Source organism: Euleptes europaea, chromosome 14 (genome assembly GCF_029931775.1).
Source record: "Euleptes europaea isolate rEulEur1 chromosome 14, rEulEur1.hap1, whole genome shotgun sequence".
In the NCBI taxonomy this organism is placed as follows: Eukaryota; Metazoa; Chordata; class Lepidosauria; order Squamata; family Sphaerodactylidae; genus Euleptes; species Euleptes europaea.
This window is the reverse complement of record NC_079325.1, coordinates 53,740,609-53,846,024: the sequence shown is the minus strand read 5'-3', so window position 1 is coordinate 53,846,024 and position 105,416 is coordinate 53,740,609. Positions and strand designations below refer to the sequence as shown.

Sequence of the window (105,416 nt, the reverse complement as noted above, 5' to 3'; positions counted from 1 at the left end):
AGAAGCCTTTCCTGGTTTGTCGGAAGCAAGTGGCAGTAGGGTTGCCAGGTCCCTCTTTGCCGCTAGGAGGTTTTTGGGGCAGAGCCATAGAAGGGCAGGGTTTGGGGAGGGGAGGGACTTCAATGTCATAGAGTCCAGTTGCCAAAGCTGCTATTTTCTCCAGGGAAACTGATCTCTATCAGCTGGAGATCAATTGTATTAGCAGGTGGCTTCATGTGTAGGAGTGGGGAAATAAATCCAGTTCACCAGATTAGCCTCTGCCACTCATGTGGAGGGGTGGGGAATCAAACCCGGTTCTCCAGATCAGAGTCCACCGCTCCAAACTACCCTCTTAATCACTACACCATGCTGGCACTAAAACACAAACCATTTAAACACACACAAGCTATTAGGCATCAGCATTAAAAAACTGATTATGACAAACCTCTAATTAAAAGCCTGGGAAAGAAGATGTGTTTTAGCCTGGTGCCTAAAAGAAAGCAAAGCAGGTGCCAGGTGAGCCTCAAGGGGGAGGGACGTTCCAAAGGTGAGGAGGGGCCACCACAGCAAATTATTGTTGTTGTTGTTAATTTTTTTTATCCCGCCCTTCCCAACTAAAGCAGGCTCAAGGCAACTAACAACATAGAATTACAATTAAAATAATAAATATCATATAAATAATGAAAACATTACCGGTAGATTATTAATAGACAATAATGGTGCCCTGATCATAGCTCTCAGATGATGTTGCCATTTCCAGGTTTGGAGAAACCATGCGTACCCAGCGTGGGGAGTAGGGTTGCCAGGCTCCTCTTCGCCACCGGCAGGAGGTTTTGGGGGCGGAGCCTGAGGAGGGCGGGGTTTGGGGAGGGAAAGGACTTCAATGCCATAGAGTCCAATTGCCAAAGCAGCCATTTACTCCAGGTGAACAAATCTCTATCGCCTGGAGATCAGTTGTAATTGCAGGAGCTCTCCAGCTAGTACCTGGAGGTTGGCAACCCTAGTGGGGAGCCAGCCACAAGGTGTTAATTAATGGGCATAAGATAGGGTTAGGAAAAAACAAGTAGGGAAAAGAAGGGAGGGAGGGGGAGGGGGAGGGGGAGGGGGAGGGGGAGGCTAGCTAAGAGGACCATTGCTGTCTTCAGCCATACACCTGGTGAACATCTCGGTCTTACAGGCCCTGGGGAACTGTGCTAGGTCATGCAGGGCCTGGGTCTCATTTGATCGAGAGTGCCACCAGGCTGGGGCCAAGGCCAAAAAAGCTCCATCCCTGGTCGAAAACAGCTGGATAAGATTTGGGCAAGGGGCCACCAGGAGGTTCTTATTTGCAGAGCACAATGTTCTTGGGGCGGGGGGAGCATAGCGGAAGAGGTGGTCCCGGACCTGTTTCAAATCGCCACTTGCCTCCACTCTGAAGGGGGTACAGAGAAAGGCAGAGCTTAGCGGGCAGGCTAGATATAGTATGGGAGGATATGGTCCTTCAGGTACCGTGGCCTTAAAAGGTCAGAGCCAGCACTTTTAATTGTGCCCAGAAACAGATGGGTAGCAGATCTTTTCAGCACAAGAGTAATATGATCCCTGTAACCAACCCCTGACAGTAGCCTGGCTGCCACATTTTGGACCAGCTGAAGTTCCTATGTGCCTAATAGTAATGCCCTTTGGCATTAGACAATAAATGATATGCAAATTTCTGAACCAAACAGGTAGCAACATGTAGAGCACACTACAGTTCTCCAACCTGGATGTGATCAGAACATGGATCACTGTGGCCAGATCATGCTTTTTAAGGAACAGCTGGAGCTGACAAAAGGTGCTATTTGTAGGGTTGCCAGGCAGGTGGTTTTGGAAGGCAATTGCCAGCCAATCCACCGGGCTGCTGGGGAGTGGTGATCGCATACATGTGCGGGTGAGCGCGATGCGGTCACATTGCTTCCAGGTTTACCCCCGGAAGCACTGCATTGCTGCGGCTGCTTTAGCACTCAAATTCCCAAAATGCCAGCACTTTGAGGGTTTGAGCGCTAAAGCAGCCACGGCGATGCAGCACCTCCGGGGGTAAACCTGGAAGTGACATGATTACATCACACGTGCATGTGATCGCCCCAGTCCCGCCCCCACAATCCTCCTCCCGATGGAAAGGTGGAACCTGGCAACCCTAGCTATTTGCCACAGAGAAGACCTGAACCTCCAACCATAGGCCAGGATCCAGCAGCACCCCCACACCATGAACTTGCTCCTTCAAGAGAGTGCAAACTCCTCCAGGACAGGTTGGCTCCAAAAACCCTGAGCAGCTTTTCTATTGACCAACAGCACCTTTGTCTTTTCTGGATTCAGCTTTGATTTACTGGCACTTATTAGATCCCATTACCTTCTCCAGGTGTCTGGAGTTACAGTTCTGTTCAACAGTAATTGTGAGCGTGTGTAACTTTTGGAGGGGGGATCTTACATTCAGAGTCATCTTCCTTTTGAGTAAATAGTGGGTCTGAGAGAAACATCTAACAGTAGCCAGAGTATTTGCTATCCCTTAAGAAGGAAATCGGAAGCGGTAGGCTAAGTTTATGCTTCCTCACCATGTGGCCCAATCCAAATCAGGGGTATGTATGCCTGGAATTTTTCTCTAAGGAAAAAAAACCCCTGTAGACATTCTCCCAGCACCGTGTTGATTTTGACTCAAAGATCTTGATAGAACCTCTCTGGCCACAACAGCTTCAACTAAGAGAAAATTTTCCAATTAATTAAGATGCTTTTGTGAAAACTTACATTCAGAGGGCCATAAAGGTCTTAAGGCAGGGGTCTTTCATTAACCCACAGTGCTTGCTCTATGGTGCATCACAGACAGATGGGGTGAACGAGGGGGGGACAGAGTTATCTCCCCATCGGTTCCTTGTTTCTTTTATTGCTGGATATGGCACATAACCATTTTCCATTCTTTATGTCTGCTTAATGGTTATTTCTATAGCCATGTTCTCTCTACCGAGCCTTATCTCCTCTGTCACATTACTTTTGATGGCAATTACAAGAGGAGGCAAAATGTCTTTATTTTTACAGGAACTCAGCCTAGAAAGTCAGATACTGTATTCCAGGCTTAGTCTTCTGTAACCAGAAAGCCTTACTGCCCTGAATGCAGCACTTTTTCTAAACTGTCAGGCAGACAAACCATCCCTGTTGCAACCTCTGCTTCAATGCAGCTCTGCTCAGCAAAGACAAAGGCTGATACACTTGCCAAGAAAATTTGCAGGAAGAGCACCTGAAGCTACCTTATGCTGAATCAGACCATTGGTCTCTCAGGGTCAGTACTGTCTATCAAGAGAGCCAGCATGGGATAGTGGTTAAGAGTGGCAGACTCTAATCTGGAGTGCCGGGTTCGATTCCCCATTCCTCCACATGAAGCCTGCTGGATGACCTTGGGCCAATCACAGTTCTCTCAGAACATGCGGAGGCATGCACCTTCGAATACCTCTTGCTTTGAAAACCCTATGGGTTTCAAGAAGAAACTTTCCACCATCATCTATCCAGATCGGCAGTGGCTCTCCAGGCTTTTAAGATCCTACCTGATCCTTTTAACTGGAGATGCCGTGGATTGAACCTGGGACCTTCTCCATGCCAGGCAGATGCTCTGCCACTGAGCCACACAGCCTCTTTCCTAAGGTTTTTTGTTTCTCATAGGAGTAGAACCCAAACACTTGCTAACAAAAGGTCCTTGGCTTCCCTCTTCCCTCTCCTTTTTGCGTCACATCTCTCTGTACAGAATTGAAAGCAATTAATATTTTTATAAAGCATTATTAATATTTATTTACTGACTGCCATGTCTGCAAGATCATCATGGTATCGTACTATTTACTTACTAAACATATTTAGATACTGCCTCTATGCAAATATATATGATAGGGTTTGGGGAGGGGGATTGCCATCAATTCACACCTGACTTACAGAGACCCCTGCTCAAAGCAAGAGATTTGTTTGTTTGGCATAGGGGTTACTCCTAGGGTTGCCAGGTCCCTCTTCACTACTGTTGCAGTAGCAACGATCTCATCCCCAATACAAGGAGACACCTGTAGCTATGTCATCCTTTGCTTGCAGTTTTAGGCCTGGGAAAGTATTTAGCTGATGTAATCTGGGAAAGTTTGGGGGGGGATTTGAAAAAGTTATTTTGATGAGACAGCTCACGGCCTGCTACCTAGTTATTTCAGAAATGTACTCACCATGTGTTAAAGCAAACAGATGTGTTTATGCTGATTTTGCTTATTACACTAGCCAACCAGGTACTTAAAAATAGTCACATGATTGTGATAAGTGACTTCAGAGATTAATCAGATAGATACGTTTTCTCTATAACTATGCATGAGTCTGAGGAATAAATTAGATTTCCTTGGACTGAAGCTCAGCTGTTAGAAATTGAAGGACCCTTGCTTGGTAAGATATAAGGATCCTTTTGGCTTATTTGATATTCCTTAAGAGCAATGAATAAGAGACTGAATTCTGATTTGTTTTAACAGACAACTAGTTTTAATATGCATTAAAATAAAGTTAGGAGATTTGATGGTACTTGCCTGCTTAATTACATTCTGTATAAGTTCAATAATGTTCGTTCTCTATTTTATACTGTCTTGTTTAATAAAACGAACCTTTCCCTTTTTCAATAAAGGTTAGAAAGATTCATACAGGTGTCAGTTCATTTAGTGTTGGTTACCTGAACAGAGAAACAAAGGACCTACAGTTTGGAAAATACATTGTATTATCAAAAAGTTGGAAGAGGTGACAGCCTTTTCTAATTTGATAAAACGGGGAGAATTGTGATACTGTGGATACCAGCCAAGAGCAAAGCCTTGACTTATTTTCAGTTCACATTTCTCTGAATGTTACAGGTCAGAAACACTGTCCGTTACACTACCAGCTGGGAGTTTTTTTGGGGGGAGCCTCAGGAGGGCGGAGTTTGAGGGGGGGGACTTCAATACCATAGAGTCCAATGGCCAAAGCAGCCATTTTTCTCCAGGCGAACTGATCTCTATCGGCTGGAGATCAGTTGTAATAGCAGGAGATCTCCAGCTAGTACCTGGAAGTTGGCAACCTTAGTTACTCCCCCAAGACGTCTTCAGAGGTAGATTGTGACTCCATCCAGAACATTTTAAGTCCCCAAGGAGGTGAGGGTAATGTGAGGACTACATGAAGGCGAACTATGTACAACAACTCTGTGAGGTAGGTTAGGCTGAGGGGCAGTGCCTGAGCCAAGGTCACCCAGTGAACTTCCTTGTCATTCCAGGGATCTGAGCCAGGTCTCCCAGAACTTAGTTTGACAAGCTAATTGGTTCTTACACTGCCTCTGAACCTGGAGGTTTCATTGAGCTATTAAAGCCAGTCAGCATCATTAGACTAATTCTCCATGAATTTTGCTAATCCCCTTTGCAAACTGTAAACCATGGCCACATCTTGCAGTAGCAAGGCAACAGCCTCCCCTGCTATCTGACCCCCAGCAACTAGGATTCAGAGATAAACTGCCTCTGAACATGGAGGTTCCATTTATTTATTGCAGCTAACAGCTGTTAATAGATCAAATGACTGGGCATCTGCCTAATACCTTTCAAAGGTCATCTAAACCATCAGCACGTGGCATGGAAGCAAGGCCACAACTTTCTTGTTTTCTGTGCCCAACGGCCATCAACATTCAAAGGTAGACCACCTCTGATGCTGGAGGTTTTAATTACCTATCATAGGTAGTAATCGTGGATAGATTTAACTGGACGGGTGGGAAAACATTAAAAGACAGCTTTATCATGCACGTATGGAGATACTTGACAGCTCTTTTGCCTGAGGATGAGATACATAACCCAGATCAGACAAGATCAGAGAGAGATTGTGCAGCTCTTTTTCCTCCACAGCCCCCTCCCCATGGGGTGATAATGGCCTAGCAAAGGGCAACTGGACCACAAATTGCAACACCGTACACTTTGCAGCAGAGGAATTACCCAAAACACCTGCCCAAAGATCAATCCCCTTTTATCTATACAAACTTAAAGGGCATCACCCCCCCCCACACACACACACACTCACTAATGGAACAGGCCGGCGCACACCTTCCTTAACCAGCCCGGATCATACCACCTTCGCCGTAAGGGGAGGGACGCTGCTCTTACCGCGTCTCCGCGCTCCATGGCTTCAGAAGGGCAGCGTCTCCTTTCCGGCTCTATCGCAGCCGAACCGAACTGCTGCCATCAGGGGGCGGGGCGTCGTTGCGAGACTACCCATCGTCAGCCAATGAAGACAGCCGCTTGAGAAACCCTGGGACCAACCGGCGCTCTTTCCGGGCCCTTTGACTTGCCGCAACAACATCCGGTTTGGTTGAGCGGCAACGGGGCGTTCTCATTTCCCTTCCAGTAGTAAAGGGGCGGGCGCTTCAGAAGGGAATGGCTCAGGCGGGCGGAGCCACGACGAAGGGGGCGTGGCTTCTCTTAAAAGGGCAACGTCCCCTCGTGCTTGGCAAGATGGAAAGCGCGTCGGACTTTGGGGAGGAATGAGATGCTGGTGCAGCAAGAGAGACGTGGCCGCCAGGCGACCCTCCATTAGAGCGCCATACGAGGATCAGGGGGGACCCGGGTTCGAACCCTCACTCTGCCTCTCTGGAAGCTTGCTGAGTGACCTTGGCCCAGTCGCACCCTCTCAGCCTGTCCTACCTCACAGGGGTGTTGCTGTGAGATTAAAATGGAGGAGAGGAGAACCACGTAAGCCGCCTTGGGTCCTCATTGGAAAGAAATGTGGAGTATAAATGAAGTAAAGCAATAAAATTATGTTCAGACCTTCCTTTAGCAGAGGAAACCCTTTCCTCCCCAGCATTCTTTTAACTGTTATTTTCATTTTTAATGTATTTTAATACGTTTATATACCATATCACAGCATTAGGCTCCCTATAATTTAACATATATATGATGGATGTTGTGTATTAAATATAGAAACTCTATACAACTCCTGAAGAGACTCATAGGAATTAAAATATATATTACATATGTGTGCCTATGCCCTGACCTGGATGGCCCAGGCTAGCCTGATCTCGTCTGATCTCAGAAGCTAAGCAGGGTCAGCCCTGGTTAGTCTTTGGATGGGAGACCACCAAGGAAGTCCAGGGTTGCTGTGCAGAGGAAGGCCCTGCCAAACCACCTCTGCTAGTCTCTTGCCCTGAAAACCCCAAAAGGGGTCGCCATAGGTCGGCTGCGACTTGATGGCACTTTACACACACACACACAGGAACCCTTTTAGTTAAGCTAAGCAGGGTCAGCCCTGGTTAGTGTTTGCATGGGAGACCACCAAGGAAGTCCAGGGTTGCTGTGCAGAGGAAAGCACTGGCAAACCACCTCTGTGAGTCTCTTGCCATGAAAACCCCAAAAAGGGGTCGCCATAAGTCGGCTGCGACTTGAAGGCACTTTACACACACGTGTGTGCCTATAATTACTGTGAGCCTCTTTGGGAGCTAATTTCTAGGTGAAAATGGGATACGGTTAATAATAAACAAACATCATTAACCTGTTTAATTTTTGCTCGGGGTGACACCGAGGCCCCACCCCATACCCCGCCCTCCCCAGGCTCCATCACCGAATCTACAGGTATTTCCCAACCCTGCGTTTGACATCCCTAGGCTAGAACCCATGTTTTGCATGCTAAAACCCAGGAACAATTTCCTAGTATCTCCAATTTTAAAAACAAAGGATTACAGATAGCACTGCCAGGCTTGTGAAGCAGTATGTGTCAACCATTTTTCTTTTTATTCATTTGAAAATCATTTTAAAACGTCTGTTTTGCTTTCCATCATTCAATAATATTTAATATATAGTTCAATCACATAATAGGTCTGGGTTGTACTACTTATGGACTAGCTGTATTGCAAACATTCAGCAACATGACAATTACTCTTGAGCAAGTAAAGCAATGCTGTTTCAATATGCCTTGCTAACATTTATTGCTACTTGCTGGTTTTTAATTGCTCTACTCTTTTGCTGGTGTGTTAGCAGCATTACCAATTCAGTGTCTATTTTTAATTGTTTATGGTTTTATGTTTCCTTAGCAGCCTTGAATGTTTTTTAGCAGAAAAGTAGGCTAGAGATTTTTAACCATCAGCATAAGCCTTTGATACCATCTGGCAGGTATTTGATACCTTCATTTTCTTTGTCAGTTTGAGACCAGACCAGTTGTGCAGGCACACAAGCACAAACATGTACATATGGCCCAACAGTGCAGCCTTCTCCAGTTTAAACTTATTGATTCCAATAGCCTTAGACTGGAGTAACGCTGCAGAAGATTGCACACCAAACCCTAGAAGGGCATTAAATGAGGCTATAACCATTATAGCTTGTAGTAAAGCAGCGAAACCAAGCTACATAGAGAGAAGGTGGGGATTTCTACATACTTGGGCAAGCCCAGGTATACAGAAAAATATGACTTTGCAAATTAAATAACCCCCCTCAATCAGCCTGATGAGGACTGAGCATGCTCCAGGAGGCACAGAAAGGTGATAGTAGCAGAGGGTCAGTTAAAGAAAAAAAGGAGGGGATGGAAAATTGCCTTGCCGGAAGCCCCTGGCAGTTTATAGAATCTAGAGAGAAAGGTTTTGAACTCAGAAGGTGCAATTTCCATATTGTTCTTCCTTTCTTCCTTGCAGGCTATCAGCTTGTATTTAATTTGCCTCCAGCCTAGTTGCTTACAGAAATGTCCCAGTTATGAAAAATTTGTCTTTCATGTGTTATCTCAAATGTGTTATGTGTTTCATGTGTTATCTCAAATTGCCTCCTGTGTCTGTTTCTGCTACTTTGCCTTTGTGTGCTACGCAAATAGGTTTAATAAATCATGGCAAAAAAAAAAAACCCCAACAGATTATGATGCCATCCGTTTCCATGGCACTTTACAGAGCTTCACAGGGAAAAGCAGACCAAGTCTTCTGCCCCAAGGAGCTTACTGTCTAAAACATCGGGAATGCTACAGAAGGAAGGATGAACCTGGTCAAATACTATCTGGATAGACCCATTATGAAGGTGAAGCAGGGCTGCCAATTCTGGGTTGGAAAATTCCTTGAGATTTGGGGACAGAGCCTGGGAAGTATTGAATTTGGGGAGGAGGGGGGCTCAGCAAGGATCTGATGTAGGGTGGCAAATCTCCAGGTACTAGCTGGAGATCTCCAGCTATTACAACTGAACTCCAGCCAACAGAAATCAGTTCCCCTGGATAAAATGGCCGCTTTGGCCACTGGACTCTATGGGATTGAAGTTCCTCCCCTCCCCAAACCTCACCCTCCTCAGGCTCTACCCCAAAAACCTCCCACCGGTGGCGAAGAGGGCTAATATTGATACAAATGATTTTGTGAATGTTATATGGTAAATTTAATACACACACAAAAATAAATATAAACAACTTGTATGTGTGTGCATGTGTGTTAAGTGCCGTCAAGTCGCTTCCAACTCATGGCGACCCTATGAATCAAAGTCCTCCTTGTATGTAGCCCTGTTCAAGCCTCTATGTATCTATGATAAACATGCCAAATAAACATAAAACCACAAAAATTTATGTTTCTTTGGCATGTTTCATAGATACATAGAGGCTTGAATAGGGCTACATACAAGCTGATTACATTTATTTTTGTGTTTGTATTCAATTTACCATATAATATTCACAAAATCATTTGTATCAGTACTAGCCCATGGTTTCATGTTGATTCCTTACCTTTTGGGTGCCTTATTCTAGTTTCATAGGGTTAAGGTTGTTCTCCTTGTTTTGTTGCTACCCCTTATGCGATGCCATAGATAGAGCCTCACCCTCCAAAGCTGCCATTTTCTCTAGGGGCCCTGATCTCTGTAGTCTGGAGATCCGTTGTAATTCTAGGAGAACTGTAGCTCACCCCCCACAAAGGTTGGCAACTCAAATGAAGTGTACGAATGTTCACACGCTGAACATTGTTTTTAAAATAAGAGCAGAAAATAAGACGCTGCCCCCTGCTAGCCATCTACAGTATATGGACATGATTTCTATAGCGCCCCATCCCATGTAGGTTTCCTCCGACATCCCACTTAGCTCAATGAGTCTCATTTCCAAGTAAGTGTGCAAAGGACTGCGGTTTTACAAATGCACCTTTTTAAGACTGGCTTTCGGGAGCCAGCTCCATTGAGTTCAGTGAGGCTGCTCAGGCAAACCTGCCTTGGGGCTCCAAATTGAGCCCCTGCCTGCCTGGAGCCCCCTTCAGGGCAGTCTCATAAGAACATAAGAGAAGCCCTGCTGGATCGGACCCAGGCCCTGTCAGGTTCCCCAGCCAGCCTGGGCAATTCCCCAAAAGCCACTCGCTCAGACAGTCAAGTCAGAAGCAGGTAAACTTTATTGTAGAAGCATCAGGTACAGCTAAGGTAACTTGCAGGTTCCAAAGCTGCTAATGGCGGACCAGATTACAGGATAATACTTAAAGCATGGTGACACGATTACATCACAGGTGCGAACACTAACAGGCTTGGGAAAGGGATTGATAACAGGAAAGGGCTTGATAACAATGACTGGTGGAGAGGAGAGCGAAGCAACCCAAAACAGCCTACAGCTTGCTAGCAGCCCAAGGCCTAGCAGCCTGGGGGCGGGGGGAACTGGGAGTGAGAACAGTAGAGCAACAATGTAAACACCCCGCAGGGCCCTGACATGTCAAGAGCCTGACTGCTTGTACGGGCTGGCTCCAGCATGGCCAGTATGGACAACACAGGCATCAGAAACCAAAGGAACCAGATCCATCAAGAACTACAGACAATAACAAAAACGAAGATAACACTAGACCCTAAATACTATTTGCTTAGTATGGTCCCATCAAATTTGCCTTTGAGATTTCATGATGTTTTTAAATATGCCACGACGGCAGCCAGAACGGTTCTGGCAAGAACTTGGAAGCAAATGCAAATACCTGAAATAGAAGATTGGGGGAAAAATTGCTAGACTATGCCAAAATGACTTTTATGCTGAACCCTAATTATAATGAACTTACAGAACAATTTGATGAAAAGTGGGAATCATTTTACACTTATATGACCTCTAGTTAATCAAATGAATGACATATATTGAACAGTACTAAAATGAGTAACAGGGAATGTTTTATTTAATATGCTCCAGCTATTTGTTAAGTAATTTCTGGGCTTTCAAACACTATATTTCTAATGTGTAACAGTTAGATAGTTTGAATGATTTTTATATTTTTATATTCCCTTTTTTAGACATACTATATCGCACTGAATCAGTATTTAGGCTTGTTATATGTTACTGTACTCGACAAAAGTTTCTTTCTCAACTGAAACTGGCATATTGCTTTTGTATCCCAAACCTTTCCCTTTTTTCCTTTTGGTATCCCTTTAATTATAAAAAATAAACCTTTAAGAAAAGAAAGGAACCAAAGACCACCTCTGACAGGCCCATCCAGTCCAGCAGTCTGTTCACACCACTGGTTCCCAACCAGGGGTCCGTGGACCCCCAGGGGTCTGCGAGAACTAAATTAAGGTCCGCGAAACAAAGTTATAAACCCATAATAAATTAATATTTTCAATTAAAAGTTCTCTATTATAAAATATATATATTCAAATATTATTCTAAGTTTAATGTTTAACTAACAGTTATGATTAAAGTTTATTTTCAAATCCTCGGAATTTTTATTTTGAACCTTGGGGTCCCTGCACCGAAAAAAAAGTCCTAGTGGTCCCTGGTCAAAAAAAGGTTGTGAACCACTGGTTCACACCTCTATAGGAAGCCCACCAGCAGACTGATTGCAGCATCCTCCTCCTGCCTGTGTTCCACCGCCCCGCACGTGCAATGGGCGTGCTGCTCTGACGCTGCAGAGCGCCTCCTCCGCTCGGGCCTGCGCAGTTGCGCTTTCAGAGGCCGCGCGGAGGATGCCCGCCAGAGGGCGCTGATGGGCGCCTGCTGTCTCCCCCCCCCCTTGGCGCCGCCCGCTTCCCGCCGGGCTCCTGGGAGAGCGAGCAGGTGGGCGGAGTGGGGGCGAGCGGAGCGGGGCGATGCCTGCTCCTCCTGCGGCTGCTGCTGCTGGCCTGGGTCTCCGCTAGCTCAGTCTGCCGCTCACCTCTCGCCCTTCCCTTCCCCTCCCTGCTGCTGTTGCATCGACATGGATTTCAACATGAAGAAGCTGGCCTCGGATGCGGGCGTCTTCTTCACGCGGGCCGTGCAGGTGAGAGGCAGCCCGGCGGGGCGGGGCGCCGGTTCCCTCTCCGAGCTGCATTGAAGAGGAGTTCCCTTTGTGGTTCTCCTCCCCCCCATCCTGCAGTGGGTCGAGGGTGCCGTTGCAAGAGAGCCTGCGGGGCTGCAAGAAACGCGGGACGGAAGGGTCAACAATAGTTGCAATGCACTGCAAACCTTGCAGTGCATTGCAACTATTGTTGACCCTTCTCCCTCTTGCAGTGCATTGCAACTATTGTTGACCCTTCTCCCTCTTGCAGTGCATTGCAACTATTGTTGACCCTTCTCCCTCTTGCAGTGCATTGCAACTATTGTTGACCCTTCTCCCTCTTGCAGTGCATTGCAACTATTGTTGACCCTTCTCCCTCTTGCAGTGCATTGCAACTATTGTTGACCCTTCTCCCTCTTGCAGTGCATTGCAACTATTGTTGACCCTTCCGTCCCGCGTTCCTTGCAGCCCCGCAGGCTCTCTTGCAACGGGCTTTTGCACCGAATTCTGCATTTTCCCGGCTTCCGTTGGCTCCCTTGCACCGAATCGCGTCGGGAATGGTTGCTTTTCCAAGCCGGGTTGCTTTTCTCAAATCAACCCTCTTCTCGACGACCCCCCCCCCCAAATCATTCCTGTATTTAACGGAGTCTTGTGTTCCCCCCCCCCTTGCGTTCTGCCAAGCCGGGTGTACCGGGACCTGCACGTTTGTTCTGTGCTCCCCCTGATCTCCCCCCCCCTTACTTGCGGTGCTTGGTGTTGACTCTCCGCACAGCTGTCTGGCTCTCTCCTGGTCGGCACCGTTCCGCGACTGGGGTTGGGGTCTTCTTTTTGTCCTGCGCTGGGGTCTTAAGCCTTGCCCGGCGGCGTCTGGGCTGATCCTCCCCTTTACCCTTGGTTTAGCAGCAGGCCTTTGATGATGGATAAGAGGAGCACCTCTGCAAAGAGCAAGGGCCGAACTGATTTTGTGCTTCGTTTTTGCATACAAGTTTTGCGGAGGGGAGCTTGGACGGGACTTAATTTTGGAGGTGAATTTGTATGAGAGCGTAAGGGGGACCCCTTGGGGTGTGAAGTGTTAGGAGTACCCCTTGGTATGGAAACAGGAGACTAATATTTCCAGAGGACCCTTGATGCCAGAGAAACCCAGGAAAATGCAGTTTTGGTGAAGCCCAAGTGTGTGGTTGCCCTTGTTTGTATCCCTTTGTAAGCTCCCTGGGGCAGAGATGTGTGTCTCTCACTTAGCTCTGCCAAGTGCTGTGTGCATTTGTGCAATAAGAATAATTGTCTGCAGAGGACAGTTCCCTATCGGTACATTTGGGGCTCTGGTAGAATTTGGCAGGTTTTCCTGCTAGCATCCCATCCAAGGACATGGATCAAGCCCAAGGAAGGGACCATGCCTTCTAGTCTGGGTGGAGCTGCATCCTCCTGTTTTGTAACCCACAAATCCTGCTTCCAGCACCCTATCCTCCCCCCCCCCACAAATCCCGGATTTTAAATTATTCTGACCTGCTTATCGAAGTAAACAGGCTGGCAGAAGCATCTTAGTTTGCATGCAAGCTGGTTGCAGAATCTACTTTTTCTGCTGGCAGAATTCAAATGGGACTGTCTCTAGAGAGTGTTATGCAAAGAAGCACTTGAGTGAGTTAGCATGCCAGAGATGTTGCTAAAAACAGTGTAGAGGCACTGTTGTTTGGATTGGCTGATAAAACCTAGTGGATTTATGGGCTAGTAAATATTGTGCGTTCTGTTCTAAGGCATAGCTTAAGGTAAGTAGACTACTACTCCTGGTAGCTAGAAAAGCACCTGTAACTTTCAGGCTGTAGTCAGACATTATATTAAACTGTTGAACACATGAAGCTGCCTTGTAATGAATCAGACCCCTTTGGTCAATCAAAGTCAGTATTGTCTGCTCAGACTGGCAGCGGCTCTCCGTGGTCTCAGGTAGAAGTCTTTTACATCACCTACTTGCCTGGTCTCTTTAACTGGAGATGCCAGGGTTTGAACCTGGGACCTTCTGCATGCCAAGCAGAAGCTCTACCACTGAGCTACGTCCCTTCCCTCTTGTTTATAAGCATTTGATCAAACCAGTCTTAGCCTAACTGTGTTCATATGTCACAACTAACAAACAGAAATGTGTTGGTTGGTACCAGACTGGGATTTCAAACTGTTTTTTAATTTGTGTTGTCTGAATCCATAAACCACTGCTTGTTTAGCATCTTTCTTGAACACACATGAAGCTGCCTTACACTGAACCAGACCCTTAGTCCATCAAAGTCAGTACTGTCTACTCAGACCTGCAGCGGCTCTCCAGGGTCTTGGGCAGGGGTCTTTCACATCACCTACTTGCCTAGTCTCTTGAACTGGAGAGGCCGGGGTTTGAACCTGGGACCTTCTGCATGCCAAGCAGATGCTCTACCACTGAGCCACGGCCTCTCATTAGGCTGTTCTTCTCCGTAAAGTAGCGCTACAGCGAATAACATGTGAAGAGGCCCTTTCTTGTATCTGCCTAGCCACATACAGAAGTATAGGGAAGACTGGGGGAGGGGGGCAAGAATCAGGCAAACCAGGGGTTACACACAAATTGGGATTTATTACTTGTGTCTGGTAGTTTGTTACGCAAACCACAGTTTGTTTTGATATCCAAATGCAGCCTCGTTCTACCATAGAGAAAAGCAATCCCATTTGTTAGTGAACTCCAGTTTTGCAACCTTGTGCTCTGCTCTGAGAAAGAGAGATGGTGAAGGAGAGCTTTGCACCGAATTCCTGCCTTCGGGAGTCTCAAATAATTAAAAGGTGGAGGTGGAAAAAATGTGACGAAGTGAAGATTGTTAACTTTACACTGTTTGACTTGGCAAGTAGATGGAGTCAAGGTTGAAAGGAGCGAATGAATGTCGTTTTTGAAATGTCAGCCCACAGCGTGCCCGAAAGCAGATTCCCTTGCCATATTGGCTTGTTTGTTGCAGGTGAAACTGCAGCCTGATACTTCAGGTGGACTTACACTACAGGCTTAAACTGGTTTAACAGTACTTCACTTTCTGCAGGAATCCTGGGTATTATGTCCTGAAAAGAGGGCCTAAGGGATCCCTGTCCAGGCTAGCCTGATCTCATCCGATCTTGAAAGCTAAGCAGGGTCTGCCCTGGTAAGTATTTGGATGGGGGACCACAGAAGAAGTCTAGGGTCACTACCCTGAGGCAGGCAATGGCAAACCACCACGGAACATCCCTTGCCTTGAAAACCCCCTGGGGTTTGCCAGAAGTCGGTTACTATTTGATGGCAAAAAAAAGAGGGATCCCTAGCAACGAATCCTTGCTATACTGGCTGAACTACCTTCCCGGACTCTTTGAGAGCAACTGCAGCAGTCAAACTGCTGTAAAACTGATGTGGGTTGTAGAATAGTAGTTCTTTGCTTCCATATGAAGTTATCCACTTTTGGGGTTTCCCCTTGCTTTGCTGTGATCTTTCCCAAACCTGGTTTGGTACCATCTTTTTTGGCACCTTTGGACACCACGTGGTTGGGAAGGTACACAATGTGGTCACACCCACATTGGTGCCATGTTCCTTGCCTCACCCCCCCTCCCCCATCGTGTCTGCTATTTCTGCCCCCCAAACCACTGGAAGGCTTGGGGACTGGGGACGGGTTTTCTTTTTAAAAAAAAGAAAAAATTAGATTAGTATAGTGTGTCAGTGTTACAACAATCTATGAGTACCTCTAAGTCCTCAGCTTTCATTAACAAAATAAGTCTCTAGCCCTTTTTGATACAAACTTAGAAGGGGAAAGGCATACCCCTTATATCTGAAATGGAAAAGGCTAGAGGTTTTTTTTCTATAATTCAAAGGGGCTAGTAGATTGCGGTCATAGATTGTTATAATGCAGTGATTTGCAGATTTTTTTAAAAGCATGGAAAAGCTCTCTGGTGATATGGGGGGAAATGACAAATTTAGCAGGCTGAAAGTGTGTGCTGGGGGAAAAGCCTGAGCGAGGGAGGCATCTGCGGCAGCAAGAGCTACACAGAGAATCCATCTTCGCTGTGTAGAAGCAACTTTGCAGACCCTGAGACGAAAATCAAGTTCTCTCAGAGGAGGTCAAGCAGTGTTTGGGTTTCAGAGGACAGGTGAGGATGCTGCATGGTTGTTTTTGCCTTCATACTAAAAAGCATGGAAATTTAGCATTGTGGGGGGATGGTTGTAACCCCCAGCACGATTGGGGCAGCTGGAAAGTTCTGCTGATATCACAGCTATCTATGGCTGTGTGCTGCATTGTGCTTCCCTGCCTAGGCACGTGTGTGACTAGCTTCAGACAAAAGGAAGGTACAGAGTCAACAAGCTTTAAGCATTCAAAATCGTGCCTCTGATCCCCCCTGAAGCAGTTGGTCTTTTTCTTTTTCTTCCCTCAGGTTGCAGCTGACTAATGGCAACTCCGTAGGGTTTTCAAGGCAAGAGGCGTTCAAAGGTGGTTTGCCATTGCCTGCCTCTGGGTAGCAACCCTGGACTTCCTTGGTGGTCTCCCATCCAAATACTAACCAGGGCCAACCTGGCTTAGCTTCTGAGATCTAACAAGATAGGGCTAGCCTGGGCCATCTAGGTCAGGGCTGGTTGTATTTAGAGTCTCTTTCAAATAGCCTTCCAAACAAATCCACAAGCTTCAAACCCATAAAAAAAACGTAGTAGCTGATCAAAGTCAGGCCTTTTAATAAATAACCCCCCTGCCATGCCTACAACCAAACAAGCAGTCCTGTCCCCCAGGCAGGTGGCTGTTTTGTAAACCTGCTTTAAACGATTCCTGAGAGAGGGGGAAACAGGAAAGTCTGGCGTTGGATGGTTGGATGGAAGCTTCAAATCTACAGTGCAGTCAGCGAGCCGGGGTTAGGGGCATGGTTTTAAAAGGGATGCTTGGTGGGTTTTTGAAATGTAGCTGCAGTTAACTATACTGTAGCATTGTTGGAGTCCACTGCCTAGTTGCAGGCTGTACATGCATGCTAATGAGAGATGTGTAGGAACTGAGGGCTTTTAATTCATATATAATCAATATATATAAGTCTTGTCTGTGGGCCTCCTAGAGGCACCTGGTTGGCCACTGTGTGAACAGACTGCTGGACTTGATGGGCCTTGGTCTGATCCAGCAGGGCCTTTCTTATGTTCTTATGACTTGACGGCAAATAAACCAACAACTTGGTAAAATGGAAGCCCACCTTTCCCCATGAAGCCTTTGGCACAAGCACCCCCCCCCCCCGACCTTGTTTGTGTCCGTGGCAGAAATGCATCTTCTCTCTGCTGCCGGTTCCCTGCCTGTGCTTTCTCCCATGTGTGTTGCTGGAACTGTGTTGATTAAAAAAGGTGGGAGCCGTTGCCCCCTCGAGCACCAGGAGGTTTGCTGAAGGTTGCTGTACCAAAGGCTTTCTACCAAGCGTAGGCTGGAGGCAGCCCAGACATCAGCAGGGGGAGAGGCATTTTTATAAATAGCCATTTTTGTTACGACGCCCACATCACATTAGCTTGCAGAGGAATACGCCACGCTGCTTAACGAGAAGTGTAATTGTTTAGCTTCCCCTTTTAAAAAGTCACTGAGGGCCAGCAGCTCCCTCGAGCGATTTGCTTAAGGCTCTTGCAAGAGGGGAGGGGAGGTCCCAACAATTAGAAGGTAACCCTCTTAGCTTGCATGTGGCACTTAAAGGCTTTCCTTGCAGTCAAAGCAAGACGATAACATTTTGCACGTATGTTTTCCCAGCCTGACTCTGTTCCTCTCGCGCACCAGATGGCCGCTGCTGGGAACCAAGTTCCCAAGTGTGCTGTGGCCCAAATTGGATCAAGCCCGCAATGCAGGAAGGGGCAAAGATTCAGCCTTTTCGCCTTGTATGTAGGCACTTATTGGCTAGTGCCAGAGTCATCTTCATGGGGAATAATTGCAATCTGCGATCCCCATCACAAAAGGAGTTCAACGGGTTACTCGCACCTTTTTAAAAGCTAGCTACATAGCCGCTGTCACATGCTCTTTGAAAAATAAATGAAGTTGCTTATTCCCGACAGCTATGGCCCAATACTCCTAGAACATTTTTTTAATTAAAGTCCTTGTTTTGCAACATATGAGCTCCTCGAGGGCTGCCTTATTGCTAGACAGCTGGGAGAGAGATGCTTTTTTTCTGTTCTAGGAAGTCTGTAGCAACTCCCATCCTCTACTCGAAAGTACATTTCAATCAAATGTGATTGAATTGGTGAGTCCAGAACGCTGGCTGTGTATGGCACTGCAAAACATCTCCTGCAGCTCAAATATACTTACCGAAGTTAATGTGAGTTACTGGAATTGCATCTCATGAGCGGGGCAGTGGGGAAAGGAAAATTGAAGCCGCTAGAGCAGGCACTTAGCTGTAGCTCTGACCAGGCTTGGCTATTGCATGCAATTGTCTGGAGAGTCTGGCTAGCAGCGCTTGTACGTGTCTGTATGCATCTCCCATTTCCTTAGACGATGGAAACACAAAATGTTCATCCAGCTTGACATGGTAGCAAAGGGTGGATTCCACCTAGAATCCTCTTGGAAGGAGCTGTCCTAATCATAGCTATTCTCTTCCCCACCCCGTAGTTGCATTCCCCTATAGTTCAGAAAGTCTGTACCCTTAGCATAGCTTCTAAAGCGTTTGTCTGGGAGTAAGGGGTACTGTCCTGCCAAATAAGGCAAGAGGTCAGCTTTTAAGAAAGCCAACAGAATATGGTACTCGATGACGAAATTCAGCTCAAGAGTCTCCGGCAGTCATTTTCACAAGGCTGTAGTTCAGGGATCTCCAACATGGTGCTCGTGGATGCCATGGTGTCCTCCGACACCTTTTCTGGCACCCGCCAAATGTTTTTAGGAACTGGATTGGGCCGGGTAGGGCTTTTGCCCAGCAAGGCTTCTTATTAACTATTGGAGTTTTGATTGGCTGTGCAGCTTTTTTTTAAAAAATGCTGCTTTTGCAGCAGCTGCCACCACAACACAAGGATCTACACTGTGTTGCTGAAGTTAAGCTGTGGCGGTCATTCTCTGTGGCTGGCTCCGCCTCCTGCGGCAGCCATTTTGTTGCCGCGCCCACCATGCTGTGTCACAATTCCAAATGTACCTGTAGGCTCAAAAAGGTTGGGAGAGCCTGCTCTACATCCCTGTGGATGCACAGTCAAAAGCTTGGGGGTTGGCTGTCTGTCAGTGAGACTCACTAGTTTTATTGGCTTGACTCTCTGTGTAGGTCAGGGGGAAATGCGGGGTGGCTGGTTGGGTTGCTTCATCGGGGCTCGGGAGGATGCTGGATTTTTTTTCTCAGGCGTTAGGGAGAGGGTTTTCCCAGGCCCTGGCGTGCTTTAACTGGAGATGCTAAGGGTTGAAGCTGGGACCTTCTGCTTGCAAAGGATGATACGGTCTACTTACCCCTGTATTGCCTCCTCTGTCAGCACTTCTCCATTTCCCCCAGTACTTGCTGCTGGTGATGCTGGGCCTGGAGGCCGGGACTCTCTGCTTGCAAAGCAGATGCTCTGCCACTGAGACACAGCCTGCAGATGGGGCCTTTCCCTTTTGTTTGCTCCTCTGTGCACCTAGGAAAAAGTAAGCACATCAAGGAGAAAGGCAAAGTCTGCTGTGCTGCTTTTCTGTATGCAGGGAGGTTTTTAAAAAAAAACATATGTCCCACCTGTACACTTCTACTGCCCTGGAATCCTTGCTTCTCTGTGCAGTGTGAGCAGTTTTCTTCCAAGGTTGTCTTGAGAGACAGTGTGGTGTAGTGGTTAGAGCAGCGGGGTCCCCAACCCTTTTGATCCTGCAGGCACCTTTGAAATTCTAGCACAGTACAGAGGGCGCGGCCATAAAATGGCTGAGCTAAACACTATTTAATATAATAACCAATAAATCTATTTGTATTATATATTGTGCACAATTATTTTCTTCATGTTTGTTGATGTTATACGCATCCTGAAATGCTAGACACCATATACAAGGTGTGAGCTGTGAGCCATGTTGTAAGGCACATGGATGAACTATTTTAACATAAATCCACACAGAATAAAAGGCATTTATATATATATATATTACCTTGTATAGCATTTGTGTATATGTCAGGATGTGTATTGTAAAATTGCATATGTATGACCACTGAGGAAGGCCTGTAAAAGACCGAAGCGCATCTGAAGAAGAAGAAGAAGAGTTGGTTTTTATATGCCGACTTTCTCTACCACTTAAGGCAGAATCAAACCAGCTTACAATCACTTTCCCCTCCAACAACAAACACCCTGAGGGATAGGTGGAGCTGAGAGAGAGTGACTAGTCCAAGGTCACCCAGCTGGCTTCATGTGGAAGAATCGAACCCGGTTCTCCAGATCAGAGTCCACCGCTCCAAACCATTGCTTTTAACCCCGCTGGCTCTCCTTCTGGTCAGATTTTGGTCATTTTATGTACTAACATCAACTGTTATGTGTTGGTAATCTTTGTAACTATGTTTGTGCTTTACAGGAAGCCTGTATTTTTGGCCCTGTGTTCTTAAATACAGTTGTGCACAATATATAATAAAATAATAAATTTATTGGTTGTTACATTAGATAGTGTTTAGCTCAACCCCTTTTGTTTCCCTTGACTTTTTGGCTGAGTTTCTTTGTTCCCCTTTTTCTTCAGTTGCCATAAAACGGCTGCCACCGGCGGGAGAACCAACTGCACAGTTGTCGCCCCGGCTTGACCGTCTGTCACACTGTGGAGATCCTTGCGCTGTGCCGGCAGCTGCTGCCAAAGCGACCTATTTAAAAATCTTTTCAGCCAATCAGAAGCCTTGCGGGGTTAAAATCCCTCCCACTTTCTAAAAACCCCTTGGCTGGTGCCAGAGAAGGTGTTGGCGGGTGCCATGTTGCCCACGGGCACCACGCAGGGGACTCCTGGGTTAGAGAGTTGGAGGAGGATCTGGGAGACACAGGTTTGAATTCCCTCTTATGCCGTGGAAGCTTGCTGGGTGACCTTGGGCCAGTCTCACACTCTCAGTCTAGCCTACCTCACAGGGTTGTTGCGAGGAGAGAAGAGAATTATGGAAGCCCCTTTGGGTACCCCCTGGGGAGAAAGGTGAGTATGAATGAAGTGAATAAATAACTTTCGCAACTATTTAGAACCAAGGTGGTTCATATGTTGGGTATTTGCATCAAAGTCACAAATTCCTTTTTGTATAAAGACTGTTGCTGAAGTCGGTATAATCACATGAATAATTTTCTGGCTTCTGGCTTGAGCCTGTGGTTTCCCAGAACTGGCTACTGGAATATCTCCTCCCTCCCTCTTCTGATGTAGCACCACTTACCCCTTCTTACCTAAATGAGGTGGGCCAGGGTCATCCCAGTGGGAAACGTGGGATGCACCCGACCCTACAAGCTTTGCCGCTTCTGTGGCGCTGTTTCCACCTGGGGTTTGTGAGGCTAAAAACGGCGCTCATGGGCCCGTGCTCTTCTCCAGCAATGCTCCAGCGGGGTTGCATGGTTGCAGCGTAGCTCACTGGGGAAAGACTTTATTTGTCTTGGTTCTGCTCGCTTCCTTGACAGAATAATAGAGGACCCTCTTATATGGGAAGGAGATCTCCTGGGGTTGATCTGTGAGCCATCTCTGTTGCCATGGCAATTCAGATCTCTTTCTTTAAAGAGAGATCTCTCTCCGAGCAGGCAAGTGGCAGCTGCCCTAGCATCCCAGGAGGGTAACTGATTTTGTTTGTTCATGCAATGGGCAGATCGTTGATCTGGACTGTTTCTCTTGCTAGACTGGGGATAGTTTAGCATGCTTTTATGTTCTGCGCTGTTTTGAATGATGCATTTTGCAAAGTAAAACGTAATTGAAACAAATCACAAAAGTTATTACTTCTGTGATTTGTTTTAATTACATTTTACTTCGTAAGCCCCTTTGGGCAGGTGCTCCACAAAGGGAGTATAGAAATGTTCTAAATAAGTAGCCAGGCAGGTTCCTGCCTCTGGTTCTCCAGTGCACTAGCGGTCTCCTTGTCAGGCAGAATGTTCCTCTGCATGTGGGCAGAGGAACAAAAACGGGTCTAGTCAGTAACCTGAAACCAGATGTTGGCCAAAGCTTTGATCCTTCCACTATCATTTCTAATTGCCAGGCTAACTGTGTGGATCAAAACATCTGCACCAAGAGCTAGGACATGTTTCTACAAACCTGGCGAAGGCTGTTGCTGGTTATATCCAAACCTAAAGCTAGTTTTCACCCTTCCCTGCAAATCACAATTCGAACCTCTAGTTGGGGGTGGGGAGTGCAAACCATAGATTGTCACCATGCTAGGTACAGAATATTGTATTATAAAAGCTGAAATAGTGCATGGACTAGCAATGGATTGGGAGAAGCAGGCAAACTGAGACTCTCTCCTCCTGGGGTTGGCTAGTGTAGCAGCAATCAAGGCCAAAGGTTATACAATATAAAGGTTATGTCAATACAAAATATGTACGGTATATGTTTATTACAGGATAAAATCAGTAACATTTATAAGGCCCTGCAATAGCCTACCAAGCCAACATGCTCATGTACACATACAACACAAATAAACATAAAATCACAAAATTAGACTTTGACCAAACACGCTTCAGCCCAATGGCCTTCTTCAGTGGTCAAAACAATCACAGTTCCAGGCTACCAATATACAACTTTCTAAAAAAAATTATGACTGTAAGGTGTGTTGTGTTTGCAGAATAACAATTCGTATAACTGCAAGACTTCCTCATCTGTTTTAGGCTTCCATACAAGTGGGAAACTAATCCCTGTGTGTTTTTTCACCTCTTAAATGAGATATACTTCAGCCATAAATAAAATTGTCAAAATCTCATAGTCATAAAGATGTTTCAAAGTCTGGAGTACTTTATAACTGCTTGCTCAGGGGGACTACCTTTATTATTAAGCTAATTCAAATCCCCCCCCCCCCTACTGTGGATTTCACTGAGTGATCTTGGGCCAGCCGTGTGTGCTTTCTCCAATCTGGGCATGTAATGGATACCTCTGGACTGTGCAAGTTTATGCCTCAGATGTTACCAAGGCAAAAGCCGTCAAGGCCCAAATGCCAGTGGTGCAGTGGGCAAACGGAAGTGGATTGCATGGAAACTAAAAAAGCCCTGGTGCATTTTGCATGTAGCTTTGCTCAGAGTTCAGCAGCTGCGGGGGAGAAAACTGGAGATACGTATTTAAAGATTGCGTGATGAGGCTGCCTGCGAAATACGGAGGGGCTTTTTAAAGTTATCATTGAATATATTTTCATTTTCTCTCACTACGCTGCTGGCATTTGGCCTTTCTTTCATCTTGGTGACTGGTGTAGCCCTCTTGTTTTCCTGTTCTTCTCAGGATGTTACACCAAAACTTAATTATATTTGGTGCAACATAATCGTCGCATGTTTCTAATTCCCCTCTCTTAAGGGTGCTCAGGGAAACACACATGGTTTCCCTTTCTTCTGCTCTGTCTTTAGAACAACCCTGCAATCTCTACCTTCAGGGAGTCTCAAACCAGCTTATAATCACCTTTCCCTCCTCACAACAAACACTTCCTTGTGAGGTAGGTGAGGCTGAGAGAGTTCGGAGAGAACTGTGACTAGCCCAAGGTCACCCAGCAGACTTCATGTGGAGGACTGGGGAAACCAACCCGGTTCAACAGATTAGAGTTTGCCACTCTTAACCGCTACACCACACTGGCCAATATGTGCCTAATGCGCCTGTCAGATGGGAGATTTTCTTCTTCCCCCTTCCCCCATAAGGAAATCCAACCCCTGCATTAAATATTGATTCCTTGGACTGCAGCTCCCTTCCCTCCCCTTTTTGCTGATGTGGGTGAGAAGCTTTTCGCGAAAGGCCGCTCTGCATTATTCATCACCATCACCACCAGACAGGCTCTTCTGTATTGGAAACAGAGCCAGATGTTTAACTCTGGGTCCGAAAGGGATGGGAATTGCTGGGTTTGGGCGCTGGTTCTTCTGCTAGGTGCCAGCTGGCAATTTCAGGTGTGGAGGGTCCCAGGAAAAGGTTGGCAACATGCGTTCCAGGGCTGGAAGTAAAAACAGCCCCGTGGTGCAGAGTGGTCAGCTGCAGTACTGCAGTACTGCAAGCTCTGCTCACAACCTGAGTTCGATCCTTACAGAAGTCGGTTTCAGGTGGCCGGCTCAAGGTTGACCCAGCCTTCCATCCTTCCGAGGTCGGTAAAATGAGTACCCAGCTTGCTGGGGGTAAAGTGTAGAGGACTGGGGAAGGCAATGGCAAACCACCCCATAAACATAGTCTGCCTAGTAAACGTTGGGATGTGATGTCATCCCAAGGGTCAGTAATGACCTGGGGCTTGCACAGGGGAAGAAGAAGAGTTGGTTTTTATATGCCGACTTTCTCTACTAAAGGAAGAATCAAACCGGCTTACGATCACCTTCCCTTCTCTTCCCCACAACAGACACCCTGTGAGGCAGGTGGGATTGAGAGAACTGTGGTTAGCCCAAGGTCACCCAGCTGGCTTCATGTGGAGGAGTGGGGAAACCAACCTGGTTCACCAGATTAGTCTCCGCCACTCATGTGGAGGAGTGGGGAATCAAACCTGGTTCTCCAGATCAGAGTTCACCGCTCCAAACCACTGCTCTTAACCACTACACCATGCTGGCTCTTTACCTTTTTTTAACGAGATTTAAGGGAAGGCAGCTGCATGTTTAAGGCTGTGGATCTTCTTGGCCATATACTGGATCACCTTGATTATTGTAATTCATGGGGAGCTCATGGGGATGGTTTGCAATGAAAGGTCTGTTGGGGACCCAGAAAGCATCCTGGCAAAGGGAGGCTTTGTGGGTTGGGGTTTCCAAATGGTCCTCCCTCCCCCCATGATTACTTGTGATCTCCCAATTTTGCCTTGCAAAGACAAACCAGCCTTGGCTAATTTGATTAACATGTATTACACCCGTGGAGATGAATTGTATTGAAATACGTAGACTTCCAGAAAAACAGTAATTATGTCAATTTAGTCTTGAAACAAAAACATAAGCAAACCCCCAACCCTTTGCTATAAGTACAGGCTTGCATACCTTATCTCATTTTTAATTTAGCTAATGTGTTTACCTAAATATCTGATGTGGCTTACACAAAATCAGTAAACAACAAAATAAGATTTTTTCTTAAAACGTTTAAGACAGTAATGGATAGTAAAAATAAAGCAGCAGCATAAAAATACAGATGCGAATTCAGCAGATCATTAAAAATGCCATAACAGCTTCATCTAGGGCTATCCAAAATCACATTAACAAAAGGCCCAGGCAAATAAAAGTTTTCATTTGGAATCCAGCCATCCGTCCAAATCTCTGTGGAGGAGGGCATTCCCCAGTAGAGGAGCTGCCACTGAAATGTAGTCATTGCCTGTATGAATTTGGGCTTTGGTACATGGAAATGGGCTCTCCCTAGCCATTGGCTGAGGTCTGACTGAATGTTTATGAACAATCCAGTTGCTCTGAATTATAGAAGATACTGGCACAAAAAGGACAGATAGGGGCTATTGGTACAAAAGGATTTGGCCAAGAAGCAAGTAGGCAACATGATCAAAGTCGTCTGTTAGAATGTGTGTGAGTAATGTGAATGAGGGCTGTGTCAGAATGGAACAGAGATGGGCCAGATAATTGCACACACACATGAGCAGAGATATACAATTTCTGGAAATTTTGAAACCATGGCAAATGGAAATTGGGGGGGGGGATGGAAATATATACAGTACTTACTTTCCTATCAAACCTCAACTACTTACACTGATTTTAACAACATAAAATGCATCGTTTATAACTGTTAGCATATGAAATTGCACCGTTCAGCATATTTATGGAAATTAAAAGTGTAAATATCTTTGTTTTCAGTAAGAAAAATGGCAAGAATACCCAATGCTTGAGAAATAGTTGCGAACTGTTGCTACACTGGAGCATGTACCTTTAATTTTTGCCATATGAAAGCTAGGAAAAAATAAAAGATAAGTGTGGGAAACAAATCTGTAACAAGCAAAAAGTGTTTTATTTGATCAGAGACTTATAGTCAGAATAGGTAGGATGACAAGCATGTTTGGATATGATGCTACAGTTTATAACATTGAGAATACTGAACTCTGTATTACTGTTAAATACATAACATATTAATAGTTGCCAAAATTATTCACACTTCAGCAAAACATTCTTGAAAATATTGTCTTTAGTATACATTTTTTCTTTCAATTTTCCAATTCCTTCCATTAGAATGCTTGAAAAATCTGAGGGATTTTTCATGCTAGACAATTTGAGTGTGGAAACGCTTGCCTTAAGAAGCATTTTATCGTCCTAAAAGATAATTATTTCATAGGAAGTTTTTTGTGGGTCCCCCAAATTTTCCAGTTTTTCCCATTGGAAAGACTGAAAGAACATCCTTGGGGGGAAATGGCTTTCCAAATTTTTCCAGGCCTTGACGTCTCGACACCTGACGAAGTCAAGGAAACAAGTGGTGCAGAGGGGAATGAATTCTTTAATAATTTTTGCAGCCCTTAGGCGGTTTGCTTCAATGTATGCATGAGAAAATTACTAAAAAGAATCTGAAAGATTCCCCAACGAAGCGGCACACAAAATGCATAGGGTTTGCAAAAATTATTAATTAAAGAATTATTAAAGAAGCTGGTTCCCTCTGCACCATTTGCCTTCGTTTTGCCTTGGTGTGGCCCCCTTCTTTTAGTCTCTTCGTATGAACATACCGTGCCACCTTAATTATTGGTTTAATTAACTGTTTACTCTTATTAAACTGCCTCCAGAACCACACAAATGATATGAATCTTTCCAATAAAGACAACATAGTGAGTGCCCCCAAGCCCCACCTCCAGCCCATTGTCCAAGTGAATCATTAGGCCCCGGGACAATGCAGGGGAGGTATTTGCCGAACTTGCTGTGTCATCTAAAAGCGAGAGCCACGTAAGCTTTCCCAAGAACAATCAAAGTGCTGCCTAGCAGACCCAAACAAGCGCACCATGACAGAGGGGTCAGGCTCTTTGGAGAAGAAGTTGCTGTTGGTCCTGCATGAAAGACGAACGCGGAACATATCGCACATCTCATGCAGAGTCAGGTCATTAGTCTGACTGACTCACTGCCCCTAACAGGCCTCAAGGGGGGGGGTCACTCCCAGACCAGCTGGCAGCAATCCCTTCAACTGCAGATGCGGAAGACTCCAACGTGGGACTTTTTGAATGCAAAACAACCGCTCCACCACTCAGCTAGGTTCCTTCTAGCCCAGGGGTCGGCAAACTCATTAGTCAAAAGAGCCAAATATCAACAGTACAACGATTGAGATTTCTTTTGAGAGCCAAATTTCTTAAACTTAAACTATATAGGTAGGCACACTGTTTATTACCTTAATAAACTTTAATTAAAGTTTTAAGTCTTAATTAAACTATAGGTACACTGAATAAAACTTGATATCATACTTAATAGTGATCTTATTTATTGATAAAAATTAAATTGTAAGTCCCTGCCATTTCCCCCTCCCCGTCCGGAGTCCTCGTCTGGAGGCCTGGCCTACCGCCATAAAAGCCTATTGGTAGACCTGGCCTCCGGCTGAGTCCCATTGGGAGGCCAGGTCTACCCATTGGCTTTCTTGGCAGTAGACCTGGCCTCCGGAGGCTCATAGAAGCCAATTGATAGACCTAGTCTCTGAAGGGGGACTTTTCCCCCTCCTCGGACTCCAGGTCTACTGCCAAGAAAGCCAGTGGGTAGACATGGCCTCCCAATGGGACTCAGCCGGAGGCCAGGTCTACCAAAGGAAGCCTGCCCCGCCCAACAGCTGATAGGCGGGGGGGGCCAGGAACCAACGAGCCGCCCACCCAGCAATCGCGCGGCTAGAGGGGAGGGGAGGCTTTAGCCTCCCAACCATTGAGGGCAAGGGAAAGGGGGACCCGGCCATTCTCCACGGTGGGGAGGGGGAAGACAGCACGCCTGCTCTCCCGCTCTCTCTCTCTCTCAGGCGCGCTGGCTCCGCAGCCCGGCTGCCGGCGCAAGCGGGCGCAAGAGCAGGGGCTCCGAACCAAGTTCAGAGAGCCGCACTCAACGGGCCAAAGAGCCGCATGTGGCTCTGGAGCCGCAGTTTTGAGACCCCTGTTCTAGCCTACTGTTAGGGGAGGGGCTGTGGCTCAGTGGTAGAGCATCTGCTTAATATGCAGAAGGTCCCAGGTTCAATCCTTGGCATCTCCAGTTAAAGGGACAAGGCAAGTAGGTGATGTGAAAGACCTCTGCCTGAGACCCTGGAGAGCTGCTGGAGGGCATTTTGGCCACCATCTGGGCACTGGGTGTTTGTGGGGGAGGTAGGTGTGAGTTTCCTGCATTGTGCAGGGGGTTGGACTAGATGACCCTGGTGGTGGTCCCTTCCAACTCTATGATTCTATGAATATAAGAAGCTATCTTAAGTCCGCGTATTGGCCCATTCAGCTTAGCACAGTCTTCTCCATCTGGCAGTAGCTCTCCAAGGCCTTGTGAAGAAGACCTTCCTAGCCCTCTTGTCCAGGACTCTAAATGGGGATGCAAACAACTGAGCATGGAGCTTCTGCACACAAAACACGTGGCCTGTGCAGATACTGCTTTGTGTCATGTCTTATGTTCTTATCTCTTTGCTTCTATCAAGACCAAGGGAAGCTGCCAGGGCTCAGTGGTAGAGTATCTGCTCTGCAGGCAGATCTGAGGTTCAATCCAGAGCACCATCTCTACTTAAAAGGAAAAGATAGCAGGCAATACAAATAACCTCTGCCAGAGGCCCTGGAGAGCTGCTAACAGTCAGCGGAGGTAACACTGAGCTTGACAGATAAACGGTCTGACTCCATTTCATGTGACCATTACTATCTATTCTGATTGGCAGCTTTGCTCCGAGACGGCAAGGGATCTCTGTCCCACTTCCTGAGGCCATTTTAAATTCAGTGGGATTTATTTCCACATTAAACAAGCTCGGAGCATCTGCATGGTAGAGTGGCTGGGATCTGGGAAACCCAGATTCAAATCTCTACCATGGACGCTCGCTTTCAGCCTAGCCTGCCTCACAGTACTGTGAAGATAAAACGGAGATGAATGAGTAATTAAAAGTTGCTAGTTTGCTACAGGGCTTGCTCCAGGATTTTAGAATTCTCTTCCAGGCCAAAAGCTGGTAAGACCTCTCCTGCTTTACCCAGCAATTTACACATGAATAGAGTACTCCAGGTGACTCACGCTGGAGAGCCAGCATGGTGTAGTGGTTAAGAGCAGTGGTTTGGAGTGGTGGAGTCTGATCTGGAGAACCGGGTTTGATTCCCCACTCCTCTACATGAGCGGCGGAGGCTAATCTAGTGAACTGGATTTGTTTCCCCCGCTCTAACACATGAAGCCAGCTGGATGACCTTGGGTAAGTCACACACTCTCAGCCTCACTCATCTCACAGGGTGTCTGTTGTGGGGAGGGGAAGGGAAGTTTTGAGCCGGTTTGAGTCTCCCTTAAGTGGTAGAAAAAGTCGGCGTATAAAAACCAAATCTTCTCATGTAAGCAAGCCAGTGCTTGAAGAATATAATGTTCTTAATTTTAAAATCTTCCCTTTAGAACTTGCTGAGTCTTGTCCAGCTTCCTCCTAATCTCAGGGCCCTAACAGCCATCTTCCCTTGCTACAGCCAAGGAACCAGCCAGGTATTGTTATGGAATCTACAGCTCTTCCCCACAACAGACCCACTGTGAAGTAGGTGAGGCTGAGAGAGCTCTAAAAGAGCTGTGACTAGCCCAAGGTCGCCCGGCAGGCTTCATGTGGAGGAGTGGGGAAACCAACCCGATTCACCAGATTAGTGTCAGCGTCAAACCCGGTTCTCCAGTCAAAGTCCACCGATCCAAATCACTGCTCTTAACCACTAGACCATGCTGGCTGTCAGACCTTCTGAAACCTTCACCAAACTCATGCTGTGTTAATAGAAGAATCTACAAAGGGACAAAAGTAAAACAAGTATACCTCAGTCCCTTCTATTCACAACAGTTCCAAGCAGGACAATACTTCCTACTTCAGAGACACTAAAAACCATCATGGCCCACATGTATTCCCACCGATGCATTAAGAGTTTGAAAATGTTATAAAAAATACTGTTCGCACTTTATTTGGCCCCTTTAGCTGTGAAGACGTCTTCCAACCATTTATTAACCGTGGTATCCAAAAACCCTTTTAAAGCGAATTTTTTTATAACATTTTCAAACTCTTAGTACATCGCTGGGAATGCAAAGTGCGGTAACCCCTTTGTTAGGTTTTTCCCCAGCAGTGGATTTTGTGTCATCAGGCTTCATAGGGCCTCTCTAACGCTTTCATGCAGAGGGCGATTTACAAGCCATCTCCACCTTAACCACCCTATTTTATAGGTAGGTCATAGAGACAAACTTGTTCAACAGAAATCTAGCAAGTGACACAGCTCACCAGGGCTTTGTATTTCTGTGAGCTACACTATAATCCAGTACTGTGCTAACTGCCCCTTGATCTACAGCTGATGTTTTCCTATAAGAACATAAGCCATGCTGGATCAGACCAAGGCCCATCAAGTCCAGCAGTCTGTTCACACAGTGGCCAACCAGGTGCCTCTAGGAAGCCCTCAAACAAGACGACTGTAGCAGCATTATCGTGCCTGTGTTCCACAGGACCTAATATAATAAACATGCTCCTCTGATACTAGAGAGAATAGGTATGCATCATTTTGACTAGTAGCCATAGATAGCCCTACACTCCATGAATATGTCCACTTCCCTCTTAAAGCCTTTGATGTTGGCAGCCATCGCCTCATCCTGGGTCAGGGAGTTGCACAGTTTCCTCTTTGTTTGGACACTTAAAATCTGTGACATGCTGAGGATAAGTTATGAGAACTTAATAGAGACCCATCAGTCCAGGGCTGTGGTCTAGTGGTAGAGCATGTGATGGGCATGCGGATTCTACAAAGTCCAAATCACCAGACTATCTGCTTAAAGCATTCCCAGTGCCAGGTGCTGGGAAATACCTTTTCTCTCCTGGAGAGCTGCTGCCAGTCAGAGTAGACAATATGGAGCTGGTTGGGCCAAAAGACCCAAGTCTGTAGAAGCAGCAATGAAATGGCCTGCTCCAAGATAGATGATAAAATTATCATTTCCTTGAGGTTGATGCCTGCAGCCAAAACAGAACGAACCATATAGAACAAACTCCACAGTCCCCACTCCCATCCACACAGCCCAACTAAGAAAAAGGCTGAGTCAAGGAAAGTCTTTGCTAGGTGCCAGAGGACAAGTTGAAGGAAAAGAGTTCTGAAGTCGAGGAGCCACAGCAGAAAGGGCCCTGTCTTTAATGTTTCTCTCCCCCCACCCCCAAACTCTGAGCCTGGCTTTGGCCGGGAAGAACGGGGTAACAAATGGGAATAATAAATAAAGAAGGGGGCAGACAGAGCAGGGACTGTACAGAAGATAAGATTCATACAGGGTCTTAAGAAGGGCTCTAACACTTAGGGAGCAATCCTATTCAGGTCTACTTGGATGTAAGTCTAATGCTGTTCAGTGGTGCGAATTCTCAGGAAAGCCCCTCGAGGATTGTGGTCTTACTTGATTAAATCAAAGTGTTTTAATCTAATCAACTAAAATTACCCTTAACTGTAGTTTCTTATAAAAAAATAATTACTAAAGACACCCCCTGTTTCTTTCTCAGGAAGGAATTGTCTCTTCCAAGATTAAACCTACCAAAAGCAATTATCTAAAAATTCCAAATGTGCTTTATTCCAGGAGTGTTGTTTATAGTGCAGTTTTAATAAATTGATCAATTAAAGCAATTACATTTAATTCAGCTCCAATTTCTTGGGCTGGATAACACTCCTGGGTACAACTGGAAAGAGATCATACAGAGACCATCTCCTTTTGAAGCACACTGACCTTGCAGGAAATGAAGATCTGCACCCAATCTGTTAAACTTGGTGTCATCTGAATAAACTGGTCCAGAGTAAAGCATCCCTCTTTTGTTTTTGTGTTTGGGGGGATGCTTGTGTGTGCTGTAGCAGGCATCCAATTGGAAGAGGTATTCCCTGGGGAGAAAGGAGAATGCCTCTCAGGTGGTGCCATCTACAGTTTTTTGTGCCTTGTCTGACTTTAATTGGGGAACTTTTTTGTTGGCTGAGCCTTTAATCAGATGAGCGTTTCAGCCTAATGGTGAACTGAACAGGACATGGTCTCCTGCCCTGTCCCTTTGTTTAAGTCTCCCTTTGTTGTTACCCCTATGCTGTGCAAGATCATGTCATGCCAACCTCTTCTCCTCTAGTCCTGTACAGTCATTAGCTGGCAGGTCTGCCAAGCACAGGTTTTCTGTCAAAGTGGGCATCCAGCCGTGGCCTTCACACAGTCCGTATTCCATGCCAAAAAATGAAGTTGTTAAAGCAAAAACGTTCTTTATACAGATAAGATAAGATAATTTATTTACGGCCCTTAGCCAGATAAAACAAGATAAAACAGAAAACATGGGCTAATAAATTCTTACAAACAAAGAATTACAGTCCGAGTCTTATAGCACTTAAAAGAAAATTACAGCTGGGACACATCTGTCAATTGCGCTAAGAGGCTGTTCTATGGCGTCAAATTTTCATTGCTCCCATGCAAAATTTCGCAACCTGAAGAGTGATTGAAGGATTATCCCCTTGTAGGAGCATCTCAATCCTTTCTCCTGCCCTGTCAGATCCCATTCTCGATAAGAGGGGCTCAATAAACTTTGAACGGGGTAATGTATCAAAATTGCAGTTCAGGAGGGCATGCTCAGCAGTTTCTAAGTACCCTGATTTGCAAGGGCAGAATCTCTCCTCCCAGGGCGTCTTCTTAAATTTCCCCTCTAGCATAGCAGAAGATAAGGCTGCACATCTGGCCAGGGTAAAGGCCCTTCGTTCTTTATACAGATGTGTTCAGTTTGGAGCGGGAGCTATGCAACCAGAGCAGACCATAAAAACATGGGGGTATCAGGGTAAACACAATCTGTTTGCTACCTGTTGATTACAGCTGTAGTACGTGGGATTGACTAGTTGTCCATGAGGTGGTGGTAGGCGTTTGTGAGAGAGATCATTAAGTGGCAGTGTTTTGCTGATAATTGCACAAATACCTGAATGAGGTAATGTTTTTACTCCCTGGCCTTCCCCATGGGTGCAAATCCAGGTATGCAAAAGTCCAGGGCCCTTCACTGGGCTCCTGAATTTGGCTCTGGCACCTGGATTGTCAAAGGTGGCCAAATTCTCTTCCTGAGCATGCTGGATCCTGTTTTCCCCACTGTGCACTTCCTTTTGCATGGCACAGCCTTATGGTGCATGGCCCCATTGGTTCATCTTGCTGAGTATTTCTGAGAGAGCCAGTGTGATGTAGTGGTTAGGAACGGTGGACTCTCATCTGGAGAACCGGGTTTGATTCCCCAATCCTACACATGAGCGGCAGACTAATCTGGTGGATCGGATTGGTTTCTCCACTTCTGCACAGGAAGCCAGCTGGGTGACCTTGGGCTAGTCACAGGTCTCTCTTTGAGCTCTCTCAGAAGGAGCTTGTAAGCTGGTTTGATTTTCCTTACAAGGTAGAGAAAACCAGCATATAAAAACCAACTCTTCTTCTACTACTACTACTATTACCTACTGCAGCTGTGGCTCTCCAGGGTTTTCTGACAGAAGAATCTTGCTGGACACCTGCTTCTTGAGATGTTCTTTAAACGGGAGATTCTGAGGTTTGAACTTGGGAGCTGCATGCAAAGTGGATCCTGTACCCCTGAGCTTAAAGCCTGTTACTATTCCAGCCTTCCCTCCCTCCCTCTTAAATCCCCAGAGTAACTTTACAGTGGCTTTTTAAAAGAAATGGTTTTAATAAGGGGGAAAGGTGTTACTTTTAAAAAGATGGCACATTTTATTTTAGGTTTTAACTGAAAATGTTTTCAATTATTATTGTAAGCCACTTTGAACCACAAGGAAAGGCGGGATATAAATAAATGGTCCTCATAAAGTATTAATGTAAATAGAGGTACTGACAGCCAAACTTGGGTTTGACCTGTTGGTGTAGAAGGTGATTTGAAGACCAGATGGCATTGCTTTGGAAGTACTGACTGACTGCTGTATCTTCCTGACCAGTGTCATGGCATAGCTTTAATACCCAGTGGCTAGAATTCATACCAAGACTCTTTTTTAGTGGGAAATCATAACCCCAGGATGTCTTTAAGAACACTGAGGGCTAGAAACATCACTTCTTGGAAAGAAACCTCAGGTTACTATACCTGCCATTTGACATAATGCATTCCTGGGAAGAGCGTTAATGTACATCCCCTTAAACAACTCCTGATGCAACTGATGAAGAAGCACGAAACAGTCTTTACTGGAACACCGTTTTGCATTTATTTTAGTTGCAAACCTCCTATTATTTGGGCGCTCGCTTTTTGAAGCCTCAGGCTAATTGCTGCAGCGTATTTCAGTGAAGCTGCCACCTTATCAGATGACACAACGGCATCATTTCTGCTGCCACTCCTACACTCTAATGTCTGGGCAAACCACAGACCTTCCATCTTTATCAAGGGCTCTAGCTGTGTTTGGGAAAAGCTGCAGCTGTATTTATTACTTTAGACTGCTGTGTTGTATTGTTGTTCACTGTCTTGTGTCTCTAGCGGGTGCTCTTCGTTAGAATTATAACATACAGTTTATTTACAGCATTTACATAATATCAGCTTATTTTATTATTTTGGCTATACGTGCTGTGATTGCTGTTGTTGGTCAGCCTACAGCATTGTCCCTTTGTTGTTTAGAATTCATACCAAGCCTCCTTTTTAGTGGGCAGTCAAAATCCCAGGATGTCTTTAAGAACAGTGAGGGCTAGAAACATCACTTCTTGGAAAGGAATGTCAAGGGAGTGCATCCTCTGCCTGTCATGTAACTTGGCAATGTCCAGAATAGACACAGGCCTGCTCCTAGAATACACGCTGAGTCCTTCCGAACGCCTGGAGAGCGCATCCTTCCTGCCCCCCAATGCAACATGGTTTTATGGCCCCTTTAAGGGGCTGGCAAGCTGAATCTCAGTTTGTCTTTTTCTATTCTGGTTGTTTGTTCCTTTTATGCTTAATAGTGTTGCTTTGTGTTTGGATCAAGGATTGGATAATTCACCCAAACAATAGGAATACTAAACTAGAAGTGATTCATTGCCAAGCTGGACCACACCAACTTCTTTGGGGGAAGAACCCAAGAAAACAGTTGGAAGAAATGAGAGACCACCCGATTGTGGACAATATGATTACAACGTGGAGGAAATTAAAACCAAGACTAAGTCCCAATCCTTCATTAAGGATTGCCCCATTCAGCGTCTACGGTAACACAACGGACAGGAAAATTTTTGGATCTGTGCGGTATCGAGATATAATCAAAGAAGATGGAACATTCAGAACATTGGCAGACATTCAAGAAATTCATCCGTTGATGTCTTGGATGACATATCACCAGTTTATGTCGAGATTTAAGGAAGATTGTACAATAAGGGGCAAACTTAGAAAGGAGACAGAATTTGAACAACTAATGGGCAAAGTAACACAACATCTTCTAGGAAAGATTTATAAACTTAATATCATTTGACACAGAGGAAGAACAAGTTAAAGCCTGTCAAATTAAATGGATGGAGAATCTTAATGAAACTATAACGATTGAAGAATGGGAACAGCTCTTTCGGAAGAATCATAAGTTTTCTCTTTGCCAAAGTATCCAGGAAAACTGCCTCAAGATGCTACAGAGATGGTACATAACTCCAAGTGACATTCAAAATATGAATAGTAGATCTTTGGGACTCTGTTGGAAATGTCACAAAATCAGAGGCACCTTTTACCATTGCTGGTGGACATGCGAAGTTGTCCAGAAATTCTGGAAAAAAATTCATATGAATCTCGAAGGCATCTTGGGACAGAGCATAAAATATGATCCCAAACTCTTCCTTTTGAATAAATCACCAGACACCATGAATAAGGACCAACAGATCATATCAAAATATCTTGTAACGGCGGCGAGAGTTGTCCTGGCATCACTTTGGAAAACAGATAAGACTCCAGCACTACAAACCCTTAGAGTATATTACGATGGCACAATTAACAGAATATATGAAAGATAACACACAAGAACAGAATCAAGAAAGATGGAAACCTTTTTATAAATACATTACAATCACCAGACAAAAGGATTAATTAATTTTAAGTTACTTATATAAGAAAGTACGGAATGTGGTATTATACCCGGTAGAGGGGGTGGCGCGAAAGCCTTTTATCCCCCCCTGTATTTCGTTGTGCATGGTTCTCTGCCCGTTTCACTTACCAAAAGCAACACAGAGTGATCTGGATAGGACCTTGCATACAACAGAGAAGCATTCTTACACAGTCACTCTTAAACAGCATTCCAGCCATATGAAGAGTAAATCAAACAGTTTTATTGAACTTACAAAAAGAATATGAAGCAAAGGAGAAAGCAATATTTAACTGAATATATATGACATAAAGTAACAGACTCACAGACAAACAATAACAAACGCCTTTGGGTCACTTCCAAAGAGAGAGACAGAGATGGCATCCATTCAATGGGTCTGTGGTCTCTCGATGGAAGGACAAGGACTGGGCATCTGGATTAGCCTTAAAGGGCTGGACCGTGAGGAGAGGGTCTCAAATGACCCCTCCCTGTCACATTCTTTAGAAAATGAGTTTCCACAAATCATGACTAGATTGTTTAGAAATATCTTGTTCCATAATAATTCTTTCAGTGTCCAAGTCTGATATCTGATTTTCCTGTCCATCACTCAATGTACCAAAAACAATCTCCCCCTACGTGAGCAGATAATTTGTTGTCTGTTTTAATGACCTTGGTGTTATAAACATAAATTTGGGGCATCCGATGTGCTATGGGTGATTAACTGCTAGCAATGCAAATCTCCTGTTACTTTCTAAGGTCAGGAACCTAAAGGAAAAGTTGGGGTCAGCTAAAGGGCTGCTTTCTGAAAGCCTTAGTCAGGTTTTGTGTGACTACAGGTTATAATATTAAGGTATGCATGTGGTTATTTTTAACCCAAACTCATTTAATATAAACTAATATATTTAATGTGAACTAATGTTCAATACAAAAAATTCTCGCGACAGAGGGGTAGACATATTTATATGTTATTAAAATGGTATTTAATTATTATTATTTCTTTTTACCTGTTTTTCCCTTCTGTATACCCAATCAATAATGAAAAATAAAAAATATATTTAAAAAAATAGTGTTGCTTCGATCGCCCTGCTGTTTTTTGGACATTGATGCTTTTAACTTGATTCCCATAGGTTTTACTGGATGGTGACTTGAGGGCCTGTCTGGGTCGAAACCACAGCGTATAAAATTAGGGTGGGGGGAGCTGAAAGGTCAGCTGGCTGATGCTGCGGACTGAGGGGTCTTTCTGTGTTTGTCTCTGCAGTTCACAGAGGAGAAGCTCGGCCAGGCCGAGAAGACAGAATTGGATGCGCACTTTGAAAACCTCCTGGCCCGGGCAGACGGCACCAAGAACTGGACCGAAAAGATCTTGCGCCAGACAGAAGTCTTGTTGCAGCCAAACCCTAGTAAGCATTTACTTGATCTTGGGACACTTAATTAATTAGACAGCGTTGGCTAAGAGAGTGAGAAAAGGATGAGAAAAGCACTTCTGGTGCAGTCATTCCTGGCATTTTTTCCTCTGTAGTAGCGAGGACTCTTCCTGTTCATTTTGTTAGTTCATGTGGACTAGCAGCAAATTAGATCAGCAGAGGCACAGCCCTGTGTTTGTTTAAGGGGGACGGGCCTAGTGTTTTTTAACATGCAGTCTATGCAAGGTCTTCCAAGTGGTAGTGCTTATGGGACCAAATTTTGAGATATCTATGATTGGAGCTCCCATTGGCCATTTCTGCATGGCTGTTTCCTTGCAGTCACCCCACCGACTACATTGGGGCTTTGCTTTGATTATGCTTGCATTTTCTGACCATCATAGGTTGCCTCGCTCTCCCCATGTGTTTCCGTGCGTTTTGAACACATGAAGCTGCCTTATACTGAACCAGACCCTCAGTCCATCAAAGTCAGTATTGTCTACTCAGACCGGCAGCGTCTCTCCAGGATCTCAGGCTGAGGTCTTTCACAACACCTGCTTGCCTAGTCCCTTTAACTGGAGATGCTGGGGATTGAACCTGGGACTTTCTGCTTGCCAAGCAGATGCTCCACCACTGAGCCACGGCCCCTACTTTTGTCCATATTTTTTGGATGCTGGCTAAATGCAAATCCAGAAAACGTGGGCAAAATGCATGGAAGCATGCAGAGGCGACCTCTGACAGTTGGAAAATGCAAGCATAATCAAAGCAAAGCCCTGAAGTAGCCGGTGGGGTGACCGCGAGGAAACAGCCACACAGAAATGGCCTCTGTGAAAGGTAGTTGGGGGAAAGAGAGATTTTAACCTTTCTCCCCAGACCTTTCCCTGTTAGAAAGCCCCTGTTCCCTGGGGGCGGGGGGGAGACAGGCATCCACATACGTGCCTCTTTTATGCCAGCATCTGAAGAACAAACAGACGCTTTCCTATGCGGAGGGTGTTCCCCGCACCTACTTTATAACATCTCATGAGAATGAAATTTTCCACCAGGAGAAGGAGTGGGCTCATCTCCTCCAGTTCTTTAGCCCAGTCCAAATCCCTCTTCTCTCCCTATGACTGCTTTCTGCAATTCAAAAATATGTCAGGAGATCGACTGTGGTCCTCCACATAAAGTGTGACTGTTGTGTGCAAAGGAAACGTGCCAAGCAATTTGCATGCTATGCTGGCAGTTGGCCCCTCATTACATCTGGGCTGGCGATATGTGGCCTCACAAAGTGATCCGTTGTTGGTCAGTTGAATGGAAATAGAGCCGGCTCAGTCATTGAGGGAAACGAGTCAGTCCCTTGGGGGTACCGGATTTTCAGCGTTTGCTGCCTTGGGTGTGGCGATGTATGCAGAGAGGGGAGGAGAGCGCCACTGAATTCTTCCACTCTTGAATTAAAATGGAGGAGGTTTCTAAAACTTAGTGATGGTTCCCAAGAAGAAGAAGAGTTGGTTTTTATATGCCAATTTTCTCGACCTTTTTTAAGGAGAATCAAACCGGTTTACAATCTCCTTCCCTTCCTTTCCCCACAACAGACGCCTTGTGAGGTAGGTGAGGCTGAGAGAGCTCTAAGAGACTGTGACTAGCCCAAGGTCACCCAGCTGGCTTCATGTGGGGGAGCGGGGAATCGAACCCGGTTCACCAGATCAGAGTCCGCTGCTCATATGTAGGATTGGGGAATCAAACCCGGTCCTCCAGATTAGAATCCACGGCTCCTAACAAATACACCACGCTGGCTGGAATACCTTTTGGTAGGTAGGTGAGGAAGCTCTGTTCCAGATGAATGTGAATCACATCAGCAATAATGAAATTACTGCAATGAAGGATGCAAATTAGGAAGCAGAACTCCACTGGACCCTTCGTCCTTAGGTGTGCTGTTGTGTACCCTGTTCAGCATAGGTTGGGACTCAAAGGGGTAGGAGCAAAGTTTTGGTTAGTTTGGAGCAGCCAAACAGTTTGTGGCTGGCTATGAAATGGCGGAGCATCTGTTTAAGCGTCATTTGTGGCTGCTTCTGGATGAGGCTTTCCCCCCACGTGGAGAGCAGCGTACCACCTGCATTTTTAGAAGCTTCCACATGAAGCTATAGCTAGGGTTTCCAACCTCCAGGTGGGTCCTGGAGTTCTCCTGAAATTAAAAATGATCTCCTGTCTTCAGAGGTCAGTTCCCCTGGAGGGAAGGCCAGCCTCTGAGGGTGGACTCCCGTGACAAATACAGGCTTGCTAGGCCCCAAAAGATTTCCATAGTAAAAATATTGTCGAAGGCTTTCACGGTCAGAGTTCATTGGTTCTTGTGGGTTATCCGGGCTGTGTAACCGTGGTCTTGGTATTTTCTTTCCTGACGTTTCGCCAGCAGCTGTGGCCGGCATCTTCAGAGGAGTAACACTGAAGGACAGTGTCTCCTCTGAAGATGCCTACCACAGCTGCTGGTGAAACGTCAGGAAAGAAAATACCAAGACCACGGTCACACAGTCCGGATAACCCACAAAAACCAATTCCATAGTGAACTTCAACAGACTCCCTTCGGCCTGGTGAACTTTGCCTGCATTTTTGAAGAACAGATATCTGCGTAGTGCGTAGGATGAGGAAGTCCTCTTGTGAAAGCTGGCCTTGTGGCTCAGAATTGTTTTTGCCAATGGAGTTACAACATCCTCGCCTGTTGCTCTGCGAAACTTCATGGAAAGTTTCATGAACGTGTAGCTTAAAACAGGAGGTGGAAACCATTAGAGAGCCAGAAACGATGTCGAAGAGTCAGCTGTATTTTCTACCCATATTTGTTCCTTAAAACCTGCTACCTATTTGATTGATTGGATTTTTAGGTTGCCCATTCCTGACCAGGTCAGGCTCAGAGTGGCTCGCAACCATTTAAAACCAATCCGCAATTTACAATTAAACTATATACATTGTAAAATCCAGGCCCCTTCAGACTATTATTACCGTTATATTATTATTACATGGTAGTAATAACAGTAGCAGTAATGACAATAGCGGGAACCATCACAGAGGGAAAATAGGGAATAAACAAATCCCAATAAATGATAAGTAAACAAATATTCAGTAATAAAGGAGTGGGGGGAGAAGGGGGGAAGGGAAAAGGAGGGGAGGCCAGCCAGAAAAGGATCTTGGGGTCTTAGTAGACCAAACACTGAACACGAGTCAGCAGTGTGATGTAGTAGCTAAAAAGGTAAATGCGATCTTGGACTGTAGTGTCCAGATCATGCAAAGTGATGGTATCGTTTTACTCTGCTCTGGTTAGACCTCACCTAGAGTGTTGTGTTCAGTTTTGGGCACCGCAGTTTAAAAAAGATGTAGACAAGCTGGAATGTGTCCAGAGGAGGGTGCCGAGTTGTTTTCTGTTGCCCCAGAAGGTCGGACCAGAACCAACAGGTTGAAATTAAATCAAAAGAGTTTCTGTCTAGACATTAGGAAGAATTTTCTAACAGTTAGAGCAGTTCCTCAGTGGAACAGGCTTCCTCAGGAGGTGGTAAGTGCTCCTTCCCTGGAGGTTTTTAAGCAGAGGCTAAATAGCCATCTGTCAGCAATGCTGATTCTATGACCTTAAGCAGATGATGAGAGGGAGGGCATCTTGGCCATCTTCTGGGCATGGGGTAGGGGTCACTGGGGTAGGGGTCACTGTAGTTGTGAATTTCCTGCATTATGCAGGGGGTTGGACTAGATGACCCTGGTGGTCCCTTCCAACTCTGTGATTCTATGGATTCCGTCACTGTTTTCAACCATACGCCTGGCAGAACAAGTCAGTTTTACAAGCCCTGTGGAAGCTGCTTCTCCCCCTTTTCTGGTGAGCTAAAGGTTGGCAAAGGAGGTAACTGAATAGTTTGGTGGCTTCCTAGGCCCTGGCTCTCAGGCTTCCCCATGTAAATTGGGACCCAAGGAAAACCACCTTTGATCCAATTTAAACAGGGAATTGGGGGTGGTTTCCTTGTGGAAGGTCTGTTTGCCACCAACTCAGGGAGAAGGTGGAACTGAGCTCTGCGTTGCAGCCCTTTAATGAGCTTCCCCCCCACGAACTCCCCCCCTTTTCATGGCTGTGCTGCCATGTTCTGAAGACCACAGCTCAGCTGCGAAGGGGGAGAGGTGGGGTGGCCAGGCCCACAGGGGGTCCCAGTAGGAGACGGCTGCTGCATTTGCATTTCAGTGCAATGCAATGAATGGCGTGGGAGGTAGGGTCAGTGGTGAAGAGGGCAGAGGGGTGTGTGTGTGGCACTGCCCCTGTTCCCACTTGCTGCTGCTCCCACGGGGGGGTGGAGCTGTGCTTTTTGTGCCTGTGTGGAAGCAGCCCATGTAAGGGTTTTCACTGAGAGTTAGCAGTTCCTTTCCTTTCATGTGATTAATATAATCTTTGAGCTTTTCAGCCCAAACAATAAAAAAAAATAGCAACAGCAAGAGTAAATTTATGAGATCTATCAGATAAAAGGGATGAGGCTATCTCATAGTGAGGTTAAAAAGAAAAGAAATGCTGTCCAAACAGTATGTTAAAAATCGATTCCTGAGCATAACATAAGGGATATTCCAATAAAAAAACAACCACATTCCATTCCTCCCTAAAGAACAGTCACACAAATGCTCTGAAAAAGGGGTCATCATTATTCTACCACCTACACATTTAATCTAGTCAATTAAAAAGCTCTAAAATAATTTGGGACAGATAAGTGGAAGGCATAAGAAGGCGATAGTGATCTTCGCAGAGGGATTCTAAAAAATAAGAGCAAATCTTGTGGGTTTAGGGTTAGCAGTTAGTCTCGTGCATTGGTAGCCTGTGGCTTCGGAGCTAGATGTGGTTATGGAATCAAGGGTGGCTTTTCCAATATAAAAAATGAAATTGTTAAAAGTACACTAGGAAGGGGAGGGGAGATGTAAGAATATCCGGTATATGAACAAAATGACAAAGATTTTTATGGCACGAAAGGGCTTCTTAGACATTCTGTACAGAAAGAAAATTATAAAGATGAGCTAGTTGCCAGTAATCCCAAATGCAAACCATGCTAAAACAATCACGCAGATACTCCTATATATAATTATGACTTATTGTGAGACCTCGTGGGTGCCACTTCCTGATAAAAGGCTCCCAACAACCAGTGTTTGGGCTGTGGAAAAGTTATGGTCTATTAATCAACATTTCAAGGAGCAGAAATGTTATGCTGTACATTTTCAGTTAGGCAAGTGGGCTTTCTTAACACTTGTTTGTTGGTTTCTTGCTTTGAATGTTGAAGTAGTTTATCTTTTAATTATCAAAGGTTACCTTCCCCAATCTGAAGCCACCATCTTGTGGGAATTCATATGTAAACCTGTCACTTCCAGGCCTGGTTTCAACAAAGACTGGAAGCGGCCAGTTCTCCAGTCCTGTGGCACCTTGAAAGCTAACAAGTGCTTTGTGGTGTCAGCTTTCGTGGGTCAGAGCTGTGCAAACTTATGCTTGTGTTCTTGTTAGTTGTGCCAGAACACTTTGATGGTCTTGCTGCGGCATTGGAATCTCATTGCCAAAACTAACTGCCTGTGTTGCAGGTTTATCTGTGCTACTAGCCTTGCTTTGTCAGTTCATCCCCATTGGTAGTTGTCCACTCAAATTGGATTGTTTTTATTCTTTTGACTGGCTCTTCTTTTCATTCGTGCTCTGCAATTTAATGTAACGCACCTATATCTTGGAATGGAGCGATTTCAGGCTTCACTTTGTAATCTCCCCCCCCCCCACCTTAGGTGTGAGCGCAATTGCTAGCTGAGAGTAACACTTCATGCATTGGAGAAAGTGGATCCTTGTTCTTGAAAGCATGTTACACTCAATAAGAACTTAAGAACATAGAAAGGCCATGCTGGATCAGACCAAGGCCCATCAAGTCCAGCAGTCTGTTCACACAGTGGCCAACCAGGCGCCTCCAGGAAGCCCACAAACAAGACAATTGCAGCAGCATTATCCTGCCTGTGTTCCACAGCACCTAATATTATAGGCCTGCTCCTCTGATCCTGGAGAGAATAATGACTAGTATCCATTTTTACTAGCAGCCATGAATACCCCTCTCCTCCATTAACATGTCCACTCCCCTCTTAAAGCCTTCCAAGTTGGCAGCTGTTGCCACATCCTGGGAGTTCCACAATTTAACTATGTGTTGTGTGAAGAAATACTTCCTTTTATCTGTTTTGAATCATCTTCCAGCTTCAGCAGATGACCCTGTGTTCTAGTATTATGAGTGAGAAAAGCTATTCCCTGTCCAATCTCTCCATACCATGCATAATTTTATAGACCTCTCTCATGTCTCCCCTTAATCGCCTTCTTTCCAAGCTAAACAGCCCTAAGCGTTTTAACTGCTCCTCATGGGGCCGTTGCTCTAGTCCCCTGATCCTTTTGGTTGCTCTTCCCTGCACCTTCTCAAGCGCCACAATATCCATTTTTTAGGTGTGGTGACCAGATCTGTACACAGTATTCCAAGTGTGGTGTCACCATAGATTTGTACAAGGGCAGTATGACACACGTGTTAGTCTTAAGGTCTCTCTGGTCTTCCAGGTGCCAGAGTGGAAGAGTTCCTGTATGAAAAGCTAGACCGGAAAGTGCCCTCGCGAGTGACCAACGGAGAGCTCCTGGCGCAGTACATGATTGAGGCAGCCAACGACTTTGGCCCCGGAACTCCCTATGGTGAGTCACAGGCAGGCAGACGCATGATCCACCTTGCATGATGCTTTGGAGAAAGCAAGGAAAGGTAATCTCTCCTCGGGTTACCTGTGGGGGAAGACGGACCTCTCTTCTCCCCAGTGTTGCTTGGTACATTTAGAGGGCATGGGGCGGAGGGATGTAGGAATAGCAGACAGAACCAGAATCGTTCTTGTAAGTAAATAGCTGGAATGTCCAGGGCAAAACACATTGTTGCTGAAGGCTCTGGTCTTTTGTCTTGTGCCTGCTTGTCTTTTGAGCCAGCCTCCTCCTTGAGATGAAATACAGCAGCTGTTCCTAAAAACAGCAGATTTCTTGCTGGATCTCGCAGTACTGCGGAAGGGCCGTACAGCTGCTTGGAGCTGCTGGGGCTGGCCTGAGGGGCTCTGAGGTAGAACGCACTGCTGAATAAAGCTGTAAATTGCAAGAGGTAGTGATCACAAACAGCAGCTGAACTTGCGCCTTTAACTTGGAGGTTTTACTGGTGGCCTTCTATTTGGTAATGATTTGTTCTTTTTAAAATTTCTGTCAAATTTGACTCTCTGTGGTATGCCATATTTTCAGTAATTGTAAGCTGTCCTGAAGATCCAATTGGTCAAAAAACATTTGGTATAGAGTTGTTATTTTTTTTAATGAGGTAAACTACTGTGGAGATAGTTGTTAGTGTCAAACCTGGGAGATCCAGGTTAGAATCCCCAATTTGCCATGGAACCTCAGCGTGTGGCCTTGAGGACAGAGGAAGCTAGTGTAACCCTTTGAGGACTGGTGCTATTCACCGACTCATTATAATCAACTTGTTGGCCTTGGAAGAAACCACTTCTGACACCAGTAGAGTTGTTCCCATGCTGTAGAGGTCAGAAGGGGCTGAGGCAGAGAGAGCAGCCTTTCCTTACTGGTTGCCTTTTAGCACAGTCTCTCTTGCCCCAAGGGAGTGGCTGCCCTTCCTTAATTGATAACTCTTCATTACTTCAACTGCATCACGAGTTCCCTCCAAAGAAACCAAGGCGTTGTAATTTGCAGAAGGTGTCGGTTTTCTGAAGTATGTAGAAGATTCCCTGGGGAATGTAATGACTGGTCCCATTTGAAATCTGCAGTATTCTATATGCAATAATTCCATACAAAAGCAGAGAAAATGCAGAAAGAAGAAGTTGGTTGGTTTTTATACCCCCCTTTTCTCTACCATAAGGAGTCTCAAAGCGGCTTACAATCACCTTCCCTTCCCCCCCACAACAGGTACCTTGTGAGGCAGGTGGGGCTGAGAGAGTTCAGAGAGACATGTGACTAGTCCAAGGTCACCTAGCAGGCTGCATGTGGAGGAGTGGGAAATCAAGCCTGATTCTCCAGATTAGAGTCTGCCGCTCATGTGGAGGAGCAGGGAATCAAACCCGGCTCTCCCATTAGAGTCCATCACTCTTAACCACTACACCATGCTGGCTCTCACACCACGCTGGCTCTGAGCACAGAAAGCAAACTTGTAGCTCTCATGGTTGGGAGAAGGTGTCCTGGAGAGGTTGTAGGCAGTGTTCCCTGAGATCCCAGAAGTAGCGGTCGCTGAATAAGATTTCCAGTGGCGAGGCCTGGCTTCACTGCCTTCCCTGGTCGCCTTCCCCTTTTGGGACTGGCATACAGAAGCAGCATAAAAGGTGGTTTGTGTGTTGAAGGGTTCCAGGTTCAGTGCCCAACATCTCCAGTTCAAAGATGTTGGGTAGCAGCAGGTGTTAGGAAGACCTTTCTCTGCCTAGAACCCTCAGCAGTCTTCTGGTCAGAGTACGTGATGCTGAGCTGAATGGACCCAGCAATCTCACTTGATGTGTACTTTTTGTGTTCATTTTATTTTGTCTGCATGATTTATGCAGTTAGATTTGAGGCCAGGAACTCCTTAGAGACCGACAAGGTTTTCAGGGTTTAAGCCTTTGAGAGTCAAAAGCTCCCTTCGTCAAAGGAGCTTGACTCTTGAAAGCTTATATCCTGAAAATCTTGTTGGTTCTCAAATCTTGCTATCCTCTGAAAATAATTGACACAGGTTGCTTTAATTATCACCTAATTTAGGTGGCAGTGATGCAGAAATGACAGACCACCCAGTGCTGAGTTTGGGTAGCTCACTTCTTTGCACCCCCTTTACTTGTGCAACTGATTTCTAAAACCTTTCAGGTTTAGCAACCCACCATTCATCATGTATGATTCCAGCTGTGTTCCCTTGTAGTTCCAAGCTACTGCTGAGGTCAGAACTGCAGGTTCAGCAGATCCGGATATAGAGGCCTGTGCTGGGGCTCCAGACACTTGCCCTGCTGTGAGGGAAAGTGGCCAGCCGAGGGGAGGTTGACCGGGGGCTGAATAAGAGCATGCCATGCTCCAGCCCTCTTGCCGTTTCTCTGACTCAGATCTTCCCACCGCTTTGCAGTATTGTGCTGTCCAGGTTCTGCTGAAAGTAGCACTGTGACTTTTCAGTTCAACAGCAATTGAAAATAAAACTTCACTATTCAGGGAAGGATGTGGCTGAGTAGAGCCTCCACTTTGGAGTCTGAGCTGGAGAACCGGGTTTGATTCCCCACTCCTCCACGAGTGGCGGACGCTAATCTGGTGAACTGGATTTTGTTTCCCCATGAAGCTAGCTGGGTGACCTTGGGCTAGTCACGCTCTCTCAGCCCCACCTACCTCACAGGGTGTCTGTTGTGGGGCAGGGAAGGTGATTGTAAGCCGGTTTGATTCTTCCTTAAGTGGTAGAGAAAGTCGGCATATAAAAACCAGCTCTTCTTCTTTGCATGCAGAAGGTCCCAGGTTCAATCCCTGGCATCGCCAGTTAAAAGGGCTAGGCAATAGGTGATGTGAAAGACCTCCGCCTGAGACCCTGGAGGGCCGCTGTCAGTCTAAGTAGACAATATTGACTTGGATGGACCGAGGGTCTGATTCAGCATAAGGCAGATTCATGTGTTCTTGTGCTGTTCAGCTGCTTCTATGGATAGTGGCCTACTTTGATTAGCACGTGCCTGCTCCCTTCCTTTTCTTGCATACGATAGAGGAGCAAGATCTTGCCTTCCTTTTCCCCCTACTTAGCAGACCTGCCTGTGTATGTCCACTGCCTTTTATTAGTGTACATGTGTGTAAAATCTAATGCACTCTAACTGAAATTGTGCTATCAATTCCTAGCTTCCCCCTCCCCCGGATATGAGATGTGTCGTTCAAACACATCAGTTTCTATTCTCTATCCAAGCATTGCGCCCACATACGGACATCTGGTGGCTTCGTATGTGGGTGTTCTGGTGGGCAGGGAAAACACACTCCGCGTGTGGCAGGAGATCGACACTGTTGTCCAAACTGAGGTCTTTTTAAGTAGAGACCAGCCTCTTTGGTTTGTAAAATGGAGCTTAAAAGTAAAAACAACTCTTTATACCAGTCTTGTAGTAACACATCTTATGATGCTGCTGGGTCTAATTGGGCTGGCTCTTCAGGCTCCCCGGGTGGCTTCGTGATCATGCAACGCAATCCTCCCCAGCTGAAGTGTGACCCCGTGCCCTTTCGGAAACTTGAGACAAGCGTGCCTGTTTTGTAATGCGCTCTGCAGCAGGCTTGTAGTGCTGCAGCACCCATTAACTTAATGTATAGGAAACGTAACCCCACGGCAGAAGAAGAGGGCCTCTCTGAACGGAGAGAGATTGGTTGCGTGGCCGCCCTCGGAGCTTTGCAGAACAACTCCTGCACTCAAGGCTGTATTGTGTTGGAATCCCACCCCTAAAGCTGAATGCAGCTTGCAAATGTGATTGCCTTTTTTAAAATAACGTGGTTTTAGTCCTCGTGGTTATGAAGGTATTCTTGGTGTATCTCCCAAAGGGTCGTTTGAAGAAGATGCCCAGTAGTTTGGGGAAGAGGAGGGGGCTTCATCTCTCTTCACTGTTCTCATTTTACTAGCAGAAGGAGAATGAGTTTCGCAAAATGAAATTTTGCAAATATTCTTTAAATGTGTGGCAGAATTTAGGTATATTTTTGGCATCTGCTCGGTTTGCAGCTACAGTGGAGAATGTGTATTTTGGATCTATAACGCTTTCTCGTCTGCCGAATTCTGGGGGTCATGCCCACTATCTCAAAATCAATTTCAGGCCCAGACACAAGCCATGAGTTCCATAATAGTTGCTTGCAAGCTGACCGGCGTTGTGCCTGTTTGACACCCAGTCCGCTTGTTTTCTCTGCCCTGATGCTCTTAAATTTGTTTATGCTGGTTCTTGCAAATCCATTGCAGCTCCAGGCTCAGCTAATGATCTCTCTGTCTGTCCTGTAATTGTTTGGTGATCAAAGGTTGCCCTGGGCAGTGATTTTGTTCTCTCGCCTGGTAGAAACCACTGCAGTGGAAATCTGTGCAGGCAGGAGGAGAACTGTGAGCTTTAAAAATTTTATGTAGGCCCCAAAATCATAAGTCACTGGAAACTAGGCTAAGCTAAATGCAAACAAGTTGTCGCCCTTCAAGAGATTACTGTCTAAGGAAGAGAAGAAGGAGGGTTGGTTTTTATATGCCAATTTTCTCTACCTTTTAAGGAGAATCAAACCGGCTTACAATCTCCTTCCCTTCCTCTTCCCACATCAGACACCCTGTGAGGTAGGTGGAGCTGAGAGAGTGTGACTAGCCCAAGGTCACCCAGCTGGCTTCATGTGTAGGAGGGGGCAAACCAACCTGGTTTACGAGATCAGAGTCCACCACTCCAAACCACCGCTCTTAACCATTATACCACGCTGGCTGGAAGAGAACTGACAGACAACACTGCGCTGGCAGCCTGCCTAGCTCTGTCCCTTCCTTAGTTGGTGGTGGAGCAGGGTTCCTGTTCATCTACCTGACGCTGTGATGTGTGTTTTGGTATCTTATAGGAAAGACCCTCATCAAAGTGGGAGAAACTGAGAGGCGCCTGGGAGGAGCTGAGCGGGATTTCATCCACTCCGCTTCCATCAACTTCCTGAGTCCTTTGCGCAACTTCCTGGAGGGAGACTGGAGAACCATTTCCGTAAGTAGGGTTACTGAAGCAGGAGCTGCTATAGGGTGGCTGGGCAGAAGGTCAGTTGCTAGACAGTTTTTCATCTGGACACTTGCTAGAGTTTCTGTCAAGAATGGCCGAATTAGGTGGGACTTTGCGCTGACCTAGCAAGGCATGACTGATTTTCTAAGCAAGCGTTCAGAATCGATCAGCTGAGAATTCAGAGCCAAGAAAATGAACTATGATCTGAGAGGTCCCTGGTTCTAATTAATAAATTCTAAATTAATAAAAAACCCAAACAGATACAAGATGTCCATTCGTACTATATGTGTATTTATTGTGTTGGAAGCCATCCTGAGCCTGGCTGTGCTGGGGAGGGCAGGGTATAAGTCTAAATAATAATAATAATAATTCTGCCACTAATGTAGAAGGTGGCCTTGGGTGAGCTTCCACCTCTGCCTCAGTTCCCATCTTCAATATTGGAGTAATAATCCTGGCCAAATACACAGGGTGGTTTTAAGGATTGTAACAAAATAACAGTACTTAGAATATCAATAGTACTATATAAACATGAAGCATTAATCAGGGTTATTTAACAGTGATCAGCTCAGACGCTCTAGTTGTGACCTCTTGCTTCATCATTTAATAACACTGGTGGACCCATGAGGCTTGCAGTTTAAAAAAAAAGCCTTTGCTTGCTATAACTACCCTCCACCCCTGTGGTTGTATTGAGATGTCAAAATAAACCTTGGCTTATCAACCAGGGCTTGATCAAATCCTAGTTAATAACCATGCCATACTGCAGGTGGTCCAACCAACTGGGGTTTGTTAGGTGGCACCAAACCAGGATCTCAAACAAGTTTGTAGTTAGTCAGTTTGAACTAAGTGGGTGTGTTATGTGGGAATTCACAAACTGCAGTTTTTGAGTAGCATGCCCCCTTCCTGCTGAGAGATGGAGGCAAGAAGCAAACAAACCAGGTTTTGTTGCTTGCGCCTGTCAAATTAACCAAAGTTTGGTGCACAAATCACAGTGTAAACAAGCCAGAGTTCCCTGATGCAACATGTGTTGAAGCGGGTCATGCTGTTCAGATGACAGGCTCTTAGAATGTATCACTTACTGAGAAGCGAAGTTATCTTATTCAGCCAATCATCGAGTAAGCAGGACTCAACAACTTTACTTACTTTTAAAAAGCAAGTCTTTTTATTGACATACTTCTAGTAAAATATGTATAAATGCAGATTATCAAGTCTTTAACACTTCTATAAAAACTCTTGTCAAAGTACAATGTATGTATTTACAATGCATGAAGTAAAAGCAAGCAAGTCTTACATACTATTCAGTTTCAAAATCCAACTTCTAAAATATAACAGTCAAATTATTCTCATTCAGTTCAAAGTATCTAATTCATAAAGTCTAGAGTAATGTATTTAAGCCATACATATCAGTCAGCCTTTTCTTGAGAGCCTTTGGAAGGTTCTGATTCTCTGGGCTTACTGTAGCTGTATTTATACTGTTTCAGACTCATTAAGAGTGAATGGATATCTTTATCCCCACTTTCAGACAACATCTTTATCCATCAGGAGGGATAGCTTTATCCCCACTTTCAGATTACATGAGCAGTGCAATAATGTCTTAGTTGCAGCTGTTCAGTTATTAGCTTCTCCCTATGACCAAATATGGGCTTCCTTTCCTTTCAGTCTATTTTGCTTAAAGTATAAACAATCATTTCTGAGGCCCATGATCACGTCACATACTCAATTTTCATACCATTCTCATCGTTAGTTCAATACGCATTGAATGATACCATTTAGAAATCTACAATACAATATATAACCATATAAATCATAAAACACAATTATTGCTTACATTGCAACATTTAACCATCTGGTCAGTAGCCTTCAGCAAGGGTATAGAATATAGCCTTCAGAAAGAGTATACAATATAGCCTTCAGAAAGCAAGAAGCTTACTGCACTTATGGCCTTGAAGCCTATAATAGAACTGCTCAAAAGCAGGACTTTTCTGCTCTTTAAGATATGGACAGCTGGCAGCTGACTCAGTAAGGGTAATTTTGGATACACCTTTCTGTCAGATAGTAAAGGGTGATTCTGTTCTTGTCCCTTCAAGGACAAGACCAGAGTAATATAGTTAGCTCCTGAAAGAATTCAGACCTTGAAAGAATTCAGTCAGGCTGTTCTAAGGACTTTTACATTTTGCAAGCTGTTGTCAGGCTTTTCATTACACAAACCTCTACAGTTTGTGGCTCAGTTTTATACGTTGTGTTCAAGCTCTTCATGGAATTAATTCTCCACATGTACACAAAATACCATAATTATGTCAGAGACCGTGACAGTGTGTTGTCTTAATAGATGGATCACGGAGAGCTAAATGTTCAACTCCCGGCAGCCAAGGAAGCCACAAGACTATTTTATGCTCTGCTTACAAACATAAACACACATACTATATAGCTATGATATAACCTTTTTATTTACAAGTGTACCTCTGAGCATGCAGAACCCACTACTGTTGAACCTTAGCCAGCCAGAGGAGAAGGGCTAAATTAAACTTAGTTTACTCTTTAGCCTATAGCAGTGGTGAAACTATCTCAATTTCTAAAGAAGCTACCCGCTTTCCAGCAACATTAGTTGCTATTAGTCCTGCAGTGTGTGTTTGTGTGTGTGTGTGTGGGGGGGATATAGGCTTCTGTAAAAGACAACACCTGTCTCCCTAGCACTGCTGCTCCAATTGAAATGGGAGCCCACCCCCTCCACACAGTCTGTGGCTGCTTCTTTTGAAAACATTAACATCTATCAGTCCTACATCTTCCACATCACATCTGGTTTTGCCCTAAGTAATTGGGCTGCGTCAGCTTCCTCCCTGACTTTAACGGAAGAGTGTTCAATAAAGTATCCTTAATGAGTGATCTGTTTACAATATTGGATCTAGTTCTACTTATTATTGAATTATCGCAGCTCAAACACATTCAGCCCTGTTTACTTTACTGTCTGTGTGATGGGGAGCGGGAATGGGAAGGCCTATGCTCTGACACTCTTCTGTCTGCCTCCATGCATTGAGATGCATGTGCAGCCTAGACACATGAACAGCAAGATGCATCCAAAGTTTTAACTCTTTAACTTCCAGATAAGGTGAGGGAAGGAATTGCCTTTTTATGTGTGTGCATACTAGAAATGTTAAAGTCATTGCTTTTGTCCGGAATGCTGGCAGATACAAGGGTCAGAGAATCACAGGAACACGAAGTGGTTGCAAACAAGTTGCTTCCACAACAGCCAAGCCTAACTGCTGGCTTAAATAGGGCCGATCTCTGCTGCTGTAGCAGAGCCAGCTGTTGCCAATTAGGCTGCTCTGACATTCTCAGCCAGGTGGTTTGCTTCAGTCCTGCTCTGTCTCATCGCTATCAGGAAGGGCTCTATGCTGAGCTTGCAATCTCGCACTCCGGCATCACTGTTGTATTTCTAGTCGAACCCGTCTCCTCTGATCCAATAGCTTTGGCGAGCCCTCTGGGGGCCCTACTTGTTGCAAGGTGTCAGGCCCAACTGGAGTGCATGGGCTGGAAGGCTACAGACATGGTGAGCCTTTTCCTGGCTGTGGCTGTTCTCGAGCTGGAAGGCTACAGATATGGTGAGCCATCTTCTGGCTGTGGCTGTTCCTCTACTCTCAAAATGCCTCCTTCTATTTCCTCTTCATCTGAGGAGACCTCAGGCTGACTCATGACAGCTTTCCTCCTTCCCCACCGAGGTCAAAAGGGGGTTCAGGGCCCACACAGTGGGGCATCTGCTTAGACCCATGTTCTGTCTGATGACCCACAGCTTGCCACAGACTCTTGGCCCAGCCATTCATGCCAGGAATGGGAGAAGGGGACAGCTGGAGCATGTTCCCTTTCATCCGTTTCCTCTGCCAGAAAAGTAGCTTCACTGTTGCTTGCCGAAGCTTAGCTGCTCTCACAGGCTGTTCATGTGCATCTGTGTTTTCCCTCAGAAAGAGAGACGGATCCTGGAGAACCGCCGCCTGGATCTGGATGCTTGCAAAGCCAGGCTGAAGAAAGCAAAGGCTGCCGAAGCCAAAGCAGCGGTAAATTTTATTTTTTGTTATTTTGCTCCCAAAATCCCCTCCTTCCTGCCACCTACCTGGCCTTGACTCATGTGCATGTGACCTCCTTTGATCATGTGTGTGCTCTTACTTTCGCTCTCTCTCGTGGGCCTTAGTCTGTCTGTACTGCATGCAGGGCATCTGGTGAGGGGGAAGGACGACCGTCAGTTCGTCTTCCTCTCCCCAAACCCCCAGCAGGGGGAAAGTATAGTCCTTGGCAAGAATGGGGAAACGGGCCATAGAGCTGAGACAGAGCTAGATGCCTGCTCTTTCAGTACATTGCTGTTGCTCTTGAGTTATTAGAACAGACATTCCTCTTTTTTGGGGGGGGGCATTAAATAAGTCATTGGTGCCCCAGATCAAGCTGATGGGAGTTGCATCATTATGGCATAACCTCTTGATGGAATGCTGAAGATGTTTTGGCGGCTATGGTTGGGAGTACAAAGAGCAGCTCTTGTTTTCTGCATTTAAAGGGTAGCAAATACTTCATCGTTATTATCATATTTTTACTCCCATGGGAGATGCTGCGTGGACTAGGATTGTTATCCTCTTTCCTGCAAAGAGCTTCTCCCTCTGCCAGTTGTATCCTAACCACACACACACACACACCCATAAGGTAAATTGGAGAAAGTGACCAGTCCATGGTCACGTAGGGAGTTTCATGGCAGAGTGGGGATTGGAAATTGTTCTTCCAAAATCGCCCTGCCTTGGCAAGTGCAGTTGTGAATCAAGCTTCTTGCACAGCCAACATTCAAACCTGGGGTCTGCTTTTTGTGTCCGTCACATGTCCAGACACATGGGGGAGGGTGGCTGAAAAGGGCTTTAAGCGGCACGTGTGGATTTGGAACAAATTCTTGGGCCTCTCCTGGCTTGAGCAGCATCCCAGAGTGGCTCACTTGCCTCCTGGTTGGGGCTGCCTCTACTTGAGAGGCATTTACACAGAGGAGTCCATGCTATCCCCAACAGCAGGGGCTGATCCAGGCTGGGTCTCCCTCCACTCTGCTGAGACGTAATTCAGATGCTACCAGCTCAGTGATAGAAGGGATAGGCTTTGTCTTCTCGCTCTAGGTAAGAAGGGCGTCTTCATTCTGGGTTATTTTCCTTTATTTGCTAGGGAAGGCAGGATTCAACAAAAATGTAGGCCTTCCGGTTCCCCGGGGGAAATGACCCCCTCCCATCGGAATGCCTCAGTTTTGTTTCCTGCCTTTGTCAGGGAAGCAGGTTTGTGGCGGTGCTCCGCCATTTTTTCTTGAATCTTTTAAAATACAAAGTCTTTCCCCTTCGTGTTTCCCCCCCCCTTCTTCTATTCTTACCTTTGTGCATTCTGTCTTTGTCTGTTATCTGTCTCCTTGTTGCGTCTTGTGTGGGGCCCGGAGGGTTGGAGTCGTCCTTTCCCGCCAAAACAAAATGGCGGCTTCTAGCCAGGACGAATTTATTTCTCCCACTGACTTGGACCCGGGTCTCCTTGTCGCGGCAGCCTCGAGCTGCCGGGATTCCTCTAGTCCCCCTAAAGGGAAGAATCCCAAGCGAAAGGGGAAGACAGACCCAAAAGAGGAGACAAAGAAGAAGAAGAAGAGGGACTCGGGCGCGGCTGCTAGCCGGCCGCCTTCCGCTCCAGCCGCTATGTCCGTGGCGGAGCGCGTGAAGCTAGGCGCGGCTGCTAGCCGGACGCCAGGCGCGGCTGCTAGCCGGACGCCAATTACCTCGGAGGATGCCGTCCGCTCCGCGGACCCGTTGGAGCCGGCCGGGCCCTCCATGTCCGCCGCGGCTGCTAGCCAGGTCCTTTCCAGCGGCAGTGAGGCTTCCCATGGATCGATGGCTGCACAGCAGGGGGCTGCTTCTGGTAATGTACCAGCGTTCGCGGGGGCTTCCAGCGAAGGGGGGCTAGCTGCCTTAAGAGCGGAGCTCACGGAGCTCATTAGAAGTGTCTTTGTAGATGGGCTCCAGGCGGCTCAGGCTACCCCCACCCCCTCTGTTAGAGGTGCGGAGGACTACCAGGACCCTCTAGAGGGACCCAGTTCCCTTCACAGACATAAGGGGCATGGGAATGAGAAAGCTACTGCCCAAGCCTATGGCCAGACCAGAGGGAGGGTAGTCGTTCAGCCCCAGTCTCCCCCAGATTCCTCAGAGGAGGACAATGGGGAGGAGGAGGAGGAGGAGGATTCCTCCCCAGAGGGGGACCCTCCAAAACCAGAAGAAAAACAGCTGAGGCTCTTTCCTCAGGAGGATTTCCCCTCCCTATTGGTAAAAACTCTAGAAGCTTTGGACCTGTCTGAGACACAGGAACCCCAAGCCTCTGATTCACTGAAAGGATCAAAAGAATTCTTTCACAGACATAACAACCCTTCTCGTGTGATCCCGGTTCCAGACTACTTCACATCCCTAATCACTGCAGAATGGGAAAAACCATTAGCAAATAGACAGGCACCGGCTATAGCTAAGAAGTTCTATGATCTAGCACCCACCTCGGCTCAATTGCTTAAGCCCCCGGTGGTGGAAGCTCCTATCTGTGCCTTGCATTCCAATGACGTAGTGGCCAGGGATGGCATGGGCTCTATCAGAGATCCTCTTGATAGGAAGGCAGAGATCTCCCTCAAGAGGGCACACGAAGCCTCTGCCTTAGCCATCAGCGCCTCTATCACATCGGCCTTAGTATCCAGAGCAGCTATAGTCTGGACACGCAAACTACGTCAACTCATTCCAGAAAGGAATAAGAAAGCCCAGGAGGGAGTGTCCAGGATCCTACGGGCAGTCACCTTTCTGGCAGACTCTTCCCTAGATACCCTTTCCTTCTCAGCCAGAGCCATCGCTACTCAACTGGCTTCCAGGAGGGCCCTTTGGCTTAGGCCTTGGCAAGTGGACCATCATTCCAAATCCGATCTAATGGGCTTTCCTTACCAAGGTAAGAAGCTCTTTGGTGACCAGCTTGACCCTATCTTAGTCGAGACTAGGGATAAAAAGAAAGCTCTTCCTAAGAGCTATAGGAGAGATCAAAAATCCTACTCTCGTCCCTTTCGTTCCTCCCACACACTACAGAGATTTCGTGGTGAACAGCGGAGAGGTTCTTGGAACTCTTACAAGGGTTCCTTTCGTAGGGGAGGCCGTTATTCCAGATCCCCTCGTTCCGCCCAGCCCACTGACAGAGCTGGGTATGGAACTCAACAATCCAAGCAATGACGTCCCCATCGGTCCGGTGGGGGGCCGTCTCACCCGCTTTATGGCGGCCTGGCAGTCATCCCAGACGGATCACTGGGTATCCTCCATCATATCTCAGGGATACCTGATAGAGTTCCGCACGACCCCACCTCCAAGATTCATATCCAAGACAAAACCACTAGGCCAAGACAAACTTCTTCGAACACAAGAAGCTATTCGCCACCTCTTAGACATTCAGGCAATAGAGCCCGTCGAGTACTCACAGCGCTACTCGGGAGTGTATTCCGTGTTTTTCACGGTGCCAAAGAAAAACGGGGACTGGAGAGCCATCCTGAACCTGAAGTGGGTGAACAAGTTCGTCATCTACAAAAGGTTCAGGATGGAGACCCTAAAGTCCATCTCAGAGTCGCTGACTCCCCGAGCCTTCCTGACCTCGGTGGACCTCACCGAGGCATATCTCCATGTCCCCATTCACCGGGAACACAGGAAGTTTCTACGCTTCTCCTGCCAGGACGACCACTACCAGTTTCGGGCCCTACCATTCGGCTTAACATCTGCCCCGAGGGTGTTCACAAAGATCCTAGTGACCCTCATGGTGGAGGCCCGCAAACTGGGAGTCCAGGTACATCCGTATCTGGACGACATCCTCATCTGTTCTCCTACGCAGGAGCTGAGTCGGACTCACACCAACATCGTGATCAAGATTTTGCAGAAACACGGATTCCTGATCAATTGGAGCAAAAGTCAACTGATACCGTCACAGAGGCTGACTCATCTAGGTGTAGTCATCGACACCACGTCCAACTCCTTCATCCTCACTACAGAGAAGGTGGAATCCATCTCTTCACTGGCAAAACAAGCAAAATCTGCCCCAACATTTCGGCTTATGGCAATGGCCAAGCTTCAAGGGCACATGATCTCATGCATCCCTTCGGTACCATGGGCTCGATTTCGGGCGAGACCGTTACAATGGTTCCTCCGCCCTTTCCAGAAGGACATTGCCAGGAAAAGACACAAGCTCCTCAGCCTCTCGGACTCGGTCAGAGAGAGCCTGTCCTGGTGGACGGTTCCCGACAATCTATCTCGGGGACTGCAATACATTCACGAAGCTCCCGTCCAGCTGTTCACGGATGCCAGTCTGGCGGGATGGGGAGCGACTCTACACGGTCAGCCAGCTCAAGGTCTCTGGGAACCCAGTCATCTCAAGAAAAGCATCAACTTTCTAGAGATCACAGCAATTTGGAAAGCCATCTTACACTTTGGTCCTCAACTAGTGGGAACACACCTTCTCATCAGGACGGACAACATAGCCGCGAAGGCCCATATAAACAAGCAGGGGGGCTCCAAGTCATCATCCCTACACAAGCAGGCCTCCAAGATCTTAGAGTGGGCGGAGTCCCACTTGGCTTCGATATCTGCCGAGCACATACAGGGAGTCCAGAACGTTCAAGCCGACTGGCTCAGCAGGCAACACCTCGACGAGGCCGAATGGTCCCTGCACTCAGAAATCTTCCATCAGATCACCATCAGATTCGGGATCCCACAGGTGGATTTGTTTGCAACCCCAGCCAACTCCCAACTCAAGAGGTTTTACTCCAGGTATCACCAGGTCGGAGCGGAGAAAACAGATGCACTCCTGTCCCCGTGGCCGACAGGACTGCTGTATGCGTTTCCACCTCTGCCTCTCATTCCCAGGGTGATCAGACGCATTCGGACTCTTCAAGCCACGGTACTACTAGTAGTTCCGGACTGGCCAAGACGGCCTTGGTATCCGGCGTTACAACAGATGTCCGTCCAACCACCTTGGCGACTCCCATTCAGACAAGATCTCTTAACCCAAGGACCGATTTGCCACCCGGACCCCGGGTGGTATCGACTAACCGTATGGCACTTGAGAGGAGAGAACTTTTAGGTCAAGGCTACAATTCAGGCATTGTAGATACCATCTTGGCTTCTAGGAAACCAGCCACTCAACGAATATACGGGGCTACCTGGAAGGTTTTCGCTACGTGGTGCCACCGTAATACCAAAGATCCCCTGAAACCAAGGGCGGCAGACATTTTGGCTTTTCTTCAAGACGGAAGAAAGCTTGGCCTTAAAGTTTCCACCATGAGACGCCAGCTGGCCGCAATAGCCACCCTAGTCCCTCGAGTGGCCGGTTATCCTTTGTCAAAACACCCTCATATCTGTGCCTTTCTTAGAGGAGTTAAACTGTCTTCTCCGGCGGTGGTTCACAGGTTCCCCTCCTGGAGTTTGCGCACAGTATTACAAGCCCTGACTAAGTCACCTTTTGAGCCTCTCAGAGTTGTCGACCTCAAGTGGGTCCGCATGAAGACTCTTTTCCTTACCGCCGTCACATCGGCGAGAAGGGTATCAGAGCTCGGGGCTCTCTCTGTAAGGCCAGAGTTGTGTGTGTTCCATAAGAACAGGGTGGTTCTTCGGACAGATCCCTCCTTTATACCAAAGGTTCACACACGTTTTCATCTCGAGCAGGAGGTAGTTCTCCCCACCTTTTTCCCAAACCCTTCCAACCAAAGGGAAAAAGAGTGGCACTCTTTGGATGTTAAAAGAGCCTTACGTATCTACATAAGAAGAACTCAACAGATTAGAAAATCAGAGCGCCTCTTTATTTCCTTGACAGCGCCTAATAAAGGCGGGGCTATGTCCCGGGCAGCAATTAGCAGTACCATAAAGGCCTGCATTTTCCAAGCCTATAAAAACTCTGGCATGCTAACTCCATCCACCATTACGGCACACTCTGTGAGGAGTGCAGCCACCACCACGGCCTTTAGGCATAGGGTGTCGCTGGAACAAATATGCAATGCCGCTACTTGGTCTTCCTTGTCCACCTTTTCTAGACACTACAAGGTAGACACCTTCTCTAGAGATTCCTCCGCATTTGGCCTGGGAGTGCTTCAGGCAGTACAGGAGGTCTAACTTCCCACCCTAATTCTGTTACAGCTCTGGTAGGTCCCAGAATGAAGACGCCCTTCTTACCTAGAGCGAGAAAGAGCCTTGGTTCACTTACCGTGAAGGCTTCTTCTGCTCGTAGGTAAGAAGGGCGTCTTCCCCTCCCTAATTCCTGCCAGAAGCACATCAAAAAAAAAAAAAAAAAAGAGAAATTTTGGGAGGGTGTCTTGAGTGAAGTCGTTCATGTTAACCTTAAGGTGTTCTGTCGTCACCTATCGTTATCTCCCTTGTTACCTAATTTATCGATGGGGAAAAGACGTTTTTTCCACTATTGAATTGTACTAGTTTTTCCAATGTATAATGTTTAAGCTTTTCAACTACTGAGGCATTCCGATGGGAGGGGGTCATTTCCCCCGGGGAACCGGAAGGCCTACATTTTTGTTGAATCCTGCCTTCCCTAGCAAATAAAGGAAAATAACCCAGAATGAAGACGCCCTTCTTACCTACGAGCAGAAGAAGCCTTCTCGGTAAGTGAACCAAGGCTCTTTCTCGAATGCAAGACCATATTTACTTGAAATGAAGACTACCCTGAATGTAAGACCACCCCTAAAAATATTGTACACAAAAGTTTTTTAAATTACTGGACAACTGTAATTTGTATGCGAATTTATGACTACTCCCCTTTTCATGGTACCTGGGGGGGAAACCTAGTCTTGCATTTGAGTAACTATTATGTATGACTGCAGACTTCTCCCCCTTCTGTGTACATTGCGGTGGAGTATAGGGGCATCCCATAACAATTCCAGGATCTCTGTAGCCAGAGATGGAGAAAAGATAACTGAAGTGCTGAGCCAGCGTGGCGTAGTGGTCAAGAATGGTGGACTCTAATCTGGAGCACCAGGTCCGATTCCCCACTCCTCCACATGAAGCCTGCAGGGAGACCTTGGGCTAGTCACAGTTCTGTCTGAACTCTCTCAGCCCCAGCTACCTCACAAGGTGTCTGTTGTGGGGAAGGGAAAGTGATTGTTAGCTGATTTGATTCTCCTTAAAAAGGTAGAGAAAGTTGGCATATAAAAACCAACTCTTCTTCTGAACAGCCATTGCTTCAGTTCCCCAAAACAGCTGTTTTGTGGGCGAGAGAACATTGAAGCTCCTAGGGAGAGATGGTCTCTGTATCCCTTCAGGGTCTACTGTATTTGCTTGGCACTGACTGCCACCTAAGTTTTCAGATTCTGTTATAAATGAGAAGGGCCAACTCAGCTGCTTAAAGATTAGGGCCTGTTGTGTAGTTAACTGCATCCCCCCGGGGGGGGGGAGTTGCCAGCTCTTTTTCATCAATTATTGCACCAGAAAAAAGCTTTTGGGGGTTAAAAGCTTATATGCAATGATCTATACCTAGGTTATCTTCATACAGACTTTCTCGTCTTCTTCCACCATCTCCCCCAACCCAAGGCAAGGTGGCTTTAACTGCCTGCCTTCTAGATCCGTGCAGACAGCCCTACTGGAAACAGCACATACCCTGACTATTCAAATGTTCCCAAAAATAGAGTCTGTTCAAGGAGAGCACAAACCCGGTTTAGTTGGGGACTCACGTGTTCTTTGGCCTCCTCCCCCACACTGCCAATACAGGCTCCCAAGTGGAAGGACGTTTTTGATCCAGCTCCAGTTTGTTCTGATGTTCAGATATGGGCCTCTTAATAAATTGGACTCACTTTCTCGGTAACCAGGGTTTTACCATGGTTACAGGTCCTGCTTTGTGGGGAAGAAACCAACTCCAGTTGAAGGGCCTGCGTTTGGGTGTTGAAATAAATTGGTGTTGGATTGGATCAGGAAACCTTTTTCTGCACGGAGTTGTGCTTGGTTCCTGCCGACGTCTCCCCCGCCCAGGAGCCACTGAGCAATCTCCCATTTCTAAACAGGAAAAGCACTTGGAAGGACTGAGCATAATTCATTCTCTGCTTCTTTCACTACCAACCAGGCCCTTCTCCCATCAGAAAAGGGGGTCTCCCCAGGCCCCCAGCAAGTCTCCAGCTAGGCAGACTCTGGATGCATGTGATGCTTGGAATGTAAGAATTTCACCCCTTTTAGAATTGCTTCAGTGATCCTCAAAGAATAGGGTTGCAGGTTCCTAAGTTAGCCCTGACCTGGATGACCTGTCACATCTCAGAAGCTAAGCAAGGTTGGCCCTGGTTAGCACTTGGATGGGAGATCACCAAGGAAGTCCAGGGTTGCCACACAGAGTCAGGCAATGGCAAACCACTTCTGAACATCTCATTTGACCCAGATGGCCCAGGCTAACCTGATCTGTTCAGATGTCAGAAGCTAAGCAGGGTAAGCCTGCTTGCCTGAGCAGGGTTTGGAGTGGTGGACTCTGATCTGGAGAACCGGGTTTGATTCCCCACTCCTCCTCATGAGCAGAGGAGGCTAATCTGGTGAACTGGGTTGGTTTCCCCACTCCTACACATGAAGCCAGCTGGGTGACCTGGGGCTAGTCACAGCTCTCTCAGTCCCACCTACCTCACAGGGTGTCTGCTGTGGGGAGGAGAAGGGAAGGTGATTGTAAGCCGGTTTGATTCTTCCTTAAGTAGTAGAGAAAGTCGGCATATAAAAGCCAACTCTTCTTCTTAGTACTTGGATGGGAGACCACCCAGGAAATCCAGGGTTGCTACAAAGACCACCTCTGAACACCTCTTGCCTAGAGAACCCTGTGGGGTTGCTAGGAGCCATTGCATGGGTTGGGAAATCTGGGTTTGGGTAAAGTAGGAAGGGAGCTGCAGCCAGTCCTGCCTTTCTAAGGAATGCATCTCATTTGCTAAATATTTTTCCAGACAATGCTGGGGGTCTGATCAGACTCCCCCCTCCAAGAATGTAGCCTCAAAAAGCACCCATGAGCAGACTGTCAGATCCAGATCTGTCCATGGTGCTGTCGAAGGAATTCTCTCTTCCCCACCCCAGGGCTACTTTTAACCCAGGTATTGTGGGGGGGGGGAGACTAGCACAAACTTACAAGGGCTAAAACCTGTTCGAGGGGGGAGAGTTTTGATAAGGAAACTGGGGGGGGGTCAAAGCCCACCATCTTCCACAGGTTGGATCTATATCTAGAGCTCTCCCACTCTTTCTTATTTGTAGCAAATTATAGGTCCAAGTGGTGGTGGGGAAATGTGATTACAGCTACTCAGCATTCCAAGTAGCACTTAGCTCCAGCCGCCTTGTGCAGCCTTTATAAATACAATTGAAAGCCGTAATTTGCGAAGAGGTCCGAAGAAGTGACTGAGAAGAAAGGGATTCTGTGACCAGAGGCTGCACCACCTTTCCTCTGGCTTCTGCTACGGTTGCAGGCCTTCTGTTGCTGCCCCAGCACCTCACGAAACATATCTCAGGTGTTCAGCCCCCCCACCCCGCTTCTGTTCCGACTGCCAGGACCCCTGGGCTACCCCTTCTCTGCATCCCATCCTCTTCCACAGGGCCTGTCCTCAGACCAGTCAGTGAACTGGGGTGGCAGAGGGACAGGAGGGCCCTGGTGCGCTGCAGGGGCTCAGCCGGCCGCCGGCCACCAGCGGCACAGGGGGCGTCCCCTCATGGCCCCAGCATCGCAGCCTCCTTTCGACCCGGGTAGATGACGGCTGTGCCACCGAAGGGGCAGCTTTCCTCTCTCAGATTCATCGTCATCATCATTCCTTTATTGGCAGAAAAACACAATTCATAAGGTTACAAAAGGAAGGGAAATGTTACAAGATGCCCTTTATAATATGGTTAAAAGGCGGCCGCATTGAGAAATACAGTTTGTTGATCCTGCCATCTGTTTGGCGGGCTTTTAGAACAAACTTTAAAAACTGTGCCACCAATATTTGGGGCAAACGATTGCTCAATAAATAGAGAACGTTAAAAAGAATCTGAGACATTCCGTCTATTTACCAACGGGGGCCTTTAGTAGTTCACTACGAGATTCTGTGTAGAAACTGACCTACTCTCGGATTCATGTGTTGTATTCCCCCCCCCCACCTCGCCGCCGCCGTCTTCTCCTTCATGGAGCTGCTGTTTTGTCCACTAACCTTTGTTTTGTTCTGTCTTTTTGTTTGTTTTGCTCAGTGTGAGGGAGAAGTGAGTATTACCCGTGTTCTTAGTGCTGTGGTTTTTATTTAATTTTTTGGAAATGCTTCTCATTGTGCTTCTTCCATTCAGAAAATTTATTTTGTTTTTGTTTTTTAAAAAAAACCAGCCTCTCTCACTTGCCCTGCAGGGACCTTTCCTTGGAGCATGCCCTTGATTGCAGATATGGGGAGGGGGCGTGTGGGGTCATCGCCACGGATGGAAACAGCGGGCTGGCTGCCGGTCTTGGGCGTGTGGGGCTGTTTCCATCTCTTGAAAGCCTCTTGTGAGCGGGTGAGTGGCTGGCAGGCAGCGGGGCTGTGTGTATGGCAGAGCAGGAGAACCCGCAGGACACCTGGTTCAAATTGGGTGCAGAATTCAGCTTCGTGAATCACAGCTTTTTTTGTTTTTACAAAGGCAAAGATAATACGCTTGACCAAAAATGTGCGGGTGGAATCTCCAAAAGGCCACCGGGTAGCTTTTCTAGTGGTGAAAGGGTGGAGCCTCGGCCTTGGGGATCAGCCCTGGGCTTTCCTCATGCCCGACAGCAGCAGAATCAATGGTGCCAATTAAAGAGCAGCGTGCGCATTTGCAAAACTGAAAGCCAGTGTTTGGTTTTGTATGGAGGCGATGTACACACAGCCCTGGTAGCGAAGGATACTGTGTGTGTGTATGTGTGTGCATGCCAAGACTGAGATGGTTAATCTCCAGCTTCAAGGCAGAATGATGGATCTGAGGATCAAGACTCGGTCCTTTATGAAAGAAGGGTGTATAATGCTGCGTACTTAAGTGCTTGCAGTGCTCCTTGACACCACCTTGGACTCTTAAGAACATAAGAAAGGCCATGCTAAATCAGACCAAGGCCCATCGAGTCCAGCAGTCTGTTCACACAGTGTCCACAAACAAGACGACGGCAGCAGCATTGTCCTGCCCATGTTCCACAGCACCTAATATAATAGGCATAAGAACATAAGAAAAGCCCTGCTGGATCAGACCAAGGCCCATCGAGTCCAGCAGTCTGTTCACACATTGGCCAACCAGGTGCCTCTAGGAAGCCCACAAACAAGACAACTGCAGCAGCATTATCCTGCCTTCCTTTTCTCCTGGTCCTGGCATTGTAGTGTTAAGGGAAAAGCCCTTCACTACCTGAACTTGCACCACTGCTTACAGCTACCAGTGCTGGGGTGTCTAGACTCTTCTGCAGAAGAGGCAGGCAACTCTCATGCCTTCTATAACATGTGTTAATGATTTGTCGGCTATGTAGCGGAGGGGAGGTGTCAGCTGTGCAGCAGCATACCAGTCTTTAAAATAAAGAGGCGGAAGGGGACTCAGCTGGTCCCAAAGTCCCAGAGGATGGAAACATTGTCTGGTATAAGTGTGGAGAGTCAAGAATCGGGGCCAGCGTCAGCATACCCTGAGGTGGGGAAGCTGCCAGGGCCAAGGGCTTTTGGCCCGCTGCTACCAGCACCTCCTGCCCACTCACTTGCTAGCGCTCTGCCACCCATGCTCCCTGCTGCACCCACTTGCCCATTGCCACTGGAGAAAGGGCTGCGGGCACTATGAGTGTGAGCAGATCAGGGACCCACAAGCCAAACAGGAAGGGAGGCGGGCATGAATGGGGGTGGGGGCGCAGGAGGGGAGTGGGGCCCTGGGGATGCTCTGCCTGCCCCCCCCCCCCGAAAACCTGGAACCAGCTCCAGCAAAGATGAAACCTGCGGATTCCTTCTCCAGAGGAGTCTTAAATGTCAATTAGGACAGCCTCCTGCTGGAAAAACATTTCCATAGCTATTACTTGGTGCTAACTGAAGTTGTACCCTGAGGTCAATAAGTCTTTTCTCCCACAAAACTGATGTGTATTTTTCTTAACAGTTTTATGTCTAACAGACTGAGTTGTGTGTGTGTTCTGTGCAAAAGCTCAATCTTTTGAGGAGTGTAGATCCCAGATCTTGCCATTCATAATAGAGATTGCATATTTACACATTTGGCAGTTCCAGCTCTTTGGCTGAAAATAGACCTGAGTTTGAGTGTGGGGCAGGACTAAACCAGATGAACGTTGGGCAGTGCACCAGATTGTTACTTGGTCAGAAGTTCTTGGGGACTGGTTGCACTAACATGTAAGAGAAGATAGCTGTATTGGCACACTCTGGGCACCGGGTATACTAGAGGCCTACATATGGATGGTGCCTGGATTCTCTTGCACCGAAGGTGATGCTTTGCAGGGGGAAATGGAATACCCAAAGTAGGCAAAAATAGAGAATTACTGCGTGCCACATTTCAAACACACAGGGCAGAGGAATCCCCCACAGTCAACCCACCGTGCCCTGAAGGTATTGCGGTAGTCTGTCTGCAGTAGTCCGCCTTGCACTAAATAGCATTCACAGAAATGAGGAAACCAATAAGGGACAGGGAAAAGTGTAAGAGCAACAAGAGTTGGCTTCGCCCCCCAGGGGGTGCCAAAGCCAGTAGAGGAGAGACACAGGGGCAGACTGGCCCTTTAACTCAGGGGCAGTTTCCTCGTGGGCTTCTGCCCTGGAGGGCAGCTGGTGGCTTGCAGCAAGTTGAGCCCACGTCTCTTTTCGTCATCTCTGCAGCCTGGGTCTGAGCCATGTGGCCCAGACGCTCCTCCCCAGAACACACGCATGCACAGAGCTCCCCTGTTGCCGAATCTGTTCCTTTGTCCCTGCAGCTCAGTTCTGACTGGCAGCGACTCTCCAACATCTTGGGCAGAGGAAGGCCTTTTTGTAGCACCTGCTGCTTGAGATCCTTTACCTGGAGAGGGCCAGGATAAAACCTGAGACTTCCTGGATGTGAAGCAAAATGGGCTCCCACTGAATCACAGTCCCTTCATTAAGATGCACTTTAGCAGGCTGGAATGCATCCAGGGAACAGGTTTAGCCTTGGGGAGAGAATCCAGGAGTCAAAAACTGGGGCCTAGCTGGGAGGGCACGTGATTCATCAACCTTGTTGAAGATCAGCAGGGCTGGGCCTTCTCAGTGTCTGGACAGGAGGTCCTCTGAGAACACGATCTAGGATTCCTTGAGATCCATGATAAAAGAAATGGCTGGGCCAGTCATATCAGATCTTGGAAGCTAAGGGGGGTGGGCTTTGGTTCTTACTTGGATGGGAGACCACCAAGGAAGTCCAGGGTCGCTACGCAGAGGCCGGCAGTGGCAAAACCGCCTCTGAACGCCTCTTGCCTCGAAAACCCAAAGGTGTTGCCATAGGTCGTCTGTGTCTTGACAGCACCTTCCACCTCCATACAGTTTACTTAGCTGCAAGATATGGGGTGTGTGTGGAAAGTTTGCAAACCGGGCAATTCTCAAAGCTGAAGTTGGAGATCTTTCCCCAGTAGAGTTGAAGTCATCTTACCTAAACAAGTTCATTTGCTAGCAGAGATGAGTCCTTTTTCAGCCATTATGTCCAGATCCCAGGGGTCTCCCAGCTGTGTGTGGCTACTGCTGATATGCATTGTCACCATGTCGTCTGAACAGGACCAGTGCGTGTATTCTGCATGCATGTACAGCTTCGGTGTGCATGAATTAACCACTGCATTTTTCAGGGTTCTGGTTTGTGCACGCTGAAGCTGTGTTGCGATTCTTTAGACAGTGCAGTCACCGTGTGTATCAGGAGAGACATGGATGGTCACGTATTTCTGGTCCATGAGGCTGCTGAGCTCCCAGCACAAGTGACTGTGCTGAGGGTAATGTAGGCCCATTTAGTCCAGCATCCCGTTTCCCACAGCCAATTGGACTAAGACAGAGGTTCCCAAACTGTGCTCCAAAGAGCACTTGGTGCTCCGCAAAACATCTCCTAGTGAAGAGATTGGAAAGAAAAATACAACTGTCATTTGGTTTAGTATATAGGTACGAGGTGAAAATTAGTGCTCCATGACGAATTTCTCTCCTGAAAAGTGCTCCATGACTCAAAACGTTTGGGAACCTCTGGACTAAGCTTTCTGGGGAAACAGCCATTACCCCAGAACCCGGGATCTGTCCGGCCATCTGTATACTTGATCACCATTTTGATCACATAGCCTGACCATGCTTCAGCACAAAGCTCGTCGGCTGCAGAAGACCACTCGTTTTTTTGGTGACCCCCGTGTCTTGCCATAGTCCAGTATGCCAGGCTATGTGTATTTTACAGGTTTGTCTCTGTACGCATGGCACTGTGTATCAGATGCAGGGTTTGGCATTTGTTTTGGACTTTGTTTTTCAAAACTTGTAGCGCTCACGAAGTGCTAGAACGTCTAGGAAGGGCATGTTCCTGCTTCCATGTCTGTCCACCGTGTCCTTTGTTTCGCTCTGTTCATGTTCAGCTCCAGGCCTGTGAATCTTGGTCAGAAGTAAGTTCCCAGGTTGTAGCCTTCCATTTTATCCTGCCCTTCCTTCTTCCAAGGAGCTCAGGGTGGTGTACTCAAAATCCTTCTCCCCCACACACATTTGTTACCAAGTCTCTGGTAGGTTGTGTTGTGTGTGTGATCCAAGGGGCCTCCAGAGAGCTTCATCCTTAAAGGAGGATCCGAACCCAGATCTCCTTCTTTAATTCACTGCGCAAGACTCACTCCATCTCTGACACCTCTCCAGGTTTGGGGGAAGATAGATGAATTAGCCATCTTGTTTCCAGTAGCAGAGAATTAGATTTCCCTTGGCGCCAAAACGCCAGTGCCTAGGTGTGTTGTGGTCTGCTCCCTGTGACGGTTCAGTGGCAGAGCAGCATTTAGCACATCCTAGACTCAATCCCTAAATTCTTTGGTTTAAAGGGTCTCGGGCAACAGGGCCAGGAGTGATCCCTGGCCACCAAGAGCTTGGGAGAAGAAGCCGTCAGCCAAAGAGTCTGTAGTACTAAGCTAGTCTATTGGTCTGACTCGGCCCTTGGATCCCGCCCTCCTAAAGCAAGCGGCAGAATATACTTTGGCGGTCCTTAGTCCACTCCAGGCCAGGCCCCGAAACCTCCGCTCAGCCCTCTGCACGATCTCTTGGTAAACTCTATTCCCCCTCCGTAGGCTGTGCCTGACTTTAACGAGACTAGACCACGTAATTACATTCTCTCCGCCAGCGCATCAGCGGTAAGATGGACTCTCCCTCGCCTCTTAGATGCTTTCTCCTTTCTCTCCTTTTTTCTAATATTTCTCCCCCCATCCCCCACTGTCCTGGGTCAAGCATTAACGCTGTTTTCAACATTTTAACGTGGAAAGTCTGCTGTTTTGAACCAAATTTGATTGCATGCAGATCTTGCAGACAGGAGCATGGGGGGGAGGTTCAGCGGCAGAGTTTGTCACAGGCTGAGGTTAGGGAAGATTAACTGGAAAATTGGTGGCAGCAGAGGACGTGCCGGGATTCCTGCTTCCTTGCTGAGCAGGCTTTGGGTGTGTTTGGGGGGGGGGGGGGTGCTGGCCAAAATGGCCGCCTGCCAGCCTGGATTCAATGCATGATACAGCGTGCCCTCTTGCTCCATCAATACCCAGCAGGGCTTGAGGCAGGATGGCCGAGCAGTGATCTCTCATTCCAGACTTTCCCATACTTTTGCAGGGTTGTCTAGGGTGATCTTGTTTCTTTGTTCTGGCTGTGAGGGGTATCTGGGGCAGGGGAGAGCAGTGTGGGACAGGTATTCTGACTACCAGCGTGGTGTAGTGGTTAAGAGGAGTGGTTTGGAGCGGTGGACTCTGATCTGGAGAACCGGGTTTGATTCCCCACTCCTACACATGAAGCCAGCTTGGTGACCTTGGGCTAGTCGCAGCACTCTTAGAGCTCTCTCAGCCCCACCTACCTCCCAGGGTGTCTGTTGTGGGGAGGGGAAGGGAAGGTGATTGTAAGCTGGTTTGATTCTGCTTTAAGTGGTAGAGAAAGTCAGCATATAAAAACCAACTCCTCTTTTTCTACCCTGCCCACATTGGTTACAGATCTGCACGAGGGTCCTTTGCCCCAGCAGCTGGGGAAGAGATGGACCCTCCCTGGGCTTTGCTGGCTGCCTTCCAGTGGCGGCCCTGGATGCAAATGTGAATGATGGCAGAGCAGCTTTTAGCTAGGCTCACAAGAGAGGAGAGTTGTCAAGCCTTCCAGTGCAGAATCTCCTTCCATTTAGTTTGAAGGGAGGGTCCCAGAAAGCGATGGTGGTGGGCCCTTCCCTGTCTTGCTGAGGCAGGTGGGGAGTTGCCATCGAAGCTGAGTTCCCCAGAATTGTCACCGCTGCTGGGGGGAAATGGCTGAGAAGGATAGCCTCTCCCTTAAGAGGAGACCCAGCGGCAGCCCAGTCTGCATCTGTTTGGCTCTAGGTGGATGAGAGCAGACAAATGCCCTCCCCTAGGGCTGGTTCTCTGGCTGCACTGCCCAAGCAACTGCTCAGGGTAGCATAGCGAAAGAGGGCTCTGATGCACCAGTCCAGCAAGAGTGTCGTAGGGGCATGGGTGTACCTTCCTCGGGGAGGCAAGGTCCCTCAAACCGGCCCTGTGGCCCCTCCCCTCTTGCATCTTCTCATGTTGCCTTGAGTGTGTCTGAACGGAACTGCTCCGTCCGGCTGTGCTTGTGCCTCCCTGGTTGCACGGCGTGTCCCATCTCTCGTTAAAATGTTGAAAATGCTATTGTTATTTTGCCTCGCTTGCTGGTAGGTTGACATTGATGCCTTCCTTCCTGGGCCAGGGTCCTTTCTGTAGACGGCATTCCCGATACCAGTGGGAGGGAGGGAGGAGGGGGGCACAGAGCGATCTGGTGGCAATCTGAGTATGGGCGGGAGGAGGACGGTGTCAGTGTCGGCTTTGCAGGGAATGCGTCCAGACTCTTTTGGATAGCAATGCTGGTATTGCACAGAGAGTTGCATCTGCATCTCAAACAAAGCCGCAGCAGGCAGAGGAGCCGTTCTTGGCTCTGCATTTCTTCCCCAGAGAGGGACTTCCACAGCTGTCGTTCTCATGATAGTGGGAGGAGGCAAGATTTGTTGTGGAGGAGGGGGTCTGGCTGCCCCCTTTTAGCACATCTCCAAAGGTCCAGACCCTGGCAAGACATAAAATTTGTCTAGATTTCCATGCCCTCTTTTGTGCTACAGGCTGTAACATTTTTCTGTTTGCTGATAGCTACAGCTTTCTGCAGGAAAACCATGGTCATCTTGTAAGACGCAGAGATTGAGGAGAGGAAAGGGGAAGAGGACAGTAAAATAGAGCCTACCTGTCCTGTTTCAATTTGAAAAGTGCCATTTCTATTGGTAATATGCTGATTCCCATAGGATTTGCCCCATAGAGAGAGAGGAGCTTGCCCTATTTGTTTGGCTGGCATTTAGGGTTGCCAGTTCTGGGCTAGGAAATTCCTGGAGATTTGGGGTGGAGCCTGGGGAGGCATCTCAGTGGAGCATAAATCCAGAGTGTCCCCCCCCCCACAAAGCAGCTATTTTTTCCAGCAGAACTGATCTCTGTAGTCTGAAGATCCCTTGTAATCCCAGGAGATCTCCAGGGCCCAGCTGGAGGCTGGCAGCACATTGGTCATCAAGTGCAATTGTAGACCAGAATTTTGGCAACAACTGCATTGGGACTGGGGCCGCTTGGGTGGAGAAGCCTTGGAAATGTGGGAGAAGGAATCATCTGAGACAGGGGCAAGCTTGACATTGGGAGAGCCAGCATGGTGTAGTGGTCAAAAGCGGTGGTTTGGAGCAGTGGACTCTGATCTCGAGAACCGGGTTCGATTCCCCACTCCTCCACATGAGTGAAGGGCGCTAATCTGGTGAACTGGATTTGTTTCCCCACTCCTCCACACAAAGCCAGCCGGGTGACCTTGGGCAAGTCATACTCTCTCAGCCCCACCTCCCTCACAGGGTGTCTGTTGTGGGGAAGGGAAGTGATTGTAAGCCTGTTTGAGTCTCCCTTAAGTGGTAGAGAAAGTGAGCATATAAAACCAACTCTTCTTTTTGGTGCTGTAGGAGAAGTGAGAGCTTCATGCACAGTTAGCCTATCCCAGAATTGCACGGTTATTCTAGGTCACCTTCTCAGCTCGGGTGGAGAGGCCGCCCTATGAGCCGTCTCACAACCCTGTGCTGTCTTCTCAGCAGCAGGTTCCCACTGAGACACCCAAGGAGGCCATCTGATTGCCCTGCAAGGGTGGGGTTTGTGAGACGTTGCCCAAATTGTCATCTTGACACTCGGCTGTTTCCCCCCGAGGTTGGTGAGCTGTGCCTGGTGCCAGTCCATGCGTGCCCCTTGCTTCGGTCTCTGCCTCAGGCTTGCCCGGACAGGTTAGCCTTCATATTGTCCAAACACGGGGGCACTCTTGCCGACGGATAAGGGCATCTTGAGCCTTTCCCTGGCAAATACCAGAACGAGGCACCTCCCCTGGCTTGTCCCTCCCGGGGTCTTCTGTCCATCAGGTCCATCAGAGGCTGCCTTCTAGCTTTGCCTGCAATGGGGCTCTAGTTCCCCAAATTGTACACCCCAATAAATTTGTGAACGATCTGGTGGCCCCTCCTTAGTGATCCCAGCATCAGGTCAAAAGGGTCTGGATGTGTCCCAGAAAAGAAGGGGTGGGGTGGAACGCATGCTGTCGCTTAGCTAGATCCTGGCTCTGCCCTTCTGCCCCCACCCTGCCCGTCTTGCTCTCTCTCTCTCTTTGCAGAACTGTAGCTGCTAGTCTGGATTTCTTTCCGCTGCTCCCGGCCTTTGCTGTGAGGTGCTTGAGCGCAACTGACTGGCAGAGGGCCTTTCTCCCAGTGCGAGAAACAGCAGCACACGACCTCACTGGGGGGTTTCTTTGCGGACAGAATGGGGGGGGGTTTAGAGTTCTGTTACCAGCATCTCCATGATCAGAAGCCAATTCTCCCCTCCCCCCACCCCAATACAGCTTCACTTGATTGCTGTGGGTCCCTTAGGAGGGCTGAAACATGTAGAATTCCTGCCGCCGGCTCCCTTCCCTGTTTTTTGGATTATTATTTTTTGGAGTGCTGGATTTTTGTGCCTGTTGCAGAAGGCGATAAGATTATCTTCCTCCACCCCCTCCATATTTTATCTTGGGATCCTTCATGTAACTCTCCCCCCTCCACTCTGCTGTCTCCTTAGCTGTGACGCAGCGCTGGGGCAGCGTTGAGTCCTGCTCAGTGGCGTGAGAGGAAGCTCCAGTGGTCGGAGCGTTCAGAAATTTTTCCTCCCCAAGCACACCCCTGACCAAAGCAGCAAGTATCCAGAATGACCCAAGTGCTTCTTGGAGAGAAGAAGAGTTTGTTGCAAGATTTTGCTGGGACTTCACTAGGGTACACCTGGGTGGAACCTTCTGGGGCACACTTGTTGGCAGGCCGGCTAGCTGTATTTTCCTCTCCCACCCCCATAGCTGTGGGAGGACTGCCATTATTCCAAACACTGATAAATCTGGTTTGCAGGGGTTCTTAAAACATTTATGCTTCTCCAGTCACAGGCACTATGATCTTATTTTCCCGCCCAAGTCCTTAAAAGTAGATCTCTCTGGACTGTCCCACTTTGGGATGCAGGCTGGGGTTTTTTGAGGACTCATAAAAAAGAGTCCTGTACAGGCAGGGAATAGCATGTGGGTGAGAAGGCTAGTATTTCTTCTCCCACCATGGAAATTATGGCCTCTTATGCAGAGACGTTTCCTGACGGTCACCCCCGCCGACTGCTTCGGGGCTTCCTTTTGATTGTGCATACTTTTTCCGGTCGCCAGAGGTTGCCTTGCTCTCCCCGTGTGTTTTGCCCGCATTTTCCAGATTCTGGCTAAAACAGCATTCGGAAAACACGGGCAAAACACACGGGAGAGCAAGGCCACCTCTGACGGGCGGAAAAGGGATGCATAATCAAAAGGAAGCCCCGAAGCAGTCTGCAGGGGTGACCACGGGGTAACGTCCAGGCATAAGAGGCCTATGTCTGTTGAAGGATGCTGGGGATGTGGAGCATTCTGTCAGGATAGCACCCCCACCCCCCAAAATGTTTTTGTTCTTGCTGAGTATGAGATTCAGCGAGAGACTTAAGCTTGGATGTGTCCAATAGACCAGGAGTCCCCAGTGTTATGCCTGTGGGCACCATGGGCCCGCTGACACCTTTCCTGGTTCCCACCAAGCGTTCTCAGAAAGTGGGAGGGCCCAGGTGGGGCTTTTGCCCAGTAAGGCTTCTGATTGGCCACTGGAGATTTTATTGGCTGTGCAGATTTTTCAAAATGTTGCTTTGGCTGCAGCTGCCACCACACAACATCACACCTTGTAGCTGAAGGGAAGCTGCAGCCGCCAGTTTGTAGCTGGCTTGGCCTCCTGTGGCAGTCACTCAAGACGCTGTGCCAGAATGCTAGAGGTACCTGCAAGCTCAAGAAGGTTGGGGACCCCCCTGCTCTAGAGAAGTGAAAACGATCTGTCTCCAGAATCCTCCCAAGTGGGGCGCAAACAACAACCACTCAGCGATGGGCATCTTGTGATCTGGGTAGAAGGCCGAGGACTCTTCTGGCCCCCTCGGCCACTGGAATTCTCCTCTTGCCTCATGCACCGTTCAGGGCTGTTAGAAGCCTGACTTTGCATCTTTCCCCGAGATCTGTCCGTATTATCGAAATCACCCATGTGTTGAAGATGACTGTCTGCTGGGGAAAGAAATGTCCGAGGGTCCTCTGGGAAATGTGGGTGCTGGCTTTTCTCCCCTGCCCATCGGTTGCGCTGTTTGTGTGCCGCGTGTTGCATTTTGTGCGTTTGTTCCATACCTCTCAGCCGAACCCCAGGAGACGGCAGCAGGTGGCATTGCTGTGCCCCAGACTGAGTCCCAGGTTAGTCGGTGGGAGGGAAACTGCCCGGCTGTTTCCAGGGCAGGGGAGATCTTCTTTCTGGTGGTCTAGCGGATTGGTATGAAGGGAGTAGAGCTGGGAGAGGATGGCAACGCTCATAGGTGATAGATGGGGAAATTAGTGGTTAAGCATGTGAGCTGGGAGTCTGGAAGGGCCAGGTTCCAACTCAGCCACAAGCTGAATACTTGGCAACAATCCTGGAAGCTCCCATCTGTGGTATGGGGGGACTTTTTTATTTAAGCCCCCTCTTTTTAGCATAACACTTTCAAGACCTCATTCAAAATATTCTAAATCTAATAATTAAAACACACTGAAAAGTGGGAAATAAAGCATCTAGTATCATCAGGTCAGTAGGTTGAGTGCACCAGCCTCTGACTTTGGCTATGCCTTGCAGCATGTTGCTTAAAAAACTTCCTCCGTGGGGCTTGCTGGCCTTGAGTCTTGAGAGAGGACAAACCCTGGGCTTCTCAGGAAGGGTCTGATGTCTGGGGGAAGCAACCCGACCTGCTGCCATCTGTGGGGGGTGACAGGGCCAGCTTGTTCCTGGAGTGAGCCTGACTGCGTTTGTCACATGTCCCCGCAACCACTGGCTGTTGTGTCGTGGAATGCTCTTCTTCGATGTCTTCCAACGCTGATCTCCTCCTTTTCCTGTTGCTCTGTGGCCACAGCTTTGGAGTGATGAAGTGGAAAAAGTAAGTATTTTGGTTCCAGTTCCTTTGCTAGAAATGTTGGTAGAGAGCATGGTGAGGTGTTCGGGGGGGGGGGTGCAGGGACAAGAGGGCTGAAGTTAGCCAATCCTTGCATTCTTTCGTAGCACATCTTGTAAGCCTGTTGGCCTTCCTCTGGTGTGTGTTGTTTTTCTCTGTAAAGGCTTTTTGGGTGACACTGACCTATGTGGCCTGCTTTTGTGTCCAGTTGGGTGAACTGTGCTGCACCTACCCCAATGGTTACCAGTTAGATTCCGATAAAAAGTTTGGTTTGCTAGTTTTAATTTCTTCGGAAGGCCTTTTACCCACAGATGCCAATATCCTTCTGCGCAGGTGGTCCTGGAAGAGCGCTTTGGTAGGGTCTCTGCTAGACATTCCCGTGGGGATCAGGAGGCTGCTTGGGAAGCAGGGTAGTCTTCTTCCTCTGCTGGGAAATTGAGTTTAGATCCAACCCAGTGTGCACGGAGAGATTCTTGCCCTCCAGTGAGAAGGGTTGCTTCAGCTGACTAGGGGTATGTATTCGGATATGCCAAACTGGAAAAAAGAGGCATCATTTCAATGCAGCTGAAAAGGCAAATCCCAAAAAAGCTGATTTTTTTCAGGTCCATTTTACCCTAGGGGAATCTTTGTAGGGCTCTGGGGAGGCTGTGTTTAAAGGTCGAGTCACCAGCTAGCTTCAGGTGATTCTCAAGTACCCCCAAGTGTGGTAAAGATTGGATCCGGGGGTCCAATTTTATAGGCCTCATTCATGCTCCATTTTTTCCAATGAAGAAAAATGGGCCCCCATAAAATTGGACCCCCGACCGAATCTTCACCAAAGTTGAGGGTTCTTGTAAGGAGAATCACGAGCAGCTATGCTGCAAATTTGGTGCCTCTACCTCAACTCCCCCCCCACCGAGCCCTGCAAAGATTTCCCAATAGTTTCCTTATGCTGGGTTAATTTTCTCTCCTTGATTCCCAGTTCTGACATAGCTCAATGTTATGTCAATGGGGGCTCTTTGAGGGCGGGGGGGGGGGGTATTTTTCAAGATGGAGGCACCAAATTTGCAGTGTAGCTGCTGGTGACTCTCCTTACTCGAACCCCCAAGTTTGGTGAAGTGGGGAAGTTTGGGTCAGGGGGACCAATTTTATTGGCTCCCAAATGGAGAAAAAATGCAGGTCCATAAAATTGGACCCCCTGACCCAATCTCTACCAAACTGGTGGGTTCTTTTATACAGAGTCACCTGGTGGCTCTACCTTTAAAAACTGCCCCCCGAACCCCACGAAGATTTCCCATAGGGTTTCATAGATCTGCAAAATTTTGGATATTCAAAAAAGTTGGGGGGGAAACCCATATTGATGTGGAGATTTGGCTTTTTTCGGATTTTCCCAAAAAACTTGGGTTTGTTAAACCCAAACCCAAAAAATATCAGAAAAAATGGTGCACACCCCTCCAAGATGATGTGTGGGGTGTTTGTCATCCCCCACCTTACACACACACACACACACACCGTTTTTGCAAAAGGAGATAGTCTTTCTGTGTCTTTTCAGAAAGCACCAGCCAGGTGAGCGGCGGCACAGTGTTGCCGGAGAGATGGCATCAATCTAGGATTTTAGAGCTTTTTTCATGCACCCTCTTTCTTAGAAGCGCATGCCTGTGGCAATATAGTTCCTCTTCAGGAAGAAACCAGCTGAGGCACATGCACGAGGGCTGCTTGGCAGTTCTGAACATGTGAATAGAAATGTAATTATGCAGACTATAAATGAATGCATCACATAAGTGTACATGCACAGTGGCTTGCCAGCAAGTAGTGAAGGAGGCAGCCTAAACTGGCAAGGGTCTTCAAAGCACTGCCACCTTCTACCCTTTGCTCCAAGTAAGGCTCTCTTCCTTGAGTCCTAGGATGGTGGCAGCACAGATTCGGATCTCGCTGAGGTGGTCTAGGCTGCACCCACCCCTTCATACTGCAGGAGAGGCATATGAATTAACGCTTCTCCATACTGCTACCCCCTGCAAAATTTCCCTGCATGTAGAAAATTAGCACACCATGGAAGAGGAGGGGAGGAAACGGGTCCGTTTAAACCCTTAAGGGTAGTGTTTAAATCCTTAAAGCCTTTTCCTTCTCTCTCCTCTTTCCGCTGATGATTCCACCTGACTCTCAGATTGTAGTGCAGGATCTTCAAGGCCTAGGTGTAGTTAGATGACAATCCAGCTTCACATTTGCTGTTGAGCCACAGTAACCGTACATCTTGCCACTTGGGCAGGGTTATTTTGGTGAGCAGTGGACTCTTATCTGGTGAACCAGGTTGGTTTCCCCACTCCTACAATGAAGCCTGCTGGGTGACCTTGGGCCAGTCACAGTTTTCTCCAAACTCAGCCTCACCTAACTCACATGGTGTCTGTTGTGGGGAGAAGAAAGGATGGTGGTTGTAAGCCGGTTTGAAACTCCTTAAAAGGCAGAGAAAATGGGATATAAAAACCAACTCTTCTTCTTCTTAGTAGTAGTAGAACAGCTGCTTGGCATGCAGAAGGTCCCAGGTTCAATCCCCAGCACCTCCAGTTGAAAGGATCAGGCAGTAGGTGATGTCAAAGACCTTTCTCTGCCTGAGACCCTGGAGAGCCACAGCCAGTCTGAATAGACCTTGATGGACTGATGGTGTGATTCAGTATAAGGCAGCTTCATATGTGCATATATACGTATGTTGGCAAATTTCCCCAAGGAAAGTTTCCCCCTGTGTGGGTCTCTCTTGTCTGATTAGGCTCACATGTAGGTAGTTTTTGGGCCAAAGGAATCATCAGTGGCTGCTGAATTGTTTCTTTAAAGGGGCCCTTTTCATCCTGATGCACTTTCTACCCACTGTTCCCCCAAAAGTGTTGTGTTCACATCTTTTCATTTCAAACGGATGCTCCACTGACCCTAGTTGCTACTCTCTGGTTCCATTAAGGTTCGGCTCTTCAGAATGATGGTAGCGACTTGGGGAAATGAAGAGTTAAAGGATCGTTGCTAACTGTTTTCTGTATCCTTGAGGCATTCCTGAATCCCACGAGATCCCTCCATCTTCCTCCTTTTCTGTCTTGCAGGCAGAGCATGAGCTCCGGATGGCCCAGACGGAGTTCGATAGGCAGGCGGAAGTAACTCGCCTCCTCCTGGAAGGGATCAGCAGCACACATGTAAGGAGAGGGGCGGCTGCTTTCAGCATTGGTGAAGTGGTGTGGCTAGATCCCACCTGGTAGATTTAAAAAGTGATTTCTCCAAAAACTGAGTGGGACAAACAGCCTACATTGCCAGGCAGTTGTCTCGAGGGGCTCAGGCTGAGGACCTTTTCTCCGTCTCCAGTGGCAGAACTTGCCGTTGTCTGATGAAGCAGTGCGGTGGAGGTTTAGAACAGGCAAAACGAAGCATCTGATTGAATCATAGAATCACAGAGTTGGAAGGGGCCATTCAGGCCATCTAGTCCAACCCCTGCTCAATGCAGGATCAGCCTAGAGCAGAGGTTCCCAAACTGTGCTCTGTGGAGCACTTGGTGCTCCGCGAAACATCTCCTAGGGCTCCGTGAAGAGATTGGAAAGAAAAATACGACTGTCATTCGGTTTAGTTTATGGGTGCTAGGTGAAAATGAGTGCTCCGTGACGAATTTCTCTCCTGAAAAGTGCTCCATGACTCAAAAAGTTTGGGAACCTCTGGCCTAGAGTATCCCTGACCAGTGCTTGTCCAGCCTCTGCTTAAAGACCGCCAGTGAGGGGGAGCTCACCACCTCCCTAGGGAGTTGATTCCACTGTCAGACAATGCTTAGTGGTGAAGTTTACCAGCAGTTTTGGTGGTTTTTGAAAAAGATTTAAATGAACAGAGGGAGGGTGCCCGTTGGGGTTTGTTCGCTGGAGACTGGAGGGGGGTGGAGGTTCCAGCTTGGGGCTCATGAGCCTTCCAGAGGCTGGCAAAGACTGGAATCTGGACTTGATGAGCCTTGTTGTGACCCAACATGGCAGAGTTTGTGTTCTTGAAGTTACTGGGAACAGGTGAAGGCCCAGTTGGCAAACAGAAGGTCTCGGTACATTCCTGTTAGTGAACAAAGCTCTTTGGGATGCATGCAGTAGACCTCAAACCACTATTTTGGGCCCAAGGGGCTTGCTTGGCTGACAGCCACTGTTTTCCATTTTTGGCTTATATTCTTCTGTTCTGCTCAGCTTTAAGCCTTCCTTTGGGACAAAGGAGTCTTTGACTGAGCAGACGGGTAGGACGCATTCCTGTACTCCCAGTGGTCAGAGGGGAAAATTCTTCAAAACCTAGCCGCCACTCTCTAGACCTTTGGTCTTCCTCTCTCCTTCCAACTTAATGTGTTACCTCTCAATCCATAGTATGAACATACTTTGAACTTCTTTCAAATACATATTAGTAAACAAGAGAGACAGAATGGTGTAGTGGTTAAGAGCAGTGGTTTGGAGCATTGGACTGATCTGGAGAACTGAGTTTGATTCCCCACTCCTCCACATGAGTGGCGGAGGCTAATCTGGTGAACTGGATTTGTTTCCCCACTCCTACACATGAAGCTAGCTGGGTGACCTTGGGCTAGTCATACTCCCTCAGCCCCACCTACCTCACAGGGTGTCTGATGTGGGGAGGGGAAGGGATGGTGATTGTAAGCCGATTTGAGTCTTCCTTAAGTGGTAGAGAAAATTGGCATATAAAAACCAACTCTTCTTCTGCTTCTTCTACTATTTCTTCTGCTTCTTCTGTTTGTAAATCAGTAGCATTGCTTTGAGGTATTTCTCCTTTTTTTGTGAGAAGTCACACAAACCCCTGAGGCTGCTTAAAGGTGTGACTTTGTGTGCTGCGAGCACACACACAAATCCTGCTGAACACAGAAAGGCCAGGATTCTCAGGGGTGCTTTAGACTCCCCTGACGGCTCAGGCATGTGCCCCATTGACTTGGCTTTTTAAATGGCTGGCTCCCACCACCACATCACAAACTTCTGGAGGTCTTCCTTGGTGTTGGCTGCAGGACACAATGGACTGGCTGGGGCTTGAGGGGAGAAACGAGCTCCACAGCCCCCTCGGGTGCATGGTGCTGAACGCACACTTCTGTGCAACCTGGCCTAGGTGAGCAAAGGAGTAACAGGCCCCTACTCTCAGGGCCTCTTCAAGAAACTTCTTCCAGGTGTCAAATCCCAGGCGGGGTCTCCACTCAGCTTCTGGTAACTGCTACGAGACGCCATCCCAATCGCTGCAGCTGTACCTGATAGATTCCTCTTTCTTGTTCTCTCTTTTCAGGTCAACCACCTGCGCTGTCTCCATGAGTTCGCGGAAGCTCAGGCCACATACTATGCGCAGTGCTACCAGTACATGTTGGACCTCCAGAAACAGCTGGGCAGGTAGAGGGACCGAGTGCTCTTTCAACAAAGTTCCCACCTGGAGAAAGACCCTCTTAGCAACCCTGCATCTCTAGATCCCCTCTTCTTCGAAGGGGCAAGCCCTCTTGGGCTAGTGCTCATCCTTCTTTGTCCCCCATCTCACCCTGTTCCTCACCCCACAGGTTAGATCCTTCAGATCTGTTCTGTTAGTGGAGGTGCTTTCCATCAACAGAAGAAGCACCTCTTCCAGCAGAACAGATCACTAGGATCCCTCCCTGTAGGTTTTTAAAGAACAAAACCAAAGTAAATTCAGCTTCCTATTTTTTTTAAATATAAATTTTTATTCTAATTTTACAAGAAAGAAAGATAACTGTACATAGTGATAGAAAAAGAAGTATATGAATAAACAGTACTTTAACCACTCACCTAATTCCTTGCCATACCCTCCACCCCCACCCGTGAATGACTTCCGTTAGAGTAACTCTTAGGAAAATTCCCATAATCTTTTTATTACCCTTTTGATATGTGGTCCTTACAACCCTTTCACGAGTATTGAACAGTCTGCTTTTGCCATGGTTGTCCAATATACAAAGGCCCTTTTCCATTGTTTTTTAAATACACATATATCCTTGCCGTGTAGAGAATTAGTTAGTTTAGCCAAATGTATATAATCCAGAAGTTTAGTTCTCCAGTCTCTTTTATATAACTTTTTATCCCCTTTCCAAGATTTAGCAATTACTATTCTGGATGCAGCAAAACTATATTGGCAGACAGTTTTGTCCTCCTTCTCAAGATCTTTTGGTAATAAACCTAATAAGCAGTATTCTGATTTTCTTTTTATGTTGCCCTGTATCAAATTTTGCGTTTCCATTGTTATAGATTTCCAATTTTTTTTTAACAATTTCGCAGGTCTACCAAGCATGGTAGAAGGTTCCCTTTTGTTCTTTACATCTCATACATGTGTCAGGAAGTGACGTATCCATCTTTGCTTGCAGAACTGGTGTAATATGCCATCTATAAAACATTTTATACATCTTCTCCCTTCTGCTGCTAGCAATGGTAAATGTAAACTCCTTTGTCCAAAGCCTTTCCCAGTCCTCCATGTTTATATTATGACCAAAATCTCTTGCCCAGGCAATCATAGTTGGTTTAATTCTTTCTTCTTCTAAATTGTAATCTAAAATTAACTGATATAGTTTGGAGATTTGCCCCTTGTTCCCAAATTCTATTATTTTTTCTTGTTCTGATTTTTGATCTTTGAAACCAAGTTTCTTATCTTTTTGAAAGATACCATGTAGTTGAAAATATTTAAGCCAGTCTGTTATACCTAATTCTCCCATACTTTTTAATTCCCATTTGTCCTTTCCCTTTTGTATACAATCCCTGTAAGTTCTACTATCATTGTCCATAATGGGTTTTCTCCTTATGATTGCTTCAAATGGATTAAGCCAGCCCGGTGTTTTAGTCTCAAACCCTTTTTTATACCTCTTCCAGACCTGCAGCAGGCTGGCTCTTATGGAGTGTCGGTTGAAATCTCTATTTAATTTATCATTCTCATGCCATAAATAGGCATGCCAACCATATCTTAGATTAAAACCTTCTAGATATAATAATCTCAGATTGTTTAAATTGGTCCAATTCTTTAGCCAGCTAAAGCAAGCTGCTTCGTAGTAAAATCTTAAATCTGGAAGGGCCAGCCCTCCTCTATCTTTACTGTCTATTAGATTTTTGTATGCAATTCTGTGTCTGCCACTATCCCATATAAACTATACCATATCTTTCTTCCACTGTTGGAAAACTGCAATTCCTTTCAAAACAGGTATGTTCTGAAAAAGGAACAACATTTTTGGTAAAACCATCATTTTTATTATCGAAATTCTACCTACCCATGAGACTTGAAGTTTTTCCCAATTTTTGAATTGGTATTTGACCGCTTCCCATGTTTTGGAGTAATTATTTCGAAAAAGATTTATATTATTATTAGATATCCATATACCTAAATATTTAATTTTATTCTCTACTTTAGATCCTGCTATTTCAGCTAGAGCTTGCTTTTCCTTTATTGTCATATTTTTTGGCAGAATTTTTGTTTTTTCTTTATTAAGTCTTAATCCCGAGAGAGTCCCATATATGTGGAAGATTTCCATCAATCTTTTTATGTTATGTGATGGATCAGTTAGAATACAGACCATGTCATCTGCGTATGCTCTTACTGTATGTTCATTTTTACCTATTCTGACTCCACTTATAATGGGGTCTGTTCTAATTTTTATGTTGAGTACCTCTAAAACCAGAATAAACAAAAGTGGGGGAAGTCTTGTTCCCTTTTGTATTTCTATCCTGGTTGTAGATTCACCATTTATCAAGATTGAAGCTGTTTGCCTTGGGTAAATACTATTTATTGCTCTAATGAACTTGTGACCAAAGTTCATATTATGTAACTCCTATTTCATAAACCCCCATTGTACATTGTCGAAACGCTTTTTCTACGTCTACAGACATCAATGCCATTTGCAAATCTGGTTTTTGCTCAGCTAGTTCTATTAGATTTATCGCTGTTCTAATGTTTTGATTTATTTGTTTACCCGGGAGGAAGCCCACCTGGTCTTCATGTATTAATTCTTTTAGTACTTTTTTAAATCTTTCCGCTAATATATCAGCAAAGAATTTGTAATCATTATTGAGGAGGGAAATTGGTCTATAATTTTTCACCTCTGTTTGATCTGTTTCAGGTTTCGGAATCAAGGTAATATTAGCTTGATTCCAAGGCTCTGGTATCTTCCCCTGTTCTAGACTAGTATTCATAACCTCCAAAAGTAATGGGCCTAATTCCTCTTTAAAGGTCTTATAATATAAAGCTGTAAACTCGTCTGGTCTTGGTGCCTTATTTGTTTTACTTTTGGAGATGGTTTGGTTTAGTTCTTCAATAGAAATTTTGGCTTCCAGTATTTCATTTAGTGAGTCATTTATCCTTTCCAAATTAATTTCTTCTAAATATTTTTCTATTTTTACCCTTTTGTCTTCTTTGTTTTTATAGAGGTTGGTGTAGAAGTCTGTAAATACCCTTTGTATTTGGTTTAAATTTGTTGTAATTACTTCACCTCTTTATATTTTCAAAATAGGTTCCCTAATATTTTTAGCTTTTAGTTTCCAAGCAAGTAGCTTCCCAGGTTTGTTCGCATTCTCAAAAGAATTTTTGTCTGTTGAGTAAGTTTTTTTTTCTAGTTCTGATTCAATTAGAACAGCATATTGTTGTTGTAAACTCTTTAAATCCTGCAATATATTTAATTTATCTTTCTTATCTGAAGTTTTAGTTAGTTGGATCTCCTTTTGTTTAATCTGCTCCAGCAGTAATTTTCTAGACTGTTCTCTTTTCTTGTACCAGATACTATTTTGTTGAATCAAGATCCCTCTGATCACTGCTTTCCCAGAGTCCCAGACTACATTTTCTGGGGTTCCTTTATTTACATTATTCTCTAAATAATCACTAATTGCTATTTGAATTACCTTCTTACTATCTGTTCTTTTTAATAAATATTCATTAATTCTCCAAATTCTCTTTTGTTGGTAGCCAAGTTTGATTTTGGCTGTAATTGGGTTATGGCCTGTTAAAACCCTTGGAAGAATATCAGCCTTTTCTAATTTTCCAATCAAGTTTTTAGATACCCAGATCATATCAATTCTCGAGTTGGAGAGGTGTCTTGAGGAGAAGGAGGTATATTCTTTATGCAGTAAATTTTTTACTCTCCAAGTATCATACATCTCCCAGTGGCTGACCATGTTGCAAAAAACGCCTGGAAGTTTCCCTTCCCTCTTATCTTTATTTTTTCTAGTATTCCTATCCAGTTTGGGGTCTATTACACCATTATAATCTCCCATCCAAATCATTCTGTTTTGCCCGTATTCTTCTATGAGATTCTGTAATTCTATAAAAAATTCTTTTTGGCTGTTATTGGGGACATATAACCCCACTAATATTATTTCTTGGGTTTGGGCTTTAATTTTAACCATTAATATTCTACCCCTTTCATCATTATATATTAGCTTTGGTTCTAACTTCTTTGCCACATAGAGAGCCACTCCATTTGTTTTCTTGTTATTACAAGCAGTAAACAGAGGCCCCAATCTGTCACATTCTAATAGGTGCTTGTCTTTGTGCAGTATATGTGTTTCCTGTAAGCAAATTACATCACATTTTGATTTTTTTAAATGTTGGAATATCTTTCTCCTCTTATTAGAATTACAACCATTAACGTTCCAAGAGAGTACATTAATAGACATTTACCTGTTTTTTATTTTATTAGTTATTCCAATTTCCCTCCCTCCCCCCTCCCACAGTCCACTTTTGTAAAATCGAAAAAGAAGCCTCATTTTCTAAAGGATGGGGAGTTAGTACGATTGACTACGTTCTAGCCTCGCACAGTTTAATAAACCATGTAGAATATTTAAGAGTAAAAAAAAAAGAGTAAATTCAGCTTCCTGAACTATCAGCACCGCTCCACCCTTCCTCCCAGAACTAGGACAGTATTTCTTGGACTAAAAGCAGAGGTGACTGTCCAGTATTTTTTTGCAATTGATAGGAAAAGGCTCTTCTTCCATTCAAGATGTGTTTTTTTCCATAATCATCCTTGTCAGGCTGAACGTTATCCAGCTTTGCAAGCCAAGCTAGAGATGATATTTTGTGGGAAAGATGCTTTTTTTGGTAACACAGCTGAGTGTTCTGTGCTGAGCAAATGGGTATTCTAAGAAATTGTAAACTTCGGCAACACCCGTGCATCCTTGGCTTCCCAGGCTGCTTTTCATATTGGGGTGGGGGGCATGTCTTTAATGTGCATTTCTTTAATAAGTGTGGTGGGTGGGGGGGCATGTCTTTAATATGGGTGTGACCTTCTCTAAAACAGCCTGTAGTTATGAACATCCAGTATGCCCTTCAGAGGTTGCAGTGTGAAGAAGATGAGCAGTCTCTAACTTCAGCTTGTGAAGCTGAATCAAAATATTGGTGCATGTAGCAGAGTCTACGCTGCCTGGCACCTGGCCTCTAGGGCAGGCAGAGATCTTCCCTATCACCCAAGATCCTGTAACTGGAGCAGCCATGGATTGAACCTGGGACCTCCTGCATTCAAAGCTGATGTTCTGCCCCAAACTATGCCCCGTCCCCTAGCTTCATTGGGGTTGGAAGTGCATCACAGGGGTGTCTAGAGACCAGGGGGGTGCACACCTTTGTTCTGAGGCTGCACTTATGACTTCAAGCATCATGCAGCCACACCTCAAGGAGCATACAGTTAGTGCTGAGAGAGCTGCCCATCTCTCCAAACCAGGATCTACAGACCCTTGGCTGTAGTCCAAAAGTAGTACAGAAGCATTTGCCTTACTAGAATGAGGTAGAACCTAGGAAGAAAGGTCCCATGTTCCACAAGTAGGGTTGCCAGCTCCGGGTTGAGAAATACCTGGAGATTTTTGGGGCGGAGCCTGAGGAGGGTGGGTTTTGGGGAGGGGCTTCAATGCCAGAGAGTCCAATTGCCAAAGTGGCCATTTTTTTCAGGTGAACTCTTTTCCAGGTGATCACCTGGAGATCAGTTGTAATAGTAGGTGATTTCCAGCTAGTACCTGGAGGTTGGCAGCCCTATCCACAAGTCTTGGCAGGTCTTCTCCACACAGCCCTCATTTGAACTCCACTGCCCATACTGGTAACTCTAGGAGAGACGGCATGCAGAAGCAGCATGCGCCATATGGGCGCAGCCCCCAAGCCCCTGGGTGAAGAGGCCCTTGAAACCATCCCGGTTAGAGTCCTGCCTGTTGTTTGACTGGCTCTCCAGGAAAGACACAGGGGTGCGTGTGTGTGTGCTTGGAAGTCTGGTTGCTGCAGAACAGCTGCTCACATCTGCTTTGTCTGCCTTTTCTTCCATGCTCGCAGCTCCAGAGGAGAAATGTAAGTAGGATCAAGGCAGTCGTGCGATGAGACCAGAGAACATCCTTGACATTTCCTGTTGTTTGTCCCCCGTCTACAAACAGTGTGTGAAATACACACCATGCACCAGAGTCTGAAGCAAGATGCACAGAGACGGTGTCGACCCAGTGGTGGTTTGTTGGCTGCACCAGTTTGGAGTGCTGCTTTTGCCTGGGAAGTCCTGAATGGCTTGTAACTGGGCTACACAAGGGGCCACCACACCTGTGGCCACACACACACCCATGCTCTCTGGCCAGCTGTAGGCACTTTGCCTTAGATGCCTGGAATGAGACTGGAATGTGTGGCAGGGTTTTTTTTAGCTGTGCCCCCATCACCACCATGACCTTCCATTTGGCCCTCTAGAAACCTGCAAGAATGGTGTTATTCCAGAAGACTGTTAAGTTTGTCGCTTGACTGAACCTCTTAATCTGTAACATGTGTTGCTGGCAGGCTGCTGATTTAATGACCAGTTCGTACTGCTACTGCTTTAATTTTTTTAACTGTTGTTTGCTTTTATTTTGTTGCTAACTGTAGTTTTGATTGCGGTTTCTGGTTTTATAATGCATTGGTTGTGTTGTGTTATGAGCTGCCTCGTGCATGCTTCTGTGGCAGAAAAGCAATATATAAATAGTAAAAATTGGGGTGAGAACTCTTGGGGAATAGTTTTTATAGTCCCCTTTTAAGTATAAGAGCCCCTTGGCGCAGAGTGGTAAGCTGCAGTACTGCAGTCAAAAGCGCTGCTCACGACCTGAGTTCGATCCCGACTGAAGTCAATTTAAGGTAGCCGGCTCAAGGTTGACTCAGCCTTCCATCCTTCTGAGGTCGGTAAAATGGAGCTTGCTGGAGGATAAAGTGTAGACGACTGGGGAAGGTGATGGTATACCACCCCGTAAATATAGTCTGCCTAGTAAATGTTGGGATGTGATGTCACCCCATGGGTCAGGAGTGACCTGGTGCTTGCACAGAGGACTACCTTTACCTTTTTTTTTAAGTATAATGGTCACTAAACTTAGTTATCCCTTCAGGGGGCTGGCTCTGCACAATTTCTTGGAGCACGTTGTTAAACTACTTTTATGCATACCCATGTGTGCAGCCCAGGCAAGTGCAACTTATACCCCCCCCCAAAAAAAAAATTGTTTGTCTCCTATATACTGGGGGAGGAGCTTCTCAAACAGTGGCCTGCCTCTCATTTTCAGTCCGCTGGGCCATGCTGCAAAATGGGACCATGGAACAAGGCCTCTCCAGCGGACTGGAGATGAGAGGGAGGCAGCTGTTTGAGCAAATCCTCCCTTCAGTGTATGGGGGCCATAGAAAAGGGGTTCCTTTGTGGCTACCCACATTAGGGAGCCAGAAAGATCCACCAGATTATTTCCCTAGTAATACACGGAAAGTATAAATATTTTCCTGCTCTGAGTTTTTTTCTGGATATTGTTAGAGGTTTGTTAGTTCGGGAACTGTATTTTAAAAGCTTTGGTTTTAGATGGGATGTTCCTTATTCGTCCTTTGAGTCTGAGGCTGCACTCAAGTCACCATGAACAATTGTGGGGTTTAAATCGTGGTTTGATCCATCTGTGGTTAGCTGTGGCAGCTGAATACACACAGTTCAACAAACCAGCTAGCACAAACTGTGACTAGCAATCTCTGCTTTGAAATCCCAGTCTAATGCCACCAAGCAGACCTTAGACTGCGATTTCAAGGCAGAGATTGCTAGCTATGGTTTGTGCCAACTGTGGTTAATTGCAAGATCTGAATTGGCAAACCAAACCATTGCCACCTGTCTGAGAAAAATGTCCTTGCTGGCCAATAGAGGAGGCAAGAACAGACAAACCAGGGTTTATGTAGTAATCAGTATTTGTTGTGTTATGTAGACTAACTAGAGTTTATCATGATGTTTGCATGTAGCATATATGTGGGTTTGGTAGAAGAGACTGACATGTATATCTTTGTGGGAGGTTTGGGTCTTAATTCGTCTCTCTTCCTTCTTCTACCTAAAGGCTTCCTGGAACATTTGTGGGCAACGTGGAATCCACATCGCCTCCCCCCACCACTGCCTCCCCCACTGCCATGGCTGCCGCCACGGGCCCAGCAGTGCCCACCATTCCGGTGGTGCCTACTGTTGTTGGCGCACCTAACTCTGCCCCGACTGTAGAAGGTCTGAACCCCGGTGATGTTAAGCCCCCTGCCAGCGGGACACGGAAGGCCCGAGTGCTCTATGACTACCAGGCGGCCGACAGCGGCGAGCTCTCCTTGCTTGCCGATGAGGTGAGTCTGGCATTCAGAGGTGCTGGCGAAGCTCAGTTGTGTGACTTGTGGCCCAGCCAGTCTCATGCAAAAGCCACGTAATTCAAAGTTTGTATCGCTGCTGTTTTCTCCTATGGCTTTGGGTGTCACATTGGCCAGCAAAACGATTCCTCATGCCGCATTATCTTGCCCATTCCCCCATGTGGGCTTTTAAAAATGTTCGTTGAGTGTCTTCTGTGCAGGCACGCATGGGACTGTACTGAAGACACAAAGACAAACATAAGTAGCCCACTGTTTCCCCAGATGTGCTGCAAAATGCGTTCTAGGAAAAGGGTCAGGTACACAGTGGATAGCCAATAAGCAGTCTGCACAACTGATGTTCCTGCAAAGGGGAGGAATGGTTTTCTCCTTAGGTCATTTTTTGTAAAAATGACTAGTTGTGGTCTGAAAGCTCCAGTTCTGTGCAGCCTGAGTAGCAGTAAGGCTTACTGGTTTCAAGTCTACTGCATGGTGATTGGCTTACCAGAGCCAAGTGATTGGCTTACAGAGCCAGCTGTGCGCATCGGGACCATAAGACGCCCCCCCCCCCCAGCTAGCCGTCGGGGCCGGGAAAAGCTGGCTCGCGCTAGAACGACGCGAGCCGGCTCTGTGCGCCCCGCCCACCTGCCAGCTGGCCATCAAGGCGGGGAAAGCCGGCTCGCGCTGGAACGACGTGAGCCGGCTTTCCCCGCCCCGACGGCCAGCTGGGAGACGGGCGGGGCGCGCTGGAACGAAGCGAGACGGCTTTCCCCGCCCCGACGGCCAGCTGGGCGGTGGACGGGGCGCATAGAGCCGGCTGGGCTTGCTGGAACGGGGCGCACAGAGCCGGCTCGCGTCGTTCCAGCGCGCCCAGCCGGCTCTGTGCGTACATTCGCTCTATAAGACGCACAGACATTTCCCCTCACTTTTGAGGAGGAAAAAGTGCGTCTTATGGAGCGAAAAATACGGTACCTAAAACACCTGAAATGATGTTATTAAGTATGATACTTGACTCTATTGTATCTCAGAGATCATTTCTGATATATGCCACCACAGCTGCGAGACTAATTTATGCAGCTAAATGGAAGACAACGGAAATTCCAGACAAAAAAGACTGGATACAAAAGATGTTAGAAATGGCGGAGATGGCAAAACTTACTGCATTGATAAATCAAAAAGATAATGTACAATTCATGAGTGAATGGGAGGCATGGCGGGTTTACTGTGAAACTGAACTTCAGCTGGGGGAATTTAAAGGTTACTCATTGATCTAATCCATTTTTCAAAGATACTGTTGAAGAAATGTGATACATTTATTTGTTTTTAATTTTAAATAATTTCTTTATTACTGTATTGACTGAAGAAAGATAAAAACAGAGTTTCACTTACCTGTAACTGTTGTTCATCTGATGGATCTTCTATGCAGTAACACATTGGGACTGCGCAGGCGCAGGCCAGCCACGGAAAAGAATTGTCAGCTTCTAGCAGATTCCAAAAAGAGTGCTCCCCCTCCCCTTGGGGCATGCAATCTCCCCGCCCCTCGGTCACATGACCCAAGGGGGAGGGAGCACTCTTCCCTCCAGTTCTCCAACCTGCCGCCACGGAACCATCCACTCATACTAGCGGAGAGGTCCCACAGCGGGGAAGGAGGGAGGGAATGTGTTACTGCATAGAAGATCCATCAGATGAACAACAGTTACAGGTAAGTGAAACTGTTTTTCATCTGAATGGCTTCTATGCAGTCCCACATTGGGAGAATAGCGAGCTCGCTTACCAGGACGGTGGGTGTGGGACAATCACCGAAAAAGGGATTGCAGTACTGCACGTCCCACTGCTGCATCCTTTGCTGAATCCACATCCACAGCGTAGTGTTTCATGAACGTCGATGGAGTGGACCAGGTAGCAGCTTTGCAGATGTCCCGGATATCAACTCTTGACGAGAAGGCGATGGAAGCCGCATACGCCCTGGTAGAATGGGCCTTGATCATGGGAGGGCATTCCTGGTGAGCAAGGTCATAGGCCAACTTGATAGCACATGTAATCCATCTAGAGATGGTTTGTGGAGAAGCCCGTTGACCTTTATGCTTTCCCCCAAAGCAGACAAAAAGGTTGTCCGCAGCCCTAAAGGATTGGGTACGGTTAATATAAAACAAGAGAGCCCGCCTAACATCAAGGGAATGAAGGGCCTTGTCAGCGTCCGAAGACGGGTTGGGGAAAAAAACAGGAAGGACAATGTCCTGCGAAAGGTGAAAGGCAGAGACTACCTTAGGTAGAAAGGATAACTTTGTCCTCAGAACTACTCTGTTAGAGTGGAAGATAGTGTACGGAGGGGAGTGGGAAAGGGCCGACAAATCACTCACCCTCCTAGCCGAGGTGATAGCAACTAAAAATGCTGTTTTAAAAGAAAGTAGGGCCAAATTACAGGTGGCCAAGGGTTCAAAAGAAGCGTTCATGAGGCGGGAGAGCACCAAAGACAGACTCCACTGGGGAACCGGCGGGGCGGTGGGTGGATATAGATTGTTCAGCCCCTTTAAAAACTTTTTGGAAAGGGGGTGAGAGAAAACTGAAAAGGAGTCAATCTCTGGGTGAAAAGCCGATACTGCGGCCAAGTGAACCTTGACAGATGAATTGGATAGGCCTTTATCTTTAAGGGACAGTAAATAATCAAAAATACTAGCTAAAGGGCAGGTAACAGGGGAAATGCCCTTGCTTAATGACCAATCAGAGAAACGTATCCACTTAGAGTCGTAAGAACGACGAGTGGAGGCTTTGAGTGAATGGAGGAGTACTTTAGCTACTCTATCTGACCATAAGCCTGGGGCAGGATCCTCCAGGCAGCCAGTTGCAGATTGGGAGGATAGTGGGAGGGGTCCTTCGGGAGAATTATGCAGTGTCCGCGTGCAAGTGACTTGAGCACTGCGAACCACGACCGTCTGGGCCAAAAAGGGGTTATAAGGATGGCGTCCGTGCCGTCCTGAATCATTTTGGCAATAACCCTCTGAACAAGAGGGAATGGGGGAAACAGATAAAAGAGGGTTCCCTTCCAGGGTATTTGGAAAGCATCCCCCAGTGAACCCAGGCTGATCCCTGCCCTGGAGCAAAACCTGGGGCATACTGCATTGACCTGTGTGGCAAAGAGGTCTACTCGAGGATGGCCCCACTGATGAAAAACATGCTCCAGACACTTGTTGTTCAGAGCAATCTCGTGCGACAGGTTTGGAAAACGACTCAGAGCATCGGCTAACGTATTGTTCTTGCCCGCAATGTGAATTGCTAGGAGAGAGGCGTCGTGATGGATGGCCCACTCCCAAATGTCGCTGGCTTCTTTGCAGAGCGAAACGGGCCTTGTGCCGCCCTGTTTGTTTAGGTAATACAGGGCGGTGGAGCTGTCTGTGGCGATTTGAACGTGTCGACCTGTCAGGAACCCTGCAAACGAAGACAGAGCGAGACGGATGGCACGAAGCTCAAGCAAGTTAATATGCATCATAGACTCTGAAGGAGACCATCTCCCCTGAGCGGTGAGATGACCACAGTGAGCTCCCCAACCCACCAGGGAAGCATCAGAAAAAAGGAATCTGTCTGGAGACTGCTTGAGGAAGGGGACCCCCGACAAAACATTGACATCCGAGGTCCACCACCGTAACGAGGACAGAACATATCTAGGGATGGACAAACGCTTATGTTGTGAGTCTACATTAATCCTAAAGGCCCTAAGAAACCAGTTTTGTAATGGGCGCATCCTAAGTCGAGCAAACTCTACCACTGCCGTGGTAGAGGCCATAAGGCCCAACAATTTTTGAATACGGTGTGCAGTCTGGAACCTATGACAAACAAAAGTGTTCACCAGCCTCCTGATAGCATATGCCCTGGATGGAGGGAGAAAAGCCCGAGCCAAAGGGGCGTCTAAGTACGCTCCAATAAAAGTTTGAGCCCTTGCAGGGGTTAAGTGGGATTTGTCAAAATTAACCAGTAGGCCTAGATTATGAAGCGTTGAGAGAATCAAGTCCACATGAGTGGACAGCTCGGAATGTGAGTGGGCTACCACCAACCAGTCATCAAGATAAGGGAATATAACGCAACCCTGGAGAGCAAGGTGCACGACCACGACAGCGAGACACTTAGTGAAGGTCCTAGGGGCAGTTGACAAACCAAAAGGCAGCACATTATACTGGTAACACCTTTCATTGCACCAAAAACGTAAATAACGACGGCAGTGGGCGTGAATCGCTATGTGAAAATAAGCGTCACGTAGGTCCAACACCGCGAACCACATGCGGGCGTCGAGAAAGGGGAGGACCTCAGGAAGGGTAAGCATACGAAATTTCCTGGTCTTGACAAACATGTTAAGGTCTTGCAGATCCAGGATAGGACGCTTCCCTCCGCCTTTCTTATCCACTAAGAAAAAACGGGAATAGAATCCATGATTCAGGTCTGAAGGAGGCACCTCAGAAACGGCTCCCTTAGAGAGCAGGGCATGGACCTCCTTAGAGAGGAGATCAGAATCAGGAGAAACGGAACGACCAACGGGCCGAAAAGGAGGAAGAGTATCAAATTCAATAAAATAGCCATATTTTATTATTTTAAGTACCCAAACGTCAGTAGTGATAAACGACCACTCTGAGAAAAACAATGACAACCGGTCATGAAAATTGACATCAACGTCTAGTCATGTCTGCTTTGTCCTGGGGAAGGAACCAGGAGATCCCCTTTGACCCCTACGTGATCTGTTCCTGTTAGGGAACTTCTTGTCCTGCTGCGGGCGAGGGAAGGCCGGGCGGAAGGAGGGCTGATGAGGAGGGGCCTGAAATCTATATGGGCGGGAAGCCTGGGAAGGCGGCCGGCCAAAATAGCGCCTCTTATCAGGGGGCTGACGAGTGATACCAAGGGATTTTGCGTTAGTTTTGTTCTTTTTAAGGCGGTCTAGGAAGGTGTCAGTTTGGTCACTAAATAGAACCGTCCCCTCGAATGGGAGGTCCTCTATACGAGCCTTGGTATCATGGGGCAGCGCGGATTGGCGTAACCACGCATGTCTTCTAATAACTATAGCAGAGGCTATAGCTTTACTTGACGAGTCCACCACGTGGCGGGCAGCAGCCAACTGTTGCCTCGCCAAAGACATCCCTTCGGATTGAACTGCAAGAGCGGCCGGACGGTGCTCGTCAGGGATGAAAGCAATCTGGGGGATATGCGGTCCCAAAGGGCGAACTGATATCTTGCCATCATGGCCATGAAATTTGAGATACGGACGCTGACCGCAGTGGAAGAGTAAACCTTCCTGGCCAACGTATCCAACTTACGACCTTCTGGGTCTTTAGGGGAGGTGTGAGAGCCAGACCTGAACTTCCCAGGGAGGGCCTCTACGATGATTGAGTTGGGGGGAGGGTGCTGATAAAGGAATTCCCCACCTTCCTTCCGTATTTTGAACAGATACTCTATACGCTTGGTGGAGGAAGGGACTGAGGCTGGCTTAGCCCAGTTGGCATGCAGAATCTCTAAGAGACTCTTTAGAATGGGGAAAACTGCGGGACCCACGTCAGGACTGTGTAATATATCCATTACATCGTCAATAGGACCAGACTCCTCTGGTTTAACATCAATTTTGAGTGCTTTCGCCATGCGAATCAATTGCTCCGCATAGAGACGAACATCTCCTGTAGGAGATAACGGTTTAGAGTCCCCAACAGAGTCGTCAGGTGAAGGCAGGGAGGTATGGGTGTCATCATCTTCATCGACATCACGCAAAAGTGAAGGATCGTAATCAGGGTCATAGTCCGAGTCATAGTCGGGACCCGGGGAAGCAGGGGACCTAGACAAGGAGCGGTCCTGTTGAAGGATTGGCGACCTCGAATCAATCAAAGGCGTGGTGTACCGATGACGATGTGGACGGCTTCGGTACGACGGGCTGCGCCGACTCGAACGACTCCGCTGCCCAGAACGACCTCGGCGACCCAAACGACTCCGAGGACCAGACACGTTCCGACAGTCAGAACGGCTCCGACGAGCGGAACGACTGCGGTAACTGGAGCAGCTCCTATGGTCTGAGCGACTTCGATGGCTGCGACGGGACGAACGACTCCGACGGGACAAACGGCCCCGATGAGGAGAATGACTCCGGGGAATAGAGTGTCGAGGAGAGCGACTTCGGCGAACCGAACCGCTCTGACGGGAACGGCTCCGACGAGCCGAATCGCTTCGACGGGAACGGCTCCGACGGGAACGGCTCCGACGAGAGCGACTCCGACGAGAGCGACTCCGACGGGAACGACTCCGACGGGAACGACTCTAGTGGCTGGATCCACTCCGGCGGAAAGAACGGCCCCGGCTCGGGGAACGACTCCGGCCAGCAGCCGGGCTTGGGTCCCGATTGTCGCCTTCGGTGCGCGAACGGGCGGCGCCATCTGGGGACTCTTGCGACTCCAGGGCAATTTCCCTGCCCAAGGGTACTTGTGGCACGTCCTTATAAAGTTGAAGGAGGTGCTCCTTGAATTCCGTAGCGACCTCCTGGGCCCTGCTCGGATCTGGAGCCGAGGGGGTTGCCAGGGGATGAGGAGGGGAGTCCTCCACAGTGATGACCGGCTCAGATGAACGCGGAGTTACTTCAGGCCGGGGACGAAGTCGTGACGGCGTCAACGACATGCGGCGACGAGAAGACCTCGGCGACTTCGAGGGGGAGCGGCGTCGACCGCTCTTGGAAGAATCCAAAGGGGACTTCGGCGGCCTAGAAGGCGGGCGGCGCCTCGGTGACCTCGAGCGGGAAGCATGCTTTGACGAACCGCGGCCGCGGCCATCTTGGGAGCCCGGAGCTATAAACTTCGCCGGGCGAAGGACGACTGAGGAGGGCTTTCCCGAGGTGGAGGCTCCGGTAGTTTTACCCACTGGGGCCCCATCGGAGGAGTTCGCCTTACCGGTGGGGTGATTAGATGAGTCCTCATGCGGACGAAGGGAAACCTTGTAAAGGTGGGAGATGAGGCGAGTCGAACGTTCCCTCAGAGCCTTGGCCGTGAGCTTACCACAGCTCTTGCAGGAAGAGGAAACGTGGCCTTCTCCCAAACACAATATGCACTCTTTGTGAGGGTCAGATTTAGCAACCTTCGCCCCACAAGAAGAGCATTTCTTAAAAGGAGGAATCTTCTTAGACTCCATTGCTAGGAACGAAGCTAAGCACGTTCTCTCTCCGTGGCGGCAGAAAGAGAACTGGAGGGAAGAGTGCTCCCTCCCCCTTGGGTCATGTGACCGAGGGGCGGGGAGATTGCATGCCCCAAGGGGAGGGGGAGCACTCTTTTTGGAATCTGCTAGAAGCTGACAATTCTTTTCCGTGGCGCGCCTGCGCAGTCCCAATGTGGGACTGCATAGAAGCCATTCAGATGAAACAGAGTTTCACTTACCTGTAACTGTTGTTCATCTGATGGATCTTCTATGCAGTAACACATTGGGGACTGTGCAGGCGCAGGCCAGCCACGGAAAAGAGTTGTCAGCTTCCAGCAAATTCCAGAAGAGTGCTCCCCCTCCCCTCGGGGCATGCAATCTCCCCGCCCACATGACCCAAGGAGGAGGGAGCACTCTTCCCTCCAGTTCTCCAACCTGCCGCCACGGAACCATCCACCATACCAGCGGAAAAGGTCCCACAGCGGGGAAGGAGGGAGGGAATGTGTTACTGCATAGAAGATCCATCAGATGAACAACAGTTACAGGTAAGCGAAACTCTGTTTTTCATCTGAATGGCTTCTATGCAGTCCCACATTGGGAGAGTAGCGAGCTCGCTTACCAGGACGGTGGGTGTGGGACATCACCGGAATAAGGACTGCAACACTGCACGTCCCACAGCTGAATCCACATCCACAGCGTAGTGTTTCATGAACGTCGATGGAGTGGACCAAATGGCAGCTTTGCAGATGTCCCGGATATCTACTCTTGACGAGAAGGGGATGGAAGCCGCATACGCCCTGGTAGAATGAGCCTTGATCATGGGAGGGCAATCCTGGTGAGCAAGGTCATAGGCTAATTTGATAGCACATGTAATCCATCTAGAGATGGTTTGAGGAGAGGCCCGCTGTCCTTTGTGTTTCCCCCCAAAACAGACAAAAAAGTTGTCCACAGCCCTAAAGGATTGGGTACGGTTAATATAGAACAGGAGAGCCCTCCTTACGTCGAGCGAATGAAGGGCTTTGTCAGCGTCTGAAGACGGGTTAGGAAAAAAAAACAGGTAGGACAATGTCCTGTGAAAGGTGAAAAGCAGACACTACCTTGGGTAGGAATGACAATCTAGTTCTAAGGACCACCCTATTAGGGTGGAAGACAGTGTATGGAAGGGAGTGGGAAAGGGCCGACAAATCACTCACCCTCCTAGCTGAGGTTATCGCGACCAGAAATGCTGTCTTAAAGGAAAGCAAGGCCAAATTACAGGTGGCCAGGGGTTCAAATGGGGAAGTCATGAGACGAGAGAGCACTAGAGACAGGCTCCACTGAGGGACTGGCGGGGCAGCGGGTGGATATAAGTTGTTTAGGCCCTTCAAAAACTTTTTGGAGAGGGGGTGAGAGAAAACCAAGAAGGAGTCAACCTCTGGGTGAAAAGCCGATATAGCGGCCAAATGAACCTTAACAGATGAATTGGATAAGCCCCCATCCTTAAGGAACAACAAGTAATCAAAAATACTAGACAAGGGGCAGGTAACAGGAGAGATGCCCTTATCCGATGACCAGACAGAGAAGTGCCTCCACTTACTGTCGTAAGAACGACGTGTGGAAGTTTTGAGCGAATGGAGAAGCACCTGGGCTACTCTGTCAGACCATAGGCTTGAGGTAGGACCCTCCAAGCCGCCAGTTGCAGATCGGGAGGGTGGTGAGAGGGGTCTCTCGGGAGAAGTAGACACCGTCCGTGTGCAAGTGACTTGAGCACTGCGAACCATGATCTCCTGGGCCAGTAGGGAGTGAAAAGGATAGCATCTGTGTTGTCCTGGATCATCTTGGCAATAACCCTCTGAAGTAGAGGGAATGGGGGAAACAGATAGAACAGGGTCCCCTTCCAGGGAATTTGGACGTTGGTCTTCAGGAACAAGGGAAACTTGGGGGGAAATGCGGTCCCAAAGGGCAAATTGATACCTCGCCATCATGGCCATAAAATTGGAGATGCGGACACTAACCGCCGTGGAGGAATAAACCTTCCTTGCCAGAGTGTCTAACTTACGACCCTCAGGGTCTCTTGGGGAGGTGTGGGACCCAGACCTAAACTTCCCAGGAAGGGCCTCGGCAATGATAGAGTTGGGGTGTGTGTGTGCTGGTATAGGAATTCCCCTCCTTCCTTCCGTATCTTGTACAAATTCTCAATACGTTTTGTGGAGGAAGGGACTGAGGCTGGTTTAGCCCAGTTAGCATGAAGAATCTCCAAGAGACTCTTAAGGATAGGGAATACTGCAGGGCCCACATCAGGGTTATGCAAGATATCCATGACATCATCAATAGGACCCGATTCCTCTGGTTTGACGTCTATTTTAAGGGCCTTCGCCATCCTTATCAATTGTTCCGCATATAGGCGGACATCCCCCGCTGGGGATAAGGGTTTAGGATCCCCAACTGAATCATCAGGCGAGGGCGGGGACGTACGGGTGTCGTCATCATCATAATCGCGGGAAAGTGAGGGATCATAATCAGGGTCATAAACCGAATCATAATCGGCCATGAGGGAAACAGGGGACCCCGACAAGTGTTGTCTTGAAGACGAACGGGGTCGTGACTGGGAGCGACCGCGATGGAGTAATGGCGACCTCAAATCGAACGAAGGCGTTGTATACCGGTGACGATGCGGCTGGGCAAAGCGCTCAGGATCGTCAGTCCAGGAGGAACGACCTTGATGCCCCGAACGACTCTGACAGCCAGTCCCACTCCGATCAACAGACCGTTCTCGGTGAGCATGGCGACTTCGGTGTCCAGATCGGCTCCGGCTCGAGCTACGGTGACTGGCCCTGTTCGAGGCACCCCGAGGACTCGAACGGCTCCGACGGGGGGAACGACTCCGACAGATGGAGCGGCTCCGACTGGAACGACTCCGACGGTTGAAACGGCACCGACGGTTAGAACGGTTCCCCGGAGAGCGGGTACGACAAGGAGAACGGCTCCGACCGGGAGAACGGCTCCGACCGGGAGAACGGCTCCGACAAGATGAACAGCTCCGGCAGGAAGAATGGCTCCGACGAGTCGAACGGCTCCGACGAGTCGAACGGCTCCAACGCGGAGAGCGGCTCCGACGAGGGGAACGGCTTCGCCGAGCCGAGCGACTCCGACGGGAATGACTCCGACGGGAACGACTCCGACTGCCCGATCCCCTGCAGCGACCTGAATGGTCCCGGCTCCTGGAACGACTCCGGCCAGAAGGGGTCGGTGGCTCCCGAACCTCCCCCTCCGAGCATAGTTGAGTGGCACCAACATGGGACTCTTGCTGCTCCGGGGCAGAGCCTGTCGAGGGATATTTGTGGCACGTCCTTATAAAGATGAAGGAGGTGCTCCTTAAATTCCGCCGGTACCTCCTGGGCCCTGCTCGGATCTGGAGCCGAGGGGGTTGCCAGGGGATGAGGAGGGGAATCCTCCACAGTAATGACTGGCTCAGCAGAACGCGATGCCACAGTGGTCTGAGGATGGAGCCGTGATGGCGTCAACAACAGACGGCGCCGAGAAGACTTTGGCGACTTTGAGGCCGAACGGCGCCGACCCCGCCTTGAAGGATCCGACGGGGACTTTGGAGGCCGAGAAGGTGGACGACGCCTAGGGGACCTCGAGCGGGAAGCACGCTTTGACGAGCCGCGTCCGCGGCCATCTTGGGAGCCCGGGGCTATAAACCTCGCCGGACGAAGGACTACCGAGGATGGTTTCTCTGAAGCAGAGACCCCAGTAGACTTGGCGCAGGGGCCCCCTCGGAAGAGGATGCCTTACCGGTAGGACGGTCAGAGGAATCCTCCTGAGGACGAAGGGACACCTTGTAGAGGTGGGAGATAAGGCGAGACGAGCGTTCCCTCAGAGCTTTGGCCGTGAGTTTCCCACAGCTCTTGCACGAGGAGGTAACATGGCCTTCTCCCAAGCAGAGTAAGCACTCCTTGTGAGGATCAGATTTGGCAACCTTTGCCCCACAAGAGGAGCACTTCTTAAATGGAGCAATCTTCTTAGACTCCATAACCATTGCTGGAACGAAGCTAAGCACGTTCTCTCTCCGTGGCGGCAGAAAGAGAACTGGAGGGAAGAGTGCTCCCTCCTCCTTGGGTCATGTGACTCGGGGCGGGGAGATTGCATGCCCCGAGGGGAGGGGGAGCACTCTTCTGGAATTTGCTGGAAGCTGACAATTCTTTTCCGTGGCTGGCCTGCGCCTGCACAGTCCCCAATGTGGGACTGCATAGAAGCCATTCAGATGAACTATAGTTATATAAGACAATATTAGAATTTTCAATACAAAAGAGCAAATAGATTTATAACAAGATGGAGGAAGATGAAGGGGAAGTTTTTTGTACCTACTTAATAACAAAAGATATTTTCAACAATAATGTTAATTTTTTCTTTTTTTTCTACTGACAAATTGTATATATTGTTGAAATGTTTTGTTTAAAATGTTATGGAAAAAAATAACAATTTATTTTTTTAAAAAAACTCCTTGGTGGTTTTCTGATGGAGATGGTGCTCAAATCCAGCAACCTGTCTAGAAGAGAAGCAAAGAAATAATGCTTGTTTGAAGCAGACCTGCGAGAGGACAGTGTGTCGTCGTCCCCCGTCCCCCGGTTGCAGTATTCTGTGCCATCCAGGCATCCTGTGGTTTTCAAAATGCTGCTTTTAGCCCCTAAGAACTTAGCCTATGCAATTGCCATTTTCATCTGAACGTACAGCTGTGTGGTGAGTTATAAATGCAGCCCCCTGCAGAGGAACGCAAGTACTAGTGTGTACTAAAGAATTAAAGTTATTTTTGCCTCATGTTGAATTGGGGATGGGGGAATATTGAAGGGTGCGTGCACAGACTTAATTATCAACAAGAGATGTTGTGTGTTTCTACTGGTGGCTGACTTGTGAGATGCTCCGCCTTGCCATCAGCGATTCTGGAAGGAAGGTATAAGAAGCTAGCAAGAACCGAATGGGTGTGTCCGTGCAAATCAGGAGAAATTGAGACTAAGGCATGTCTCGTTCAGGTGTACCTTCTATGAGGAGGACCGCCACAAGCTGATTTTTCCCCTTCTTAGTAAAACGGCAGTCAGATCTGAAGAATTAAGAATCTTTTATGGAAAGGGAGGTTAAATAAAGCAGGTAGCTAAATTTCGTTCAATAGCGATCAAAGTACACATTGCAAGGTTGAGCATAGTTAATAGTTCCAAATCTTAAAGTGTCACAATTGTTTTATTTTAAGGTAGGAACTGTTCTATTTTTGATACAGTTAAGTGTTATTACTTTTATCTCAAATCTGTGTATTGTTGTTTTATTGGCATATGCTGCCCTCTCGCAGGCCTGCTTCAAACAAGTCCTATTTCCTGGCTTCTGTTCGTGACAGGTGGCTGGATCCAGGCACCTGTCTCCATCAGGAAATCACCCAGGAGTTCTATGGGTGTGAATGGTCCATGGCAAGTTGAGCCCCACAAATGAATCCCTTTAGCCCTTTTACTGCCTTCCCAAAGCACAATGCTAGGAAAGGGAACTGCTAGTCTGCTGAAGATAAGCCATTTTATTTGGAGTCAACCTGAACACTCTTAATTTCGCAGGGAAAGCCCTGCTAGCCACTATCCCCAAACTGGATTCCTTTTAAAGGGCAAGACTGAGATATTCATGTACACTGCTTGATAAATCTGATCTGACTGGTGGCTGCATCCCCAATGACTTTTTCTTTGTTTTGGTTTTAGATGATCACTGTGTACAGCCTGCCGGGGATGGATCCTGACTGGCTCATAGGGGAGAGAGGCAATCAAAAGGGGAAGGTCCCAGTTACCTACTTAGAATTGCTTAGTTAAGCACCGCTGGGAAGGAATCTTCAAGTAAGACTCACACCCCCTCTGTGTCCTGGCGACTTTTTAGAAGGCTGACGGCTTCATCCAAGACCATTGCTCTCTTCAGGGTCAGATTTTCTCTGTTTGGATTTAGGCAGAGAGGCAGCGGAGGTGGTGGTGGGGTGAGGGGTAGTGTTTGGGTGTCACTTCGCTTTCAAGGATTCCAAGACTGAATGAATCAACCATCCACACAACCGGCTTGAGGGTTAGCGTAACCAATTCCCTCTACACTTTAAGCCCTTTGTGGTCGACCCCCCTTTTTCTCTTCCATTGGAACTGCAATGAATTTTAATAGGTGTAGCAAAGAGATTTTTCTAGAGTTCAGCTGTCCTGTTCCAGGATGTGCCTTCTTCCTGGCCTGAGTTTCACTACCTGTTCTTCACCCTGCTTGTCTGCTTCCAGCCATTTTGTGCATTTTGCTTGAGTTAAGGAGAAACTGGCTTATTTCCACTCTAAGCCGACCCTCTGATTCCTTTAATGGTCATGAACATGTTAGTGAACCATGAGCCAGGAGGAAAGAATTGGGAAATTTAGCATTTGTCACGGCCAGTATAATTTAAGGCAAAGCAGTGGGGGGAAGGGGCTGCTTATAATCGATCTGGAGGGTGCTTGAAAACTGCCATCATTCAGCTTCTCCCCCCCCCCCACATATTAACTTGGACTAGCCTTTCTCCTGTCAACAAAAACACCCCTATCTTTTGAGTTCTGATTTAACTTTGTTCTGTTCCCAGCTCCCTTTGGTAAGGCAGCAAGGCTAGATTTTGTGTTTTTTGTTTTAATACGTCAGGAGACAGATGTTTAACTTCTGGAAATCTATGAAATGCTTTCCCTCTTGCAAATGTGAAGAGAACTCCATATGGGTCTTTGTGCCCCACTGTTGGCTTGCACATTCATTGGGGGGCTGTTGTGATGCTTTTCAGTTCCTCGCGAATCCCTTCAGCCCCCCCTTGCCTGGGGGCGCCACCATCACACACACACACACACACTGCCCAAGTGCAGAGTAAAGCCATATTTCTTCTCGGGGTAGCGGGAAGAGCCAGTCTTCACTATGATGGCGCAAAGTAAACCCATCAACTGTTCGGCAGTGCCGTTGCCTGCATGCACCACTTGGCTTGCTTGGTTTTATCCCATTGAGTTCTTGCTCTCTTCTGAGCTTTTTGTGATTACCCTGATGTTAAAAATTCAAAGCACTTCTGTGTTGGATATATACACGCACACAAGATTGACTTTTGCCAATAAACACCTAGCCTGCAGCCCTGTTGTGCTGTTTTGTGAGTTTGATTCTCCTGCTGTGCTTCTGTTCCCACTGAAGGCTGCAGAGGGAGCTTTCAGTCTGCTACTTGAGTTCAGGCATCAGTCTATATGCAAAGGGAGGAACAGCTGTTTCTGATAGGGGCAGGGAGGTTCTTTGGGTGAGGGGATGAGAAACATCTTGTTCTGCAAAGCTTTAGCGCCATCCTCCCTTCCTTCCAGTTAGTTCTGGGTGCCTGAACACCTTTTCTTTCTAGATGTGCAAGAAGCAGCTTTCTCTTCTTGCCTTTGGGCGTATGCAAGTTTCCAAACACTTGAATCCAGTTACTTATGAGCAGCTGTAGATAATGCTCCCCTAGCTGAGAATGTTAGCATGAACAAAATCCAAACTCCAGGGGTAGAACATACTGCTTCTAAGCAGCTTTGAAGAAATCTCTTCCTTTCTTAGGAGCTGATGTTGAAGAAGCAAAGTCCCTGTTGAACACCACTTACTAATCCCATGCATTCCTTTAAGTTACCGTATCTTGGCTTCCTTATTAAAAGCAGGGGCTTCAACCCTTCTCTCCTGAGATGGCTTGTTCTCCAATCATTCTTTTAAAATTTGCGAGAAGAACCAGGCAGTTAGCAATTGGTAGGTCCACCCCTCGCATCCTTGTTGATGACAATTATGCCCCAGACAGTTTTTAAACCTATCCAGTAATGGTCAAGGAGCATGTATTTGCTAAGGTGAAGCTATTTTATTTGCTGTGAATTACTTAAACCCTTTGGAGGGGAAGGAAGCAGGCAAAGAGCACAGCTGTAAAGAAACAGTCCACCACTACTGTTACTGCTACCTTGATTAATAAACTACTACCTGCAACTCACTTCCTTGGCTCCTTCCTACGTCCTTTCATTGCAGGCTCGAATCAGTGAGCAAAACCTGTAATCACAAGCTCAGCGGGTGGAGGCTATGCTTCACTAAACGGTTCACTTTGCTTGCCTGGCCTCATAATAACTGAAGCTGCTACAGATATTGAGGTGAAGAGGGTGAAGTCCAATGAAGAGGGGGAAAAACCAATCCTGGTCATTACGAATAAATGGGGTCAGGAAGTACCTCTGCCTATGATAATAGTATTGCCGCTTATGGACCGTTAGCGAGAGCTGAATATCAGTCCAAGTTCAAAAATGAGGAATCTGAAGCTTCTGGAACCCTGCAGGGCTTCTCCAAGCAAGGAGGCCAGTCAAGGTAGGCAAGATGACCTCAGATGACTACCCACGCTTCTCTCTCCTGCAGGGAAGCAACATTAATTGTGTCATGCAGTAGCTATTGTTGAAGAAAGCAACTCCTGGTGTACAAAAAGAAAAGATGACCCTGCAGGGGGGCAGCGAGGAAAGGCCCGTTAGGATAGGGAGGCCAGCCAGCATCTTCTTACCTGATGTATCTGTCTCCAGATTGCCATCCTTAGGGCAGTACCCTGATGCTTCTTGGAAGTTCCACAACTCTCCATCGCGCTCTCAGCTAGTGTCAGGTCCTCAAGCCAACTAGTGATGTAGCTAGAAACCTGTCTCTATCTCTTCACTATCCAGTATGCTAATTCCTGAATGAAGCTTTCCCTACACTTGGATCAGTTTGTGCCCCTCTGCTGTGTTAACAGCAAACAGCAGGGAGAACAGAGGCAGTTGCCAAGGGCTTGGACACAACCGCAGTCCATGTCTTGGGCGAAGCCACACCACCACCCGTTCAGTATCTGAAGGGCTTGGGACTGCCTGCCACATTCCTCAGTAGTAAGGGCTACTGCCCACTTGAAGCCCCTGCCCCCTCTGAATGTCCACTTGCTGTCAGCTTTCCATCACAGAAAGGAGGCCAGACTAAGAAGCTGGGCTGGAAGCAGAAGTCCGAGGGTTTTTCCTATCTGACAGCAGACAGAAGCAGCAGTTGGCCAGTGTAAACCAGGTATAAACGGAGCACCTTCACAGACCACTTGGTGGCTTTGCTAGTTGTCTTCTCACTGTATTGAAATCAGGGCTGGGTTCTACACGGTAAGCGCTCCTCCAGCATTAGTTGAGCACTACTCAGCACTTCCCTAACCTGTCAGCCTCAGCAACAGAAACACCACCACAAAGCCCCCCCACACACACACACTTGTAGGAACCCCTTTGGAGAAGAGGCGTCGGCAGGCCTTCTACTCGGTTATTTCAACATCTCTCGTTTTTGCTGCTCTTCCTGTTAGGTTACATTTTAGCCATTCTGGCAGGGAGCTGTCCACTTCATTCCCTGCATCGGACTCACAGAGAGTTTAATGTGCTATGTTCCAAAGCCTTGTGTACTCCCTCTTGCTCAAAGCCCTTGTTCCTGTTCTGTCTACTCACACACATACAGTCCTACTTCACTTCTTGGACTCAAGAAGTTCTGCTTTCCAGCGTTGCCTAGAAATGGTTTTAATCAGTATAAATAGGAAACACTCGTCGTACAAAAAGTGAGACCAAGAGCAACGGCATTGACTTTAACAACCCCCCCTTTTTTTTGCACAAAATGAGCAGGCAGGGAAGAGTCTCAGGAGACACTGTTCTTTAGAGATGCCTCTC

General features: G+C 47.3%; 1 protein-coding gene and 1 non-coding gene across 8 annotated transcripts; both read left to right on the top strand.

The window, feature by feature from the left end:
- Positions 1-12,072: 12,072 nt before the first annotated feature.
- Positions 12,073-101,598, top strand: SH3GLB2 (SH3 domain containing GRB2 like, endophilin B2). Of its 7 annotated transcripts, XM_056860596.1 has the most exons (12): positions 12,073-12,154; positions 37,554-37,695; positions 44,246-44,374; positions 49,244-49,377; positions 53,343-53,435; positions 68,611-68,673; positions 75,022-75,045; positions 78,123-78,212; positions 80,311-80,411; positions 86,305-86,319; positions 88,332-88,599; positions 101,457-101,598. In XM_056860596.1, the coding sequence occupies exons 1-12, from the start codon at positions 12,092-12,094 to the stop codon at positions 101,562-101,564; spliced, it is 1,230 nt and encodes a 409-aa protein (XP_056716574.1). In that variant the 5' UTR covers positions 12,073-12,091; the 3' UTR covers positions 101,565-101,598. The 7 variants fall into 7 exon arrangements, with proteins under 7 accessions (XP_056716574.1, XP_056716575.1, XP_056716573.1 ...); XM_056860597.1 differs by lacking the exon at positions 86,305-86,319; XM_056860595.1 differs by lacking the exon at positions 86,305-86,319 and having other exon boundaries at positions 44,228-44,374.
- On the top strand, positions 28,257-28,328 carry TRNAI-AAU (transfer RNA isoleucine (anticodon AAU)). The gene has a single exon. It is a non-coding gene; the product is annotated as a tRNA-Ile (tRNA).
- Positions 101,599-105,416: the final 3,818 nt, after the last annotated feature.

What these genes read in the sequence shown, in the direction of transcription:
- SH3GLB2 (XM_056860595.1), top strand. Translation starts at nt 12,092, where the DNA reads ATGGATTTCAACATGAAGAAGCTGGCCTCGGATGCGGGCGTCTTCTTC. An exon ending in CTTGTTGCAGCCAAACCCTA is followed by an intron (nt 37,696 to 44,227) that starts GTAAGCATTTAC and finishes GTTAGTCTTAAG; the next exon opens with GTCTCTCTGGTCTTCCAGGT. An exon ending in CTCCAGAAACAGCTGGGCAG is followed by an intron (nt 80,412 to 88,331) that starts GTAGAGGGACCG and finishes TTCTACCTAAAG; the next exon opens with GCTTCCTGGAACATTTGTGG.